Below are 144179 nucleotides of genomic sequence, written 5' to 3'. Positions count from 1 at the left end.
TCCACTCCTCCGGCTCTCCGGCGCTGCTCGGCGTCAAGGCCGAGCCCGCGGCGGAGACGCTGCTCGGCCGGCGCACTCGCAGCGCCGGCATCGTCATCAACAAGGGCGGCCGGTGCGCCTCCTCGTCGGCTCCTCCTCGCTTCGTCAAGCCAAAGACGGAGCCGGGGCTCGCGCCGGTGAAGACGGAGCCGGGCCTCCCCCCGTGAAGACGGAGCACGACGACGACGCGGTCCTAGAATGGGCGCGCAAGGACTCCCTGAAGATGGCGAGGGAGCGCCAGTGCGCCGCCCTGCGGCGGTTCGAGCAGCGCCGCCGGGGCCGCGACGAAGGAGGAGTCGTCGTCATCGAGGACAGCGACGACGACGACGCGCCGCCGCCACCAGTCCGCGTTGGCGACGCCGATCAGGGGTCCACCAGGGACGGCCGCGTCAAGGAGGAGAAGGCCGCCGCCGACGACGGCGACTACTCGGCGTTCAGCGATTTCTTTTTTTAGTTACATTTGCTATGTATCGCCGAACATGTCAATATATGCCAAAGTTTGCCGAAATTTAGCCGTGTTTGACCGAACTTCGCCGAACGTTTTATTTTTAAGTTACACGCATCTGGGGGCGGCCCTGGGGCCGGCGACTGGGGACCAACTCGCCCCCAGGCCTTTTTTTGCACCGGCTCGCCCCAGGCGGCGATTTTAGGCGCCCCCTGGGGGGGGCAACGGCTGGAGATGCTCTTAGCTTCTTTCTTTACATTTCTTATGAGTTTTGCGTATGCTGCTGCCTCTGCAATTGATGGTATGTGCTTTCTTTTGCTTGGTATAATTTTGGTGTGTGTGTTTTCTGGCGCTAGATCATGGGTTCGGCGACGGCGGCCGGAAGCCAGGAGGGCTGGCCAAGGAAGAGGGTGAGGACGTGGGGATTGAAGAGGGTATGTTCCTGGTTTCTTCACCGCACTAATTAGTCACTTATCTACTGATATTTTATCATGTCTGTGTTGAGGATATCTTTACATGCAAATCACAGTTTCCCACACTGAGCTATACTGTTTTATCATGTTTTCTTCAGGTTCCTATGCATATTGTTCATTGCAATGGTAAAGCATCGTCAGCACTGTATTGATGCCATCGTCAAGTCATGTAGACTAATTGCAGAACAAAGCTATAGTTTTGTTGGGACTAAAAGTGAAAACGATAATTGGGACCAAAACTATGCATTTCTAGGAAATAATAAATAAGCAAAAGGATTATCCACGGGATGGAGCAGAGGCCGGCGTGGGGCGCAAGGAGCAGCAGTGGCAGAATGGTGCTCGCTTGCCGGGCGTTGGCCCTCGGATGAATTCGACGCCTGAGTCGAGCTGACGAGCCCCATGGTTGGTATCTCCTCCTACCTCCAGATCCACTATTGCTCATTCTCCTCCTCTCTCCATATTTATTTCTTCTTGCTTGAAAGTCTCTTCCATGTAGATCATTGCAAAGTAGTTTATGGCTCAGTATATCACTGCAGGTTCCTTACACCGTCCAAATTCAGTGTTTCTGTATTTTTGTCGATGCAAGCCCATTCTTCGACTATAAAATAGCAGGGATTTCTTTTCTTATCAATTCTAATCTCTTTGTGATGCATTGCAGGTTTGCTATCAATCTCTCGAAAAGGAAAAACAACATTACTTTGTTCTTGGGAGAAACTTCCTGTAGAGTCGCTACCTTGACAGAGATAAATATGCGATCAAGGATATATTCAGTGGTTTTTCAGGAAAAAACTTGGAGGATATTTTTTGCAGGTTCATCGCTTGCTTTTTTGCTTTATCATGGCGTATTCGTCCCTTCTTATCCAAGAAAGGGCTTCTTCATGTTTGCAGATAGTTTGGTGCTCTCATGGTTATTTTGTCGAGATTGTCCTTCTGTTCATTATTTGGGAACCATCTCCTGCAGCTCAGCTACTGTCCAGCTGCTGCGCCCTTATCGTGATTGATTAATGGTGTATGTTTTCCTATTAGTTTCTCTGTATGCTAATGTCTGAATTATATCTTGACGTTTTACATTTCTCCAGGCCTTGGATTCCCTGAGATGCGCTATTCGTAGGCATGCACTTTCTAATAAAATTATGGCAATCAATTTGAACAAGTAATTTATCTAGCTACAACAACGTATTGTTTATGTTCCTTGCTTTCACAAATAGTAGTTTATAGTCTATATCTGCCAAATATTTACACATTAGTTTAGCCACAAAGTAAGATGCCATACTTTAGTGATGGGTTTGTTATTCTGCTATCGTTTCATGTTGGTTAGCCATGATAAATCTAATTTCTAGAGTGGTAGATGATTCATGTCAGGTTTCTTTTAGAGATCGAAATATGGTTTGACTCTGAAATAAGTAGTACGACGTCCAGTTCGGCATAGGTAGTAGAAAGCATACTAATCCCATTTACATACTATGCAAAACTGAATGACCTTCTAAAGCTCTGAAACTACTATTTGTTGTGTAATATGTATCCCCTTTTCATACTTTGTTTCTACTTAGTAGGCAAAAGTACATGAGAACGATGGCCTACAGGATGTGAATTGCACTAAAATATATGCAGGTTTTGTGCCAGACTAACTGTCACTACTGTGTTTCAGGTGCTTCTTCTGTAACTTCGTATATTTTGCTGGCTCTTCTCATTTCCCTGCAAACCACTTAGTCTGTACAGTTTGTTGTCTTCTACTCCCTCCGTAAAGAAATATAAGAGCGTTCAGATCACTACTTTAGTGATCTAAGCTCTCTTATATTTCTTTACAGAGGGAGTACTGTCTTTAGAGGTTTTGTCCAAACTACTAGCTGTCTGACTTGCCTTTTGAAACAAAGTGTTCCTAGGATTGCCTTTTTACATATGGTTAAGCTCAATATGGCTACCTATGTACACATATGAAGGTTCTGTTTGGACTACTCAAATCGTGTGGAGAAATTTCCAATTTGTTGCCTTGCTATGGTGTGCCGTCGCCATGTTTTTTTAGGAAAATGGAACGTGCAAGCTTCGTCCTTAATTAGTCAAATACTTGCTTTGCGTTAAAGACAGTCCCCATCTATGTCCCGGGTTTTCTTTTGTATGAATTTCATATTCACTGGAATATGAGAATACACTGTCATGATGGACAAGTCCACCAGCACATTTCCATGGGATTTTAGAAAAATATATATGAATTTGCATACATTTTCTAAATTTCTGTCTTTTCTCATCCATGCTCCCCCGTAGACAAATGGTAGGTTGAACAGAAGTGAATGTTCATTTATGTTCAAATCTCTATGAAGTGTGCTTCGTGCTTCTATTTTTGCAATATGTTTCAGAGTATGTGACTTAATTTTCCTGCTTTCCCTGTTACAATATTATGTACTTCATTCTTAGCTTTGCTTTTGGAAACAATATACAAGTTATAATTACCATAAAGATCCGAAATGATAACTTGACATTGAACAAGCAACAATCCAGTTACATTGCTTTATTTCCCTCATAAACACACTCGAGTTGGGAGAAGAAAAGGATGTGAAGAAAAAGATAGATCGTATTCTGCTCTGAAGCTAAAACTTTTTTGGGGAATTTGAATACACGAGGATCTAAATTCTTAACGTACGTACTTGCTGATCAAAAGATTACTGAAAAATACACATATTTTCAGCGCAACATGGTTTTCGAAGGACTTCGTGATGTCAAATTTGAATGTGTGCTCGGCTCATTGTAGACAACAAGCCACCATTCTTTTTTTTATTAAAAGGAGTTAAATTTGTTATAATATGTGCTCGCCCACAACTAAAACAACTACCATGGATTTTATTTTCATCGCGAACATGGCCTTAGCGGGTCTCTGCGCCATTTGGCGCAATGGGTCAACTAGTGTAAGAAAAGACCAAGGCATAAAGTAGGGCCTTTACCCACATCGGGGACTTGAACCTGGGTATATCGTGTAATAATGTGAACCGTGTCTAAAGATCCTCTGGTTTCCTGACGTGACGTCCCATCACTACAAATTCCACATCCTCCTTTATACCGTTGTTAGGATCGACAAAATGTCCCTCGATATATTCTATTCCAAGATCATATTTAGATATGTTACTTCGAAATGAAAGTTATTCATTATATACAGTCTTGGCGGTCAGAATTCAACATTGCGTTCACACTTAAAAATTTGCTGAAAATTCAACATTGTCCATTTGTAGAGAAAGTACTTTGACATTATTTGCATACCAAACCACACAAGTGTGCCCGGTGCGGGCTTTCACAATTTTTTGATATTTTAACGTTAGACATGATGTTTATATTACAAGATTTCTATGAAATCAATTAAAAAATATGGACACTATCCACATGTCGTAAAGCTTCTCCCACTTTGAGCTTAAGGATCATTCAAAACAAGTAAGTGGCACCCACATACTTTCATATATGATTTCAGAAAAAAAACCTTCAATATTAATTTTTAAACCTTGCGCTCACAGCTTAAAATTTAGTGAAATTATCATATACTCCCTCCGTAAAATAATATAAGAGCATTTAGAATACTAAAATAGTGATCTAAACGCTCTTATAATAGTTTACAGAGGGAGTATTTTTGAAGATAACTCCGTGCATAAAAAGCACAATTACGGGCATTTTGACGAGACCATGCATGCATGTGGGATCCACAAGTGAGTAATCCAGGAAGTCTATTTGATTCTTTGCTGAACGTTGCTACACATACGACAAGCCCTAGACGATTCCAGACGATTCATCACATCAAGCCGTTGATGCATGGAGCAAATCTGAATAACACCGTTCAATCCAATATCGTCCAGCGTTCGGCTGGGCTACTGTCATCCGCGTACTAGTTTCGTTCTTTGCTCGTACCAAAAAAATTGGTTTAGTCATCTCTAGTCCGTTCTGATTAGCTTTTAAGTTTATGATTCCAGTTTGAGAGTCTAACATTCATGGGGTGATCTCTGATGCCTGCAGAGGATCTTCTAAGCAATGCTACAGGTACATATGGTTTGTTATAGAATCAGGTTACGGGAAGACGTGGAGGAAACCACGGGGGAGGTTGGGGCGGTTTAGTTGGAATCAAGGGGAGGTATTCGTGCGTAGGGGAATCATGAGCTAAACGTCCGTCGGATAGGATTTTTGGGATCTTCTAGCGTGTATGTGTGTGTTGAAACACAAGAACAAATACCACAAGTCCGTCCATGTATTTTTTTTGAACCGAAAACCGTAGAACAATCGTTCTACGGTAAATATATTAAAAGCATAAAATATGTACAAAAGTCCCACACATTACAATCAGCTCAACCTAACCAACTCCAGTTTTAGTGAAACCTTGAGGCAACATGAGAATTAAGTTAAAAACTGATCAATCCAACTAGAAAGCCTGTCTGAAAACTTGTCCTTTATCCTATGCTTGATCAAAAGCATGTCTGCTCGAAAGGAAGCTCTCCGAGAGGGGACTGAGGTAGGAATAGCCCTGAAAATAACTCCATTTCGCTGCATCCAAATGTTCCAGCAGCCCATAATGATAACTTCCATAGCAATGGGGGTGGAGAGGGCTTGAATGGAGAGCCTGACCTCATCAAAAACTGAAATGCCCCTGTTTCTATGGCCAAGAATAGTGCTCCAGCAGTTGAGGGCAAAATCACAGTCCCAAAAGAGATGCAATGAGATTTCCATGGTGCGTGCTTGACAAAGCACACATTCATAGGAAGGTAGATAAAAGGATTTCCTTTGAAGCAAATTCCTCGAGTTCACTCTGTCATGAAGCAGAAGCCAAAAGAAAATCTTGTATCTGAGCATAGCAGCACATTTCCATATTTGTTTGAAGATGGGAGGAGCCAATTCCCCTGCAATCAATTCTTTGTACATCTTGATGGAAGAGTAAGACGTGCCCCAAGGGTAAATCCATTTATCAAGTGAAGAGGTGTGCATAGACTGCTGCACCACCATCTCAAGATCCTGAAGCTGTTAAAGGTGTATGGAAATTGCTCACCAAATCATCAGACTGAAAGAATTCCTGTGCAGACACCAATTCATTGTGGGTGAATGAATAGAGCTCACGATACTTGTCTTTAAGTGCTCCATGCCCCCAATTATCCTGCCAAAAGATGATGGTATCTCCCTGTCCAAGTTGACCTTTGGCCACCAATTTGAATTGAGGCATGAGCTTCAGAATACTTTTCCACCAAAAAGAGCCCACAGATCGACTAGTGAGTACACCTCCAGGATAGTAGGATTCCCAGATTAACTTCACCCATGACAGGTCCTCATGGTTGAGAAATTTATGAAGGTGTTTCATGAGGAGGCACTTGTTATGAATAGCAATGTTGAGCACTCCAAGACCCCCCTGATCCTTAGGGGTGAAGGTGTTTCATGAGGAGGCACTTGTTATGAATAGCAATGTTGAGCACTCCAAGACCCCCCTGATCCTTAGGGGCACATACCTTATCCCATGAGATCAGGGCTGTGCCTCTATCCTCCATGCCATATTTTCTCCAGAAACAATGCCTGAGGAACTTGTTGATCTGCTCTATGATGCCCAGAGGTAAATCCAGAGTGCTCATGAAGAAAGTAGGCAAGCTGGTGAAAACAGACTTGATAAGTGTGAGCTTATCCCCATAAGACAGAAGTGTTGAGCAGCCAGAGAGTCTCCGGTCAATTATCTTGAGGACTGGAGCAAAATCTTCCAATTTTGGTTTAGTAAGACCCAAGGGCAATCCAAGATATGTAAAAGGAAAACTTCCAGTCACACAACCTAGCCTGCTTGCTAAGGTTTGCAGTTTTGAAGGGCTGGTATTAATTGGAACCATGACAGATTTCTCATAGTTGACCCTCAGACCAGTAAAAATAGAGAAGTGAAGGAGAAGGTTTTTCAATTGCTCAATCTATGCTTCACTTGCAGGCATGATAATAACTGTATCATCAGCATACTGAATAACCGGGAAATCAGGGCAAGGGTGATGCTCCAGGGGTTTCTTTATCAAGTTGTTATGCATGGCTTCATTGAGAATTGATTGCAAAATGTCTGCTGCCAAAACAAAGAGCAAAGGAGAAACAGGATCACCCTGTCTGACTCCTCTTTTGCACAAAAACTGCTTCCCAGGAACACCATTAAGAAGGACAGAAGAATACCCAGAGGAAAAAATCATGTTCATCCACATTAGCCACCTTGTACCAAATCCTTTAGCAGTGAGAATATTCCTGATGGTTTGATGCTCAATGAGGTCAAAGCTTTCTCAAAATCCAGCTTGATTACAATGACTTCCTTCCCAGAGTGTTTGCACTAATTGATGTATTCATATGTCCAAGCTAAACAATCATGAATGGATCTTGATTTTAAGAAGCCATATTGGTTGGTATGAACAAGCTTCAAAATGACTGTTTGCAACCTATTAGCTAGTAGCTTGGTGATGATTTTGATTGAGCAGTTCAAAAGAGAAATAGGTCTGAAGTCATTGGAGGTTAAGGGAGCATCCTTTTTAGGAATGAGAGTGATGAATGAAGAGTTGATGCTCTACAAGCTGATTCTGCCATGATAAAAGTCCTCAATCAATGCATAGAAGTCTGAAGCAATAATATCCCAGCAATGCTTCACAAAGTTTGTGTTGAAGCCATCTGGCCCAGGAGCTTTGTCAGAAGGGAGCTCTTTGATTACATTGTCAATTTCTTCTTTGGAGTCCGTCCATGTATTGAGCTCTTCTTTGCACCCCAAGACCCAGATTCAACCATCACCGATTTGCCTACCATCTAGTCCTCCGCAATGTGACTTTTTAATGACAGTGAGATGAATATATATACTACCATAGATGATAAACCATATCCCTGCTGCATCAAAACATGAGATTATTCCAGCACCCCATGCACGTGGCCATCATATTAAACAAGTACTGGCACGACAGTGCCAAGGAAAATGATGGACTCTTGTTTTGTCCTAGAGACAACCAACAAGGGATTCTCTTGGGTCAAGCATGCATGATCTTCCAACGTTTAGCCGATCAAGTGATGGCATTGGGGAAAGAGTGAGACTGATATTGTACTACTATTCGTGAAAGGGAAACGTTTGGGGCCGGGGCACCGGCCGAAGCTTCGGCCGGTCCAGTCCACGCGCGCACGCCGCGACCTAGTCGCGAGCAACCACGTGGCGCTGCAGATCTCGCGAATCTCGCCTCATTCCTGTCTCGCAACTCCGCGGATCTCGCCCCCATCCTCATCTCCTGCAGCGCCGGCGCCCACATCTCGCCGTCGGCCATGGAAGGTCGAATCCCCCGCGCGTCCATGGATGTAGATCTCACCCCACCATGCTTTACAGCCCGTTTCGCCATTGGATGCAGCCCGTTGACCAATCCCCATCCCCGGCGGTTGCAACTCCCACACGTCTCGTGCTTCTGCCTCGCCGCCGATGAGCCGGGCGGCGATGGTCGACACCGGAGGCTTCTGCAGAATCGTCGCACCCCCATCATGTTGCAACCGTTTAAAAAAAAGCTTCATCCCCCTAGATGAAAAGCTTCAACCGGATGTAGAGAAAGCTACAAGCGGTCAGCGCCATCGCCGGAAAGCTACAACCGTTGACATGAAATGCTACATCCTTCAATTAAAAAAGCTTCAACCGAAATGACACAAAAAGCCTTGACCAAGTGCTGCTAAAAAGAAAATAGCTACAACTTTTGGTAGAAAAGCTTCAACGGTTGTTGGAAAAAGCTCCAACATTTGAGAGAGAAAGCTACAACTAGACACTATGAAAATAAGAAAGCTTCAACCAGCGACGGCTGGAGGTGGAAGAAGATGATAATGCTGCAGTTTTGCTACATGCTTCAACCGGCATAGATTTTTGCTACAACTGGCATAGCATTTTACTACAACTAGCATCACGTTTTGCTACAACACACAGCCGGCGTCGCGGTTTTGCTACAACTAGCATCGTTTTTTGCTACAACCGGCATAATGTTTTGCTACATCCATCACGGCCGAGCTACGACCCAGCACGGGTTTCTGTGAATTCCGGCGGCGAGATCCAGCACGGGGGGCAGGGGCGGATGCTGCAATCGGTCGTCGGCGAGCTGCTACGGGCTTGCGGCGAGCTGCAACCTCGACCGGCCGTAACGGAGCTCGAGCCCAAATCCATGGCGGCAAGGAGGTCATGACGTATGTAAGACATGATTGAAGCAATCCCAAGGCGGCTTGTTAGGTGGGGGAGCCCCTCGTCGACGTGATTCGGCCGCGGGGAACGAATAACAGGCGGATCTAGCCGCCGCCGCCGCGGATCGGGGACGGGCAGTCGCGGGGGGATCCAGCTCCCCTGTTTTCCTTGTTGTGGTTGTTCGTACACGGTCGCAACAAAACTGTTCTTTTTTGCTGCAACGGTTGCTTCAGTCCGTGTATGCGCGCAGATCTAACGGTCCATGCAAACCGCATCGGACGGCTGGGCCTCGACCGGCCCAACTGTTGGGCCGGTGCGCCGGCGCAGATCGCTGCCCTTCGTGAAAACAAGAGTGAGTTGCACGGACCATCAACTTTAGAGCAACTTATAACAGTTTATTACACCATCTTTTGGGCACTATCAGCACACAAACCAAATGTCCTTATTAGCGGTATTTCTTAGCTAATAGAGCAATCTATCACGGCCATGGTCAACACACAGGCGGGCATGTCGGAGCTGCTGGTCGCTGTCCGCAAAGCCTCACGAGCTGCCACTCACGCACGCCTGTTCAGGTGCAATCCCCCATGACAGAAGAGCATCTACACCCGTGCGCTTCAAATCCATCTCAAACGCTTCACGTCCTAGTCACTGACCGTAAAAAAAGACCCAAACCGGCGTCTTAAATAGGCTTCAAACACGCGGGTTGTCCGGCACACCTCATAGTCAGATCAAATATAGGGAAGATATGGCGCAGCCTGAGCGCCCAGGTGTGTCCATCACGTCAGCCCGGCCCACACGACCTCACTCCGTGCCCACAAATATCTTCAATCAAAACCCTACCTCAGTTCACTTCTCTCTCGCTCTGTGTCTTCTTTTTCTTCTTCTCCGATTTCTCCGTTTCCGATCTAGTCCGACAACTCCGGCGACCATGTCGAGCTCCAGCAACCGCTCTGACTCCGACTCCGACCTGGATGCCGACGAGGAGCTGGCCCTCCGCATTGCCCTCGAGAGGTCCAAGTTGGACATGGGGGGCCAGTTTGGGATCTGTCATCTCGCCTCTCCCTTGCCGGCACAACGCAGACACCAGCGCCGGCCCCTCCCAGCCTGCGTGCAGCTCCAGGAGGGCTGTGCAGTCCGCCCCCCTCACGCCGTCCCCTGCCCTCGCCGGCTACTGCTCCCCCACTTGGGCAGCGGTGGGTGCTTGTGCCTGCCCCACCGGCTCGGACCAGCATGCCGCCCGCTGCAAGAGGCAGTGGGCAAGGGACAAGGATGCGGCGAAGAAATCTGTGCGCCGCGCCGCCGCGGGTTTCCGGCGGAGCCCAAAGAGGACGAGCGGCTCCTCGCTTGGGTCTTCCGCCGGTCGCTTACGACGGCGGAGATGGACGCTCGGCAGCTCCACCGGAAGAACGACAAGGCGCTCCGGCTTGCCATTGAGCAGTCCGAGCGCGAGGCGGTGGAGGCAGCGGCAGAGGCGGCTCGCCTGGCGAACCTCGAGCGACAGTAGGACAGGGCCGTCTGACAGCTCAAAGGGCTCATCCTCTTCTCCTCCTTCGTTAACGACGGTGATGAGCACGGCGCCTCGTCTGATGACTCGGACGACCCTCCACCAGCCACAGATGCCTACAGCTGCGCCTTTCCTCGGACGGGGAAAGGGTCGGCAAGGATCCGCCTTCTCCACTTTAGTTTCATTTTTGTAGATGTAGTTTAAACTTGTTTGTCGTTTATGTTCATTATATGAACTTTGGCGATCTTTTGAAGATCTGTCGGTGATCTTTGGCAAACGGATTGTGCATTTATATGCCCGTTTCTTTGTCAAAGCTCCTTATCTAAGTAGTTTTATCGACATTGCATGGTTTAGTATGGATGTAGGGGATTGGATATGAAATATATGGATGTGGATAAGGCGATTTGATGAGTGACCGGACAGTGTCCGCGGATGCGCCCGGGCGCCTCCGCAGGCGTTTGAGGGGCCGAATTTGCCAAGTACGGTTGAAGATGCTCTAAGGACGTCAACCAACATTTCTTCCTGACCATGGTGACGCCTCGTCTCACCTAGGCGCCAATGGTGCGCACTACGGCGGCTTCCTCAACGCGTGCACCAAGTGATGATGTTCTGACTAGGGGTCCCTCACCACGTCAAGTCCTCTCCTGGCCTGGTGGGCCACACTATGACGACCCTTGACGTATCATTGGAGGTCTCCCGAAGACTTATTGTGTACACTAAGAAGCTAGATTTGTTGAAGACATTGTTTCCTTATACGTAACCGACTGGGATATTGTAATCCTAGACCCTCTGGTATTTATCTAAACCGAAGAGTAGGGCTCGTAGAAGGTGATACGTCTCCAACGTATCTATAATTTTTTATTTTTCCATGCTATTATATTATCTGTTTTGGATGTTTTATATGCATTAATATGCTATTTTATATTATTTTTGGGACTAACCTATTAACCTAGAGCCTAGTGTCAGTTTCTGTTTTTTCCTTGTTTTTGAGTTCTACAGAAAAGGAATATCAAATGGAGTCCAAACGGAATAAAACTTTACGATGATTTTTCTTGGACCAGAAGACATCCATGGAGCTTGGAGAGGGGGTCAGGAGATGGCCGAGGAGGCCACAAGCATGCCAGGCGCGTCCCGGGGGGAGCGCCCTAGTGGGCCCCTCAGAGGTCTCCTAACCCTAATTCTTGCTCTATAAATTCCCAAATATTCCCAAACCAATAGAAGCGCACACCAAATACTTTTCCGCCGCCGCAAGCCTCTGTTCCCGTGAGATCTCATCTTGGGGCCTTTTCCGGCACCCTGCCGGAGGGGGGTTCGATCACGGAGGGCATCTACATCAACCTTGTTTCCCTTTTGATGAAGCGTGAGTAGTTTACCACAGACCTACGGGTCCATAGCTAGTAGCTAGATGGCTTCTTCTCTCTCTTTGATCTTCAATACAATGTTCTCCTCGATGTTCTTGGAGTTCTATCCGATGTAATATTCTTTTGCGGTGTGTTTGTCGAGATCCGATGAATTATGGATTTATGATCAGATTATCTATGAATATTATTTGAGTCTTCTCTGAACTATTTTATGCATGATTAAATATCTTTGTATTTCGAATTATCGGTTTGGTTTGGCCAACTAGATTGGTTCTTCTTGCAATGGGAGAGGTGCTTAGTTTTGGGTTCCATCTTGCGGTGTCCTCACCCAGTGACAAAGTAGGGGTAGCGAGGCATGTATTGTATTGTTGCCATCAAGGGTAAAAAGATGGGGTTTTAATCATATTGCTTGAGTTTATCCCTCTACATCATGTCATCTTACTTAAGGCGTTACTCCGTTCTTATGAACTTAATACTCTAGATGCATGCTGGATAGCGGTCGATGTATGGAGTAAAAGTAGTAGATGCAGGCAGGAGTCGGTCTACTTGACACAGACGTGATGCCTATATTCATAATCATTGCCTTGGATATCGTCATGACTTTGCACTTTTCTATCAATTACTCGACAGTAATTTGTTTACCCACTGTATGTTTTCTTTCAAGAGAGGAGCCTCTAGTGAAACCTATGCCCCCCAGGTCAATTTACCATCACATATTTTCAGATCTATAAACCAAAAAACCCAAAAATACCTCGCTGCAATTTATTTAGATTTACTTTATTTTGCTCTTTTATTTATCTTTTATACCTTTCTCTTTTAGATCTCACTCTTGTTCGAGACCGTGAAGGGATTGAAAACCCCTTTTTTAGCATTGAGTGCAAGTGTTTGTTAGTTTGTGCACGTGCATAGATTGAAGACTTGCTTGTGCCTCCTACTGGATTGATACCTTGGTTCTTAATTCAGAGAAATACTTATCTCTACTTTGCTGCATCACCCTTTCCTCTTCAAGGGAGAAATCGACGCAAGCTCAAGAAGTAGCAGAAGGACACAACAATCTCAGGGTAGATCATCTGCAGATTGTACTCCAACACAAAGCAATAAACACAAGTGGGACATATGGTACTATCTCTTCAGAAAGCCCGAACCTGGGTAAAACTTCATGTCCTTATTACCATCGCATCTAGAAGCTTAGCTCGGGACCCCTATATGAGATATGTCGACCTTAGATCTTTCACCAAGCACAACATGTGGCACAACCAAAGGCTCGTCGGCAAGGTGGCGACAGTGCACGGGCGGAGCATAAGGTCGTTATGGACGTCGTTGATAAGGAGCAAGTCGTCAGGGTAACTCCAACGCGGATCACCAAATCACCCCTAAATGTTTGGACCGGATATGTTGGATGTTTTTTGTCACCCAATGGTGGTCATCAGCATTTGTCAAGACTGGTGTGGATGTCCAAAATTTCGCAAATCGCAATCTGGGGCAGTTTGCATGTGTCCGGATGTCCACCACATATGCATGTGACAACATGAACCCGCCCAAAATTAAGGCGGAGCCGCACATTTGGTCATTTTTGCTACTGTTTCTGAAGGAAAACTCGCCCCTTCCCATTGCCTCCCCCTAGTCTCTACCTCCTCTTCACCGTTCCACCATCCGCCGCCTCAATGGAGCCAATGTCGGAGGAGGAGACTGAGATGTTCGTCGTCCTCCAGAGCCGGAGGAACCGAGGGAGGTAGCCACATGTAAGGCTGGGTCCATGGAGCGCAACGCCCGATGTGTGATGGCGGAGATGAAGAAGATAGAAGAAGCGGTGGCTGGACCTCGTCTAGAAAAGCGGCCCAACAAGGTGGTGCCACTCGGGTAATTGTTGTTGTGCTCGTCCCAGTTGAAGCCGCCCTACTACTTCGCCTCCCAGCACCTCGGCTCGGCTAGTACACAATAATCGCCATATCAGACTGCATCCTCCTTCACCTCTGTCCATCATGTCCACTTCATTGTCGACCTCAACACCGACTACAACTTCACAGAGTCAAAGTCACCGATGCTTGTCCACTCGCGGATGCCGGTTGTGGAGCTCTTGTCCGGTGATGCCCGCTCACTATTTGTCGGAATACCTCATGCAAGCAAGACAATGGAAGTTGACAATGCGAAGATGAACATTATTGACAATGGAGGCAACCACGAAGATGGGCAAGTGAAGGAATCCCAAGTGAAGGAACAACCGCAGTCATACTCCCAGCAGACGTGCACCCAGAAGGAACAACATGATGATCCAAAGAAGAAGAGGGGAGAAAATTTCACCTCAAAGGAGAATGAATTGTTCTGTGAGGTGTGGTTGGCCAGTAGTATTGATCTGTTCCAAGGCACGGAGCAAAGAGGCGCGACGTTTTAGCAAATTCCGCACATTTCATTTCACGAGCAAAAGTGCTACGACCCCTACCACATGGAAGTGATCTGTGATCAGAATACGAAGTTACTAAGCCATCGACGGTACAACATTCAGTATTTCACCAACATTTATTGGGGATAATTGGTTTTATGCCACTAGTTGTGTCCCACTCGACAGGATTGCCCCTAATTTCCAAAAGCCAGTGGTTCTGTCCAACCCACTTTGGTCGTCTTGTGCTTTTGCCCTTTGACCGTTTGACCGTCACTTTCAAAACTTCATAACTGATTCATACTAAATCAGAAAAATGCAAATAAGATACCAAAATGTTCGGAAAAACATCACCTGTATGTCAATGTCACTAGCATTCATGATAAAAGTGTTGGTAAGTGCCCATACGAGTTTTAGCTCTTATCACACCACCATGAACAGTAAAATCTTAAAAACTTCAAAAAAATCCAAAAAACATTGGTGTCAAAGAATGACAAATGTTTTAAGTGCTTGCCAAGTTTCATCAGGGAATGACATTTGTGGAAGTCATGGCAAAAAACAATCTATTTTGGAGTGTTGATTTTTTTTGCCATGACTTCCACAAATGTCATTCCCTGATGAAACTTGGCAAGCACTGAAAACATTTGTCATTCTTTGACACCAAAATTTTTCTGGATTTTTTTGAACTTTTCAAGATTTTACTCTTCATGGTGGTGTGATAAGAGCTAAAACTCGGATGGGCACTTACCAACACTTTTGTCATGAATGCAAGTGACATTGACATACAAGTGATGTTTTTCTGAACATTTTGGTATCTTGTTTGCATTTTTCTGATTTAGTATGAATTAGTTATGAAGTTTTCAAAGTGGCGGTCAAACGGTCAAAGGGCAAAAGCACAAGACGACCAAAGTGGGTTGGACAGAACCGCTGGCTTTTGGAAATTAGGGCCAATCCTGTCGAGTGGGACACAATTAGGGGCATAAAACCAATTATCCCAGTTTATTGACTGGACACAAGGGAGTCAAATAATATTTATAAGCCTTAACAATTGATTTGTCAATTCAACCACACCCGAGAAGTTGTTTCTGTGCAGCAAAATGTTAGTAGCACGGTAATATGTTAGTTTTGATAGTAGCGGTAATAATAGCAATAGTAACATTATCAGTGACAGTACCAGTTTGTAGCAATTAGAACAACAGCATCAATAGTAGTAACTTAGCAAAGACAACATTATGAGAAAGCGTAGTCATGGAGTAGTGATGGATATTTAGATGGCATTCATCATGTAACAGTCACAACCTAGAGCGATACACAATAGCTCAAATTCATCAATCATATGTACGGAATAGTCATATATGCTTATAATAAGAACTTGCATGACATGTTTTGTCCTACCCTTGGCAACAGGGTCCTAATGGAAGCTAAGGGTAATTAAGGCGCTCCTTTTAATAGAGAACCGGAACAAAATATTAACACATAGTGAATACATGAACTCAAATCACAGTCATCCCTGGAGAGTATCCAAATTATTATCACCTTGGGGTCTACGGATCATAACAATAACAAGTGCATATAACTTGTAGATAGGATCTAGAACTCAAATATATTCATGAAAACATAATAAGTTCAGATCTAAAATCATGGAACTCGGGCCCTAGTGACAAGCATTAAGCATAGCAAAGTCATAGCAACATCAATCTCAGAATATAGTGGATATTAGGGATCAAGCTCTAATAAATTGACTCGATTACCTGATCAATCTCATCCATCTCCATCTACCTCCAGTATGCCTGCGATGGAATTATTCACTCCTCGTGGTGATCAGCATGAGGTTGTCGATGAAGAGGGGTTGTTGATGACGACGACGACGGATTGCCCCCACCGGAGCCCCGAACGGACTCCAGGTCAGGCCTCCCGATGAAGAACATGAGGTGCCAACGGCTCTGTATCATATAACGTGGTGAAACTTTCTCTTTTTTCTCTCGAGAAGACGGTACTTATGGACCTGGAGGTAGGGAAAATGGAGCCACGAGGGCCCCACAAGGTAGCAGGGCATGCCCTGGGGGGGCTAGGCGTGCCCCCTGCCTTGTGGGTAGGTGGTGGCCCCCTCCAGTATATCTTTGCACCAGTATTTTTTATGTATTCAATAAAATATGTCCGCCAAGTTTCGTCGAATTCCGAGAACTTATATTTCTGCACAAAAAACAACACCAAGGTCGTTCTGCTGAAAATAGCGTTAGATAGCGTTAGTCCGAGTTATTTCCATTCAAATCATGCAAATTAGAGTCCAAAACAAGAGCAAAAGTCTTTCGAAAAGTAGATACGTTGGAGGTATATCAACAAGCAAGTGCAAAATTGGTGGCCAAGTGGTGCGACAATCACCAACCTCGTAAGTGTGTGGCTTGTTGTTCTATGTGTTGGTCATTTCATCGATTTTCTCGATGTTGCAACTTGTTAACCATCCATTGTCTTCCTTTTCAAGCCTAACATGAGTTCCTATTATACCACAACATAGAGAACCAACACTCATCTTCATGCATTGTTGGGTGAAGTTGAATGGGCAAAGCATGTGACGCCCCGATTCAATCGTACACAAATCATACACGCAAATGCGTACGATCAAGATCAAGGACTCACGGGAAGATATCACAACACAACTCTAGACACAAATAAAATAATAAAAGCTTCATATTACAAGCCAAGGGCCTCGAGGGCTCGAATACATAAGCTCGAAAACACAAGAGTCGGCGGAAGCAACAATATCTGAGTACAAACATAAGTTTGACAAGACTGCCTTAAGAAAGCAAGCACAAACACGATACAGATCGAAAAGGCGCAGGCCTCCTGCCTGGGACCTCCTAACTACTCCTGGTCGTTGGCGGTCTCCACCTACTAGTAGGCACCCTCGGGGTAGTAGTAGTCATTGGCGGGGGCATCTGGCTCCTGGGATCCACCATCTGGTCACAGTAACCGGGTATAGGGGGAAATGAGGTAGCAAAGCAACCATGAGTACTCATACAAAGTACTCGCAAGCATCAGAACTATACTAAGTATGCATTGGTATCAAAGGAAGGGATGTATCTGTGGACTATACTGCAGAATACCAGAAGATAAGGGAAAGCCTAGCCTATCGAAGACTAGCATCTTCAAGCATCTTGCAGCATTCAGAAGAGTACAAAATAGCATTTTATAATTAGCAAACATGTTGTAGTATTAACGCCCAGAGATCCTTCCTCGACTTCCTGTGAGAAAGAAATCCCGGAGACAACATATCCATCTCATGTCTCAAGTATCCATTTCTAGTTGTAATAGATCGGGATACAACTCCGAGCATCCATTACCATGGACACGACCACTCGAATAAATAACTTCCCTGCATGGGTGCACCACATTACCCAACACGCTTGATTACTCTTGCCGGACACACTTTCCTGGGTCATGCCCGGCCTCGGAAGATCAACATGTCGTAGTCCTACCTAGGCTCCGCAGAGAGGTCCCCGCCGGTCTACATCCTCAGTGCTCCGGGGTCTTGGGCCCATCATCCATTCCACTCTGGGTCATTGTGTGCAGGGTGAATACCAGTGCCACCTCAGTCCTGAATGGCACGATCCGACCGTGCCACAATGCTGAACTAGACGTCTGACAGAGCTTTCAGAAGAAACGTACTACGCTGAGTGCGCATATCTGATCCCGCATGGCGGTTACTACGTATACGCCAGTGGCCAACTCGGAACAAATACCCAAACCTGTTAGTGCATTATTAATTGAAGTGATGGCTGTCAGGACAAGTCCGGAGCTACCACCACATCCTGGTTAGTACCACTAAACAGCCAGCCGCCACCGTAACTTTCGCGGGTGCTCTCCGGGCCCGCCCGACTTTCACAGGTATCTCTCACGGGTACCCCTCGGGGTCGACCCGACTTTAACAATGGTCTGAAATGAAGTTAAGGTAACTGTGTGTCCAAAACATCAAGGGGAAAACCCGAGGAATCACCCTCGATGGCTTCCACTCGATGTAATCGTCAAGGCGAACTTAGAGGAATCACCGTCGAAGGGTCCACACTTGAAGTGTTGCACGAGTGAGTCATTATTGGGAGTGGTGAAGGAGGAATCACCCTCTGTAGACCACTACCATTTATCTACACTACAGAGATATCATCGGGAGTGCGTTACGAGGTATCACCCTCGACACTCGATAGTAGCTCTACAGAGCCGAGCAACTAAGGGGGGTGATGTGCTGTGTAGGGCTCTGGATGTCGATCACGTTGATTGAGTCATCGGTCATCAAGCCAGGGCAACTGGGACAAGGGGAGGAGTCACTGATGGATCAATAACCAACCTATACTAAGCAATATAGGATAAGAAGGTAAGGTACAAGAGTAGGTTACAAAAGTAGGCTATACATTGGAATAGGAGCAATCAATTACAGTAGCAAAATCTAATGCAAGCATGAGAGAGAATTGAATGGGCGATATCAGAATGATCAAGGGGGGTTTGCCTGCCTAGAAGCTCTGCTGAAAGGGAAGAAGGGTCGTCGGTGATGTAGTCAATCACAAGTGCAGCGTCGGTCTCGGGGTCTACCGGAGAATAAGAGGGAACAGTAAATACAAAGCACATAGATGCATCACTAAGCATTACATGACGATATGCGGTGCTAGGGGTGTTCTGACACAGTGGTACATGATACCAGCGAAGGGGGAAAACATCCGGGAATGTTTCCCCGAAGTTTGACATTTTGGACAGATGAAATGGAGGGGCAGTTCTAGGTTCGCTATGCTAGGGGCATGTGAAAGATGAACGGAGAGTATATTCGGATTCGTCATGTTTTTCTGAGCAACTTTCATATATAAATTATTTCTATCCGAGTTACGGGTTATTTATATGATTTTTCAAAGTTTTAAAAACTTTGTGAATTATTATTAATTCAAAAATAAAAATGAAATTGCTATGTGCACCCAGTAGAGTGCACAAAGCAAGGCCACCAGAGGCTGACAGTGGGCCCCGTTGACCAGGTCAGCTATTGACTAGTTGACTGGTCGACTGTGCAGGGACCCACATGACATTTTTTGTTTGTGTTAACTAACTAACTAATTAGCTAATTAAACTAATTAAGTTTAAGTTAATTAATTAATTAATCATTTTAATTATTAATTATTTTTATTTTCTATTTTCATTTTCCTTTTTGTTCTTATTCAGGGGTCGGGCCCCGGTGGTCAGTGGCCCATAGGCCACGGGCTGTGGGCATGCATGCGCTGAGCGCGGCACAGGCCATGGTGTTGGGACCCCTATCCTAAGTCACACCGATCTAGCATGTAACACATCATATCACTTTGCGGCCTCACGGGCAGATATTCCAACGGCTGCTGCCTTACCTTGGTCGGGACCATTTGCGCCTTTTGGCTCACGTATATGATTGTGTCGCTAGCATCCAAGAGAACTCGGGCCGACATGACTATTCGTAAACCCAAGGTGGCACAAACTTACAGGGACAGGCATACATGACCCAGCAATGCACGTGTCGGTCAGCAGCGAGTGTAACCGGGCTGTAGCAAGCTATCAGGACTCCGGTAAACACCGCGTGACATTTCCCCATAGGGACAGACACAGGAGCAAAGAAGGACACATGCCGATCAATCCATGTGTTCCGGTGGAAGCACTAGGAGACATTTCCCCATAAGGGAGGCTACCAAGAATAAACAACTAGGTGTCGGATCTCACACATACCAAAGCATTTCAATAACATACACAGAATATGCTCGATATGTGCAGATACAACATGGCATCACAACATACTCAACGACTCAAAGTATTTATTAAAAGGCTCCGAGGAGCCATACATAGCATGATATTACAAACATGGGTCCCATGACCCAACATACAAAGTCATACAAGCAGTAAGCACATGCGGAAGCTAATCCTGTCTCAGTACATACAATTGAAAACAAAGAAGGCTAGGAAGCCTGTCTATCTACAATACCCTCCATAGGAACCAGACCTCTGTCTGGGATTTCCTGCTAATTTTCAAAGTCCACATAGAACTACTAGTGAGATTGAAGTCTCTCTGCAAAACATAAATTAAGCAAACGTGAGTATAAATTTACTCAGCAAGACTTACATCAGAACTAGCTACATATGCATCAGTATCAACAAAGGGGTGGTGGGTTTTAACTGCAGCAAGCCAGCTTTGACTCAATGGCTATTCTATACTACGACTGCCAGCATTTTTCTTTGAGGTGATAAAGCGCACACGAGTCCACATATTCACCATATCAATACACCACTATGGATCCGCTCCCGTCTCCCTACGAGAAGGCCATCCATAGCACTCACGCTTATCTTGAGCATTTTAGAGTATTCACTTCTAGTTATCTATGAACAATGTAAGCTTTCCAAGTAGTCCATATCCGAGGACGCGACTATCCGAATAGACCATTAACCCTGCAGGGGTGTACTTCTTCACACACGCTCCCGTCACTTACCACCATGTACACGTCATGTATCTCGACAACTTCAAGTGGGAGCCTGACGAGGGAGTCGGCCACGACCTGACTAACCACACAAGACTCTAGTCCAGGTTTATCGCTGAGGTTGTATCCGCAATGGAAGCCCGGCTGAGGTTCTATCACGGCCCCAAACGATAAGAGCAGGGTTCCCAAGAGCACCGTTCGGGTGTCATCCTGGTACACCGAGCCTCGGTGTTTCTACCGCATCATAGCCCACCCCTAGGGTCAGCTCTACGCACGACCTCTAACACATATCCTACAAACACCAGAAACTAGTTGCGACTCCTAGACAGAGATCAAGACGATTAATAAGTTGAGAGGGTCAATTAAGTATCCCAATGCGTGGTAGTAATTGTCTTGGATCACAAACACGGAACTCAGTTCCTGAGGACGGTTTCAATGAGACAACCCACCATGTTCTCCTACATGGCCTCTCATCGCTACCTTTACCAAATCGTGTTCACACACTTAGCTCTCAACAGTAGGACATGTTCACCACAATTCCAATCCATCCCAGATGAATCAGACCTGACACAACTCTAAGCATAGCAGGCATAACAAGCAAGCATGAATGAGTAGGCACATCATGGCTCAAGCAATTCCTACTCGTGCTAGTGGGTTTCATCTATTTACTGTGGCAAAGGCAAGTCATGCAAAGGAATGGGTTCAAACTACCACAACATGTAACAGTTGAAACATTGTTGTCCTAATGCAATAAAAGAGAGCAGGAGCGAGAGAGTGGGATTGTATCGAAATGCTCAAGGGGGTTTGCTTGCCTGGAATAACAATAGTGGAGCGCTGCTCCTCAGACAGGTACTCTGGAACGCTCTTCGGAGCAGGACCTATCGAGAAGGACGGTGTCGGCAATCAATACACAACATATGCAACAATATGATGCATGAAGATGACATGGCAAGAATGCTATGGAGTGTGCTAATGCATCTAGTAACAATTAAAATCAGGTCCATTTGAACTAACGGTTCAAATGCAACTTCCATATTAAGCACTTTAAATGCCAATTAGTGTTTTCACTTATACGGTAGGTATAAGTTAGTTAAACATGCATGAAAGTAGCATAAATGGATAGATTTTTCATGGAATTGTCATGGCAGATGTCCTAGTGAAAGGACTTAGTCGTGGAGCCATCGCAACTAGGAAGCTTAAAGGGGTTAAAACGGGACAAAGGACACGAGGGTTTATACTGGTTCGGCCCCTTGTGGTGAAGGCAAAGGCCTAATCCAGTTTGAGGTGGTATTGCTTATGTTTCGATTACTAGGGAGCGAATCCGCTTGACCTAGCTTTCGATCTGATCTTACTTGCCCTGAACCGCCGCCAGGTCGTCCCTTTATATACAGAGGTAGACACCCAGCGGCTCACAGAGTCCCGGCCGGCTCATAAACAGTGTCCGGCTCGGTCTCTAACTATCCCTGCCTTACAATACAAGTCATGTACATATGGCGGTTTATTTCTACGGGCCTCGAGTCGCCTTTGGGCCTTGGGCCCTTAACTGAACTGCCATCTTCCAAAGTTGTCTTGGGCTTGACGAATCCTCATAGGTATAACCCGGCTCCTCCTGGGCGGGTCATACCTAATAGTTATATCCCCAACTTTAGGCCCCAGATTGATTTGAACTGGTTCATGTCAATCTTCAACACTTATAGAAAATCTTCTGCTTCTTCATTGTGTGAGAATTTGTAACCCGCCATGACGCTGTCATCTGGATTGGTGATAACCCGCCATGACGTGATCTGCCATTATTTCACACTTTATCCAACATATCTCAACGGATCCTTATCTTAATGACCATGCCAAGAATCGAGGCGTCCTGGTAGTTGGATAATCATATTCTCGGTCTCCTCGTTTTTCGTGCCCACTTAATAGTCTTTCCTTCTAAATAGGCACGACCGGTCTTTCCTCATTCTCCCCCTTTCCAGCGTCTTCTTCCTCTCGCACTCTTCTGCCGCTCGAGCTCCGCCGCCGCCGCAGAGCACCTCTTCTTCCTCAACCTCGGCCGCTGCATCAACCTGAATTGGTCCAGAGAACGGCAGCGACCCTCCGTAGTAGATCTGCAGCTGTAAGTTTCTGCTTTCCCAAACCTCAGATCCGCATTAGGGTTTGCGAGTTTCTCCGTGTTCTTCGCAGTTCATCATAGTTCATCTTCCCAGCTGCTCTGCAAGCTTCTTTGATCTGAGAACGGTGTTAAACCAATGCGGTAGTTGTTTTATTTCTATTTTTGATATCAATAGATCCCCTTTCCTAGAGGCCAAATCTTGTGAAAGCTCATGAACTCATCTGAGCTGGTTTTTAGGTCTAGATTTATTTTTCTTTTCCTGGCCAGTCGTTGATCCAAAATAATATCTGTAGCGTGTGAAACCTGTTTATGTAACACTTAGGCAAAAACTGTATTTTGTTAGATCCATTTAGCCATGGCGGCTCAAACTGCCGACTTAATTTGAAATTCTCAACAGACATCATCTCACTTATCATGGCTTCTTAGATAATTTGCACTGCTCATGGCGGTTTACGTATTCTGACATAATTTAGTCATGTACCATTAGGCCCCTTTGTAAGCCGCCATCTTGAATATGCACTGTAATACTTTTCCTCTCCGGCTTAAGTTTGAACCGGCAATTTTACTCTTTGTTAGGCTTTTGTCTTCATAATGCCGCCCGAAACGCCCACTACATGCAATTGGGTCAAGTCCATCGTCACAGATAGCACATTTGATGTCGGTGAGGACGACACCTATGGGATTAGTGGGATCCCTTCTACGGTCGGCGGGCGCGGGGTCGTAAGAAGAGCAGGTTTAGGAGCTAGCACACGGATCGTTTACCCAGGTTCGGGCCGCGAGGATGCGTAAAACCCCAGTCCTGCTTTGGTGGATGTATTAAGGGTTCTTGGGCTTTCGACTAGCTACGGTGGCCGTGTAGTTCCAAAAAGCCGAATCCCTCTCCTGGTCGCCTCGAGCCTCCTTTTATAGGGAAAAGGGGTTGCCACAGTGGCACACAGGAGGTGGAAAGGCCTACAGTGCGCGAGTTTATCGCACGGCATTACGGGACAAAGTGCATTAAATGCGCTACTTAGGTGTCCATTAGCTTTATCGGGGACGGGAACGAGGCCCGTCCCATCCGTCGCTGCTCCTCCTCGCTTCGACACGCGTCCAGGCCAGCGACGCATGCAGTGCCATGTAGGCAGGCAGGCAGCTGAGGTGGCGTGGTGGTAGGGCCTTCACGAAGATCTGCATGCCACCATGCAGGTGCTTGCTGATTTGGCCTGGAAGCTGCATGTTGCCACGCAGGTGCCTGCCCAGCTGGTTGGGCTGGCAGCTGCATGCGAACGGCGACGGAGTCTTGGTTGGTGCGGGCCTAGCAGTGGCCCCGCTGACGCCCTCGGCAAGGGCCTTGCCGGGGGGCCGGCAAGGGTCTTGCCGTGGTGTCGCAGTCGTCCCCGGCAAGACGCTTGCCGCGGGTCTTGTGGGTTTGCTTGGCGAGGATCTCGCCGAGGGTCGTCGTCTTCTGATCCTCATCTGATCTTGTGTGTTTATGATCTTGACAAAGATCTGCATGCCACCACGGAGGCGCCTCCCGAGCCCTGGTCCCAATGTAGTTGGTCGGGTTGGAACCTGTGGGCTCAAGGGTGGCTCGCTCTGTTGGTGTTGGGCAAGCTGCCCCAGCAAGGCTCTTGCCGGGGCCGCGGAGGCCGCCCCGGCAAGGGTCTTGCCGGGGGAGTCCACCTCGCCCCTTTGCTGTCTTGTGTTTCTGGTCTTGGCGTTGTCTCTAGTCGCCTTGTGCCTTTGGCTTCTCCCCTGCTTCCCTCCCCTGCCCTGCTTAGTGTGGCCGTGGGCGCGGCTCCGACTGTCTGTGCACAAGTAAAGGGATAAAAAGGAGCGCCCCTACTTTTGTACACCGACAGGAGCCCCCGGGCCTGGGCCACACATAAGCGCGACACGTTGTTGGGCTAGGCCCAAAACGGTGCGCGGGCAGTCGGGGCGGGATTTTACCGCAGTAATTTTTCGTCCGCTGCGTTTCCCCACGACTTGCGCGCGACGTGGAGGGTCGTGCGTGACGTGGGGGTCATGCGTGGGGCGGTCTCTGCATGCATGCGTCACATCATGGTAAAGAGGCGGCTCGCCCCTTCCCCATAAAAAGAGGGAGGCGTGGAGGCGCGGCTCATTTACTGGGTGGACTCGGGTCACAGTCTTCAAGGCGCCCACGCCCCACGATCACGGGGCGGGGAACGGTCGCCTCACCTGTCTCCTCGATTCTTCTCGCTCGCCACGCGCCCTCCATGCAGGTGGCAGGCGGTGGGGGCGGGAAATCTGGCCGTTGCTGATTGGGGCAGTGGGTCGGTTCTGATTCCCCGCGCCTCCGATGGCTGGATTGGCTGAATGGGGCGGCCGAGCCCTGACCCCACCCCTTTATAAGGAGGGGAAGGGGGATGCCATCCCACATTTTCTCTGCATCCATCCTCTTCCTCCTTCGCTCCTTTCTTCCACCCGCCATGGCGAGAGGGGTGCTGGGCCTTCGACAGTGGCGGCGAGGGTCGCCGCTCGACAGCGCATTCCCCCTTCTCGGGAGCCCGCGGTGGCGGAGACGGCTTTGAGAGGAAGGGGGAGGGGGCGAGGCCGAGGTCGCCACGGCGGTCGGGGGAGAGGGGGCGAGGCGGAGCGGTGGCCGTGCCCCCGCCAGCGATGCCTCCCGTGATGGAGGGCCACGTCGGGGACCAGCCCCGCGAGTTCTTCATCAGGCTGCGCCGGCCACCACGTCGTCGTCTCCGCCTCCCCACCCCTTTCGCTCTAGAGATGGAGCTCGATCCGCCCCAGACCCTCAGGCTGCACATGAGGGGCTGCGGGAACGGCAGCACGCGGGTCGACGTCGACTTCCCCGCTCCTCACGTCATGTACCTCTGTTGTCGATGGAAGACGTTCGCTCGCATCCACAGCCTGACGGCGGGGCTCGTCCTCTACTTCAAGTTAATGGAGGGTGGCTTGCTCTCTGTCAAGGTCTTTGGAGATCTTGGAACTCGCCTGAAGTGCTGCGTGGAGAGCTCCTCCGACGATGAAGATTCCTCCTCGAGCGGGAGTGACGAGGAGGACAGCGATAGCGACGACGAGGGAGTCGAGCGGCAGGATGCCGACTCCGACTGGCTGCGCCGCTCCTCCCTCGGCCACGCGCCCTGCCGAGGGCCATCCTCGCCAAGCTCTCCATCGGGGCGCTCCCCATTGTCTCCTTGGGCGGCTGGCGTAGGAGGGCCGGAGAAGGCGAAGAAGGCGGGTGGCAGCCGTCAAGTCAGAGTACGCGGGCACCGACACCTTCGTCGCGTATTGCCGGCCCGCTGCCTCGTCTTCCAGCTCCTTTCCCGGCACCAAGATGTTCTCTTGGTGCCTTCTGCTCCTCGTACCTTGCCTAGGCGCTCTTTTTGCCCCCCTGCTACCTTATTCCACCTTCTGAGGAGAGGGACAAGAAAGGGATTATGGGCACCTTATCTCTTTTTAGTTTGTAAGACTGCGGGCACTTATTAATTTTAAGACTTGTAATCCCCTTGCTCATGTTTTTAGTTCCGTATGAATTGTACCTGTATGGAATGTTTTTAATGAAAAAGGGTGTTTGCCGGGTTCTCTGTGCGTGAGCGAGGCCCGTGCCAAGGACGAATCCTTGTTATTTTTAAGATAAACATTGCCGCCCGGCAACAGGACTTGCCATCTCTCCACTTCAGCCGACCATTCTCGCGCTCTTGGCGGAGGCCGGGGCGAAGTAGAGTTAGGCCCCTCATTCATTTCCTTGCCACCGCGACTATGACCAAATTCCGACCCAGGAGGTAGCTCTTGGGTACAAGAAAGGGGGAGCACGGTGGTTTTAAGAACGTAAACGAGGTTTCACATGTCCCAGTTCTACACGGAAACGCATAACAGGGGGATGAAAGACTTATCTGAATCCACAGCCCCCGGCAACCTTGGCTTGCCGTGGTTGGATCCTTGTATCTTCAACCCCCCAGCAGTCTTGGACTGCCGGGGGCGGAGCGCCGGTCCGTTTCTTTCTCCCAAGCAGCTCGGCATAAGTGTCGGACTGCCGGGGGCGGAGCGCCGGTCCGTTTTCTTTCTCCCAAGCGGCTCGGCAGAAGTGTCCATGTGCCCTGCGAACCAAAGAGAATAGAGAGACGCACACTCGACCTCTAGGCTAGGGGTTAGTCGCCGCTAAGCACTATGAACCCTAACCGAGGGAAAGACTTGACCTAGCATGCATGCTATAACTTAGGGCGCCAGCGCTTCGTTTATTTATGCTCAGGGTCTGCGCCTGGCTTTGTACAGAGGGTTACATGCCTTGCCGGCAAGGCTTGTACAAAAGGTGGTTTGCCGGGGGGGCTGGCAACCGCACCTTATGGGTAAAACTTGCGAAGATGTTCGATGTTCCAGGAATTGCTTACTGGGACAGCATCTTCGGTCTCCAGGCGGACTGCGCCGGGCCTGATGACTCGTATTACCCGATAAGGGCCTTCCCACTTTGGCGTCAACTTGTTGGAATTCTTGGCCGACTGAACGCGCCGAAGAACAAGGTCGCCTTCCTCAAAGCTTCGGGCATGAACCTTGCGGCTATGGTAGCGGCGCAAGGCTTGCTGGTAGCGTGCTGCTCTCACAGCCGCCCGAAGACGATCTTCCTCAAGGAGCGTTGCGTCATCTTGCCGCAATTGCTCTTGCTCAAGCTCGTCACAAGCGAGCACTCGAGGTGACCCGTATATGAGTTCCGTGGGGAGAACTGCTTCTGCCCCATATACTAGGGCAAAGGGTGTCTGGCCGGTGGCTCGATTTGGCATCGTCCTGATCGACCAAAGAACCACCGGCAACTCATCAATCTAGCGCCTTCCGCTCTTGTGCAGCCTGTCAAAAATCTTCGTTCTCAGGCCTCGCAATACTTCAGCATTTTCCCTCTCTTCTTGGTCGTTGCTCCATTGGTGTGCCACGGAAGCAAAACAGACCTTGCTGCCGAGGTCTTGGATGTATTGCATGAAGGTGTGGCTTGTGAACTGCGTGCCATTGTCGGTGATGACTCTGTTTGGTACACCAAAACGACAGACTATCCCCTTGAAGAACTTGACGGCTAACTGTGCTGTAACCTTCCTCACTGCCTCCACCTCCGTCCAATTTGTGAACTTGTCGATTGCGATGTACAAGTACTCAAAGCCCCCGACAGCGCGAGGGAAAGGGCCCAGTATGTCGAGCCCCCAGACGGAGAACGGCCAGGAGAGAGGGATTGTTTGAAGGGCTTGGGCTGGTTGATGAAGCTTCTTCGAATGGAACTGGCACGCTTCACACCTGGTTACTAGTGTCGTCGCATCCTGGAGGGCAGTGGGCCAGAAGAAGCCTTGCCGGAATGCCTTGCTGGCAAGGGCCCACGACCCTATGTGGGAACCACATATGCCTCCATGTATCTCTACCAACAGCTCCAGTCCTTCCTCCCGGGGGATGCACTTCAATTTCACACCGTTCGGTCTTTTTCTGTACAGGACGTCATCGACGAACTGGTACAAGGCAGACCGATAGGCTACTTTTTCCGCTTCTTCCTGCTCCTCAGGAAGTTACAATGTCTGGAGGAAACGGACGGTATGCTGTGCCCATGCCGGAGCCTGGGGCTCGACGGCAAGGACCAAAGGCATCTCTTCCGCCATGGGGGCAGCCGTCTCTACGGCCAGGGCCTGGCGCCCTGCCGGAGCCAGCCGCCCCTTGGCAGGCTCGGAATCCGCGGAACACCCTTGCCAGCGGCCCCTGGGGGCTCGGCGGGAAAGTACTTGCTGGGGCCTGATTTCCTCCGCTTGTTCTGCTCCGTTGATGGTTTGACGGACGGTTGAGTCAACCGAAGCAAAAAGGTACATGGTTCCACAGGTAGCTTGAATGCAGCGCGCTTTGACAGGTAGTCAGCGATGTCGTTCTCCGCTCGGGGAACGTGCTCCGCTTGTATACCGCCGACGCGCTCCTCCAGCTTCCTCACCTCATCTACGTAGGCCTCCATCAACGGACTCTGGTAATCTTTGTTGACTTGTCTGACGACAAGCTGCGAATCACCCCTGACGATGAGCTTCTTCACCCCGAGGTCTGCCGCGATCCTGAGACCGGCAAGCAGCCCCTCGTACTCAGCAGTGTTGTTCGTGGACATCTCCCTAGGAAAGTGCATCTGGATCACATACTTGAGGTGCTCTCCGGTGGGTGCGACAAGCAGCACACCGGCACCGGCGCCTTGCAGCGAGAAAGCCCCATCAAAGTACATGATCCAGTCGTGACTTGTTTCCTTGCCGGGGAGAGCGGTCTCCTGAATTTCTTCGTCGAGTGTTGAGGTCCATTCTGCAATGAACTCCGCCAAGACTCTGCTCTGGATTGCCGAAGTACTTTCAAACTTCAACCCAAAGCTTGACAACTCCAAGGCCCACTCCACAATCCTTCCGGTCGCATCTGGGTTGTGCAGTATCCGTTGCAACGGGAGGCGGGTGATCTCTACTACACAATCTTCTTCTTGTAGACGTTGTTGGGCCTCCAAGTGCAGAGGTTTGTAGGACAGTAGCAAATTTCCCTCAAGTGGATGACCTAAGGTTTATCAATCCGTGGGAGGCGTAGGATGAAGATGGCTCTCTCAAGCAACCCTGCAACCAAATAACAAAGAGTCTCTTGTGTCCCCAACACACCCAATACAATGGTAAATTGTATAGGTGCACTAGTTCGGCGAAGAGATGGTGATACAAGTGCAATATGGATGGTAGATATAGGTTTTTGTAATCTGAAAATATAAAAACAGCAAGGTAACTAATGATAAAAGTGAGCACAAACGGTATTGCAATGCTAGGAAACAAGGCCTAGGGTTCATACTTTCACTAGTGCAAGTTCTCTCAACAATAATAACATAATTGGATCATATAACTATCCCTCAACATGCAACAAAGAGTCACTCCAAAGTCACTAATAGCGGAGAACAAACAAAGAGATTATGGTAGTGTACGAAACCACCTCAAAGTTATTCTTCCGATCAATCCATTGGGCTATTCCTATAAGTGTCACAAACAGCCCTAGAGTTCGTAGTAAAATAACACCTTAAGACACACATCAACCAAAACCCTAATGTCACCTAGATACTCCAATGTCACCTCAAGTATCCGTGGGTATGATTATACGATATGCATCACACAATCTCAGATTCATCTATTCAACCAACACATAGAACATCAAAGAGTGCCCCAAAGTTTCTACCGGAGAATCAAGACGAAAACGTGTGCCAACCCCTATGCATAGGTTCATGGGCGGAACCCGCAAGTTGATCACCAAAACATACATCAAGTGAATCAATAGAATAACCCATTGTCACCACAGTTATCCCACGCAAGACATACATCAAATGTTCTCAAATCATTAAAGACTCAATCCGATAAGATAACTTCAAAGGGAAAACTCAATCCATTACAAGAGAGTAGAGGGGAGAAGAAACATAAGATCCAACTATAATAGCAAAGCTCGCGATACATCAAGATCGTGCCGAATCAAGAACACGAGAGAGAGAGAGAGAGAGATCAAACACATAGCTACTGGTACATACCCTCAGCCCCGAGGGTGAACTACTCCCTCCTCGTCATGGAGAGCGCCGGGATGATGAAGATGGCCACCGGCGAGGGATCCCCCATCCGGCAGGGTGCCGGAATGGGCTCCCGAGAGGTTTTTGGTGGCTACAGAGGCTTGTGGCGGCGGAACTCCCGATCTATTCTATTCCCCGATCGTTTTAGGGTATATGGATATATATATAGGCGGAAGAAATACGTCAGGGGAGCCACGAGGGGCCCACGAGGGTGGAGGGCGCGCCCAGGGGGTGGGCGCGTCCCCTGCCTCGTGCCTCCCTTGTTTCTTTCCTGGCATGCACTCCAAGTCTATCGGGTTGCTTTATTTCCAAAAATAACTTCTCCAGAAGGTTTCATTCCGTTTCGACTCCGTTTGATATTCCTTTTCTTCGAAACACTGAAACAAGGGAAAAAACAGAAACTGGCACTGGGCTCTGGGTTAATAGGTTAGTCCCAAAAATAATATAAAAGTGCATAGTAAAGCCCAATAAACATCCAAGATGGATAATATAATAGCATGAATACTTCATAAATTATAGATACATTGGAGACGTATCAGCATCCCGAAGCTTAATTCCTGCTCGTCCTCGAGTAGGTAAATGATAAAAGAAAGAATTTATGAAGTGTGAATGCTAGCAGGTGCACAAGTTTGATCAATGATAATTTCAATCACCTTTTCTAGCATCATCATATGTCATAATAGTAGCTCAACTCATAGAACTTTTCATGATCAAGTAACAAGCTATTCACATGTTAAAGTATAGAACATAAACTTTCTTGAAAACTAACAAACCGTGCTATTAGTCATCAAACAATTACAATTCATCTTATTTTCAGGAAGAGTCTATGTCAGAGCGTTGATTCAGCAAACTTCACATACTCAACTATCATTTAGTCTTCCATGATTGCTACCACTCAAAGCATATTTTTAGAACAAATAGTATTCATCGAACACAGAGAAAGATATGGGCTTAATGTTTCGCCTCCCAACCTTTTACCTCAAGGGTAATGTCAACAATAATAATTCATGATCAAATATATTTGAATGGCCATATATGCTTAGATCTTTCCATCACATGATGCTTTCCAACTAAAGAGTAGGTTGGAATGAGAAGGAACAATACTGACTCTTGCATAAAAGTAAAAGATAGGCCCTTCGCAGAGGGAAGCAGGGATTTGCAGAGGTGCCAGAGCTCGAAGCAAAAACAGAGATGAAAATAATTTTGAGAGGTATGCTTTCATTGTCAACATAACGACCAAGAGTTCCCAATATCTTCCATACTACATACATTATAGGCGGTTCCCAAACAGAAAGGTAAAGATTTTTACCCCCCTCCACCAACAATCATCAATCCATGGCTTGCCCGAAACAACGGGTGCCTCCAACTAACATCAAACCTGGGGGAGTTTTGTTTGCAATTATTTTTGATTTGATTTTGATCTTTTGATCATGGGACTGGGCATCCCAGTTACCAGCCATTTTCTCGTGAATGATGAGCGGAGTCCACTCATCGTGAGAATAACCCACCTAGCATGGAAGATACTGCTAGCCCCTAGTCGCTACATGAGCGATTCGGGCATACAAAACAGATTATTATTTGAAGGTTTAGAGTTTGGCACATGCAAATTTACTTGGAACGGCAGGTAAATACCGCATATAGGTAGATATGGTGGACACTCATGGAAGAAACTTGGTTCAAGGAGTTTGGATGCACAAGCAGTATTCCCGCTTAGTACAGATATTTTGGCTAGCAAAGGATTCTAAATAGCAAGCACCACATGTTAGAGGATCCATAACAATATAACTTCTATTCAAATATACCCAAGCATAACTCATTATGTTGTCTTCCTTGTCCAACTTCAACTAATTTGCTCAGGTTTGAAAATAATTAATGGGGATCACAATCATAGAAGATGTCCAAGATAGTATATTTATATGTGAAATCTCTCTTCCTTCAATATTCTTTCATGAATTGTTCAAGTGACCAATACAATGTTTGCTAACCTTCAATAAATTTACCACCTCTACTTCTTATATGTGAAGTCATTACTCCCCATAGGATAAACATAAGGAGCATATATAATTTCAGATTTATGACATTCAAAACATTCAACCACTTACTCATAAGATATAAGTGAAGCACACGAGTAAATGACAAACTACTCCAAAAAAATATAAGTGAAGATCAATGAGTGGTTAAATAATTATGTAGCTATGTGAAGACTCTCTCTCATTTAAGAATTTCAGATCTTGGTATTTTATTCAAACAGCAAGCAAAACAAAAGAAAATAAAATGACGCTCCAAGCAAAACACATATCATGTGGTGAATAAAAATATAGCTCCAAGTAAAGTTACCGATGAACGAAGACGAAAGAGGGGATGCCATCCGGGGCATCCCCAAGCTTATGCTCTTGGTTGTCCTTGAATATTACCTTGGGGTGCCTTGGGAATCCCCAAGCTTAGGCTCTTGCCACTCCTTATTCCATAGTCCATCGAATCTTCACCCAAAACTTGAAAACTTCACAACACAAAACTCAACAGAAAACTCATGAGCTCTGTTAGTATAAGAAAATAAATCACCACTTCACGGTACTGTAATGAACTTATTCTTTATTTATATTGGTGTTAAGCCTACTGTATTCCAACTTATCTATGGTCTATAAACTATTTTACTAGCCATAGATTCATCAAAATAAGCAAACAACACATAGAAAACAGAATCTGTCAAAAACAGAACAGTCTGTAGTAATCTGTATGTAGCGACCCGACCCAAATGGATCAAGTCTCTGTGCTTAAGTGTCATCCCTGGATCGGTATGCTGACACACACAGTACTCGAGGATTTATAACAGAGGTAAATCACATGTATAAAATAACGTAAATACTATTACCTCAATCCAAAATAGCGGAAGGAACAAGGTTGTGGATTCCCATCAACACCAACGGCAAAGTTGAGTGTAGAAATCGTAACCCTAACGTATCACTTACTCGTCGTAAGAATCCTGCAACATGAAACGTTGCAGCCCGAAAATGGGTCAGCACATGGAATATGCTGGCAAATTCACACCATAGAGAAATGATGAACAAAGGCTATCACTACATGCATATATGGCTGGTGGAAAAGCTCTATGGTTATAATGTTTTTGCGAAAAGCCAATTTTTCCCTACTTCAAAGGAATAAATTTTATTTAACTATCATGGTGGTTGTGAAACATTGAGATGGTTGACAGCATCTCAATCCCAATTAAGTATCATCATTAACCCAACAATATTAATTAAAGTAACATGATGAGATCAACGGGATAATCCAAGAACTAGATACTCAAGATGTCCATAACCGGGGACACGGCTAATCATGATTAGTTTGTACACTCTGCAGAGGTTTGCGCACTTTTCCCCACAAGACTCGATCGCCTCCGCTTGATTCTCGCACTACATGATGTTTGAGAAACGGATGACCGAGACACAGTCTTTCAGAAACAATCACTCTTAATCTGGATGGACCGGTACACCTACTTTCCCCTGCATCTGCTAGTCCACCTCTTCAAGAGATCCTGTAACCTACTCAGCTATGCTAGAGCCCATAATAGCTTGTGGCTGCACACGGAAGTTTCTAGCATGAATAATCTTATGATCCCTTTGAGCCTGGGTGGCGGACCTTATACATACAGGCAACACTGGGTTCTCCAGGTGCCTCAATCCACCCAGATGTGAGTTTTAGTTGCCACCTTAAGTTGAACCATTAATAAACATCTCACATCTGTCATGGATATCACTCAAACCCAAATCCACGTCTACGAGCATAGCATGGCAATAATAAAAGCAACGTAGAAGTAACTCCCAAGGGTTTGATAATAAAACAGGTAATAGGTACTACCTCAACTACTTCCCAGTACCCACAATTTAATTAGATCCTAATCATGCAATGTGATTGAGGAAAACAGATCTAATGCAATAAAAACTGGGTATGAACGGGGTATGATCAAAGTGTGAACTTGCCTGCAATGTTGATGAAGATGATTCGCACTCAATACTCTGGATAGATCTACTCGTCACACTCCGGACAATCTATCGTAAGCAAGCAACAGTAACCACACATAAGCAATCACTCAAAAGATCGAGAAGAACGAAGAAGACGATTCGGGAAGCATCAAAACCAAGCAAATAACTCTTGCAACATAAAACAATTTCTAACAGTACCAAAATTATATGAATTCGGCCTTATCAGAAAGTTTAGGTCAAGAGCTTCGATTTGCAAAAAGAATCAACTAAATCGGAGCTACGAAACTCAAGTTACGATCAAACGAAGTTTGAATTCAAATCTGGTCTAATTCAAATTTTAAAATTTCAGAAAACATGTTTGAGTTGGATTACTGGATAGAGGGGATCATAACGAAGAAGTGGGCGTTGGTTTCATCGAAAACGGAGGTACGGATAAAAAGATATGATCAAAAGAAATTTGACTATGAAACAAATTTCGAAATTTGAAATTTTAAAAAATTGATGTGACAGGTTCACCGGATAGGTGAAAACAAGACGAAACTTTAGACGCTGGTTTCATCTAATTTGGATGAACGAGTAAAAAGTTATGGCTATTTAAAAAATCAAGGCCAAGCTGTTTTACAGAAGAAGAAAAAAATAGCTACGGATAAAAGAATTCTAGATCTAACGTATAAATACAGAGAACGAATAAATATACCTTTATAAGGTATAGAAAAGACGACTTCGGAGTGTGGAGACAACTTCCAAAAGTCCGCCGGAGAGGAGAAATATATTTTTAGCTAGTCAAACCAAAATATTGATTTAACCCGCAATGGATAATTTTTGAAGGCTCTATGGGTCTATATTTATAGGTGGAAAAGAGGTTTAGGGGTTAAAGGCTAGGCAATGTGGGACTAAACGTAGACGAACAAATAAAATAAATTGGGAACGCATGGGCTAAAAGCACCACGCCCGGCTGCGCGCGCACGCGTACACTGCAGTTTTTTTTTCTTTAACAAAATTCGGCCTAAGTAAAAAAAATAAAAAGGATGGCTGGGCCTGGCCCATTTAGGAGAGGGAAAAACAAATGAGGCGCCCGCTGCCACTATGCTACGCGTGTGGGCGGTAAATAACTATGGGCCGCATGTACAGTTTTTTTAAATTGAAACAGAAGAAAAACCGGATAAAGAAAATAAATTAAAATTTTATGTAGGCATATTATATATCAAAATTTTCAGAAAAAGATTTTCTACAATATGAACATTTTTGTGAAGTCAAAAAATATCCACACAAATTTTAATAAATCAAACAGTGCTGCTGCCTTAATAAAATCCAATAAAAATCATTTTAAAAATACAAAAATGATTTCAAATTTATTTTTCTCCAATTTTCTGATGTAGGGAATCATGTTACCCTATTTTCTATATATTTTTATTTTGGAGAAAAATAATTTGAATAAGACTCAATTAACTCCAAATTAAAAATACTTTCCAAAAGGACTTTGAATTTGAATAATAGGAGAATATTGGGAAGTCTCTTCCCTTTCGTTAGTATTCTCTTCATCTTCTATTTGTTTTCTTTTCTTTATGTAATTGGCAATATAAGGATTTTCAATGCAATTCACCGCACAATACATATAAAGATTTTCCTTCCCATCATACTCACGAAAGATTTATATGTATTGTGCGGTGAATTGCATTGAAAATCCTTATATTGCCAATTACATAAAGAAAAGAAAAGAAATAGAAGATGAAGAGAATACTAACGAAAGGGAAGAGACTTCCCAATATTCTCCTACTATTTCTTAGGATGAATCAGGTAACGAGGAAGAGCCTTCTATTCAACTAATCTCATTAATAAGGAGCTCCAAAAAGAGGATTGAACCCACACATGATGTGAAGAAGAAGAAAAGAAAAAGGAGGAGAGGTAAAAAGGTATCCCTCCTAAATAATGTTGCTCCTATTATTGTTGTGCCTCATGAAAATGAATCAAAAATAATTCTGGAAGATGATGCACTTGATGATGATCTAGTTATGCCTATTGCTTGGTGTGATGATTATGATTGGGAGATAATGATACTTCTTATGATCTTGAAAATCTTTTTGGCACTTGCTTGGAAGAATATGATGATAATTGCTATACTATTGGTGCTATCCATACTATTAATGATGAGAATGATTATGCTTATGATATGAAAAGGCCCAAGCTTGGGGAAGCTATGTTTGATGACGATGACATATTTGAGAATATATTTGCTGAAATTAATGTTTGTCCCAAGCTTGGGGATGCTATGTTTAATAATGATGATATTTTTAGCCTCCCAAGTTTTGATATGCAAAGTTGTTATGATGATAGCATGCCTTCTACCTATGATGATTATATTGATGAAAGTGGGTTTGGAAGAGTGTCAACTTTAGGAAGTAATGATCCCACTATTTTGGAGGATGTTGAATCTTATAATATTTATGAAAGTGGATTTGGAGAGGTCATGACTTTATTTAGTGATGTATCCACTATTTCGGAAGAGGTTTCAATCGATTATGATGAGAACAAAGTTGCTACTTATGATGATTATTGTGATAAAACGTATGCTATAAAGAGTAGTGATGATTATATTTATAAAACTTGTCATGATTATGAGTACCCTTTCTCTAAACATTACTCTTTTATTGTGGAAACAATTTACAGTATTCAAGTCTCTTATGATACTCCCACTATTCCGAATGAGAAGAATTTTGCTTATGTGGAGAGTAATAAAATTTCTATGCTAGTAGATCATGAAAAGAATGTTTTAGGTTCTGGTTATATTGTTGAATTCATTCATGATGCTACTGAAAATTATTATGAGGGAGGAATATATGCTTGTAGGAATTGCAATAATATCAAGTTTCCTCTCTATGTGCTTAAAGTTTTGAAGGTATGCTTGTTTTGCCTTCCTATGCTAGTTGATTATTGTTCCCATAAGTTGTTTGCTCACAAAATCCCTATGCATAGGAAGTGGGTTAGACTTAAATGTGCTAGTCATATTCTTCATGATGCTCTCTTTATGTTTCAATTCTTATCTTTTATGTGAGCATCATTGAAATCATCATGCCTAGCTAGAGGCGTTAAACGTTAGCGCTTGTTGGGAGGCAACCCAACTTTATTTTAGTTTCTTGCTTTTTGCTTATGTTTAGGAATAAATAATCCATCTAGCTTCTGTTTAGATGTGGTTTTTTGTTTTAATTAGTGTTTGTGCCAAGTAGAACCTTTGGGAAGACTTGGGTGAAGTCTTTATGATCATGCTGTAAAAAACTGAAACTTTAGCACTCACGAGATTAGCTTCAACGTTTTACTGGAGAGTGCTATTTAGTTTATTCTTTTTGAATATGATTACTAGACAAATTCCTCAGGTCCACCAATTTATTTTAGAATTTTTGGAGTTCCAGAAGTATACGTTTGATACACATTACTATAGACTGTTCTGTTTTTGACAGATTCTGTTTTCTATGTGTTGTTTGCTTATTTTGATGAATCTATGGCTAGTAAAATAGTTTATAAACCATATATAAGTTGGAATACAGTAGGTTTAACACCAATATAAATAAAGAATAAGTTCATTACAGTACCATGAAGTGGTGATTTATTTTCTTATACTAACGGAGCTCATGAGTTTTCTGTTGAGTTTTGTGTTGTGAAGTTTTCAAGTTTTGGGTGAAGATTCGATGGACTATGGAATAAGGAGTGGCAAGATCCTAAGCTTGGGGATTCCCAAGGCACCCCAAGGTAATATTCAAGGACAACCAAGAGCCTAAGCTTGGGGATGCCCCGGATGGCATCCCCTCTTTCGTATTCGTTCATCAGTAACTTTACTTGGAGCTATATTTTTATTCACCACATGATATGTGTTTTGCTTGGAGCGTCATTTTATTTTCTTTTGTTTTGCTTGCTGTTTGAATAAAATACCAAGACTGAAATTCTTAAATGAGAGAGAGTCTTCACGTAGCTACATAATTATTTAACTACTCATTGATCTTCACTTATATCTTTTTGGAGTAGTTTGTCATTTACTCGTGTGCTTCACTTATATCTTATGAGTAAATGGTTGAATGTTTTGAATGTCATGAATCTGAAATTATATACGATTCTTATGTTTATCCTATGGGGAGTAATGACTTCACATATAAGAAGTAGAGGTGGTAAATTTATTGAAGGTTAGCAAACATTGTATTGGTCACTTGAACAATTCATGAAAGAATATTGAAGGAAGAGAGATTTCACATATAAATATACTATCTTGGACATCTTCTATCATTGTGATCCCCATTAATTATTTTCAAACCTGAGCAAATTAGTTGAAGTTGGACAAGGAAGACAACATAATGAGTTATGCTTGGGTATATTTGTATAGAAGTTATATTGTTATGGATCCTCTAACATGTGGTGCTTGCTATTTAGAATCCTTTGCTAGCCAAAATATCTGTACTAAGCGGGAATACTGCTTGGCATCCAAACTCCTTGAACCAAGTTTCTTCCATGAGTGTCCACCATATCTACCTATATGCGGTATTTACCTGCTGTTCCAAGTAAATTTGCATGTGCCAAACTCTAAACCTTCAAATAATAATCTGTTTTGTATGCCCGAATCGCTCATGTAGGGACAAGGGGCTAGCAGTATCTTCCATGCTAGGTGGGTTATTCTCACGATGAGTGGACTTCGCTCATCATTCACGAGAAAATGGCTGGTAACTGGGATGCCCAGTCCCATGATCAAAATATCAAAATCAAATAAAAAATAATTGCAAACAAAACTCCCCCAGGTTTGATGTTAGTTGGAGGCACCCGTTGTTTCGGGCAAGCCATGGATTGATGATTGTTGGTGGAGGGGGAGTAAAAATCTTTACCTTTCTGTTTGGGAACCGCCTATAATGTATGTAGTATGCAAGATATTGGGAACTCTTGGTCGTTATGTTGACAATGAAAGCATACCTCTCAAAATTATTTTCATCTCTATTTTTGCTTCGAGCTCTGGCACCTCTGCAAATCCCTGCTTCCCTCTACGAAGGGCCTATCTTTTACTTTTATGCAAGAGTCAGTAGTATTCCTTCTCATTCCAACCTACTCTTTAGTTGGCAAGCATCATGTGATGGAAAGATCTAAGCATATATGGCCATTCAAATATATTTGATCATGAATTATTATTGTTGACATTACCCTTGAGGTAAAAGGTTGGGAGGCGAAACATTAAGCCCCTATGTTTCTCTGTGTTCGATGAATACTATTTGTTCTGAAAATATGCTTTGAGTGGTAGCAATCATGGAAGACTAAATGATAGTTGAGTATGTGAAGTTTGCTGAATCAACACTCTGACATAGACTCTTCCTGAAAATAAGATGAATTGTAATTGTTTGATGACTAATAACATGGTTTGTTAGTTTTCAAGAAAGTTTATGTTCTATACTTTAACATGTGAATAGCTTGTTACTTGATCATGAAAAGTTCTATGAGTTGAGCTACTGTTATGACATATGATGATGCTAGAAAAGGTGATTGAAATTATCATTGATCAAACTTGTGCACCTGCTAGCATTCACACTTCATAAATTCTTTCTTTTATCATTTACCTACTCGAGGACGAGCAGGAATTAAGCTTCGGGATGCTGATACGTCTCCAACATATCTATAATTTATGAAGTATTCATTCTATTATATTATCCATCTTGGATGTTTATTGGGCTTTACTATGCACTTTTATATTATTTTTGGGACTAACCTATTAACCCATAGCCCAGTGCCAGTTTCTGTTTTTTCCCTTGTTTCAGTGTTTCGAAGAAAAGGAATATCAAACGGAGTCGAAATGGAATGAAACCTTCTGGAGAAGTTATTTTTGGAAAGAAAGCAACTCGATAGACTTGGAGTGCACGTCAGGAAAGAAATGAGGGAGGCACGAGGCAGGGGGCGCGCCCACCCCCCTGGGCGCGCCCTCCACCCTCGTGGGCCCCTCGTGGCTCCCCTGACGTATTTCTTCCGCCTATATATATATATCCATATACCCTAAAACGATCGGGGAACAGAATAGATCGGGAGTTCCGCCGCCGCAAGCCTCTATAGCCACCAAAAACCTCTCGGGAGCCCGTTCCGGCACCCTGCCGGAGGGGGGATCCCTCACCGGTGGCCATATTCATCATCCCGGCGCTCTCCATGACGAGGAGGGAGTAGTTCACCCTCGGGGCTGAGGGTATGTAGCAGTAGCTATGTGTTTGATCTCTCTCTCTCTCTCTCTCTCTCTCTCTCGTGTTCTTGATTCGGCACGATCTTGATGTATCGCGAGCTTTGCTATTATAGTTGGATCTTATGTTTCTTCTCCCCTCTACTCTCTTGTAATGGATTGAGTTTTCCCTTTGAAGTTATCTTATCGGATTGAGTCTTTAATGATTTGAGAACACTTGATGTATGTCTTGCGTGGGATAACCGTGGTGACAATGGGTTATTCTATTGATTCACTTGATGTATGTTTTGGTGATCAACTTGCGGGTTCCGCCCATGAACCTATGCATAGGGGTTGGCACACGTTTTCGTCTTGATTCTCCGGTAGAAACTTTGGGGCACTCTTTGAGGTTCTATGTGTTGGTTGAATAGATGAATCTGAGATTGTGTGATGCATATCGTATAATCATACCCACGGATACTAGAGGTGACATTGGAGTATCTAGGTGACATTAGGGTTTTGGTTGATGTGTGTCTTAAGGTGTTATTTTACTACGAACTCTAGGGCTGTTTGTGACACTTATAGGAATAGCCCAATGGATTGATCGGAAAGAATAACTTTGAGGTGGTTTCGTACCCTACCATAATCTCTTCGTTTGTTCTCCGCTAAAGTGACTTTGGAGTGACTCTTTGTTGCATGTTGAGGGATAGTTATATGATCCAATTATGTTATTATTGTTGAGAGAACTTGCACTAGTGAAAGTATGAACCCTATGCCTTGTTTCCTAGCATTGCAATACTATTTGTGCTCACTTTTATCATTAGTTACCTTGCTGTTTTTATATTTTCAGATTACAAAAACCTATATCTACCATCCATATTGCACTTGTATCACCATCTCTTCGCCGAACTAGTGCACCTATACAATTTACCATTGTATTGGGTGTGTTGGGGACACAAGAGACTCTTTGTTATTTGGTTGCAGGGTTGCTTGAGAGAGACCATCTTCATCCTACGCCTCCCACGGATTGATAAACCTTAGGTCATCCACTTGAGGGAAATTTGCTACTGTCCTACAAACCTCTGCACTTGGAGGCCCAACAACATCTACAAGAAGAAGGTTGTGTAGTAGACATCAGTCGTGGACCTTGGTGCGATGGATCTTGCAATACTGCTTGTCGGAGCCCCCCGGCTTGTCGGCAGCCGCCAAGGCCCGGCAAGCGGCGCACCCGGCAATTTCCTTATCGGGGTCGTCTGCCTTGGCCTTCTTGGCGGTGCCGGTGCTGTCGGATCCCTCGACGGAAAGCATGCTCTTGCCCTTGCATTTCCTGTTGCGACGCCGGCCCTTCTTCGTCGGGGCGGCGGTGTCTTCATCAGTAGAGTCGGTTTCCACGCCGGCGTCCTCGTCGGGGTACTTCCTTCCCTCTTCAGCCCGGGCGCACCTATCGGCCAGAACGTAAAGTTCGGCCACATCCTTAAGCTTGTTCATCGCCGGCTCTTCGCGCATCTTACGGTTGTGCATGTTCTGATGGAACGCGCTAATCACGGCGGCGGGATGAACATCAGGGATGTTGTACTACACCCGGCTGAACCTCTGGATGTACTTGCGCAGGGTTTCCCCTTCCTTCTGGGGAATGATATGCAAAGCACTGGCCTGGCCATGAGCTTGGTGGCCTCTGGTGAAGGCACCAACAAACTCATGGCACAGATCCGACCAAGAAGAAATGGAATCCGCTGGCAAGTGCATCAACCAAGACATGACGTTGGGCTTCAGTGCCAACGGGAAGTAATTTGGCGAGCACCTTATCGTCGCGAGCTCCGGCAGCTTGCATCACGATGGTGTAGATGCTGAGGAACTCTGACGGATGGGTCTTGCCGTTGTAGTTCTCGCCGACGTCGGGCTTGAACGTGCGGTGGGACGGCCACTGGAACTGCCGCAGCTCACGGGTGAAGGCTGGGCAGCCCACCTCGTAAGGTAGGCCGCCGGAGCCCCCCGGAGCTGGGTGGTCCATAGCGGGGCCCGCCCGCTTATCCGATGGGTGGCGTGTATCGCGCCGGCACTCGATGGTGGTTCGAGCGTCTTCATGGGCTCGCTCCCGAAGAACTTGGCGTTGATCGCGGTGGGTCCGTGGGTCGGATGATGCTATGGAAATGTTATCACAAGCGTCGTCACGAAGGACCGGCACCGGCGGCAACTGGCGCAGGGGAGGAGAGTGCACTGTGGCTGCGGCTCCCCCGGTCCTTCCACCGCTGGCATGTGGTGGCTCGACGGAGCGCTGGCCCGAGGGCCCTGCCGGTCGCGGATCATCTTTGTTGGCGACGGCGACGAGGCTCCAGATGGTGGCTCTCCACTTGTCGAGCTTCTCCGCAGCAGGAGGGAAGTCGAGGAGCAGCTACGCGTGCCAAAGCTTCTGCTGGCGTGGGTGGTGGCGAAAGCTGCGTGGACCGTGGCGCGCTTCGACTTCTAACCACGTTAGAAGGAGCTCTATCACGGCCCAGCGGCTGCGTGCCATTCTCGCCAGCATTTCGGCGGGCATGCTGGCCTCCTTCGTCCCGTAGATGATGCACAGGGCTCTTCCCACGGCGGTGTCCAGGGTCACCGGCGTGGTGACGCTGCTCGTCACGCACACCATGGGAAGACCGCGTTGTGGGCGCCGGGGTGGGCGTCTTGGAGGTCGCCGCGCCGCCTGTGGGTGGTACGGCGGCGACCCCGGAGGGCCCCGCGCCGCCTGCGGGGGGCCCAGCTCCGTCTCTGGATTTTGCGGCATGCGGCCCGTCGTCTTGCATACGAACAACGCCGCTCGCCAGGCTCTGACTGCCAGAGCGATGTTGGTGCTCGCGGGGCGCGCCTCGGGTCCTGTCCGTGACCGGCCCGCTGCTCGCCCGCACTGGTACGGGCCGTCTGGCTCCCGATGAACCGACCGCCGTGGCCTTCTTCTTGGGAGCCATGGCGATGAAGAACTGATAGGCTAACTGCTAGACCAGATTCTCACAACTGCGCCCCCTACCTGGCGCGCCAAAGATGTCGGTGAGGACGACACCTATGGGATCACTGGATCCCTTCTACGGTCCGCGGGCGCGGGGTCGTAAGAAGAGCAGGTTTAGGAGCTAGCACACGGATCGTTTACCCAGGTTCGGGCCGCGAGGATGCGTAAAACCCTAGTCCTGCTTTGGTGGATGTATTGAGTGTTCTTGGGCTTTCGAACTAGCTACGGTGGCCGTGTAGTTCCAAAAAGCCGAATCCCTCTCCTGGGCGCCTCGGGCCTCCTTTTATAGGAAAAAGGGGTTGCCACAGTGGCACACAGGAGGTGGAAAGGCCTACAGTGCGCGAGCTTATCGCACGGCATTACGGGACGAAGTGCATTAAATGCGCTACTTAGGTGTCCATTAGCTTTATCGGGGACGGCAACGAGGCCCGTGCCGTCCGTCGCCGCTCCTCCTCGCTTCGACATGCGTCCAGGCCAGCGAACATGCAGCGCCATGAAGGTAGGCCGGCAGCTGAGGTGGCGTGGTGGTAGGGCCTTCACGAAGATCTGCATGCCACCACACAGGTGCTTGCTGATTTGGCCTGGAAGCTGCATGTTGCCACGCAGGTGCCTGCCCAGCTGCTTGGGCTGGCAGCTGCATGCGAACGGCGGCGGAGTCTTGGTTGGTGCGGGCCTGGCAGTGGCCCCGCTGACGCCCTCGGCAAGGGTCTTGCCGTGGTGTCGCAGTCGTCCCCTGCAAGACGCTTGCCGGGGGTCTTGTGGGTTTCCTTGGCGAGGATCTCGCCGAGGGTCGTCTTCTTCTGATCCTCATCTGATCTTGTGTGTTTATGATCTTGACAAAGATCTACATGCCACCACGGAGGCACCTCCCGAGCCCTGGTCCCAATGTAGTTGGTCGGGTTGGAACCTGTTGGCTCAAGGGTGGCTCGCTCTATTGGTGTTGGGAAAGCTACCCCGGCAAGGCTCTTGCCGGGGCCGCGGAGGCCGCCCCGGCAAGGGTCTTGCCGGGGGAGTCCACCTCACCCCTTTGCTGTCTTGTGTTTCTGGTCTTGGTGTTGTCTCTCATCGCCTTGTGCCTTTGGCTTCTCCCCGGCTTCCCTCCCCTGCCCTGCTTAGTGTGGCCGTGGGCGCGGCTCCGACTGTCTGTGCACAAGTAAAGGGGTAAAAAGGAGCGCCCCTACTTTTGTACACCGACATTTGACAATTTTGTGAAGACTGGTTATCTTCCAAAGAAGGAAATCATGTCCTACCGTGCACCTGATCCAACCGAAGAAAAGCCTCAACCCAAAGAGGGGGAAGTCATCGTCTTCACTGACCACATGAACCGGGGCTTTTCCCCACCTGGCTCAAAGTTTTTTAGAGACGTCTTACACTTCTTTGACCTCCGTCCTCAAGACATCGGACCCAACTCCATGTCTAATATTTGCAAGTTTCAAGTGTTTTGTGAGGTGTATCTTGGAGAAGAACCCAGCTTGCTGCTCTTCAGAGAGTTATTTTATTTGAACCGCCAGAATGAACGTGCCAACGGGCCTAGTTTGGAACTTGGTGGGGTCTCAATCCAACGAAAGAGAGATGCCATTTTCGCTTATGCAAATCCACCGAGTCACCCCAAAGACTGGAACCAGACATGGTTCTATTGCCAAGACACTTCTCCGGCTGACTAGAACCCTCTGCCCGGCTTTCGCGCCCTGCGCCTCGAGTCTACTCATCCTCTACCAGACAAGTTATCCGCTGCTGAACACCAAAAGTTCGCCCCTACCATGGTTAAAGTGAAGGCTCTTTTGGGGAACGGCTTAAGTGGTATCGACTTGGTACGGGTTTGGCTTGCCTGGCGGATCATCCCATTGAGCCGCCGTCCTGGTTTAATGTGCACCTACACAGGCGAGAAGAATGATCCTTTGCGGCACAGCCCTGACGATTTACCTAACGACGTCATTGATTATATGACAAAGTCACTTTTGAACGTAAGCTTAGCAGACTGTGGCCAGGTGGGCATAAGCCCTTTCTGCAAAGCTAACCCGGCTCCAGCGGTAAGCCACTAAATTGAGCATTTTTACCTTTATCCGTGATGTTTTGTCTTTACTCAGTCTTTTGCCGATTCTCACAGGCTAATGACAAATTTTGGAAAGCAAAATATGATCACGAAGCTGCAAAGAAAGCCAGGAAGGCCAAGAGAGCCGCCAGGAGAGCCGCCGCCAGGAAGAAAGGGAATAAGACCAGCGCTTCAGACATGTTTCGACTAGAAGACACCTCTGAGTCGGAGGTAGCCCTTGACTCTCTAGGCTCCTTTTTTAACCACCTTATTGACACTGATTATCATCAGGAGGACACGGGAACGAGCCACATAGTGGATGAAGAGGTAACTATTATTTCCTCTGACTCCGAGCCTTTGCCAAGACAGAAAATCCAAAGAGTAACCCGGAAAGTAAGATTTTCACATCCTTTAGCTTATCAAGATCCTCAATTTCTTTTGAAGTGACAGATTCATGAGAGCCAGAGGCATACCCGGACCAGCAAAGACGCAGAACTCTCCTCCGGCTTACCAAATACACCAAGTAAGCGTCGGAACAAGGTCACCTCCAACTTAACTCCTTTTTATCCTTTGGCGGGTCTCACTCGTCAACCACTCAACTCTTCTGACTCAAATTATCAGGACACTTCGCCTTCCTCCAGTGACTCGCTCTAGTCCCGTCAGCGTTCTGGGAACGGGGGTCCCCAGACTTGCCTGCCTGCGGCCCATAGCGTGGCTAAGCTAGCAGGCCGTACGGCCCATCTTCATCAACAAGGCATCCAAGACCCTCGCGAGGGTCCAAGCCTCGCGAGGCGGACGACGCAAGACCTCCTCTGGAGTGGCCTAGCCAGGCAGGCTCACGAGGAGCGGAGATATCTAGGCGGGGCAAACCTCATGAGGCTCTCATGACGTGAGCCATGACGAACGACACCAGGCGGGCGCCAGCGCGCGCAGCGTCCTTATTTCCTCTTTGGTGCTAAGGAGGCCAGCGCAGGCGAAGAGTACCGAGGCATCAGGCAAAGGTTGCTATATTGGTGCAACGAGACCGAGACCAGGAGGACGGCAAGACGGAGGTCATCGTGGAGCCCAAGACGGCGTCACCACCAGAGCTTTTCGTAGGCGAAGACCACTTTTGTCAGGATAGCTTGTACTAGCTGCCCCCCTTCAAATTTGCCCGCCGTTGTTGGCTCCCTTCCCGCTCGATATTTGGGAAGAGGACCAGGGCCTATATAAGTAGAGCTAGCCACCATAGTAGGGGCAATCTCATCTTAGCTTGATCCAACCCGATCGAGAGCCTACCCTAGCCACAAGAACACCTCAACCTTAGGAGGCTGTTCTTCCCTTGTATTGTTCATCATCAGCCCTAGAGGCAATCCACCACCACCACACTGGAGTAGGGTATTACACCACAACGGTGGCCCGAACCAGTATAAACCTCGTGTCTTTCTGTGTTGCGAGTTTGTCGAGTTCGTCCGCGAGATCTTAGCGAGCTAGGGCGTAGATCGGTAGGAGGGAAAGACTTCGCGCGCACCCCAGTGTTCGAACCTTAAGGGTTTGCCAGAACCCCACATCCGACATTTGGCGCGCCAGGTAGGGGTGCGTCGGAGCTTCTTCTCCGCCAACCAGCTCGCCGATGCTCCCCAGCCATGATGTCCGGCGACTCAAGGGCCGGCTCTGACCGCTGGGTAGCCTGGCCAGCCCAGGCAGCGCCGCCTGCCCATGAAAATATCGACCCCGCACTCCAGGCAGCACGAGCGCCGCCAAACTCCGCCGGGCGCGGGCAGCACGGCCAGGCGTCGTCCACCCTCACCCCGCGGCAAGTACGAGCCGCCGCAAGAGCAGCGAGCCATGCCGCAGCAACGGCGCCGCACTCACGGCGGGAGCAAGCAAACATACGGGCAGCGCTCACCGTGGCGAGGGAGCTGCTGCGATGCAGGCTGATGGAAAGCGGCCGGGATACACTGCTGGAGCGTGTTGCTGAGCTGCTGGATGCAGCGGCGTCGGGAGCACCACCCTTCTGCTATCGACTTCCTCCTCAGGCCACTACAGGGCCACGCGGTGAACCTCACACATCCGCGTGCCATCAACTACGCCCGGGGGCTTCATCAACATCAGCACGGCCAGCGACGTAGGGGGCTCCGACGCCCCCATGCCGCCCGCGACAAGCACGAGCGCAAGCGTCGCCCTCCATGGTCCCAGCCGGATGCCATGCTACCATCCTTAGGACGCCACCCTGGGCCGAGCAACATGGAGCGTGGGGCACCACGGCGAGGTGTTCAGGGTGACGGCCCCGGAAGCCTACGTGCCCCGCATGATGGACCAAGAGTACGCACCAGAAGACGACCCCGGCTCATTCATTGGAGAAGATTGGGGAGAGGGGGCGCTAGGAGCCGAAGCTTTCCAAGAACCAACGGAGAACCACGACGATCACGCCGGCAACGGCAACTACGAGGTACCGCTAATCTCTCAGGAACAGGCTTATGCTAACCATGGGCTGCAGATGAATCAGGTTGCAGCGTCGATCGACGACCCCGGCACGGCAGCACCCGTTCCAACAAGGGAGACACGCTGGGGGCCGCCGGGAGGGAGCCAGGAGCAAGGCCCCTCCCCGCGGCGCGCGATGCCTGGCGACACCTGGAGGTAGGCCCTCTGCCGGGGAGGCCTCGACAACCCTTCCCCCGGCAGAGGACCTGTGGTCGCCGGGGGCACTGCTGGCGTCCTCTTTCCCTCCTTTGTGCCGTCCCGGTGACCGGTCGGCTCAAAGGAGGTCAAGGGTGGCGCAAGGCGGGGCCCTCGTCTGGCGATATGAAGCAACGCCGGTACCTGTGAAGAAGGCCCAGCGCATGTGAAGCTCGCCACCCGTGACACTCTCACGTAATAATGAGTTGGGGCTGTACACGCCCCGGAGTCTCAGGGGTGCCGGCCTTAGGCCCTGGGGCTCCCTCCCACGCCTAGTGGCAGCACTTAGCTCCGCGCTGGTGAGAAGACTTGAAGACCAGAAGACTAGACTAGGTGCCGGACGCAGCCTTTTGCTTTGGATCTCTCTTTCTGTAGCTTTGCTTTCTGGATCTGGATTTGAGTTGAAGCTGAGTTTTTATTGATGCGCGCGGGGTGAGCCTTTTTCGAGCAATTTTCTTGCCTTCTGGATCTCATTTTGTCTGGGACTCATGTCCGCCGCCTTCCCCTCACGAGCTCCTCACGAGCGGGACAGCGCGAAGCGCGCACGTCAAGTGCGCGCTAGCACTACAACTGGTGCTCACCTCTAGAGGGGCCCCATCTGACGGGGCGACGAGCTCCGCAGGGTTCTCAGAAACTTGACGCGTCGCAAAGCTGACGCTGACTAAGGTAAACCACGACAGAGGACTAGCATCCGGATTCACGAGTTCACGAGGACACAAACTCACATCGCATAGGAAAGTAAAAACTGCAATTTGCTTACATGAGGGGCTCCCCCTCCCAAAATGCTCTTACAAGTTTTCCAAGGGCCATGCCCGAGCTTCGTGTGCAGGATGAAACGACAGGAGAACATGGGATCAGCCAGAAATGTCGCTTGCTACATCACCCGCGGATGTGTCACTCGCGTCGTCATCGTCTTCATCGGCAACGTCGCCACCGCCGGCGACGCCCCCGACGCCGTCGTCAACCACGTCGCCTTCGTCTGCGGCGACCACCACCCCGTCATCTTCCGAAGTGAAGGCCCTGACCAACGCGTCCACGTTGTCTTCAACCCAACGCGCCAAGTCATCCCGGACGACCGTTGGAACGGGGGCGATGGCAGCGTTGAAATCAAAGTTGGGGTCGGCATTCAGAAGGTGGCTGAAGACACGGGAGAAAGCGCGCTCAAGCAGGCCACGCCCCCTTTCCTCCACAAGCTGGCGAGCTCTGGCAGATCGAGCCTCCAGACGCGTCACCACCTCAGTGAAGAAGATCAGATGGCTGGCATAGTCATTCGAGTGAGGGGCCGGCACCTCCACGTCGCAAATATGGCCCAGGGCGGTGCTGGCCCTGTTCTGAAGATCCTGAAGCATAGGAGCGTGCTCGCGCTCCAGCGTTCGTCGTTGGAGCACTTCCTCCGTGTTCTGCCATGCAACGGCCTCAGCGTCATCAACCCGCCTACGAAGGGAGCGCAGCTCGGCGCGGGCGGAGGCCAAGTCCGCCTGCACCATAACCAGGGCGGCGGCCGTGGCCTCCGCGCGCCTCTCAGCCTCCTCCAAACTGGGCCTGAGGGCAGCGGCCCTGCCCGCATCCTCCGTACCCGCGAGCTTCAGCTTCAGGTTGTACCTACCCTCCAGGTCCGCGCGAACCTCGGCCACCCGGCGATTCACCTCCTCCTCAACTCCGGCCTCGCGAGCCCCGACGGCATCTTCTGCTTGAGCAACTTGACGTTCCCTCGTCTCTAGTCGCTCGAGCTCGAGGTTGCGCTCCACGGCTTCCAGGGCCAGCGTCTCACCGCGCTTCCGGACCTCCTCATCCTCCGCGGGCGTCCCCCTCAGCGATGCAAGAGCGGCCCTGCGCGCCTCCACCTGCTGCTCAAGGGATGCGCTCCAGGCCTGGAGCTCCCACGCGCGTTCCTCCGCAGCCTCACGACGGTGGTCAGCCTCGCGAGCCTCTTCCAAGGCTCGCGAGTGGGCTTCATGGGCGATCTTGAGGGACGCCTCGGCCTTCGCATTCTCAAGGTCGCGCTGATAGCGACCGAGGTTGATGGCCACCCTCAGCTTGCGCCGCTCCTTCACCAGCCGGAGACCTTCGGCCTCAAGGCGCGAGTCAAAACCCGCGAGCTCTTCAGCAAGTCGGCTCATTGCGCCCATCGCCTCCTAAAAGAGCTCGTGACGAACCACGCTCCGCCCGCGCTCGAGCTCGAATGCTCGACCCTCCTCGTCCTCCACCTCGGGGGCTGCGGGCGGGGCGCCAAGCAGCACGCCACCCCCCGGCAGGGGGCTGGGGGCTGACGCCGCACCTGACGCCAGCCCGTCCTCGCGAGAAGCCCAAGCCGGCTGAGGCTCACTGCTTGAAGAGGAACCAAAGATCGAAGCTAGCCATCTGCTGCCCATGAGTGAAGGAGGAGCCTTGGGCACGCCCGCCAAGCTCCACGCCAGACCATGGGGGAGGGATGGCCAAGCTGCGGGCCTAGCGCGCCACGAAGGCAGAGATGCTCCCCCGACCGACCCAGCTCCAAGGGCGGTAGGAAGACCAGGAACGCTCAAGGCGGATGGGGGAGTTGATGAAGGAGGAGGCCGCTTCACGGGAGACGCAACAGCTTCAACGGAAGGAGCCCTGGAGAACTGACGTCAGGATAAGGAGGCTACACGCAGGAAGCCGTGACAACAAGGTACTTACGCGTCAATGGCGATGTACTTTTGCCGCTTCAACGGCCCGAAGATGTTGCTGCCGCTAGGGGATCCTTTCCTCTTGCGGAGCTCCTCGAAGTCCACACAAAGACGACTGAAACGCTGGACGTGACGGCCGGTGCGCAGCGGGGCCGAAGAAGAGCCTGGAAGGATATCTTCAGGGGTGCCCGGATGCGGCAAACAGCCGGGCACCGTCTCACCACAACCTCCCGAGGTTCCTGGAGCCTTGGCCTCGGGAGCCGCATGCTGCACCTCCTCAATAATCGGCGCCTCGGGAGGGGGGTCGCAGGCCCCCGAAGACGACGCCCCAGGATCACCATTCGGCATGTGTTCCTCAGGACCCGAGCCACCGGCCCCCGTCGGAGATCGCTCTCCCGCACCTTCACCTGGGGCGAGCTCGGCACCGGCGGCGAAGAAGGGAACCACGACGACGGGGTTCTCGCGGGGCCCCACCAGTCCAATCGGCCGCAGCCCCCATTCATCGAAGGAAGGCATGCTCGCTGCAAACTCATCCTTGTTCTTGCAGCGATACAGCAGGCAATTCTTCCCAGGCATTTCGGCCGGCAAAGGGACACCCGTCAAGACCTTGAGCACTGTTTGCCGCGTCCCAAGAGGGAGCCCAGACTCCTGGAACCTCATGTGGTCCTGACTGTTGAGCAAGGTCCACATTGGGCGAGAGTGGCGCTGAAGCAGAGCAACGCGGCGTTTGACGAACTCCTTCACCACCATCGGCGCGGTCACGCCGCGGTCCTTCAGCAGCCTCAGCCTGGCCCAGACGAGAGCAAGGCGGGGGCTCGAGAGCTTCTCGTGGCTCCAGCCGGAGTTTGGAACAGCAGGCCCCGTCAGAAGATGAAGCAGGGGGCTGAGCACGCCGGCATCGACAAACACCCATCGCGTACGAAACTCGCTCGTGGATGAAGGAAGCTCAAAGTCAATCCCCGCGCCCGCGGTCGCAGCCACGGCCTGGAAGCTCACGCACCCCAAGCATTGCTGAGGGTCGGCCAGGTGCAATGAGAAGAAGTGACGGAGGAGGGCCACCGAAGGAGCGATGCCCACCATTGCTTCGCACACGAAGGCGAAGATAGCAAGAAGAGTCACCGATTGGGGGTCAAGATGCAGCATGTGGATCTGGTAATGCAGAGGGCATCTATGAAGATTGGGACCTCGGTGGCTGCCCGAGCCATGCGAGTGCGAGACGCAGGCCAAGCCACCGTCTCTCCCCACTCGTTGAAGCTGGAAGCGAGCATCAGACGCACCTTGTCCATGGCCTCATCGTTGAGCACCCGGGATCGGCCTAGCGCCGGCTCGACAGCTGGAGGTGCGCCTGACGGAGACATTGACTTCTTCCCCTTGTCCGCTTGTTTTGGCGCCATGGCAACGAAGCAGGGGGAGGGCAGGTCAGATCGGAGAAGGGAAGCATAGTCTCAAGGAAGCAGAGGGATTGGGGAAGCGAGGCGCAGGCGACGGAGGAGTAACTGTGTAGGCCGCGGGGGCCGCATAGCAAGGCGGATTCAAAGGTAGCATGGGGAAGCGGAGACGCCCACGTCCAATCAACCGCCACGCGTCAACCGAGGCCGCAGGCTTTTTGGGGCCCGCGGTGCTCCAAACTTGACCCTTGGCTTCGCCGCGAAGCCAAGCCCGAGTGCACCTTGGGCCCGGGGGCTACTATCGGTGTTCTGGGAATGGGGGTCCCCGGACTTGCCTGCCTGCGGCCCACAGCGTGGCTAAGCCAGCAGGCCGTACGGCCCATCTTCATCAACAAGGCATCCAAGACCCTCGCGAGGGTCCAAGCCTCGCGAGGCAGACGACGCAAGACCTCCTCTAGAGTGGCCTAGCCAGGCAGGCTCACGAGGAGCGGAGATATCAAGGCGGGGCAAACCTCACGAGGCTCTCGTGACATGAGCCATGACGAACGACACCAGGTGGGCGCCAGCGCGCGCAGCGTCCTTATTTCCTCTTTGGTGCTAAGGAGGCCAGCGCATGCGAAGAGTACGGAGGCATCAGGCAAAGGTTGCTATATTGGTGCAACGAGACCGAGACTAGGAGGACGGCAAGATGGAGGTCATCGTGGAGCCCAAGATGGAGTCACCACTAGAGCTTTTCGAGGGCGAAGACCACTTTTGTCAGGATAGCTTGTACTAGTTGTCCCCCTTCAAATTTGCCCGCCGTTGTTGGCTCCCTTCCCGCTCGATATTTGGGAAGAGGACCAGGGCCTATATAAGTAGAGCTAGCCACCATAGTAGGGGCAATCTCATCTTAGCTTGATCCAACCCGATCGAGAGCCTACCCTATCCACAAGAACACCTCAACCTCAGGAGGCTGTTCTTCCCTTGTACTGTTCATCATCAGCCCTAGAGGCAATCCACCACCACCACACTAGAGTAGCGTATTACACCACAACGGTGGCCCGAACCAGTATAAACCTCGTGTCTTTCTGTGTTGCGAGTTCGTCGAGTTCGTCCGCGAGATCTTAGCGAGCTAGGGCATAGATCGGTAGGAGGGAAAGACTTCGCGCACACCCCAGTGTTCGAACCTTAAGGGTTTGCCGGAACCCCACATCCGACAAGTCCAACATGACGGCTTTTAAGACCGCTCCAGGGTAATGATAATTTACTTACCCTGTATTCCTTTCAATTTGTATATTTGTACTGACATTTTGATCTTTATGCAGCGGAAAAGCAAAACCCAGCAAGAAGGCGAAGAAGAGCAAGCCGGCCGAAGAGCCGGAACTCCAGGCAGCCGCTCCTGAGGCCTGTGTTCCTGAGCCGCCGATTGAACCGGCGCATGACGCGCCAACATCAACTACTGACCCGCCCGCCGATCAAACCGCCGATGGCTCTAAAAACCTTGAAGTATCTAGCACGGCCAAGACAGACGACCCACAAGATGCTGATGTTGTAATCACCAAGACTGGCTACACTGAGCCGGGGAGACCTACTGTGCTAGCCAAGTGTTCTGCCAAGGAAGAGCACCTGGAACGCCGTAAGGTCAAATTTGACATTGCTGATTATACTCACATGAGCATCGGGGAAGTTTTTTCTGGATGAACTCTTTCCCTTCACTGAATTATCCTTATCATGCCAGCCCCCAAGTCTATTGCTTATGATGAATATGCTGTAGACTTAGAACAGATGTACAAATATGAGTAATATCCTTTGGTCAAACCCGTAAAAATCCGGCTTACTCCGTAGTCCCCAAGGGCCGGTTTAATCAACATGAATGAGCCGGTCCTTCACATGCTTGTGCAGAATATAGTCCTTGTATAGATTTAACAGCAATATGCATTAGCCCCCAAGTGCCAAGTACTCTTGCTTGCAAAGTGCTTGGGACTTACTCTCATGAACCGCCACTTAGATAACACCTTCGTTAGACATTAGCCCCCAAGTGCCAAGTGTTGTTGCTTGCAAAAGGCTTGGGACTTAATATTGTATGCTAATATTTATGATTTTTGACCCGGTATTTGTACAGGCCAGCACTACACAACTTCAATCAGAACTGGCTGAATTGAAGAACCGTCTGGAGGCTCAGGAGACTGAAACTCAAAAGGCCAACTCCAAATTTGAATTCATTGTGGCTGAACAGGAGAAACTGAAATCCGAGTTTGAGGTTGAGAAAAAGGCCTGGGCTGAAGAAAAAATTGCCTTAACCCAACGAGCTGAAACAGCAAAAAAGGCTCTTGAAGAGGTGACCACTGAATTATCCGGCTTAAAACGTCATGTATCTCAAATGGTCTCAGCAATCTTTGGTAAGTCGCCATGTAAGTGTCAAATAATGAGTCTTTCCAGTGATCATATAAGTTGACATTTAACTCACCTGATATTGCTATACAGGCCCCAGGAGCTCCAACCTCAACCAGAACATGCTGGTGAAGCTGAAGGCGGTTTACACGCTCGTGGAACAACTTTACACTGGCTCCCAGCGTGCCTTGGCTACAGTTGCCCTGTCAAATGAAGTCCCCACACTCCTGGCGGATGTGCTAAAGCGGCTTTCCATGCTGCCCCAGCGATTCAATGAATTAAGGCGCTCATCTGCAAGAGCCGGATCCATAGATGCTTTAAGTCGGGCCAAGGCGTGGCTACCGGAGTTAGACTCGGCCGACATCGCCATTGGATATCCAAGCCTTAAGGAGGATGGCACATCATTTGAACAAGAGGACTTCACCGCTTGTGTGAAGGAAATACGCCCTGTGGCCACCCTGATTGCTGATGACACGGATCTCACCAAGTATCAACCGGGTTACGATGCGGAAAATCGAAGGATTCCGACGCCGCATTATAAAGTGACCAGCCTGGTTCCTCCAATCTGTAAGCATACCTTCGCCCCTGAAGTTAATCCGGCCGGACTAATTGATGATGAAGCTGAATTTAAAGCCTTGAACGGCATTGACTGGTCATCATCAACCTTCCAGGACAGGGAACAAGACGGAGGAGCGGAAAGGGTTGATCCGGAAGCTTCAGGCCAACAAGAGAATTGACCCGCTGGGCGGTTCATACTTATACCTTGCTGAAAAACAATTTAATCCTTTGGACTCGGCGAGTCATGTAATAGGGTAGAAATGACTTTGCTTTGTCGTGCCATCGTGCATGTTTTGGTGCTCAACAGTGTTAAGTCGCCGCCTTATACTCTCTCCTTTTTAAACTTATCATCTGTTTTCTTTACACATAAGAAAGTCTTTGAACTATCCTGCACACAGAAATAGATCACAAGAACCCTTGGCGGCTTACCACAGGGCGGGTCAGAATATCTTACATACGACCATTAATATTGAAAGAAGAGACACAGATAAATCTGTTATAATTTATAGCTTTAAAACACAACTATAATATTATACCTGTGATTTTGAATTTGTACTGCCGGTTCATGTGACCTGAACAGTAAGGGTGATAACCCAATCCTTTAGAAGCCAACATTTTCACACGTATGATGATTGTCATACGCTGGCGACTTATCTTCCAAAACCAAGCCGGGTTAAATTTAAACCGTACTTACACTTAGATCTGGACAAAGGTCTCAAGCCAAAAAACAAAGATTGTTTCCAAAAAACTTAAGCAAAATAGAAAGACATATTTGAGGCTTCTGATTCGAAAACAATCAGTAAACCGGACCAAAGGGGTTAAGCTAGGATTCGAATACGATCATGTAGCCCCAGTGGCTTTGGCGTTGCGCCGATCAAGAGGGTACCGACAGCTGTCTTCTCTTTGGTTCGAATACGACCTATGTTTGAACAGGAAGCCCCCAAATGACCTTGAGAGGTTTTTAACGACCCTGATTCAAATACAATCAAAGTCGGACCCAAAAGGGGTTAAGCTATGATTCGAATATGATCAAGAAGCCCCCTAGTGAGTTTGGCATTGAGCCGATCAAGAGGGTACCAACAGCTGTGTTCTCTTTGGTTCGAATACGACCTATGTTTGAACAGGAAGCCCCCTAGTGATCATGAGGTTTAACGGCTAGATTCGAAAACGATCATGAGCCGGACCAAAGGGTTAAGCTAGATTTGAATACAATCAGCCCCCGGTTGGTCATTTTAAGTTTTATGATGATGAAAACATATGATCACTGAGGATGAAAAGGACAGAGGTCCTGCTTTATAACTTATCATAATATATACATCGTCAAAATATGTACATCATGAGAGCCGGCGACTCAAGTATAGTAAGGCCGAAGATGAGCGATATTCCACGGCCGGCGGGTCTCCTCCTCTGATTTACGTGATTCTTTGTGCTCTCGAACATCGATAAGGTAGTATGAACCGTTGTTCAAGTTCTTGCTGACCACAAAAGGCCCTGCCCAAGGTGGGGATAACTTGTGTGCATCAGTTTGATCCTGGATGAGCTGGAGCACCAAGTCACCTTCTTGAAAGGTTCTGGTCTTAACTCGGCGGCTGTCATAACGGCGCAGGTCCTGTTGATAAATCGCCGAGCGGGCTGCTGCCAAGTTACGCTTTTCATCTAACAGGTCAAGTGCATCCTGGCGGGCTTGTTCATTATCAGCTTCAACATAAGCCGCCACGCGGGGCGAGTCATGACGGATGTCACTAGGTAGAACCGCCTCTGCTCCATAAACCATGAAGAAAGGTGTATAACCTGTAGACCTGTTAGGGGTAGTATTGATGCTCCATATCACAGATGGTAACTCCTCCACCCAACAACCTGGCGTCCGTTGTAAAGGGACCATAAGCCGGGACTTGATACCTTTCAAGATTTCCTGATTGGCCCTTTCAGCTTGACCATTGGATTGGGGGTGAGCTACTGATGAAACATCAAGCCGGATATGCTCACGTTGACAGAACTCCTCCATGGCGCCTTTGGATAGATTAGTACCATTGTCAGTTATGATGCTGTGTGGAAAGCCAAAACGAAAGATCACTTTTTTCATGAATTGAACCGCCGTGGCTGCATCACACTTACTAACCGGCTCTGCCTCCACCCACTTTGTGAATTTATCAACCGCCAGCAGAAAGTGTGTCTTTTTATATTTGGACCTTTTGAAAGGCCCAACCATGTCAAGCCCCCAGACTGCAAACGGCCAAGTAATTGGAATCATCCTCAATTCTTGAGCCGGCACGTGAGCCCGTCATGAGAACTTCTGGCAACCATCACATTTACTGACTAGATCCTCTGCATCAGCGTGAGCCGTCAGCCAATAAAAACCATGACGGAAAGCTTTGGCCACAAGGGACTTTGAACCGGCATGATGGCCGCAATCTCCTTCATGGATCTCACAAAGAATTTCTTGACCTTCCTCAGGAGAGACACAGCGTTGAAACGCCCCAGTGACACTGCGATGATGCAACTCACCATTGGCAATTGTCATTGACTTAGACCGCCGAGTTATTTGTCTAGCCAAGGTTTCATCCTCAGGCAACTCGCCCCGGGTCATATAAGCCAAATATGGCACTGTCCAATCTGGGATGACGTGAAGAGCCGCCACCAAGTGAGTTTCTGGGTCTGGAACAACCAAGTCTTCCTCTGTAGGTAACTTGACAGAAGGGTTATGCAGAATATCTAAGAAAGTGTTAGGTGGCACCGGCTTACGCTGAGACCCCAGCCGGCTTAAAGCATCAGCCGCCTCATTCTTTCTTCGATCAATGTGCTCCACTTGGTAGCCCTTGAAATGTCCAGCAATGGCATCAACTTTGCGGCGATAAGCCGCCATGAGAGGATCCTTGGAATCCCACTTGCCTGATACTTGTTGAGCCACCAAATCTAAGTCGCCAAAGCATCGTACCTGGCTTAAGCTCATCTTCTTAGCCATCCGAAGACCATGGAGCAAGGCCTCATACTCAGCTGCATTGTTAGTACAGGGAAGCATCAACCGTAGCACATAACAAAATTTGTCACCTCGAGGGGAAGCTAAAACAACTCCAGCCCCCGAGCCCTTCAATTGCCTGGACCCATCAAAATGAATAGTCCAATATGTGTTGTCCGGCTTCTCTTCGGGCATCTGCAGCTCTGTCCAATCGTTGATGAAGTCCACCAGTGCTTGATACCTGATAGCAGTGCGCGGCACATACTTTAAACCATGAGGCCCAACTTCAATGGCCCACTTGGCGACTCATCCGGTGGCTTCCCTATCTTGAATGATATCTCCTAAAGGAGCAGAACTTACCACAGTGATGGGATGACCCTGAAAATACTGTTTAAGTTTCCGGCTTTCCATGAACACCCCATAAACGAGCTTCTGCCAGTGCGGATATCTTTGCTTGGACTCAATAAGCACCTCACTAACGTAGTAAACCGGCCGTTGAACCGTATATTCCTTTCCCGCCTCCTTGCGCTCTACCACAATGGCCACACTGGCGGCACGTGTGTTAGCAGCCACATATAACAATAATGGCTCCTTATCAATAGGAGCAGCAAGGACCGGCGGCTCAGCGAGCTGTCTCTTCAAATCTTCAAAGGCAGCGTTAGCAGCATCACTCCAGACAAAGTCGTCTGTCTTTTTCATCATCTAATACAGCGGTATGGCCTTCTCACCTAACCGGCTTATAAACCGGCTTAAAGTAGCAATACGACCCGCCAAACGCTGAACATCATTGATACACGCCGGCTTAGCCAAAGAGGTGATTGCCTTGATCTTCTCTGGGTTAGCCTCGATGCCTCTGTTAGAAACCAGAAAACCCAAAAGTTTGCCTGCTGGTACTCCAAAAACACACTTGGCCGGGTTAAGCATCATCTTGTAGACCCGGAGGTTATCAAATGTTTCCTTCAGATCATCTATCAAGGTTTTCTTCTCTCTGGACTTCACCACAATGTCGTCCACATAAGCATGAACATTGCGCCCAATCTGACTGTGAAGACAGTTCTGCACACATCGCTGATAAGTCGCCTGGGCACTCTTAAGCCCAAAGGGCATAGACACATAGCAGAAGGCTCCAAACGGAGTAATAAAAGTTGTCTTCTCCTGGTCCTTCACTGCCATCTTGATCTGATGATAACCAGAATAAGCATCCAGAAAACTCAAACGCTCACAACCCGCCGTAGCATCAATGATTTGATCAATGCGAGGGAGAGCGAAAGGATCAGCCGGACAAGCCTTGTTTAAGTCTGTGTAATCCACACACATACGCCAGGTGCCGTTCTTTTTAAGCATGAGCACCGGGTTAGCCAACCACTCTGGATGAAAAACTTCAATAATAAACCCTGCCGCCAAGAGCCGGGCCACTTCCTCACAAATGGCCTTACGCCTCTCCTTATTGAACCGCCGAAGAAACTGCCTGATCGGCTTAAACTTTGGATCAATATTGAGAGTGTGCTCAGCGAGTTCTCTCGGTACACCCGGCATGTCAGAAGGTATCCATGCAAAGATGTCCCGGTTCTCACGGATGAACTTGATGAGCGCGCTTTCCTATTTGGGATCCAGATTAGCACTGATACTGAACTGCTTAGATGAATCACCTGGAACAAAATCTACAATCTTGGTATCATCAGCCAACTTAAATTTCAGCACCGGCTCATGTTTTGTGGTTGGCTTCTTCAAAGACGTCATGTCTACCGGGTCAACATTGTCCTTGTAGAATTTTAACTCCTCCGTGGCACAGACAGATTCAGCATAAGCAGCGTCGCCTTCCTCACATTCCAAGGCTATCTTTCGACTCCCATGTACTGTGATGGTGCCCTTATGACCCGGCATCTTGAGCTGCAGATAAACATAACACAGCCGTGCCATGAACTTAGCGTAAGCCGGCCGTCCAAACAGGGCGTGATACGGGCTCTTGATTTTGACCACCTCAAAGGTTAACTTCTCAGCCCTAGAGTCATGCTCATCTCCAAAGGCTACTTCTAGTTCAATCTTACCCACTGGGTACGCCGATTTACCAGGCACCACTCCATGGAAAATAGTATTGGACGTCTTAAGATTTTTATCAGTCAACCCCATGTGACGGAAGGTCTCATAATAGAGGATGTTGATGCTACTGCCTCCGTCCATGAGCACCTTAGTGAATTTATATCCACCAACCTGAGGTGCCACTACCAAGGCCAAGTGACCCAGATTGTCAACCCGGGGAGGGTGATCTCCACAGAATAGGCTGCTCAGACCATCTTAAATAACAAGGAACTGCCGGCTCAACGGCGTTCACATCCCTCTTATGAAGCTTCTGGTCTCGTTTGCACAAACTAGCCCTTGAAATCCTTGGGCAAACGCTCATTACGCAGAGCCGTCACCAAGCAAGGGACACCTCCAGTCCTCGTGGTCACGCCTACCTCAATAGAAGTCTTCGGATAAACCGGGAAAGACTGGTAAGCTGCCCGCTGAGCCGCCTGCTCAGCCACCTGCTGAGCCGCTCGCTCAGCCTCCTAGCGTATCCTGTCCTGATCAAACAAGTTAAGAGCTCCATCACGTGCCGGGTCATGCCCGCGCGGCTGGTCACGGCGCCGAGCATTGCTTGAAACGGCTGCTGAATCTATATGCCTGCTATAACTTGGGCTCCGACTTGGGCGAGGAGTTAAGTGAATCCTGTCTCGACTATAAGAGTATGCCTCCTGCTGTGCCAGAGCTGTGTGAAGAAGTTCTCTGACCCTTCGTGTTTCAATTGCTTCCGGAGAATCGCCCTCCACCGGGAGAGTCGCCAATCGCGCCTCCGCAGCGATCATGTTCTCCAAAGGGTTAGAATAATGACCCGGTGGTGTTGGTACATAATGAGGTGGAGCAGTATCCATACGAGGAGGTTCCATCACCCGTGGTTGAACCGGCGTCCCAGCCCCGGGCGTTGCAACCCGGTTTACCTCCGGTGGGTTACTGGGGCCTGCACCGGGTGTGCGGAAGATGTTTCTAGGATCATAAGTCAGAGGCAGACGGGATTGAGCTTTCTGATGCCTTCTCCTCATAACCTCATTTGATGCATTTAGATCCATCGTAAGCTGGAAAGCCTCTGATTGAATCTGTTGCGCTCGAGCATCCAAAGCCGCCCGCTCTGAGGCTAGCCTGACGTCCTCCGCTGCTAAGTTTTCTTTGGCTTGTGCTACCTCCTCACGTAACCGTGCCACTCCTGCATCATGTTGAGCCTGATCCGTCGGATTAACCACGGTGGTTAGCAGGGCTGTCAAGTTATCTATGAGCTCCATCAGCACCTGAGCCGGCAGGCGCGCAGGGCCTCCTGCCCCGGCCGCCGCTGACCCGGAGGTGATCACTGCCATAGCTGTAGAGTTTTGAATGGGTTGCGTGCCAGCCATGAAGATCCCTACTCTGCTCGGTGGTTCAAAGGGGTCCGGAATACTGCTGCCATCGGAACAGCCCCTAAGCCCACCGTCTTGTAATTGATACAACGAATCCGTCTCACCCGTGGACGACTCACCATCAGAGTAGATGGCCGTCTCACCGTTAGACGCGGATCCTTCAGAAAATTCCCCTCCATGGATGCATCCCACGAAGGCATGCTTCATGACGGGCTGAGCCCGGGCGGGTCACGCACGCTGAGCCGTCACGACGATGTCGGTGCAGATGTCCAGCTCAGGGCCCGGCTCGCCAATCTGGCCGATGAAGACGTGGATTCCGCCGAAGGGGACCCGGTACCCGTACTCAATTGAGCCGGCGTCGGGGCCCCAGCCTGCGTCGTCGATGTAGAGCTTGCCGCGACGACTCTTGGTCATCCGGCCCACTGTGTATCCCTTGAGCCCTTCGAAGTTGCCCTTCAAGAACTCAAATCCACCGTGCGTAGGCCCCACGGTGGGCGCCAACTGTCGTGGAATTGTCACGGCAGATGTCCTAGTGAAAGGACTTAGTCATGGAGCCATCGCAACTAGGAAGCTTAAAGGGGTTAAAACGGGACAAAGGACACGAGGGTTTATACTGGTTTGGCCCCTTGCGGTGAAGGTAAAGGCCTAATCCAGTTTGAGGTGGTATTGCTTATGTTTCGATTACTAGGGAGAGAATCCGCTTGACCTAGCTTTCGATCTGATCTTACTTGCCCTGAACCGCCGCCGGGTCGTCCCTTTATATACAGAGGTAGACGCCCAGCGGCTCACAGAGTCCCGGCCGGCTCATAAACAGTGTCCGGCTCGGTCTCTAACTATCACTGCCTTACAATACAAGTCATGTGCATATGGCGGTTTATTTCTACGGGCCTTGAGTCGCCTTTGGGCCTTGGGCCCTTAACTGAACCGCCATCTTCCAAAGCTGTCTTGGGCTTGACGAATCCTCATAAGAATAACCCGGCCCCTGGGCGGGTCATACCTAATAGTTATATCCCCAACAAGATTGGATTTTTTCTGATAATTTTTCATATATAAGTTATTTCATTCTGAGCTACGGTTAAATTTCTATGATTTTAGAAGTTTAGGACATTTTTTGAAATTCATAAATCATTTTCTGATTTATTTAAATTCCAGAAACATTTACTACATCAGCATAACGTCACAATGATGTCACCAGGTCAACGGACCGGGTCCAGGTCAAACATGATGTGTGGGGTCCACATGTCAGTGGCATAATTAACTAACTAGGTCAATTAGCATTAAGCTAACCCTAACTAAAGTGTCAGCAAGGCTGGGCCCACACGTCTGTGCCTCACGGGAGTCTAACTTGGTCAACCCTAGTCAAACTCGCCGGAGTTGACCCGCCGCTCGTCGCCGCCGAAGCCAGAGACGGCGAAGGCGTTCGGGTTTCGTCTCACGACGACCAAATGGAAGGCCGAGACCATCTACGAAATGAGGAGACTCGTCCGCGTCAAACGGTTCGAGCCGGAGGAGCTAGAGTGGAGCGAGCTCGCCGGACTCGAGGTCGTGGCGGCGGGCGGCTTTTGGGCGTCAGCGGGTTAGGCGCTACGGTGCGAAAACGAGCGAAGAGATGGGCTAGCAGGGCGCTACGCGTTGCAGGGAGCAAGTTTGGACTCGCCATGGTGACCGTTTGGTCAACGGAGCTGCGTCGGCGACGAGCTCAGGCGGCAGCGGGCTACGATCGGCAAGGGGGTGACATCTACAGTTCAAAATCAAAGGGGAGGAAGGAGGGGATCAACGCAGGAGCTCACAGCGGTTCGTTCAGAGGTCTCAGTGAGCTCGGGGAAGCGTCGGAGCGGACGCACGGTCGCCGGCGATCTCGGCAACCCGAGATTGAAGAAGACGGCAGTGAGGGCGTTCGAGGGCACCCGGTGGCGCGTGGGTCGTCGAGGAGGTGTAAACAATGGAGGCGAATCTCGTGGACGTGCTGGAGAAGCGAGGTGGTGGCTGTGGCTACGACAACGACGAGCGGCGGCGACGACATCGCTCGGCTGTGGGGAGAACAGCGAGACAGAGGAGGGGATGAGGCTGAGGGAGAGTGAGATAGAGTTGAGGGGGCTGTGTCGCATCGCGGGAGGCGTCCAGGGCGACGAGGGGGCAGCCAGGCAGGGTGGAGGTGGCGCGCGCGCGGCGAGCACACACCTTCGTGCGTACTGGCACGAGATGGAAGACGGAGGTGCTGTGGGCTGGGCCTGCTACAGTGCTTAGCCGCACAGGTGAGCACTGTCTCCCTCTCTACCTTTTCTCATTTTCCAATTTTGTTTATGTTTTCCATTTTCTACTTCTGTGTTGGCTTTAGTAAAAAAATACTAAAGCATTTTGTAAAATCCTGAAATAATTTGTGGGCACTGTTAGAATTATTTCCAACGGCCCTCAATTACTTTCAGAATTATTTGAGCATTTAAAATATTTATAGGATTTAAATGCCCAAATTCAAATACTTTATAAGTTAATTCAAAAATCCAGAGTGACCTAGAAATATGTGCACCATTTTTGGCAGAGGTTTTCACCCATTTCCAAAAATGATGAACTTTTCTGAAGGGCATTTTGGGTTCATTGAAAAATATTTTAGTTGGTCCTAGTATTTCAGAGGGGTGCTAGGGTTCGATCAATCCCCAATTCAAGTTTAACCAAAATTAAACATGATGCATGGATGCCTTAAAGCAACTAAATACAAGCAATTCCAGGGCTACACGTGGCGACGGGTGCTGGCGCAGTCGAGCGCGCGGACGCGTGCTGAGGCGCGGCCGGCGAGCGGGAGGGCACCGGCGGCTGCGGGGATGGCGACAGCAGCAGCAGGTCGCAGCCGAGGACCGCGGCGACCGGAGGTGGGGCAAGGCGAGGCTGGAACGTGGCGGGGAGCGCGGCACAGGGCAGGGGCGTCGCGGGGACGTGGCCACACGTGAGCGGCGCGCGCTTGGGCATGGCCGGCCAAGCAAGGGAGCGCGGTGAGCTCGGTCGGGCGGGAGCGCAAAGACGGAAGGGGAATGCGCAGGCGGCAGCTAGGGCTACAGAAGTGGGCAGAGGTGCGTGGCGCGGTGATGGCACGAGGCCAGTGCGGCGCGGGCGAGCAGGGGGGCCGCGACAGCGATGGAGAGCGCGGGGCGCGGCACAGGCGGTCGTGGAGGAGGGCGAGGGAGGCACGGCGCGGGCGCAGCGGGACGACGCAGGGCGGTGGTGACCGTGAGCGGGCGCCGGAGCGCGTGCGCGACAGAGAGAGGGGGAGGGTGAGGCCCTCACCGACGTTGGAGGGAAGGGGGCGGCGTGGCTCGGGGTCAGCCGGCGAGGAGGAGGTCGGGGACGGGCGTGGCGACGCGGCGGTGAGGCGTCGGCGGGGCAGCGCCGGTGCGGAGGTGACGGGGACGCGACGGGGCGGGCGTCGGGTGGCGGCGTTGGCGACGGGGACGCGAGCGCGTCAGAGGTGATGAGGTCATGGCACCATTGCCCCGATCTGGATTGGGGGGGCAGAGGGAGTGGGGAACATGGGGGGGGGTCGTGGGTTAGCTCACGGGGGAGTGGGGATAAGAAGGGGGCGGCTGGGCCGGCCAGCTGGGCTAGTTGGGCCGGGGCCGGCCTTTGCCTTTGTTTTCTTTTTGCCTTTTCTTTTACCTTTTCTTTTTATAGTTTCGTTTTCTTATTAGTTTCATTTATTTTAGTTTTTGTAAAATATACAACTAGCACCTAAATTAGTCTTATTAATTATGCCACCGCCACAAATAATTTGACACTTTAATAAAATAGGTCTATATTTGTTTATTATTTAAAAGCATTTAATAATTGTTTTAACCCTGTTTTTATTTATTTTAGTGCATTTAAATATTTTATAATAGTGTGGTTTCTCCTCCATAATTAGTTATGGAATATTTGCAACATTATGAGTATTTTAGTTTTGACATTTTGAAAACTTTAAATTTTGACTTTAATTTAAATTTGAATTTAAACCGATGGAATCAAAGAGGGATTTAGCAACAGTGAAAACGATGACATGGCACCATAAACATGGGATTACTGTAGCTTAATTATCCGGCCGTTACAAAGTAATTGGCTCACCGCTGCTGCCAATATCGTCAAGACCGCCAAGGCAAATGAAGATAAAGGTGTTGATCCAACCGTTCCAACACAAGAAGGGCTTGCTCGGGCCAGGAAGGTGATTAGGAACCTGGGGAGGATGTGGGGTGAGGAGAAGGAGAAGCGAGAAGGGGCGATGGCTAAGATGATAGAGAGTGAGGACATCATGATGAAGTAGGAGGAGGCATCTGTCAAGCACCATGAAATGAAGGAACAAAAAACATCTGATATGTTTAGCAAGTTCATAGAGAGAAGAGTATAGAGATGAAGGTTGCTTTGGAGGACTCCAAGATGTTGTTCATGAAGACGTTTGAATCAGATCCCGAGGCGGCGAAGATTGTCCTAGCCTATTGTGCGGGCTTGTTGAAGCACTTTGGACAAATGGAGAGTGTCAAAGAGTGAATTTTTGCCACATACAGTCGGGCTAGCAACTTTTGGGATTGATTGGATGTGAAAAATTATTGAACAACCGATGTTTTTTCGTTCTGATTCTGTATGTTTGCAACTATTAAATATATGCTTAAATTGGTACTGATCTAGATATACATGTCAAGTGGAGGAGGCTAGAGCAGGGACGGAGATTTGCAGACTCTGGTTGGATGGCCGCCCCTATCCATATTCTTGGACACGTCCGGGTGTGTCCGCAGACATTTGGTGTGTCCATTTTGATGATTCGCGTTGGATTCACCCTTAGTTTTGCTAATAAGGAGTTTTGAGTTGTTTGTTGATTATTAGCCTAAAAGGTGTGGTTCTTTGAAAATTTCCCCCAAAGTGGAGTAAACGGGTATAAATTTCCCTAAAGTGCATGTTCCATGCAACTCACTTTGAAAACAACCTATCAGAGTTAACTAGTCAAATTAGAATAATTATCCTTATAGATCCACTAATAGGTCAAGCCCTCTCTTCTTCATACACTCACTGGAAACATTTCGCATGTGCACGCGAGCGTGCATGTCTGTGTGCTGCCAAATGGTAGCTTGACCAAACCAGCACTAGTTCTTATCACCAATTGACTAGAAACAAAAAGGTTGAAACGAGATCTGGTCTTTAGGGGTGACAATAATTTGGTGGTTTTGCTGCAAGCCAACAGGGGGTTTGTGTTGCTTCTAGTTCATGCATGACATTAGGATAGGATGGATAAACTGTCATTGCACTAAGTCACCTTACAATGTAAGGTGGTTAGAGAACCACATGAAAAATAAAGTCAATTTTTGCCTAAGCTTTGATGCTTATTTATTGATGTTAGGCGCTTAATTATGCATCCTTACTATATAGATAAGCAGTTGATGTTTAAAATTAAAATAGCTTATTAAGCTACTTCCTAAGCACTTTCCTTTGTACATGGCCTGGTCAGATAAACATAGGCCCAACAAGCTTGGGCCAAACCAATGGACTGATGGGCCAGGCTTATTTTAAGAAATAAGCTAAATTTGCAGGGTTCCAGATTGATCGCATTGCAAAGAACCCTAGTAGCTGCTGCTAGGAACTTTTGGTCCCCTCACCTTCAGATGCCATCTTGGAACTAGGAGGCGAGGGATATGAGATTTAAGAACTTTTAGAGTCTTTGTCAACATCTTGCAGTCATCGCTTGTAATGTTTTTATGGGTCGATGACCTACACTCTAGGGGGTCATTCCAGTCCAAGCATGTTCATCGTTCACGACTTCTGAGATTCTTTTATGGATGACGCGAGGGACTTCTAGAAACCTTTGTTGGTAACTAAACTCAGTGCGGCTTCTCTAATTCAATTGCAGTCCCTTTACTAAAATCTTGACATTTTAGCTTGCAAAAATTGATATCATGAAGATGTCTTCAAAATATTTTACTGTAATTCTTAGTTCTGAGAGTTATACTGTATCCTTATTTACATAAGAGAGTCATCCCCACTAACCTATTTATCTAAACATTCAATCATGTCACCTCACCATACAATTATGAATTGGATAAAGCCCACCTAAATATGCAAGCATGCATGGTGAACGACCCATCAAATATTCAACCATACATGGGAAAATATTTGCCATTTTATTATTCTACTTATATTCAATAAACATTGTTACTTTTTTCTATACATAGTAATCAAGAAAATGTAGTTTTTTTAGTTCTTATGTTATCAACCCAAATTTTCATCAATAAATTATCGCAAAACGCAAGGGGTATCCCCTAGTTTCTTAGATCTTAGATCCAAAACAATGTACCTTTTTAGGCAACCAAAACAATGTACCTGTAATCACACTGCCCACCCGGGCCATGCCTGGCGTGCCGGCCAATTAGCACGCGTGCCCGACACGTCATAGGCCCAACACGATATGTGGCTAAATGGATCGTGTATGGGTCGCGAGGATAAACCCATGTGCCGATATGACATGACAACCTTTTCAGATTATTTTTGATATATAAGCCCAAAAGCCCTCAAAACAGTCTAATTGGCCCAAAAGCACGCAACCCACAAGGAATTAACATGCCATGGTCCATTGTGTTTAACTAATGTGTCATGTTTCATCTAGAAGTGACAAATTCCTACACGGCGCCTTAACCACCCGTTATAATGTATTTCACAACTTGGCGCACACCCACCTCCGCTCTGGGCTGGACCATATACTCTTTTCTTCTTCTTCTTCCGTTTTAACCCCACAAAAATTGCATGCGAGGTGTGATTCGAACCCATAACCTCCTTGTCCAATGTTAGCTACGGTAGCCAACCAGACAACTCACCCCCATATGATTAGTTACATCCTTTTTATTCTTTTCTTCTCTTTTCCTTTTTTTTCTTGTTCCTTTTTTCTATTTTTTTCTTCAAAAAACCATGATTTGTTTTTGAAAATTCCGTGAACTTTCTATGAATTCATGATTTTTTGCAAATTTGCTGAATTGTTTTTGAATTAATGAACTATTGTTTTGAAAATCCATGAACTTTCTTCAAATTGATGATTTTTTTTAAAAAAATTGATGAACTTTTCAAATTTGATTTTTTTTTCAAATTGATGAACTTTTCTCATTTTTTGACCTTTTTTCAAAATCAATGAATTTTTTAAAACTTGTGAACTTTTTTCAAAATCACCATGAACTTTTTCGAATTCATGATTTTTTTAAATTCATGATTTTTTCTGATATTCATGAACCTTTTTCCAGTTTTGTGAACTTTTGTATTCATGATTTTTTTGGATATTTCTTTTTTCAAGAAGTCAACCGCGACCGAGCGAATAGTGCGACCGTTGGAAGAGTGACAGGTAGCCTTTGATACTGGGCTGTCCCAGATTGCAGGGCGCGTGGGCGCCGGCTCTCCGGCCGATCCTATATGACGCTCGTGCGCGTCCTGTCGTCGCTACTTCGCTGAAGCGAAACGAGCGACCGAGGCGACACAACCGGCCCACTTCGAACAAGCACCTAGTTTTCGGAACCTTCTAGTAGTTTCCCTGAACCGTTTTTTTTAAATTTTATCGATTTTGCTTTTTGCTTTTTTCTGTTTTATTTTTTTTATTTTTTCTTTCTATTTTTTCTGTTTCCGTTTCTTTTCATTTTTTCCTTTTCTTTCATTTTGTCATTTTCGTTTTTATTTTTATACTTTGTTTTCAAGAAAATGTTTTCAAATCCCAAATTTTGTTCGTGATTTCAAAAATTGTTCATAATTTAAAATTGTTGAGCGTATATCACAAAATGTTCAATGTGTATTTAAATGTTTGTTCAATGTATATCACAAAATTGTTCGATGTGTAGTTAAAAATTGTTCAGCGGATATTACAAAATGTTCAATGTATATTTAAAATTTGTTCATTATATATCACCAAAATGTTCAATGTATCATAAATATTGTTCAATACATATCTTAAATATTCAGTGTATAACAAAAAATTGTTAAGTGTATATTACAAAATGTTCAATATATATTTAAAAATTATTCATCGTATATATAGAAGTTCAATAAATGTCTGGTTTTTCAAAAAAATGTTCATGTTTCTTTTTATAAAATAACCACGTTTAAAAATTTTGTTCGAGTTTCAAAATTTGTTCAAGAAAACATTATTCATTTTCTAAAGGAATGATTAAAAAATAAATCTGCCGTTGTACAATACTTTTAGTTTAACGCTGTAATTTAACTCGACACGGCTATCCAGCTTAGGTCACGGGTTCGAATCCATCCATCACTACAATTTTTTGTGACATTTTTTTATTACATTCGCTTGTCGCCTGGTAATGGGCCGGCCCGTTTGAGCGAAAGGTCTTCATTGTGACGCTCAAGAGCGCTGAGCAGGAGCTCTCCGGTTCTCCTAGCCGGCGGTTAAGGAGGGAAAACCCTATTCGGCGCATTCTGCAGCAAGTTGTCGACCTACTGCACATGTTCGATAGTAAATGGGCCTGGCCAGTTAGCTCTTTTTTTAGGTGGGATAATTTTCCAGTTTTGGGAACATTTTGGACGGTTCCTGGCCGGTTTTGGGAACCTTCCAGAAGGTTCTTGAGCTGGGTTTTTTAGTTTTCTTTTTTGTTTGTTCTTCTTCTTTTCGTTTTTAGTTATTTATGTTTCTTTTTCTTGTTTTTTTCCTGTTTGTTTGTTTTCTTTCCTTTTCTTTTCTTCTCTTAAAGTAAATCAAAATATTCAAATTTTGTTTGTGTTTCCAAAAAATGTTCTCAAAACTAAAAAATTGTTCTCGTTACACAAAAAAGTGCAAAGCTTTCTAAATTCAGAAATGTAACGGATTTTAATTTTTTGTTCACGTATTCAAAAAATGTTCGTGCTTTCAAATTTGTTCGGAATTTTTCAAAAATTGTCGTCTGTTTCCGAATTTGTTCTCAAGATTCAAAAAATGTTCATGCTTTAAAAAATTGTTCGCGCTTCCAAATTTGTTCTCCGTTCCAATTTTTTTTTCAAGATTTAAAAAATGTTCATGCTTTAAAAAATTGTTCAAAAATTCCAAAAAAGTTCATATTTTCAAAAAATGTTTGGAAAATTCAAATTTTGTTCGTTTTCATATTGTTTGTGTTTGTGAAATAAAATGTTACGTTCAAAAAATTACTCAAAATTTGGAAAAAAATTGGGATTTTGTCAAACAGTGTTAAGTCCGGAACTATACTTAGTTTCTTGGAGGTTTTCGCTGTATTTCGGTCCATTCTATCGCAGTGGCTGGCACCTAGCTCGCGCAAGCTTGCGGACCCGTTTTCAATTCCTAGCCACCGCGCGCTACGTGTATTTGTCACAGAATGCGGCAGCGTCCCCTATTTGCTGCAGAATGGGGCAAATAGGGAGACCCGTTAACGAGCTCCCGTATAAGGGCACCACGCGTGCCGCCATGAGGGCACCTACAATGCAGGCGATAAGGACCGATGCCAGGGTGGGAATCCTGACCGTCTTGGGCAATTCCCACCCGATCCTGGGAAAATTGCTTGCGTCGATGCCAGACGTATCATCGGGCGCTTCAGTTTTTTCGTCGTGTAAACTGGCATAGACCCGAGTGGATGCCTACGTACAAAGCGTTGGAGGTAGGGACGCTAAGCAGGCGCTTATCCATAAATTTATTTTTAATTTACTATCCAAGCGCCAGGCGCCTCGCGTTGGTGATGCCCTGACACGACCCCATTCATAAACGGGCTACTGTGGGCCGTTCCGTACCAGGCACGTTAATGGGTCAGCCCGAGCTATCCCGGCCCATTTGGCCAGGTCTGCCTGTAATGACTTTTTAGTGTGAATAAAGTTACATGTATTTAAGTTCTCAAAAAAAAGTTACATGTATTATTTATGAACATAAATAAATTTGCAGGGCAAAAGAACTCGTCTCTATTTGCTCCCAAACTCACCCGAGACCTGCATACCCTTTCCCCCCGTCATCAGCCATGGCGACCGCAACGAGGCTGCTCCCGACGCTCCTCAGAACCCTAACCGGCACCCGCCACGCTGGCGCGGCGCGGGGCCTCGCCACGGAGAAGGCAGTCGGTGCTGCGGCCGTCGTTGGAAGCCACACCGCCAAATGGATGCAGGTACCCATCCCCTCGTCTCCGCTCTCTAGATTCCGATCCGGTTGGATCAGATTCCTAGGCCTCTAGAAGTTACCTCATTTCTCGTACGATCCACCCAATCCGGTGCGAAAGGTCGCGCCTTTTCGTGTCCAGCGTGGATTTTTGCGATCGGTATAGCGTGTGGCCCTTGTTTAGGTGCGTAGTTGCATGCTTAATTTTGGATTCCCCATTTAGCTTAGGTCAATCTTGGTGTTCCTTTGAGACACTTTTGGGCTGCTTGATGCTAGGTGTGTGTCTAATGGATTCAGCTGTTTTGTTGGTAGATCTGGATGTCTTAGATAACTCTCATCTTTCGGCTTGCTATGATAAGTGTAAGCTCGTTGATAGCACATGTTATGAGTGGATATATCTATTTGGTCCATTTCATTTTCAGATACTAATCATGTGATCAGTTTGGAACTCCCCACCCTTGTCATAAATTTGCTGACAGTGTTAGGAACGGTGATGCATCTATGAATTCTTACAACTGACAGCTATGAATCTGCACGTTGAACTGTACCAATTCCTCTGGTTGACCCATCCTTCAGTTATGAGCTAGCAGAGTCATGTAAACAATCTGCAGCTACAGCTAAACACATGAGCAAGTTGATGAGATCAACATTCTGTGAGTTTTTCTTTTTTTGAAATGGAGGCAAAAGATTTGCCTCATCCATTAATTAAGAAGAAGAGAACTGCACGGTTAATTAATGGAAAACCGGGTGAAAACCGTTACAATCCGCTGAGCGGCACACATAAGATAACCCACACACGCCGCTGTGAAGGAAGCCTAGTCGAGGTAGCACGGAGGTGTCATCGTCATCACTTCTCCCCTGGCACACGATATCATCATACCCACTCTTTGAGAAGCGACTCCGACTTCACCGCAGACGACCACCGAGCCAAGCCACACCATAGAGGCAGTGTGAAGCCACATGAAGATCCTGCCAATCACCCAGCAACCTGCGATGAGGACAACGCAGCTCCGATTCCGACGGAGAGCTATGAAGGAGAAATGTGCTAGGCTGGCGCTAGAAGATCGCCGAACAGACCACTTGCCACCCACCATCGTTGCCACATGCACCCCACGCCGCAGCTCTGACTTCAGAGTGACAGACAATCCGAGGCAAACTCGTGAACATGCCGGAGAAGAGCCGACTACCGCAGTCATTGCCGCGACCCCGACATCTCTCACCCTCATCATCGTTGCCACAAAAGCCTTGTCACCAACACTGCCATCTTCCACCGGCCACCGCAGCGACCACTGCGACGACCCCACCATCCTCACGCAACCACTGGTCCCTCCAGCCGGTCACCACTCCAAGAACGATGCCCCCAAGGGGGAGCATGACGCATGATGCCACTATCGTCCGATCACGAGCAGATCTAGGGTTTCCCCTGGAGTGGTCTGGATGGAGAGCCTGCACCGCGCCTCAACAACGTCTTCAAGAAGAAAACGATGCCTGCCTTGGCCAACAACCAGAAGCTAAGCTTTTGCTCGGCGCTGCCAGACCCTCCGCCTGCACAGAACAGCCAGACCACCAAACTGCCACTTGCCATTCCCGCCATCCGCAGCGACCCATCAGATGAGCCCAACCCAGGCCCATCGGCCATACAGGACCGACAAAACCCAGATCTGGTGGGAGGACCTCCCAGATCCAGGCCCACTGGAGCCTTCCGCCTTGCTGCCACTGCTGGCATGGCGGACCAGAGGCACGCCGCCGTGGAGCGTCGCACCGCACAGCCACTGCCACGCCTTGGCAGGACCCACGCTGCATCACGGAGGAGCAGCTTCATGTCGAAGGAGCCGCTGCCGCAGGAAACCACCTCATCCAGCCACCGCAGCCGTGCCCAGCACAGCGCCGTGATGAAGCGCAGGTCCTGCCAAGGCGTGGCGGTGGCTGTGCGCTGTGACGCTCCAGGGCGGCATGCTTCTGATCTTGTGAAATCGACATTTTGTGAGAGTAGCTACCAATATATCTGATGATCTTGTGAAATCGACAAGAAGTTTAAATGAATGAAGGTTCAGTGGGTTTAACGTTTGTGGACTTAGATTATCCCTGGTTAAGCTTTTGTAGTCATTTGCTTGATGAGATCTTCTGATCCTTTTGCTATTTCGTAATATGCAAGCTCATCCTGTTGTACTTTACTATTTCTATACATTGTTATCTTGTGTATCTTTCTAGTTTGTGTCCTTAGCTTTGGCTGAAGCATGACAGACCATTGATAGGTTCTTCCCAAGAGATGTGTATTGCTTGATTTCGTTTCATGACTTACAGATGTTTGACTGTCACATCTCTAGTTCTCCCTTCTACTATTGTTGATCAAGTGAAACTGTTCTCCCTTGCATTAAAAGATGGATCTTAGATACTCCCTCCGTTCCAAAATAATTGAAGTTCTAGGTTTGTCCAAAATTATTAAGTCTGACCAAGTCTATACAAAACTATATCAACATCTACAACACCAAATTTGCTTCATTAGATTTATTATGAAAAATATTATCGTATTATATATATTTGACATTCTAGATTTTTCTATTGACTTGGTCAAACTTAAAAGTTTTACTAAGGGATATCCTAGAACTTCAATTATTTTGGAACGGAGGGAGTAATTAATAATGGTTGCAAGTGCTAAAGATGTATGATATAATGAACTGTTCTTCCTATTGAATTTTTGCTATAATAATGCCACTGGCATCAGTAGAACACTGTCTTACCATACTTTGATAGTATGACTTTTGGTTTCTCCCATTTTCCAAGTAAAGATCAAATGATCAGTATTATTTTGAGGCTTTTCTGGCTATTGGACTATAGGTAGATTAGAAGTCTGTAGTTGAACAGACTGAAAACTAATGTTGCTTGAACTGTGGGATAGTCATCATTGAAAGTAAATTATCGAACTCTTGAATCTTAATATCCTTGAAGATACTAAAATTTGTGTTTATACTGTTGTACCAGTTAGTCAGGAAAAGTTTCAGGCCATGATAGAGCAGTTTAAGGAGTTTGTCATGTGATATTCACACCTTAAGTAGCATAATGAGCTGACATATGAGGTCTATTGATTGCATTGGGTGTTTTTTTCTGACTTGTTGTGTCATCACTACTTATAAAAAAAACCTTTCATTTTATTTATTGCAGGACACAAGCAAGAAATCTCCAATGGAACTTATCAATGAGGTGCCACCAATCAAGGTTGAAGGGCGAATTGCCGCATGTGAAGGGGGTAAATCAATCAAACACTTCCCACCTTTACACATTGTCACTGTCATGCTTTGGCCACACTGTTGCTTGCGAATGCTGATATACTCATGATGATGCATTTTCTGCAAAGCTGACTGTTTCCATTTGGATTACAGATAAAAACCCTGCCCTTGGCCATCCAATTGAGTACATCTGCCTTGATCTGGATGCACCTGCTGTGTGCAAATACTGCGGCCTTCGCTATGTTCAAGACCACCATCACTAAGTAGAGAAGATACCATCCTTTACCACAGCAGAATTTGGAGTTGCTGCATGCTCATTGGGTTCACAATGTATGCCAATGTACTGTGTATTGCGCTTGATGGCAAAATGTTGTCTGTGACTGTCATCCTACTTTTTGTAACACAATAATGTTGCATTAACTTCGAATTGATTTTCTGTAGCTGACATTTGTCGGCATTTGCCTGAATTAATGCACTTTCCGTATCAAACTCCCTGCACTCTGGATAAAAGGGTTGAGTGGGAAGGAACATGAAATTGATTTTAGAAGCTGCTTAGTGAACATTTGGCCATTGAAATCAATTCCCCTTTTTCCGTATGATGTTCCTTTGTGCTGGCCATCGAGATCATTTCCCTTTCTCCGTATGATGTTCCTTTGTGTTGTCCTGACCATTGTTTATTGGAAAATCATATGTTGGTTGCGGATATAGGAAGAACAAAAAGCATTTTATAACCCCTTGCTGTCTGTGACGTGCATGCCATAAACTGCTTAGAAGGAAAAACCAACCACCCATCTGGAATCGGAATGGAGGATTTTCTATAATTTTGCATGAATTAGTATCTTCTGAAATTCATGCATTTGCCACATTGAAGCGTAAAAGAAGACAAATATGTGAAGCACGGCGGACCTAGGGGCAAGATCGGAAGGTATTGACCGGTGCCAAGGTGCCAACGGCCACCATTAACTGAAAATAACCTTTCATTGGTCATGCACAACTTAGAATAGATTCTGGCCCATCCCAAAGGCAGACCACGAAGGGATTTATTCATGCCTTAGGGATCTTCTCAATGTCTCCTAGCACCTATCCGCTCGAAGACGAGAATGTCAATCCTACCGCGGTATTCCCGACTTCCCGTGTTTCTTGGTCATGTTCAGGTTTTGACGAGACATTTCCATTGCAAACATTCGAGTTTTCATGTCCAGATCAACTTTGGTTCAGAAAATCCGTGCCTTTTCCAATGATATTGTATTTTGGCTCTCACAATTGATTTTTTAATATAAGCCTCTGAATTGTATGCGCAGTTCATCCTACATCATTCTCTCCCCAAATCAAGAACTCGCTCTAGATCAAAATGCCCTAGTTAGGAAGATTATTTTCTAAAAAGAGAGAGAGAGAGAGAGAGAGAGAGAGAGAGAGAGAGAGAGAGAGAGAGAGAGAGGAAGATTTATCCTGTGATCTATGATGACAAGTTCTGCTTATGGTCTGGCTTCAGGGTTTCTTTCAGTGAATAGGTTGAAATTTTAGTCGCAACATTCAACTCTTATATCTTGAATTTCCATTGGTCGTATCTGATTTGATAATTTCTGATGTGTACTAATTTATTTATTTTACCCGAAGTAGTGTACATTAGTTCAGTATGCGGCCTGAGTCTAAGCAGGGTGTTATTTCAGTATATCACTTTCTAAGAATTTATTCAAGTATCAAGATGATACCATTTGCTGCGTATTTCAGAATTGGAAATCATCAGCACCAGCTCCAGCAAAGAAATCATGGATCCCAGCGGGCTTTGGAGGCAGCGGCAAGCATGACGCCACCATCGACATACCATTATATGTACATATATACTATGAGTCGTTGTCCATATAACATGATAATACAGTTTTTTTGGTACAGTTGATGATAAGTCCAATTCATGCAGGATCCGAAGAAGCGGGAGCAAGAGCTCTTATCATGGGAGGAGGATTTGAAGAGGAGGGAGCGGGTTCGATCACCTTTTTCACTTATACAAATCCTATAGTGTTCATTTCTGTAGATGAATATTTTAAAAAGAAACTATCATGTGAAGCTAACCAATTTGCTCAAAAGTGACTTAGAAAATTTTCTCAGAAGTGTAACATTCTTTGCAGGATATCATACAGAGGGAGAATGCAATGAACAGAGGTAGTTCTACTAGATCACCATTACATCTCCATCATGGTTTAATGTTTTGACCGCATTTTGAAAAACGCATCTGTTTGTGCAGCTGGTGTCACCATCGAAGTGAAAAATTGGCCACCATTCTTCCCTGTCATACATCATGACATAGCCAATGAAATACCAACCCATGCTCATCAGTTGCAATATTCAGCATTTGCTAGTTGGCTAGGTACTTCACCTTCCAACAATTTTCTCCAATTACTTGAGATTTAGGCTGGGTTCGGCAGCCCTCCACTCCTCGGTCACGGAGCGGAGCGGGCGGAGCATCGTTTTAGCTGCTCCATAAATTACAACTAGCTGCCTCTCCGCTCCGGAACGGAGTTGCGGAGCCGGAGGGAGTCCGAACAGGCTCTTATTGCTGATAGTTTTCACGCTTGTTCATCCGGCTGCTCTTTTTGCAGGAATTGTTGTATGTCTCAGTTGGAATGCATTTGCTGTCTTAGTTGAATCAATTCACGGGGAAGGTGCTAAATATTTTGCCTCACGAACATTTTTTTTTCAGTGTGCATCTTTTTCTTATCCTTTTTATGGCAGATATTGTCCTTTTTCTTCTTGCCATCATCTATGCGGCATTTGGATGTCCTCTTTCATACATCCTATGGTACAGGCCTCTGTACCAGGCCATGAGGTTTCTATTTTAACTACCAGCTCGAAGTAAATAATTGTTCAGACAATGCTCTGTGCAAATGAAAATTTGCTAACTGGATTCTCTTGTTTTGTAAGCCAGAACTGATAGCGTGGTGACATTTGCCCAGTTTTTCGTCTTCTACTCGGTAGTTTTATGCACTTAGCTGTCCGTATGCTAATAATCTAAACATCTGATTCTATTGCATTTTTCTCGATATTCATCTTTCATCCGTAACGTAAGATGAGCATAATGACAGCTTGATATGTGCCAGGTGCATGTTGGATTTTGTGTTATTGCTGCAATTGCTCCGCCGATAATATTCATGGGGAAAACTCTTACGTAAGTCTAATAACCACAATGCTGTTTTCTTGTTAAGTTTCCAACTGCAATAGTTCAGTACTGTTTCCTTACCTGAAATCAGGGGAATTCTTGTGGCTATCGATGTTTTAAACACGGATATGTTTGTCGGGGTACGTTCGTCTGCATTACATTATTATGGTTAACTATGAACATATAACTTCAGTGATGTAACTTGCCGTGGGCCTTAATTCTTGTCTGTTTTGGAGCAATGCAGGTACTTTATCTAATTGGATTTGTATTGTTCACGGCGGAATCTCTTATAAGCATTTGGGTGCTTGAGGTTGATGCACATTTCATCTCCTCATTTCTTTCAACACTTCTGTTGCCATAAAATATTTTGGCCTGGTTGTTACCACTATCGCTCTTATGAACTTGCTTGGTTGTGACGAAGCTCCAAAATCGGAGTCTAGTCTGCATGACTTATTCTTTGTCCCCTTGCATTCATTCATGTTAGTGACATCGTGATAGAAGGAAGAACAATAAGATAAAATTATATTTGGATGCTTCCTTACTTCCTAATCTTGTGCAACTACTAGAATGATCAGCTTTTGCTGTGTTTTTTCTCAAACTATTACGCACACAATTATTGAAACCACACAACTTTCCTGCATGGCCTGTTGACATCCTTAAAATTTACTCGTACTATTTTGCAGAGAGTATACATGTATTTTCGAGGGCACAGGTGAAGCCTAGCAATGAGACGATGAAATCATTCAAGGCAACTGTCTCCTCAACAGCAAGCATTCTGATGTAAAACACAAAGTTGACGGTGATTGTTGGTGAACTGCTTCTGCCGAATTCTTGCATATTCAGACATAGAGTGGAAATTGATTTAATCTCATAGTAGAAATGTGAATCAAGATAACAAGTACTATTTGATTCAACATGTTCGAAACAGAATGGTGGTACCAGATCCCATGCCTGCAAAACTTGCGGCATGTCTCCTGCCGATGTGCCAACGGTGAAGCGTGTTAGACAGTTCAGGCTTATGCAGGTTCTCCGGTCAAAGATGAAAGCATTTAGGATCTCTTTTGTTTTTCATTTGTATCTGATAAATCTGTACTGTTTTCTATAAATATTAATATCAGATTTGTTTCCTGAAAGAACATCTCTGAAGAAACAGATTACTCAATCGGCAGGTTTGAAATTAAGTTCTTTATTCCTGCACCTGGTGCACCGACTTTAATCTTCAGATAAAAATATATATTAACATGGATTCAGAAAATAGGCTAGTTCTAGCTTTTCTAAATCTGAAGAAACTATAAAAATGAATGGTGTCTTCGCAATAGTATCCAGTACTACCTGAAAATTTTATCCTTCTATCTTGATAAATGAAAGAAAAAGGGGAAGATTACAACTGGTGGTTGTTAGCGATAGCACATAGGTTGATAAAACATATTCATAAGATGAAGAACATGTCGTGCAAATCCAAGTTTATCCAGGCAATTCATTTAGGATGTAAGGTCCAAAATGAGCAACAGCATATCGAACAAGATTAATCAATCACCTGAAATATTTTTGTTCTGAATAATGCACAATCCCCTATTCTAAATAGATGTCCGACAGGGCTATAACAGCATTCTAATCTCATTGTACTACACATTACAGGAATACAAAACATCTTCATGAATCTGAGTCCGATTCAGAAAGGTTCGACTCCGACTTGGCTTGCCTCTTGAGCCCCTCCTGAATTCAATCTTTGATCGCAGTTTCCTGTCAAATGAACAAACCGAACACAATTCATGATCACAAGGCACTAGTGTGCTGACAAACTGTGGATAAGTTACTCGAGGATTATTACCATCATGTGGCAGCCTTCCTCGAACTTCTCAAGAAACCCGACGATCCAACGGTCAGCATTCTCCATCCACTCCACAGGATTGCTTCCAGCTATCTTTGCGGCGCTGTGAAACTGCATATGTAATAAATTTATTTTGTAAAATCACGCGAAGACAATGGTGGCTCTCCAGCACCGCGGCTCGTCTTCCACTGGAGGTGGCGCCGGTACGCTTGGTACAATGGTGGAGGCCCGGGTCGCGGCTTCCAAGGTCCTCCTGGCAATTTCATCGAGGGGGTTGCAGGCCCTAATAACCGGTATAACCGGGCAGGCCACCAAGGATTCCGCGGTGGGAGGGGTGGGGGTCGACGCCCGCTGTGACGCCCCCGATTCAATCGTACACTAATCATACACGCAAACGTGTACGATCAAGATCAGAGACTCACAGGAAGATATCACAACACAACTCTAAAAATAAAATAAGTCATACAAGCATCATAATACAAGCCAGGGGCCTCGAGGGCTCGAATACAAGTGCTCGATCATAGACGAGTCAACGGAAGCAACAATATCTGAGTACAAACATAAGTTAAACAAGTTGCCATAAGATGGCTAGCACAAACTGGGATGCAGATCGAAAGAGGCGCAGGCCTCCTGCCTGAGATCCTCCTAAACTACTCCTGGTCATCGTCAGCGGCCTGCACGTAGTAGTAGGCACCTCCGGTGTATAGGAGTCGTCGTCGACGATGGCGTCTGGCTCCTGGGCTCCAGCATCTGGTTGCGACAACCGAGAAAAAAGGAAAGTGGAAAAGAGGGAGAAAAACAACCGTGAGTACTCATCCAAAGTACTCGCAAGCAAGGATCTACACTACATATGCATGGGTATCTGTGTAAAGGGGCAATATCGGTGGCCTGAACTGCAGAATGCCAGAATAAGAGGGGGATAGCTGAAGGAAATATGCCCTAGAGGCAATAATAAAGTTATTATTTATTTCCTTATATCATGATAAATGTTTATTATTCATGCTAGAATTGTATTAACCGGAAACATAATACTTGTGTGAATACATAGACAAACAGAGTGTCACTAGTATGCCTCTACTTGACTAGCTCGTTGACCAAAGATGGTTATGTTTCCTAGCCATAGACATGAGTTATCATTTGATTAATGGGATCACATCATTAGGAGAATGATGTGATTGACTTGACCCATTCCGTTAGCTTAGCACTCGATCGTTTAGTATGTTGCTATTGCTTTCTTCATGACTTATACATGTTCCTATGACTATGAGATTATGCAACTCCCGTTTACCGGAGGAACACTTTGTGTGCTACCAAACGTCACAACGTAACTGGGTGATTATAAAGGTGCTCTACAGGTGTCTCCAAAGGTATTTGTTGGGTTGGCGTATTTCGAGATTAGGATTTGTCACTCCGATTGTCGGAGAGGTATCTCTGGGCCCTCTCGGTAATGCACATCACTTAAGCCTTGCAAGCATTGCAACTAATGAGTTAGTTGTGGGATGATGTATTACGGAACGAGTAAAGAGACTTGCCGGTAACGAGATTGAACTAGGTATTGAGATACCGACGATCGAATCTCGGGCAAGTAACATACCGATGACAAAGGGAACAACGTATGTTGTTATGCGGTCTGACCGATAAAGATCTTCGTAGAATATGTGGGAGCCAATATGAGCATCCAGGTTCCGCTATTGGTTATTGACCGGAGACGTGTCTCGGTCATGTCTACATAGTTCTCGAACCCGTAGGGTCCGCACGCTTAACGTTTCGATGACAGTTATATTATGAGTTTATATGTTTTGATGTACCGAAGGTTGTTCGGAGTCCCGGATGTGATCACGGACATGACGAGGAGTCTCGAAATGGTCGAGACATGAAGATTGATATATTGGATGACTATATTCGGACACCGGAATGGTTCCGGGGGTTATCGGATATATACCGGAGTACCGGGGGGTTACCGGAACCCCCCGGAGGCTATTGGGCCTCATGGGCCCAATTGGTGGAAGAGGAGAGGCGGCCAAGGGGCAGCCGCGCGCCCCTCCCCCCAAGTCCGAATTGGACAAGGAGGGGGGGGCGGCGCCCCCCCCTTTCCTTTCCCCCTCTCTCCTTCCCTCTCCTCTCCTAGTCCAACAAGGAAGGGAGGGAGTCCTACTCCCGGTGGGAGTAGGACTCCTCCTGGCGCGCCTCCTCCTGGCCGGCCGCACCTCCCCCCTTGCTCCTTTATATACGGGGGCAGGGGGCACCCTAGACACAACAATTGATCGTTTGATCTTTTAGCCGTGTGCGGCGCCCCCCTCCACCATAGTCCACCTCGATAATACTGTAGCGGTGCTTAGGCGAAGCCCTGCGTCGGTAGAACATCATCATCGTCACCACGCCGTCGTGCTGACGAAACTCTCCCTCAACACTCGGCTGGATCGGAGTTCGAGGGACGTCATCGGGCTGAACGTGTGCTGAACTCGGAGGTGCCGTGCGTTCGGTACTTGATCGGTCGGATCGTGAAGACGTACGACTACATCAACCGCGTTGTGCTAACGCTTCCGCTTTCGGTCTACGAGGGTACGTGGACAACACTCTCCCCTCTCGTTGCTATGCATCACCATGATCTTGCGTGTGCGTAGGAATTTTTTTGAAATTACTACGTTCCCCAACAGTGGCATCCGAGCCTGGTTTTATGCGTTGATGTTATATGCACGAGTAGAACACAAGTGAGTTGTGGGCGATATAAGTCATACTGCTTACCAGCATGTCATACTTTGGTTCGGCGGTATTGTTGGATGAAGCGGCCCGGACCGACATTACGCGTACGCTTACGCGAGACTGGTTCTACCGACGTGCTTTGCACACAGGTGGCTGGCGGGTGTCAGTTTCTCCAACTTTAGTTGAACCGAGTGTGGCTACGCCCGGTCCTTGCGAAGGTTAAAACAGCACCAACTTGACAAACTATCGTTGTGGTTTTGATGCGTAGGTAAGAACGGTTCTTGCTAAGCCCGTAGCAGCCACGTAAAATTTGCAACAACAAAGTAGAGGACGTCTAACTTGTTTTTGCAGGGCATGTTGTGATGTGATATGGTCAAGACATGATGCTAAATTTTATTGTATGAGATGATCATGTTTTGTAACCGAGTTATCGGCAACTGGCAGGAGCCATATGGTTGTCGCTTTATTGTATGCAATGCAATCGCCCTGTAATGCTTTACTTTATCACTAAGCGGTAGCGATAGTCGTAGAAGCATAAGATTGGCGAGACGACAACGATGCTACGATGAAGATCAAGGTGTCGCGCCGGTGACGATGGTGATCATGACGGTGCTTCGGAGATGGAGATCACAAGCACAAGATGATGATGGCCATATCATATCACTTATATTGATTGCATGTGATGTTTATCTTTTATGCATCTTATCTTGCTTTGATTGACGGTAGCATTATAAGATGATCCCTCACTAAATTATCAAAGTATAAGTGTTCTCCCTGAGTATGCACCGTTGCGAAAGTTCTTCGTGCTGAGACACCACGTGATGATCGGGTGTGATAGGCTCTACGTTCAAATACAACGGGTGCAAAACAGTTGCACACGCGGAATACTCAGGTTAAGCTTGACGAGCCTAGCATATAACAGATATGGCCTCGGAACACGGAGACCGAAAGGTCGAGCGTGAATCATATAGTAGATATGATCAACATAGTGATGTTCACCGTTGAAACTACTCCATCTCACGTGATGATCGGACATGGTTTAGTTGATATGGATCACGTGATCACTTAGAGGATTAGAGGGATGTCTATCTAAGTGGGAGTTCTTAAGTAATATGATTAATTGAACTTAAATTTATCATGAACTTAGTACCTGATAGTATCTTGCTTGTCTATGTTGATTGTAGATAGATGGCCCGTGCTGTTGTTCCGTTGAATTTTAATGCGTTCCTTGAGAAAGCAAAGTTGAAAGATGATGGTAGCAATTACACGGACTGGGTCCGTAACTTGAGGATTATCCTCATTGCTGCACAGAAGAATTACGTCCTGGAAGCACCGCTGGGTGCCAGGCCTGCTGCCGATGCAACTGACGACGTTAAGAACGTCTGGCAGAGCAAAGCTGATGACTACTCGATAGTTCAATGTGCCATGCTTTACGGCTTAGAACCGGGACTTCAACGACGTTTTGAACGTCATGGAGCATATGAGATGTTCCAGGAGTTGAAGTTAATATTTCAAGCAAATGCCCGAATTGAGAGATATGAAGTCTCCAATAAGTTCTACAGCTGCAAGATGGAGGAGAATAGTTCTGTCAGTGAGCATATACTCAAAATGTCTGGGTATAATAATCACTTGATTCAACTGGGAGTTAATCTTCCGGATGATAGCGTCATTGACAGAATTCTCCAATCACTGCCACCAAGCTACAAGAGCTTCGTGATGAACTATAACATGCAAGGGATGGATAAGACGATTCCCGAGCTCTTCGCAATGCTAAAGGCTGCGGAGGTAGAAATCAAAAAGGAGCATCAAGTATTGATGGTCAATAAGACCACCAGTTTCAAGAAAAAGGGCAAAGGGAAGAAGAAGGGGAACTTCAAGAAGAACAGCAAGCAAGTTGCTGTTCAGGAGAAGAAACCCAAGTCTGGACCTAAGCCTGAGACTGAGTGCTTCTACTGCAAGCAGACTGGTCACTGGAAGCGGAACTGCCCCAAGTATTTGGCGGATAAGAAGGATGGCAAGGTGAACAAAGGTATATGTGATATACATGTTATTGATGTGTACCTTACTAATGCTCGCAGTAGCACCTGGGTATTTGATACTGGTTCTGTTGCTAATATTTGCAACTCGAAACAGGGGCTACGGATTAAGCGAAGATTGGCTAAGGACGAGGTGACGATGCGCGTGGGAAATGGTTCCAAAGTCGATGTAATCGCGGTCGGCACGCTACCTCTACATCTACCTTCGGGATTAGTTTTAGACCTAAATAATTGTTATTTGGTGCCAGCGTTAAGCATGAACATTATATCTGGATCTTGTTTGATGCGAGACGGTTATTCATTTAAATCAGAGAATAATGGTTGTTCTATTTATATGAATAATATCTTTTATGGTCATGCACCCTTGAAGAGTGGTCTATTTTTGTTGAATCTCGATAGTAGTGATACACATATTCATAGTATTGAAGCCAAAAGATGCAGAGTTGATAATGATAGTGCAACTTATTTGTGGCACTGCCGTTTAGGTCATATCGGTGTAAAGCGCATGAAGAAACTCCATACTGATGGACTTTTGGAACCACTTGATTATGAATCACTTGGTACTTGCGAACCGTGCCTCATGGGCAAGATGACTAAAACGCCGTTCTCCGGAACTATGGAGAGAGCAACAGATTTGTTGGAAATCATACATACAGATGTATGTGGTCCGATGAATGTTGAGGCTCGTGGCGGATATCGTTATTTTCTCACCTTCACAGATGATTTAAGCAGATATGGGTATATCTACTTAATGAAACATAAGTCTGAAACATTTGAAAAGTTCAAAGAATTTCAGAGTGAAGTTGAAAATCATCGTAACAAGAAAATAAAGTTTCTACGATCTGATCGTGGAGGAGAATATTTGAGTTATGAGTTTGGTCTTCATTTGAAACAATGCGGAATAGTTTCGCAACTCACGCCACCCGGAACACCACAGCGTAATGGTGTGTCCGAACGTCGTAATCGTACTCTACTAGATATGGTGCGATCTATGATGTCTCTTACTGATTTACCGCTATCGTTTTGGGGTTATGCTTTAGAGACGGCCGCATTCACGTTAAATAGGGCACCATCAAAATCCGTTGAGACGACGCCTTATGAACTGTGGTTTGGCAAGAAACCAAAGTTGTCGTTTCTTAAAGTTTGGGGCTGCGATGCTTATGTGAAAAAACTTCAACCTGATAAGCTCGAACCCAAATCGGAGAAATGTGTCTTCATAGGATACCCAAAGGAGACTGTTGGGTACACCTTCTATCACAGATCCGAAGGCAAGACTTTTGTTGCTAAATTCGGAATCTTTCTGGAGAAGGAGTTTCTCTCGAAAGAAGTGAGTGGGAGGAAAGTAGAACTTGATGAGGTAATTGTACCTGCTCCCTTATTGGAAAGTAGTTCATCGCAGAAACCGGTTTCTGCGATGCCTACACCAATTAGTGAGGAAGTTAATGATGATGATCATGGAACTTCAGATCAAGTTGTTACTGAACCTCGTAGGTCAACCAGAGTAAGATCCGCACCAGAGTGGTACGGTAATCCTGTTCTGGAGGTTATGTTACTAGACCATGACGAACCTACGAACTATGAAGAAGCGATGGTGAGCCCAGATTCCGCAAAATGGCTTGAGGCCATGAAATCTGAGATGGGATCCATGTATGAGAACAAAGTGTGGACTTTGGTTGACTTGCCCGATGATCGGCAAGCCATTGAGAATAAATGGATCTTCAAGAAGAAGACTGACGCTGACGGTAATGTTACTGTCTATAAAGCTCGACTTGTTGCAAAAGGTTTTCGACAAGTTCAAGGGATTGACTACGATGAGACCTTCTCACCCGTAGCGATGCTTAAGTCTGTCCGAATCATGTTAGCAATTGCCGCATTTTATGATTATGAAATTTGGCAAATGGATGTCAAAACTGCATTCCTGAATGGATTTCTGGAAGAAGAGTTGTATATGATGCAACCGGAAGGTTTTGTCGATCCAAAGGGAGCTAACAAAGTGTGCAAGCTCCAGCGATCCATTTATGGACTGGTGCAAGCCTCTCGGAGTTGGAATAAACGCTTTGATAGTGTGATCAAAGCATTTGGTTTTGTACAGACTTTTGGAGAAGCCTGTATTTACAAGAAAGTGAGTGGGAGCTCTGTAGCATTTCTAATATTATATGTGGATGACATATTGCTGATTGGAAATGATATAGAATTTCTGAATAGCATAAAGGGATACTTGAATAAGAGTTTTTCAATGAAAGACCTCGGTGAAGCTGCGTATATATTGGGCATCAAGATCTATAGAGATAGATCAAGACGCTTAATTGGACTTTCACAAAGCACATACCTTGACAAAGTTTTGAAGAAGTTCAAAATGGATCAAGCAAAGAAAGGGTTCTTGCCTGTGTTACAAGGTGTGAAGTTGAGTAAGACTCAATGCCCGACCACTGCAGAAGATAGAGAGAAGATGAAAGATGTTCCCTATGCTTCAGCCATAGGCTCTATCATGTATGCAATGCTGTGTACCAGACCTGATGTGTGCCTTGCTATAAGTTTAGCAGGGAGGTACCAAAGTAATCCAGGAGTGGATCACTGGACAGCGGTCAAGAACATCCTGAAATACCTGAAAAGGACTAAGGATATGTTTCTCGTTTATGGAGGTGACAAAGAGCTCATCGTAAATGGTTACGTTGATGCAAGCTTTGACACTGATCCGGACGATTCTAAATCGCAAACCGGATACGTGTTTACATTGAACGGTGGAGCTGTCAGTTGGTGCAGTTCTAAACAAAGCGTCGTGGCGGGATCTACATGTGAAGCGGAGTACATAGCTGCTTCGGAAGCAGCAAATGAAGGAGTCTGGATGAAGGAGTTCATATCCGATCTAGGTGTCATACCTAGTGCATCGGGTCCAATGAAAATCTTTTGTGACAATACTGGTGCAATTGCCTTGGCGAAGGAATCCAGATTTCACAAGAGAACCAAGCACATCAAGAGACGCTTCAATTCCATCCGGGATTTAGTCCAGGTGGGAGACATAGAAATTTGCAAGATACATACGGATCTGAATGTTGCAGACCCGTTGACTAAGCCTCTTCCACGAGCAAAACATGATCAGCACCAAGGCTCCATGGGTGTTAGAATCATTACTGTGTAATCTAGATTATTGACTCTAGTGCAAGTGGGAGACTGAAGGAAATATGCCCTAGAGGCAATAATAAAGTTATTATTTATTTCCTTATATCATGATAAATGTTTATTATTCATGCTAGAATTGTATTAACCGGAAACATAATACTTGTGTGAATACATAGACAAACAGAGTGTCACTAGTATGCCTCTACTTGACTAGCTCGTTGATCAAAGATGGTTATGTTTCCTAGCCATAGACATGAGTTGTCATTTGATTAACGGGATCACATCATTAGGAGAATGATGTGATTGACTTGACCCATTCCGTTAGCTTAGCACTCGATCGTTTAGTATGTTGCTATTGCTTTCTTCATGACTTATACATGTTCCTATGACTATGAGATTATGCAACTCCCGTTTACCGGAGGAACACTTTGTGTGCTACCAAACGTCACAACGTAACTGGGTGATTATAAAGGTGCTCTACAGGTGTCTCCAAAGGTACTTGTTGGGTTGGCGTATTTCGAGATTAGGATTTGTCACTCCGATTGTCGGAGAGGTATCTCTGGGCCCTCTCGGTAATGCACATCACTTAAGCCTTGCAAGCATTGCAACTAATGAGTTAGTTGTGGGATGATGTATTACGGAACGAGTAAAGAGACTTGCCGGTAACGAGATTGAACTAGGTATTGAGATACCGACGATCGAATCTCGGGCAAGTAACATACCGATGACAAAGGGAACAACGTATGTTGTTATGCGGTCTGACCGATAAAGATCTTCGTAGAATATGTGGGAGCCAATATGAGCATCCAGGTTCCGCTATTGGTTATTGACCGGAGACGTGTCTCGGTCATGTCTACATAGTTCTCGAACCCGTAGGGTCCGCACGCTTAACGTTTCGATGACAGTTATATTATGAGTTTATATGTTTTGATGTACCGAAGGTTGTTCGGAGTCCCGGATGTGATCACGGACATGACGAGGAGTCTCGAAATGGTCGAGACATGAAGATTGATATATTGGATGACTATATTCGGACACCGGAATGGTTCCGGGGGTTATCGGATATATACCGGAGTACCGGGGGGTTACCGGAACCCCCCGGAGGCTATTGGGCCTCATGGGCCCAATTGGTGGAAGAGGAGAGGCGGCCAAGGGGCAGCCGCGCGCCCCTCCCCCCAAGTCCGAATTGGACAAGGAGGGGGGGGCGGCGCCCCCCCTTTCCTTCCCCCTCTCTCCTTCCCTCTCCTCTCCTAGTCCAACAAGGAAGGGAGGGAGTCCTACTCCCGGTGGGAGTAGGACTCCTCCTGGCGCGCCTCCTCCTGGCCGGCCGCACCTCCCCCCCTTGCTCCTTTATATACGGGGGCAGGGGGCACCCTAGACACAACAATTGATCGTTTGATCTTTTAGCCGTGTGCGGTGCCCCCCTCCACCATAGTCCACCTCGATAATACTGTAGCGGTGCTTAGGCGAAGCCCTGCGTCGGTAGAACATCATCATTGTCACCACGCCGTCGTGTTGACGAAACTCTCCCTCAACACTCGGCTGGATCGGAGTTTGAGGGATGTCATCGGGCCGAACGTGTGCTGAACTCGGAGGTGCCGTGCGTTCGGTACTTGATCGGTCGGATCGTGAAGACGTACGACTACATCAACCGCGTTGTGCTAACGCTTCCGCTTTCGGTCTACGAGGGTACGTGAACAACACTCTCCCCTCTTGTTGCTATGCATCACCATGATCCTGCGTGTGCGTAGGAATTTTTTTGAAATTACTGCGTTCCCCAACAATAGCTAGTCATGTCGAAGACTACGCTTCTGGCAGCCTCCATCTTGCAGCATGTAGAAGAGAGTAGATGGTAAGTTCACCAAGTATCATCGGATAGCATAAACCTACCCGGCGATTCTCCCCTCGTCGCCCTGTGTGAGAGCGATCACCGGGTTATATCTGGCACTTGGAAGGGTGTGTTTTATTAAGTATCTGATTCTAGTTGTCATAAGGTCAAGGTACAACTCCGGGTCGTCCTGTTACCGAGGATCACGGCTATTCGAATAGATAAGCTTCCCTGCAGGGGTGCACCACATTACCCAACATGCTCGATCCCCTTTGGCCGGACACACTTTCCTGGGTCATTCCCGGCCTCGGAAGATCAACACGTCGCAGCCCTACCTAGGCACAACAGAGAGGTCAGCACTCCGGTCTAAATCCTATGTGCGCAGGGGTCTGGGCCCATCGCCCATTGCACACCTGCATGTTGCGTACGCGGCCGGTGAGCAGACCTAGCAACCTCCATTACAAAGGAAGTTGCGTTACGCGGTCCAACCCGGCGCGCGCCGCTCAGTCGCTGACGTCACGAAGGCTTCGGCTGATACCACGACGTCGAGTGCCCATAACTATTCCTGCGTAGTTGGTTAGTGTGTAAAGGCCAGTGGCCAGACTCAGATCAAATACCAAGATCTCGTTAAGAATGTTATTTTGAAGTAACCACGGATGCCGACCAGGGCCAGGCCCACCTCTCTCCTAGGTGGTCTCAACCTGCCCTGTCGCTCCGCCACAAAGTAATAGTCGGGGGCCGTCGGGAACCCAGGCCCACCTCTACCGGGATGGACCCACCTGTCCTTTCAGCCCCCACATCGGAATCACTTGCAGGTACTCTACGAGCCGACCCGACTTTAGTCACCACCTGTATCATATAATATGTATGTAAGTATATACCCGTGATCACCTCCCGAGTGATCACGGCCCGATAGTATAGCATGGCAGACGGACAAGAATGTAGGGCCACTGATGGAATACTAGCATCCTATACTAAGCATTTAGGATTGCAGGTAAGGTAACAACTGTAGCAACAATGACAGGCTATGCAACAGAATAGGATTAACCGAAAGCAGTAACATGCTACACTACTCTAATGCAAGCAGTAGAGAGAAGGAATAGGCGATATCTGGTGATCAAGGGGGGGGGGGGCTTGCCTGGTTGCTCTGGCAAGAAGGGTTTGTCGTCGATGTAGTAACAGGGGTACCGGCATCGGTCTCAGGGTCTACTAAAAAGAAGTAACGGAGGGGCAACACAATAAATAACAGAGCAATCAAGCATCACAAAGCATAACATGACAAACGCGGTGCTAGATGTGCCCTAACGCAGTAGTAGGTGATATCGGCAAAGGGGGAAAACATCCGGGAAAGTATTCCCGGTGTTTGACGTTTTCGGAGAGATGAAACAGAGGTGGATTGTTGCATGTTCTCTATGCTAGGGATGTGTGGCTGACGAACGGAGAGTGTATCCGCATTCGTCTCGTTGTTCTGAGCAACTTTCATGTACAAAGTATTTTCATCCGAGCTACAGATTATTTTATATTAATTTTTAAAGTTTTAATTCATTTTCTAAATTTAACAGATTTAATTAAATCCGAAAATAATAAGGTTAATTGCTAGATACACCCAAAAGTTTACCCAGCCAAGTGTTGGAGTGGCTGACAGTGGGACCCGGTTGACTGCTGAGTCAGCAGTCAACTGTGGACCAGTTGACTGGTCAAACTGACCCGAGGGCCCATCAGTCAGTGACTATTAGAGTTAACAGCGAATTAAATTGATTTTAACTAAGTTAATTAGTAGGCGGGGCCAACCTGTCAGTGGGTCATTAGTTCAGAGAGCTCATTTCAATTGCACAGGTTATTTAGCGACGTGGACCCCACATGTCAGTGGCACATAGGCCAATTAGCACGAGGCTAATGATGTCCATGTTGGCACTATATGGTGGCGATGGCAGAGCGCGCCGGCGATGACCGTGTGCTCGTCTCCGGCGACCGTTGGCCGCGCAGAGGGGTGCTACGGGCAGCTGGGAGAGCGCCGCAACCAGAGGCACGAGGGGCCGGTGCTGGGGTGGCCGGTGACGAGGTTTGGCGGCGGCGGGCGGGCAGCAGCGAGGGGGAGCGGGGACCGTCCATGGCCGGGCTTGGTCAGAGGGGGCACGGGTGGACGAGCGCCCGTGCGGGGCCAGCAACAAGTAACCGGAGGGGAGGGTTGCGATGCGTGCGCAGGGCAGAGGCGGGCTACAGTGACGGGTGCGGGTCTGGCTACGGCCGTAGGCGGGGCTGGGCAAGGCCTGGAGGCGATGCGTGTGGCCGGAGTGCGTACGGGGCGGTGGTGGCCGCGAGCGGGCGCCGGAGCGCGTGCGCGACAAAGAGGAGGGGAAGGCGGGGAGGTGTTCCTCACCCCCGTTGTAGAGGTGCGGGCGGCGTGGCTCGAGGAGGAGGACGAGGAGGCGATGGCGACGGTGGGCGGCTCCGGCGAAGCAATGGCGGTACGAGGCAGCGACGGTGTGCGGCGGCGGCGGCGGGGGCGCCCGGGGCGCGGCCCAGATCCAGTCGGGGAGGTCGAGGTGGAGGATGGGGCGTTAGGGCATCGAGCGACACCGACGACGGCAAGGGGCGACGGAGCGCCGCGGTGGTGCCGAAGGCAGCGAGCGGCGTCGAGGGCGAGCCCCTGGATCCAGAAGGGATCGAACAGAGGAGGGGAGAGGGGATCGCGCGTGAGCGAGTGGGAGGGGTAGCAGTTAGGGTTTGCTGGGAGGGGGTCATGTAGGTTGGTGTGGGTGTGGGCCGGTCTGGGGTAGTGGCCAGCTGGGCCGAAGCCCAGATGGGTGGGGGGGGGGGTTCTTTTGTTTATTTTGGGTTTTCTTTTCTCTTTTTTTATTTAGTTTTACAAAAACTCTTACCACGTCGTACCTAAATTTGTATAATTAAATATATTACTGCTATAATGATCATGTCACATTAATAAAAGTAGTTTGTATTTGTTTATTAATTTAAGAGCATGTAATTAATAGTTTTACCATTGCCTTATTTATTATAGTGCATTTAACTACTTTATCAAAGTGTGACTTCTCTACCATAACTACCTATGCAATATTTGTCACCTCTAGAACATTTTAGTTTTAAAGTTGGAAATTTTTTGTTGTTTGCCTATATTTTAAATTTGAATTTGAATCGTTTTTGAACCATCGCGAGGTTAACAAAAATGATCGTGGTGACGTGGCATAATTAGTAGGGAATTACTGTGGCCTGATTATCCGGGCGTCACAATTCTCCTCCACTACAAGAAATTTCTTCCCGAGATTTAAGAGGTAGAGTAAGGGGGAAAGTCTGGTTACGAAATTCTAACGGATCTTCTCGGTCTTGGTTGCTCTTCTCAAAGAGTTTGCTCCATGATGTTTATCCCTCCATTCCTCTACTTCTATGCGTCAGGACGAAGTTGTCATCCTTTCTTTGGGAACTCCATTGTACTTACGTAAAATGATGAGGGGTAACTCGAAAGAATGGAACTCTGCACGGTTGCTTATCCGGTAGATAACATTAGGGAAGGTGGCGAAAAGTAACTCTCGAATTGAAACTTAAGAAATTATCGATAGCAAAGTAAGAAGGTGCAAAGTAAAAGTTTCAAGTGCATAGGCAATCGTTCGTTGCCTGATACGAAATGTGAAAGGGGTTCAGAGCAATGGGAATAAGTATTGCGTTTGATACCAGAATAGATCACTAGGCAGGTGGCCCGTGAACTATATATGAAGTCAAGCTCTAGGAATAACTTTGGCAACAGGGTGTACAGGAGAGTCAGATTTCGATCCTCGGACCTGTGGGTTATGGGCCCACCATGTGGTTTAAAGTAGAAAGGGGGCCTGACATCTTGCACGGTCACGATAGGCATGTCAGAGGGTAGCCTGTCAGTTATGTCGGCAACAACATAGATACCAAGGCGAGGGACGAAGAGAACCATTTTCTGCTCGTTGAACGAGGCGGACCAATAGGCAAAGTTCTCATCCATCGGTGGTTACCGAAATGCTATCGACAAATGCAACAGGGTCTTACTGACACGGTTGTACACCAAGGTGTTTACATAAGCAGAAGAATATTGTTGCTTAGATCATATGGATCACAAGGAAGGTTAACAAATCAATGGAAAGGAAAATGTGATCAGCAGATCAAATAGAACAATGGAAAGGAAAATGTGTTTGACACATATACCAGGGGTATACCCTTCCCAAGGACAAGCAGAGCAAGATATCCACGACAGGATAGAAAGTAGAAACCATTTAGGTAAGGGGAGAGGAATTTGATGACTATACCCATACAAAGGTGTTTTGGATAATTGATAAAGAAAAGATAACATTTTGCTTCAACTGTTCTTATTGAAGATCGGAGTACCACACACATGCTTCGAGATAGCTTTGACATGGTCTTCAAGCAAGGTCGGACCTTGGATACTCAAAGGATTCATCAGGAACAACTTATAGATAAGTCTTACAATTTCCTCATGGAAGAATGGTTAACCTAGCTAAAAAGGAAACTATAACAATAGGTCCTCCGGCTAGGTGTGCTGCATGACATCATATTACCGGGTCATATAAAGACCAATGATATAACTCTTGGATATATGTTCCAACCATCATATCTGACCGAGATTCAGATCTGATTGGTATCAGGATACCTCAGACTCAGGATGCCCGAGGAGAAAAGGTGTGACACAAGTTGACGAGATGACATCAAAGATTCTCGGGAAATGAACTATGGAAGCGAGTTCCGAAACAAGAGTTCATCTTTAACCAAGGAGAGGAAAAGGATGTGGCTGATGGACTCAACGACAATTTATCGAGATTTTCAAAAGATGGGTTTCCACAATTATGTGAACAAGGAGATAACATTTGTCAGATCAAATGATATAATGATTTATGACCGAGGAAAACATACACAATTAAACATTGGTTGAAAGGTGCACCCAAAATATGGGCTTAGGTAGCACGGTCAAATTAGAATGGTGATTCTATAACCAGTAGTCTAAGAACGAACGGTCAACCACAACTTCAAAGCAATAGGGTCGCTAGAAGTATAGAATCCAAGCAGCACCGTTCACTTGTTGGTGTCCCAGTTAGAATCAACACGGGGACCAAGAAACAATGGTGATGGTGTGAAGTATCATAATACCAAGAATTATTTAAGAGGTGGAGCAATTCTCACAACATTCTTGATATAAAAGATGATAATAATCCAAGGTGGAACATAATACAAACTGGATAGCAAGTTGCATCCATAACATGAACAAGTTTGTGATGAAAGGAAGGTAAAGATGTTGTCGATGGTAACTCAAATTACCAAGGGACGAGGATGGCACTTAACATCATGAATTTGATTGATATCCTGGAAGGAGTCAAAATGTTGATGATGATCACGACAAATTTTGTCGAGAGGCTCCATGAAGATGTAATCGATCGGTGACGACATCAAGCCAAGGGAATGGTGAAGCAAAAGGCTATTATAAACATAGATAAGATGTCATCTCGGGATTCAGAGTTGTCTCTCAAGACAAACAATATGATGGTGAAAGTTTGATGTAAGCTTAGAGCACTGTCGGGATTGTGTCCCGGGGATGAAGGACATAGGTAGAATGGTCAAGCAGTCAGCCTGACGATGAAGATGTAGTCAATCAGCTGGGAATGACACGATCGAGTACAAACTCGTAAGCAATGAAGATTACTAATAGTTGTTGAATCACGGTGCGGACTCGATTCAGTTGTCGGTGTCCTTGAGGGGTTCTAACTACTCAGAATCCGTTGGAAAAATGGAATCGGCAAGAATATTAGTTGATGAAGAACTCTTAAGAAGTTATGTAGTTCCATGGTATTCTCGAGATACCAGGGTGTAAGGATGGCAATGGGTAGGGTATGGGGCGGGTAGAGCAATACCATACCCATACCCGTGTAGTCAATGGGTACAAAATTTTACCCATACCCGTATCCGTGGGTATGATACTTTACCCGTACCCATGACCGACAGGTACCCATACCCATTGGGTACCCAACGGGTAGATCAAACAGTACACAAGTTATTCACAATTTTACATTCATCTAAAACACATTTGACAAAAAAAAATTGATCTCAACTCAATAACAAATAGCCGAGTACACGAAAATTATCTCAATTTAAATTGACAATTGGTAAAAACTTTAACATAGGTTCATAAGCTCACAACAGAACTTTAACATAGGTACACTTGTGATTGTGAATCACGGGTAAGATTCACATGTAGGTATTAAATGGGTAGGGTATGGGTATATCCATGGATAAAAGGCTATACCCGTGCCCTACCCATGAATTAACAGGTAGGGTATGGTACTACCCGTGGGTATAAAATTGTGCCCATACCCTGCCCATGCGGGTACGGTACCCGCGGGTACCCGTACCCGTGGGTAAAATTGCCATCCTTACCAGGGTGTAATACTCGACGAAAGATCAAAGTAAAGGTTGGACTGGTGTATTGATCCACAGAAGACAAGTGCTTAAACTTGCCCGAGAGATGGGATCAAAGAAGAACATATGGTCGGAACCACAATTGCAAAGGATCAATTCACCGATACCAGATGATAGTTATCAAGGAAATAGTTATTATTACAGGAAGCTTCCATGATAGGATCTACATCGTGTCCATGGGCATGAACACAAAGTTCAAGGTCGACTCCCACTTCTTTAATGCATAACCTTTCATTCACTTCTTGCCTTCAACGAAGTTGTGGTGTTGAAATTTTATCTGACATAACACCAGTAGAGTATGACTCGTAGTAGTTTCCACACACAGATTAGGAAAGGCATAGGTTCAAACCATCGGGGCCTCTTAGGAACATATACCACAAACTTCAGGAGTAAATAACACAAGCTTGAAAGCGGAGCATGTTTGATAAAGCAGAGGATACAATTTACCAAAGGCATTATGTATCCGAGAAAGACTCACAAAGTTATTGATGAAGGAAATATGCCCTAGAGGCAATAATAAAGTTATTATTTATTTCCTTATATCATGATAAATGTTTATTATTCATGCTATAATTGTATTAGCCGGAAACATAATACTTGTGTGAATACATAGACAAACAAAGTGTCACTAGTATGCCTCTACTTGACTAGCTCGTTGATCAAAGATGGTTATGTTTCCTAGCCATTGACATGAGTTGTCATTTGATCAACGGGATCACATCATTAGGAGAATGATGTGATTGACTTGACACATTCCGTTATCTTAGCACACGATCATTTAGTATTCTGCTATTGCTTTCTTCATGACTTATACATGTTCCTATGACTATGAGATTATGCAACTCCCGTTTACCGGACGAACACTTTGTGTGCTACCAAATGTTACAACATAACTGGGTGATTATAAAGGTGCTCTACAGGTGTCTCCAAAGGTACTTGTTTGGTTGGCGTATTTCGAGATTAGGATTTGTCACTCGATTGTCGGAGAGGTATCTCTGGGCCCACTCGGTAATGCACATCACTATAAGCCTTGCAAGCATTGCAACTAATGAGTTAGTTGCAGAATGATGTATTACAGAACTAGTAAAGAGACTTGCCGGTAACGAGATTGAACTAGGTATTGAGATACCGACGATCGAATCTCGGGCAAGTAACATACCAATGACAAAGGGAACAACGTATGTTGTTATGTGGTTTGACCGATAAAGATCTTCATAGAATATGTGGGAGCCAATATGAGCATCCAGGTTCCGCTATTGGTTATTGACCGGAGACGTGTCTCGGTCATGTCTGCATAGTTCTCGAACCCGTAGGGTCCGCACGCTTAAAGTTCGATGACGGTTATATTATGAGTTTATGTGTTTTGATGTACCGAAGGTTGTTCGGATTCCCGGATGTGATCACGGGCATGACGAGGAGTCTCGAAATGGTCGAGACGTAAAGATCGATATATTGGACGACTATGTTTGGACACCGGAAAGGTTCCGGAAGGTTTCGGACATTTATCAGAGTACCGGGGGTTACCGGAACCCCCCCGGGAACTAATGGGCCTTGTTGGGCCCTAGTGGAGAGAGAGGGGCCGGCCAGGGCAAGAGGCGCGCCGCCTCCCCTTGGGTCCGAATAGGACAAGGAAGGGGGGGGGGGGGCGGCGCCCCCCTTGCCTTTCCCCTCTCCTACTCCTTCCTTCCTCCTCCTTCTTGGACTAGGAAAGGGAGGGGCAAACCTACTTGGAGTAGGTTTCCCCCTCCTAGAGCGCGCCACCCCCTTGTTCGGCCCTCTCCTCCTCCCCCTTTATATACGGAGGAGGGGGCACCCCATAGACACAACAATTGATCTCTTGATCTCTTAGCCGTGTGCGGTGCCCCCCTCCACCACAATCCACCTCGATAACAGCATAGCGGTGCTTAGACGAAGCCCTGTGCCGGTAGAACATCATCATCGTCACCACGCCGTCGTGCTGACGGAACTCTCCCTCAAAGCTCGGCTAGATCGGAGTTCGAGGGGCGTCATCGAGCTGAACGTGTGCTGAACTCGGAGGTGCCGTGCGTTCGGTACTTGATCGGTCGGATCGTGAAGACGTACGACTACATCAACCGCGTTGTGCTAACGCTTCCGCTTTCGGTCTACGAGGGTACGTGGACAACACTCTCCCCTCTCGTTGCTATGCATCACCATGATCCTGTGTGTGCGTAGGAATTTTTTTGAAATTACTACGTTCCCCAACAGTGGCATCCGAGCCTGGTTTTATGCGTAGATGTTATATGCACGAGTAGAACACAAGTGAGTTGTGGGCGATACAAGTCATACTGCTTACCAGCATGTCATACTTTGGTTCGGCGGTATTGTTGGATGAAGCGGCCCGGACCGACATTACGCGTCCGCTTACGCAAGATTGGTTTTACCACCGTGCTATGCACACAGGTGACTAGCGGGTGTCAGTTTCTCTAACTTTAGTTGAACCGAGTGTGGCTACGCCCGGTCCTTGCGAAGGTTAAAACAACATCAACTTGACAAACTATCATTGTGGTTTTGATGCGTAGGTAAGAACGGTTCTTGCTCAGCCTGTAGCAGCCACGTAAAACTTGCAACAACAAAGTAGAGGACGTCTAACTTGTTTTTGCAGGGCATGTTGTGATGTGTTATGGTCAAGGCATGATGCTATATTTTATTTTATGAGATGATCATGTTTTGTAACCGAGTTATCGGCAACTGACAGGAGCCATATGGTTGTCGCTTTATTGTATGCAATGCGAACGCCCTGTAATGCTTTACTTTATCACTAAGCGGTAGCGATAGTCGTAGAAGCATAAGTTGGCGATACGACAACGATGCTACGATGGAGATCAAGGTGTCGCGCCGGTGACGATGGTGATCATGACGGTGCTTCGGAGATGGAGATCACAAGCACAAGATGATGATGGCCATATCATATCACTTATATTGATTGCATGTGATGTTTATCTTTTATGCATCTTATCTTGCTTTGATTGACGGTAGCATTATAAGATGATCTCTCACTAAATTATCAAGATATAAGTGTTCTCCCTGAGTATGCACCGTTGCGAAAGTTCTTCGTGCTGAGACACCACGTGATGATCGGGTGTGATAGGCTCTACGTTCAAATACAACGGGTGCAAAACAGTTGCACACGCGGAATACTCAGGTTAAACTTGACGAGCCTAGCATATAACAGATATGGCCTCGGAACACTGAGACCGAAAGGTCGAGCGTGAATAATATAGTAGATATGATCAACATAGTGATGTTCACCATTGAAACTACTCCATCTCACGTGATGACCGGACATGGTTTAGTTGATATGGATCACGTGATCACTTAGAAGATTAGAGGGATGTCTATCTAAGTGGGAGTTCTTAAGTAATATGATCAATTGAACTGAAATTTATCATGAACTTAGTACCTGATAGTATCTTGCTTGTCTATGTTGTTGTAGATAGATGGCCCGTGCTGTTGTTCCGTTGAATTTTAATGCGTTCCTTGAGAAAGCAAAGTTGAAAGATGATGGTAGCAATTACACGGACTGGGTCCGTAACTTGAGGATTATCCTCATTGCTGCACAGAAGAATTACGTCCTGGCAGCACCGCTAGGTGCCGAACCTGCTGCAGGAGCAACACCAGATGTTATGAACGTCTGGCAGAGCAAAGCTGATGACTACTCGATAGTTCAGTGTGCCATGCTTTACGGCTTAGAACCGGGACTTCAACGATGTTTTGAACGTCATGGAGCATATGAGATGTTCCAAGAGTTGAAGTTAATATTTCAAGCAAATGCCCGGATTGAGAGATATGAAGTCTCCAATAAGTTCTACAGCTGCAAGATGGAGGAGAATAGTTCTGTCAGTGAGCATATACTCAGAATGTCTGGGTATAACAATCACTTGATTCAACTGGGAGTTAATCTTCCGGATGATAGCGTCATTGACAGAATTCTTCAGTCACTGCCACCAAGCTACAAGAGCTTCGTGATGAACTATAACATGCAAGGGATGGATAAGACGATTCCCGAGCTCTTCGCAATGCTAAAGGCTGCGGAGGTAGAAATCAAAAAGGAGCATCAAGTGTTGATGGTCAATAAGACCACCAGTTTCAAGAAAAAGGGCGAAGGGAAGAAGAAGGGGAACTTCAAAAAGAACAGCAAACAAGTTGCTGCTCAGGAGAAGAAACCCAAGTCAGGACCTAAGCCTGAGACTGAGTGCTTCTACTGCAAGCAGACTGGTCACTGAAAGCGGAACTGCCCCAAGTATTTGGCGGATAAGAAGGATGGCAAGGTGAACAAAGGTATATGTGATATACATGTTATTGATGTGTACGTTACTAATGCTCACAGTAGCACATGGGTATTTGATACTGGTTCTGTTGCTAATATTTGCAACTCGAAACAGGGACTACGGATTAAGCGAAGATTGGCTAAGGACGAGGTGACGATGCGCGTAGGAAATGGTTCCAAATTCGATGTGATCGCAGTCGGCACGCTACCTCTACATCTACCTTCGGGATTAGTTTTAGACCTGAATAATTTTTATTTGGTGCCAGCGTTAAGCATGAACATTATATCTGGATCTTGTTTGATGCGAGACGGTTATTCATTTAAATCAGAGAATAATGGTTGTTCTATTTATATGAGTAATATCTTTTATGGTCATGCACCCTTGAAGAGTGGTCTATTTTTGTTGAATCTCGATAGTAGTGATACACATCTTCATAATATTGAAACCAAAAGATGCAGAGTTGATAATGATAGTGCAACTTATTTGTGGCACTGCCGTTTAGGTCATATTGGTGTAAACCGCATGAAGAAACTCCATACTGATGGACTTTTGGAACCACTTGATTATGAATCACTTGGTACTTGCGAACCATGCCTCATGGGAAAGATGACTAAAACGCCGTTCTCCGGAACTATGGAGCAAGCAACAGATTTATTGGAAATCATACATACAGATGTATGTGGTCCGATGAATATTGAGGCTCGTGGCGGGTATCGTTGTTTTCTCACCTTCACAGATGATTTAAGCAGATATGGGTATATCTACTTAATGAAACATAAGTCTGAAACATTTGAAAAGTTCAAAGAATTTCAGAGTGAAGTTGAAAATCATCGTAACAAGAAAATAAAGTTTCTACGATCTGATCGTGGAGGAGAATATTTGAGTTACGAGTTTGGTCTTCATTTGAAACAATGCGGAATAGTTTCGCAACTCACGCCACCCGGAACACCACAGCGAAATGGTGTGTCCGAACGTCGTAATTGTACTTTACTAGATATGGTGCGATCTATGATGTCTCTTACTGATTTACCGCTATCGTTTTGGGGTTATGCTCTAGAGACAGCTGCATTCACGTTAAATAGGGCACCATCTAAATCCGTTGAGACGACGCCTTATGAACTATGGTTTGGCAAGAAACCAAAGTTGTCGTTTCTTAAAGTTTGGGGCTGCGATGCTTATGTGAAAAAGCTTCAACCTGATAAGCTCGAACCCAAATCAGAAAAATGTGTCTTCATAGGATACACAAAAGAGACTGTTGGGTACACCTTCTATCACAGATCCGAAGGCAAGACTTTTGTTGTTAAATTTGGAATCTTTCTAGAGAAGGAGTTTCTCTCGAAAGAAATGAGTGGGAGGAAAGTAGAACTTGATGAGGTAATTGTACCTGCTCCCTCATTGGAAAGTAGTTCATCACAAAAACAGGTCCCTGTGACACCTACACCAATTAATGAGGAAGTTAATGATGATGATCATGAAACTTCAGATCAAGTTGTTACTAAACCTCATAGGTCAACCAGAGTAAGATCCGCACCAGAGTGGTACGGTAATCCTGTTCTGGAGGTTATGTTATTAGACCATGACGAACCTACGAACTATGAAGAAGCGATGGTGAGCCCAGATTCCGCAAAATGGCTTGAGGCCATGAAATCTGAGATGGGATCCATGTATGAAAACAAAGTGTGGACTTTGGTTTACTTGCCCGATGATCGGAAAGCCATTGAGAATAAATGGATCTTCAAGAAAAAGACTGACGCTGACGGTAATGTTACTGTCTACAAAGCTCGACTTGTTGCGAAAGGTTTTTGACAAGTTCAAGGGATTGACTACGATGAGACTTTCTCACCCGTAGCGATGCTTAAGTCTGTCCGAATCATGTTAGCAATTGCCGCATTTTATGATTATGAAATTTGGCAGATGGATGTCAAAACTGCATTCCTGAATGGATTTCTGGAAGAAGAGTTGTATATGATGCAGCCGGAAGGTTTTGTCGATCCAAAGGGAGCTAACAAAGTGTGCAAGCTCCAGCGATCCATTTATGGACTGGTGCAAGCCTATCGGAGTTGGAATTAACGCCTTGATAGTGTGATCAAAGCATTTGGTTTTATACAGACTTTTGGAGAAGCCTGTATTTACAAGAAAGTGAGTGGGAGCTCTGTAGCATTTCTGATATTATATGTGGATGACATATTGCTGATTCGAAATAATATAGAATTTCTGGATAGCATAAAAGATACTTGAATAAGATTTTTTCAATGAAGGACCTCGGTGAAGCTGCTTATATATTGGGCATCAAGATCTATAGAGATAGATCAAGACGCTTAATTGGACTTTCACAAAGCACATACCTTGACAAAGTTTTGAAGAAGTTCAAAATGGATCAAGCAAAGAAAGGGTTCTTGCCTGTGTTACAAGGTGTGAAGTTGAGTAAGACTCAATGCCCGACCATTGCAGAAGATAGAGAGAAGATGAAAGATGTTCCCTATGCTTCAGCCATAGGCTCTATCATGTATGCAATGTTGTGTACCAGACCTGATGTGTGCCTTGCTATAAGTTTAGCAGGGAGGTACCAAAGTAATCCAGGAGTGGATCACTGGACAGCGGTCAAGAACATCCTGAAATACCTGAAAAGGACTAAGGATATGTTTCTCGTTTATGGAGGTGACAAAGAGCTAGTCGTAAATGGTTACGTCGATGCAAGCTTTGACACTGATCCGGACGATTCTAAATCGCAAACCGGATACGTGTTTACATTGAATGGTGGAGCTGTCAGTTGGTGCAGCTCTAAACAAAGCGTTGTGGCGGGATCTATGTGTGAAGCGGAGTACATAGCTGCTTCGGAAGCAGCAAATGAAGGAGTCTGGATGAAGGAGTTCATATCCGATCTAGGTGTCATACCTAGTGCATCGGGTCCAATGAAAATCTTTTGTGACAATACTGGTGCAATTGCCTTGGCAAAGGAATCCAGATTTCACAAGAGAACCAAGCACATCAAGAGACGCTTCAACTCCATCCGGGATCTAGTCCAGGTGGGAGACATAGAAATTTGCAAGATACATACGGATCTGAATGTTGCAGACCAGTTGACTAAGCCTCTTCCACGAGCAAAACATGATCAGCACCAAGGCTCCTTGGGTGATAGAATCATTACTGTTTAATCTAGATTATTGACTCTAGTGCAAGTGGGATATTGAAGGAAATATGCCCTAAAGGTAATAATAAAGTTATTATTTATTTCCTTATATCATGATAAATGTTTATTATTCATGCTAGAATTGTATTAGCCGGAAACATAATACTTGTGTGAATACATAGACAAACAAAGTGTCACTAGTCTGCCTCTACTTGACTAGCTCGTTGATCAAAGATGGTTATGTTTCCTAGCCATTGACATGAGTTGTCATTTGATTAATGGGATCACATCATTAGGAGAATGATGTGATTGACATGGCCCATTCCGTTAGCTTAGCACACGATCGTTTAGTATTCTGCTATTGCTTTCTTCATGACTTATACATGTTCCTATGACTATGAGATTATGCAACTCCCGTTTACCGGAGGAACACTTTGTGTGCTACCAAACGTCACAATGTAACTGGGTGATTATAAAGGTGCTCTACAGGTGTCTCCAAAGGTACTTGTTGGGTTGGCGTATTTCGAGATTAGGATTTGTCACTTCGATTGTCGGAGAGGTATCTCTGGGCCCACTCGGTAATGCACATCACTATAAGCCTTGCAAGCATTGCAACTAATGAGTTAGTTGCGGAATGATGTATTACAGAACGAGTAAAGAGACTTGCCGGTAATGAGATTGAACTAGGTATTGAGATACCGACGATCGAATCTCGGGCAAGTAACATACCGATGATAAATGGAACAACGTATGTTGTTATGCGGTTTGACCGATAAAGATCTTCGTAGAATATGTGGGAGCCAATATGAGCATCCAGGTTCCGCTATTGGTTATTTACCGGAGACGTGTCTCGGTCATGTCTACATAGTTCTCGAACCCGTAGGGTCCGCACGCTTAAAGTTCGATGACAGTTATATTATGAGTTTATGTCTTTTGATGTACCGAAGGTTGTTCAGAGTCCCGGATGTGATCACGGACATGACGAGGAGTCTCGAAATGGTCGAGACGTAAAGGTCGATATATTGGATGACTATGTTTGGACACCGGAAAGGTTCCGGAAGGTTTCAGACATTTATCGGAGTACCGGGGGTTACAGAAACCCCCCGGGAACTAATGGGCCTTGTTGGGCCCTAGTGGAGAGAGAGAGGGGCCGGCCAGGCAAGAGGCGCGCCCCCTCCCCTTGAGTCCGAATAGGACAAGGAAGGGGGGGCGCCCCCTTGCCTTTCCCCCCTCCCACTCCTTCCTTCCCCCTCCTTCTTGGACTAGGAAAGGGAGGGGCAAACCAACTTGGAGTAGGTTTCCCCCTCCTAGGGCGCGCCACCCCCTTGGCCGGCCCTCTCCTCTCCCCCCTTTATATACGGAGGAGGGGGCACCCCATAGACACAACAATTGATCTCTTGATCTCTTAGCCGTGTGCGGTGCCCCCCTCCACCACAATCCACCTCAATAATATCGTAGCGGTGCTTAGGCGAAGTCCTGCGTCGGTAGAACATCATCATCGTCACCATGCCGTTGTGCTGACGGAACTCTCCCTCAAAGCTCGGCTCGATCGGAGTTCGAGGGACGTCATCGAGCTGAACGTGTGCTGAACTCGGAGGTGCCGTGCGTTCGGTACTTGATCAGTCGGATCGTGAAGACGTACGACTACATCAACCACGTTGTGCTAACGCTTCCGCTTTCGGTCTACGAGGGTACGTGGACAACACTCTCCCCTCTCGTTGCTATGCATCACCATGATCCTGTGTGTGCGTAGGATTTTTTTTGAAATTACTACGTTCCCCAACAATTGAATATGAAGAAAGTCGTCGGATAAAATCCAATAAAGGATCTGGTGGTCCACAAGGGATCTGATGTGAGCATCGGTACTCAACCAGAAGAAGAAAGAAAGCAAGGAGATCGGATGATCGAAACAAATGACTAATTCAAAGCTCAAATGCAAAAGAATTATGATTTCCAAATCAAGGGATCAGAAGCAAACGCTCTGATCAAGGATGGATAAGTAGAGTAGGCTTAGGGGTACAATCGATGGCAATTTGATTGGTCGAGATCTAGCTCATGTTTAAAATGACGTCTGAGCCAAAAGGATGAATTCTAGGATCTGATTAAGGATTGCGAACATTCGCAACATATCGAATCAAGGGACCCGAAATGATAGTGACAAAGGATGTCAAAAAGATTACTAGACTTATGGGATTAACCATGATGTAAGCAAGCAAGAATTTTCAGGAGCAATAGGCTGCTGAGGATTTTTGAAAGATCGAATGGTATTTCGAAGATTGGTGACATACATGAATCAACTGGGGATGAGTGGATACTCGGTAAGTGCGAGAAATTATCCGTAGTGGTATTCATGTGGCAAAGAACTGCAAGGCAGTAGGCACAAAGTATTCTCGGAACATTAGAGAGAATTTCGGGGTATCTTGTAATAACAAGATCAACGGGGAATGATTGTATGAAGGGCAAGTGTACTTGGTTATCCATTGGGATTTATCGATGGAATGGAATTGCAAAAGCGATGGCACAAAGTATCGAGGGAACATCGGAGAGTAACTTCGGAATCTTCTAGTGCATCAAGTGATCATATGTATTGAGTGGCTCTCCGGGAGGAAGTAGTTACGAGAACCTAGAGTTAGAGTTAGTAAAACCATTTAACCCTAGTAGAAGAGAGATAAGAGTCCCAGAGTATAGACGAGGAATAAAAGATCCTAATACCACCCAATGGCGACATGGGCCCGTAAGCCACACAGCCATGTTAGTAAAAGTTTAGCAATGACTAGACTCAACTTCGGCCAAGGAGTTGGAAAGGGGGATTCCTACAGGCAGTCGGCTCTGATACCAACTTGTGACACCCCCGATTCAATCGTACACTAATCATACACGCAAACGTGTACTATTAAGATCAGGGACTCACGGGAAGATATCACAACACAACTCTAAAAATAAAATAAGTCATACAAGCATCATAATACAAGCCAGGGGCCTCGAGGGCTCAAATACAAGTGCTCGATCATACACGAGTCAGCGGAAGCAACAATATCTGAGTACAGACATAAGTTAAACAAGTTGCCATAAGATGGCTAGCACAAATTGGGATACAGATCGAAAGAGGCGCAGGCCTCCTGCCTGGGATCCTGCTAAACTACTCCTGGTCGTCGTCAGCGGCCTGCACGTAGTAGTAGGCACCTCCAGTGTAGTAGGAGTCGTCGTCGACGATGGCGTCTGGCTCCTAGGCTCCAGCATCTGGTTGCGACAACCGAGAGGAAAGGAAAGGGGAAAAGAGGGAGAAAAGCAACCGTGAGTACTCATCCAAAGTACTCGCAAGCAAGGATCTACACTACATATGCATGGGTGTCTGTGTAAAGGGGCAATATCGGTGCACTGAACTGCAGAATGCCAGAATAAGAGGGGGATAGCTAGTCCTGTCGAAGACTACGCTTCTGGCAGCCTCCATCTTGCAGCATGTAGAAGAGAGTAGATGGTAAGTTCACCAAGTATCATCGCATAGCATAAACCTACCCGGCAATCCTCCCCTCGTCGCCCTGTGTGAGAGTGATCACCAGGTTATATCTGGCACTTGGAAGGGTGTGTTATATTAAGTATCCGGTTCTAGTTGTCATAAGGTCAAGGTACAACTCCGGGTCGTCCTGTTACCGAGGATCACGGCTATTTGAATAGATAAACTTCCCTGTAGGGGTGCACCACATTACCCAACACGCTCGATCCCCTTTGGCCGGACACATTTTCCTGGGTCATGCCCGGCCTCGGAAGATCAACACATCGCAGCCCTACCTAGGCACAACAAAGAGGTTAGCACGCCGGTCTAAATCCTATGCGCGCAGGGGTCTGGGCCCATCGCCCATTGCACACATGCATGTTGCATACGCGGCCGGTGAGCAGACCTAGCAACCTCCATTACAAAGGAAGTTGCGTTACGCGGTCCAACCCGGCGCGCGCCGTTCAGTCGCTGACGTCACGAAGGCTTCGGCTGATACCACGACGTCGAGTGCCCATAACTGTTCCCGCGTAGTTGGTTAGTGCGTAAAGGCTAGTGTCCAGACTCAGATCAAATACCAAGATCTCGTTAAGCATGCTATTTTGAAGTAACCGCGGACGCCGACCACGGCCAGGCCCACCTCTCTCCTAGGTGGTTTAAACCTGACCTGTCGCTTCGCCACAAAGTAATAGTCGGGGGCCGTCGGGAACCCAGGCCCACCTCTACCGGGATGGAGCCACCTGTCCTTTCAGCCCCCACATCGGAATCACTTGCAGGTACTCTACGAGCCGACCCGATTTTAGTCACCACCAGTATCATATAATATGTATGTAAGTATATACCCGTGATCACCTCCCGAGTGATCACGGCCCAATAGTATAGCATGGCAGACAGACAAGAATGTAGGGCCACTGATGGAATACTAGCATCCTATATTAATCATTTAGGATTGCAGGTAAGGGTAACAACTGTAGCAACAATGACAGGCTATGCAGCAGAATAGGATTAACCGAAAGCAGTAACATGCTACACTACTCTAATGCAAGCAGTAGAGAGAAGGAATAGGCGATATCTGGTGATCAAGGGGGGGGGGGGCTTGCTTGGTTGCTCTGGCAAGAAGGGTTCATCATCGATGTAGTCGATCACAGGGGTACCGGCATCGGTCTCAGGGTCTACCGAAAAGAAGTAACGGAGGGGGAACACAATAAATAACAGAGCAATCAAAGCATCACAAAGCATAACATGACAAACGCGGTGCTAGATGTGCCCTAACGCGGTAGTAGGTGATATCGGCAAAGGGGGGAAACATCCGGGAAAGTATTCCCGGTGTTTGACGTTTTTGGAGAGATGAAACGGAGGTGGCTTGTTTCATGTTCGCTATGTTAGGGATGTGTGGCTGACAAACGGAGAGTGTATTCATATTCGTCGCGTCGTTCTTAGCAACTTTCATGTACAACGTATTTTCATCCGAGCTACGGATTATTTTATATTAATTTTTAAAGTTTTAATTCATTTTATAAATTTAACAGATTTAATTAAATCCGAAAATAATAAGGTTAATTTCTAGATACACCCAAAAGTTTACCCAGCCAAGTGTTGGAGTGGCTGACAGTGGGACGCGGTTGACTGCTGAGTCAGCAGTCAACTGTGGACTAGTTGGCTGGTCAAACTGACCCGAGGGCCCATCAGTCAGTGACTATTAGAGTTAACAGCGAATTAAATTGATTTTAACTAAGTTAATTAGTAGGTGGGGCCAACCTGTCAGTGGGTCATTAGTTCAGAGAGCTTATTTTAATTGCACATGTTATTTAGCGACGTGGCCCCCACATGTCAGTGGCACAGAGGCCAATTAGCACGAGGCTAATGATGTCCACGTCGGCACTATATGGTGGCGATGGCAGAGCGCGCCGGCGATGACTATGCGCTCGTCTCCGGCGACCATTGGCCGCGCAGAGGGGTGCTACGGGCAGCTGGGAGATCGCCGCATGCAGAGGCGCGAGTGGCCGGTGCTGGGGTGGCCAGAAACACGGCCGGTGATGAGGTTTGGCGGCGGCGGGCGGGCAGCAGCGAGGGGGAGCGGGGACCGTCCATGGCCAGGCTTGGTCAGAGGGGGCGCGGGTGGACGAGCGCCCGTGCGGGGCCAGCAACAAGTAACCGGAGGGGAGGGTTGCGATGCGTGCGCAGGGCAGAGGCGGGCTACAGTGACGAGCGCGGGTCAGGCTGCGGCCGTAGGCGGGGCTGGGCAAGGCCTGGACGCGGTGCGCATGGCCGGATTACGTGCGGCGTGGTGGTGGCCGCGAGCGGGCGCCGGAGCGCGTGCGCGACAAAGAGGAGGGGAAGGCGGGGAGGTGTTCCTCACCCCTGTTGTAGAGGTGCGGGCGGCGTGGCTCGAGGAGGAGGACGAGGAGGCGACGATGATGGTGGGCGGCTCTGGTGAAGCAGTGGCAGGACGAGGCAGCGACGGTGTGCGGCAGTGGCGGCGGGGGCACCCGGGGCGCGGCCCAGATCCAGTCGGGGAGTTTGAGGTGGAGGACGGGGCGTCAGGGCATCGAGAAACGCTGGCGACGGCAAGGGGCGACGGAGCGCCGCGGTGGTGCCGAAGGCAGCGAGCGGCGTCGAGGGCGAGCCCCTGGATCCAGAAGGGATCGAGCACAGGAGGGGCGAGGGGAGAGGGGATCGTGCGTGAGCGAGTGGGAGGGGTAACAATGATCGTGGTGACGTGGCATAATTAGTAGGGAATTATTGTGGCCTGATTATCCGGGCGTCACACCCGCCTCCACCGCGACAGCCTCCGCCGCCAGTCAGAGATGTCACATGTGGCCGAGCCGCTTGATGCCACGGCTACTGTGGCAGCGGCCTCGCAGACTCTACCCGAGGTGGCTGTAGACACAGTCCGGACTCTGGCGGCGATCAACATTCTGGTGGTTAGTACTGGGGCTGCTAAGACAGGTGACGGAGGTTCTGACAAGGGGTCGGACAAAACTGACGGTGAAAAGTTATCTAAGTGGGCTATTAAGTCGCAGAGTGTACTAAAGAGCTTTATGATTACTGCTTCAGATCGTAGCATGTGTCCGGTGAGTCCCGCTCCTTTCAGGCCCCAAGCCGGTGGTCAATATTTACGGAGTTTGCTGTCAGGAGTTACTGTTCTTTGAGTCACCTGATGTGGCACCTGTGGCGCATGTGATGGAGAGCTCCTTTCCCGCAGTTGTCAAGGTGACTAATGGGACCATGACAGAGGCACATATTGTGCGGCAGTTGCGGGAGTTGGTACCAAGTAACTACCAATGGAACCTTGTCAAGTTGGAGAACCAGACTTACAAGGTCGATTTTCCCACTAAGGAGGATCAGTTGCATATTCTTAAGTTTGGCATGTGCAGAGTACCGAGCACTAACATTATCTTGGCTTTTGATGAATGGAAGCAGAAAGAGCCCGAGGGTACACCTTTGGAGCAGATTTGGGTACGGCTATCTGATGCACCACCCAAACCACTGAGCAACTTTTTGATAACCCGGAGCTTGGGATCTCTCATTGGCAAGACAGAACAGGTAGATATGTCGTTCACTCGCGCACATGGAGTTGCGAGGTTGCTTGTCAGTGTGGTTAGTATTGATTGCGTGCCGGATGTGGTCAAGTGGACACATGTCGGGGTCACGTACGTGCTAGAGATTGAGATTGAGGATACCCCGATACCTCAGGAGGGGGATCAGCTTCAGGATATGGATACGACAGAGTGGGATGGATCCCCCGGGAATCAGAACAAGGGGTCGGAGAACACACCATGTGAGTCAGCTAATGGGCCGAATTCGCAGTCCGATAAGGTAGATAAGTCTGCCAAGGGGACGACATCTTCCACGACTCCGATGAATACACTTCGTTTTGGTTCTTTTGGATCGCGGTCTACTCCCAGTCAACTTTGGAGCAACAGAGTCGAGACGGATGATCCGGCGGAACTTGAGTTACCGCCGGTGATACTCCCTGACTGCATCTCACCGACGGTTCTCACTCCATTGAGGGAGGTCTCCGGGCCGAGGGGAGGCTCGCCGATTCTTGAGGCTGTGGTAGCCAGAGGACCGGCCAGCCAGGAGGTCCGCATTGGCGCTCCAGTCCTTGTATCTCCGGGCGTCGGCCCGGTTGGAGAGAGGAGGGACACCCCGGTGGTCTCCGCGGCTGCTGTTTCTACAGACGATAGGTCGCGGCGCGAGTGGGGGGGCATGGGCAGGAGGCCCACACCACCCTCCCACTCGTGGTGACCCCGAGCCACAGGCGGGAGGGACGCAGACAGGAGGCCCGCACCTCTCGCTCACCACGGATCAGCTCCAGGCGGAGTGAGGAGGGGCACGGGCAGGAGACCCGCATCACCCCTTCTCCCGTGACGAGTCCAAGCCGTGTTGACGGTTTGGTGGGGAGTGGGACTGTCGAGCAGGAGCCTCCGCGGTCTCGTTCTCCCGTTGTTGCTGCTAGCGGTGCCCGCTCGACCGCATCCTATCCCTCTCCACCGGCAACAAGGGATGGGCATGGGAGCGGGGAGCCGACACCTCGGGAGCGATCTAAGGAGGAGCTTATCGCTTTTGGTGGGATCATGGATCCGGTGACGGCTAGCAGGCATGTCAGCAACCGGATCCAGGAGCAACCAAATGCGGATGACCTGCAGTTAGGGCGTGCCATGAGGGCGGCCAAGCTTCGAGATGTCGAGGCATCTAAAGGTATGTCTATTGATAAGAGTTGTTCAATTTTGCATTTCACCGAACATTGAAATTATCGACAAGGCAAATGACTTAGGAATATCTTTGGGGGTCGAATGAGAAGGAAGTTGCGAAATCTGTGAATGATCTTTTAGACTTAGAAGCAGAGCGGGCTGCTGAAATTATTCGGAATCTCGCGGCCGTTAGACCCATGAATGACGATGATATGAAAAATTTAGGGATATCCGCCCTTGAAAACATTTGTAATAATCTAATGCCTAGTGCGGAGGCTGAAGGGGATGAGGGGTCGGAGACTGGGGACACTGTAGAGCCTTTAATGATGGAAGGTGCCGTCTCGAGTTTTTCCGATAATGCAGTCTCGAAGGGCGATGGGGAGAAGCCCAAGAGAACCTGGAAAAGGAAAGTATATCCTACTTCAGCGGTTCGTAGAAGTGCTAGGGTTAAGCTTGAGAAAAAAAATTCTATGATGATATATGAAAGGAATCTTTTGGAATAGCAGAGGTCTAGCTGACTTGGCTAAAAGAAGGTTCCTAGCAGAGACAACGATAGAGCAAAACCTAGATTTCATTGCACTTCTCGAAACAGGGGGAGATAATTTCACCGCACATTTCCTTGGAACTTTATCCGGCGGAACTGATTTTGATTGGCACTGTTTACCTCCTAGGGGAAGATCCGGTGGGATATTATTGGGGGTTAGGTGCAAATCGCTTGAGGTAATTAATGTGGTTCGGGGGGTCTTTGCAGTCAAGTTCCGGGTGAGATTGAAGTTGGATGGCTTCCGATGGTCTCTGGTAGCTGTATATGGAGCAGCACAACCCGAACTTAAACTAGATTTTCTAGCGGACTTGGTGCGGATTTGTGGGAATGAAACTCTTCCAATCCTAGTCGGAGGGGATTTTAATATAACTCAAAGAAGAGATGAAAAGAACAACGACAACTTTGATGGACGTTAGTCCATGATGTTTAACATGATTATTGAGAGTCTTAGTTTGAGAGAGATTGAACTCACAGGTAGGCAGTATACATGGGCTAATTCGTTGCCCACTCCAACGTATGAGAAGTTGGATAGGGTGCTCGCTAATGTGGAATGGGAACAAAAATACCCATTAGTGTCGGTGCATACGATGCAGAGGGCGATCTCAAACCACACACCATTACTAGCTGACTCGAGAGACGCAACACATATTGGGAATAAGAATGCTTTCTCTTTCGAACTAGGTTGGTTCGAGAAAGAGAACTTCATGGAGATCATTGCACAAGAATGGGCAAAGCCTATTAGTGGACGATTAAGTATTGAGAGATGGCAAAACAAAATTAGACATCTGAGACAATTCTTACGAGGTTGGGCCAGAAACGAGAGTGGGATATACAAACAAGAAAAAGAGCGACTCACCCAGTTAATAGATGCTCTGGATTTAAAAGCAGAAGTAAACATTCTTAATGTAGCTGAGCGGAGATCGAAATCTGAAGCCGAGCAACGCTTACGAGCTCTTCTTAGAGAAGAGGAGCTCAAATGGGCATTGCGTGCTAAGGTGCTTAAGGTTGTCCAAGGGGATGACAATACACAATTCTTTCACATGATTGCAAATGGGAAACATAGGAAGAAGAAAATAATACAGCTTGAGCAGGACGAAGGGACAATTGTGGGTCATGAGAATCTGAAAGCTTATATCTCTAATTATTATAAACAACTTTTCGGGCCTCCGGAAGCGAGCAAGGTGTCCCTTAATGAACTTGTTATTGGAGATATCCCTCAACTTCGGTCGGAGGAGAATGATATTCTATTTGCACCGTTTACTGAGAAAGAGGTTCTAGATGCAATTTCACATATGAAACCGAATAAAGCACCGGGACCAGATGGGTTTCCCGCGGAATTCTAAAGGAAATGTTGGCATATTATTAAGGATGATCTTATGCCTTATGTTTCAAGATCTTTTTAACGGTCATTTGGAACTGTTCCATCTTAACTTTGGCATGATTACATTGTTGCCAAAGAAAGGAGAGGCAGTTCGGATCGAGCAGTTCTGGCCAATATGTCTTCTTAACGTGAGTTTCAAAATATTCACGAAACAACTTCTTATTTATGTGGGAGCCATAAATGTCTTGATCATATTCGCTGTAATGTTCGTAAATGGCTCAGAATGGTCTAAAGATAAGAATTATTGGACTATTGGAGAAGTGGGCACCAATAGATTGACACAGATTGCCCATTCGGTAGTGCAACCGAGCCAGACAGCTTTCATGCCTGGGAGACACATTCTTGAAGGGGTCGTCGTCCTGCATGAAACGCTGCATGAAATTCATTCGAAGAAGCTAGATGGGGTTATCTTCAAAGTGGATTTCGAGAAGGCATATGATAAAGTTAAATGGCCTTTCCTTCAGCAGGCAATGCGCATGAAAGGCTTTAATGAGGCTTGGCAGAACCAAGTGGGTTCTCTAGTCCAAAAAGGTAGTGTCGGAATCAAGGTTAACGATGATATCGGTCACTACTTTCAGACACACAAGGGATTGAGACAAGGGGATTCAATGTCTCCTCTCCTATTTAATATAGTGGCTGATATGTTGACCATTCTTATAGGCAGGGCCAAGGAAAATGGTCAAGTGGATGGACTTGTCCCTCATCTGGTCAATGGGGGAGTCTCCATTTTACAGCACGCTAACGACACTATCATGTTCATGGAACATGACATTGCAAAAGCGCGGAATATGAAACTCATATTATGTCTCTTCGAACAATTAATTGTGTGGATTAAAAATAAACTTTCACAAGAGCGAGTTGTTCTGCTTTGGTAGGGCCAAAGAAGAGCAAGACACATATAGACAATTGTTTCGGTGTGAGTTAGGTTCTTTGCCCTTCAGTTATTTGGGCATACCGATTCATCACCGTAAGCTATCTAATAAAGAATGGAAGTGCATAGAAGATCGAATTGAAAAAAATCTTAGTTGCTGGAAGGGCAAGCTAATGTTATATGAAGGTCGGCTAGTGCTGATCAACTCAGTACTTACTAGTATGCCGATGTTCCTACTATCTTTCTTCGAGGTACCGAAAGGGGTGCGGAAGAAACTTGATTTCTTTCGATCTCGATTCTTCTGGTAGTCAGATGAGGCCAAGAAGAAATACCGTCTCACACGATGGGATATTTTATGCCGACCCAAAGACCAGGGGGTATCGGTATTGAAAACCTGGAAATTAAGAATAAATGTCTTATGAATAAATGGATCTACAGGTTAGAGACAAACCCGGAGGGTATGTGGGCACCGATACTACGCAATAAGTATCTACAATCGAAAACGCTAGCCCAGGTCACCGTGAGACCAACTAACTCGCCATTCTGGAAGGGACTCATGCGAACGAAAGATTTGTTCTTTCGTAGGGTCAAATTCTTGGTTGGTAATGGGATGTCAACAAGATTTTGGGAGGACACGTGGTTAGGGGAGATGCCACTAGCCATACAATACCCCACCCTATATAACATTGTGCAACGTAAGGAGGATTACGTAGGCACAATATTTCAATCGACTCCCTTGAATATTCAGTTCAGACGTGCGTTAGTTGGTGAGCGATGGAATGCCTGGATGCACTTGGTTTGGAGATTGATAGATGTTCAATTATCCAACCAACCCGATCTGATGCACTGGAAGTTAGCTAGAAATGGGGTGTTTACGGTGAAATCTTTTTACATGGATCTAATTAATTCTGGCCCAATCTCGAGATCGTTACATATTTGGAAGGTTAAGGTTCCCTTGCGTATTAAAATCTTTATGTGGTTCGTACACAAGCAAGTGATCCTCACCAAAGATAACTTAGTAAAGAGGCGGTGGGTAGGTAGTTCACGCTGTTGTTTTTGTGATCATGATGAAACAATACAACACTTGTTCATAGAGTGCCCACTCGCGAAATTGCTTTGGCAAACGATCCATATAGCCTTTAACATTACTCGTCCAGTTAACATTGAATCGTTATTTGGGACGTGGTTAGTTGGGGTTGATCATATTACTGCGGCTCATATTCGGATTGGAATATGTGCACTTATATGGGCTATATGGAATTGCAGGAATGATATGATTTTTAATAGACAACATATTTTAACTTTCTTGCATGTCATCTTTAGAGCTACCGCATGGATCCGTACGTGGTACTTACTCACTCCTACAGACTCCAGGGAACCTTTGGTTACTGGGTGCAACCAGTGGGAGATGGTAGCACAGGCTATATTCAACCGGTTCGGATGGCGGTCGCATAAGAGGGTAGGAGTCTAGGGAGCTTGTCCTTTACATTGTCATACCGATTGTGATATTGAGCATTCACTTTTCTTTTACTTTTTGCTCCGCTTGCGAGCTATAATACTTTTATGACTGTGTGCTACTTAGAGACTCTTTAATAAGATGGCTGGATGCATCGTTCCGATGCAGAGGCCAGGGGCAAGCCTCCTTTTCCAAAAAAAGTAAGTTGGATCAGATCGATCACCTTCTCTTGATCTCCTTGACCTTCTCTTTTAGCTTGGTAATGCCCATGTTCACTCTAAATTGCTTCTCCTGATCACATTATTACAGTAAAAAGGGAGTGCTTGATTTTCTTGCTTGTCTTTTTGAGAAGTTATTGAGGGAATGGAATGGACAGGCACCTTGACATAGCTCACACCGAGGTCTTTTCGGGTGTAACCCCGGGTGATATTCCACATGATGTACTGGTTGTAGTCCTTCAAGATCCTCTTGATGATGTCCGATGTCGAGATGCCATCGGTGCGCTTGGTCTCCTTGAACCTCCCAATGGACTTGACCTGCACAAACAACACACAAATCATACATTCCCAGTTTATATATAGGTCATGAGAATGAGGAGATTCGGATATTCTAACAAATTCGTAGTCGTCATTGGCAGCTCCTAGTGTCTGCATACTTGGAACAAAGCACATGAAGTTAGTTACACAAACTAATCAAATGGTTACAAACGCATACTGCATGGAATGGATGGAACTATAATTCTTCTTTCTCTTGCATGCGTCAAAGGGTGCTTCATACTACTACCTCCGTTCCTAAATATAAGTTTTTTTTAGAGATTTCAATAGGGACCACATATGGATGTATATAGTCATATTTTAGAGTGTATATTAAATCATTTTGCTCCGTATGTAGTCCGCATTGATATCTCTAGAAAGACTTGTATAGTATTTAGCAATGGAGGGAGTAGATGATTTGGAAGTATGCAAAGTGGATAGGTGGTATTTGTTACATATAAATAAGTATATACTGATGGAAGCGCGTCGTGCGCGACGTAGTCGATGCGGTTCTTGTTGAGGAACTCCTGGTTGACAATCCAGGGAGCATCAGGTATGACTTGGTCGACCCACCTTCAATAAGATTCAGAACAGAATGTAAGAGTAAGAAAAATTGCATTGCTAAAAAGGACGAGATTTTGAGCCCCCCCCCCAAAAAAAAGTGAGATACATGCTTGCAATGGCGAAGCGATTCGTAGCACTCCTCCTCGGTCATGACGGTCTTGCCCTTGTACCACTGAGTGACCTCGTCACTGCACCAGCCTGTAGAATTGTATTGAATAATTGTTGATGCAATATTGTGCCAGTACAAGAGGTATATATAAGAGGCAAGCCGCACCTGACCTAGCCCTATTACAAACCGAGTAGGAGTCCTAATCCTATTACAAGTTGTATTCTAACATCCCCCGCAGTGTCGACGGTAGGCTCGACGACGTTGAGACTGAAACGAATGTCTTGAAACGGAGTAGTCGCCAGGCCTTTAGTAAAGATATCAGCGAACTGAGCAGAAGTAGGCACGTGGAGAACGCGAACTTGACCGAGAGCCACCTTCTCTCGAACAAAATGAATGTCGATCTCAGTATGCTTGGTGCGACGGTGTTGAACCGGATTCCCTAACATGTAGACAGCTGCAATATTATCACAGTAAACAATGGTAGCTTGCTCAATAGGACGGTGCAGCTCCGACAGCAACTGGCGCAACCAAACCATTTCAGCAACCGCATGAGCCACAGCGCGGTACTCAGCTTCAGCAGACGAGCGGGAGACCATAACCTGCCTTTTTGAAGACCAAGAAACCAAATTGTTACCAAGAAAAACACAAAATCCTGATGTGGACCTATGAGTATCTGGACAACCAGCCCAGTCTGCATTAGAGTAAGCTGTCAAGGAGGTGGGAGAGGATTTGTTGATATGAAGACCTAAGTCTAGTGTGCCTTTGAGATATCGAAGAATATATTTGACATGATTGTAGTGTGGAATACGAGGATCATGCATGTATAAACAAGCTTTTTGGACAGCAAAAGAAATTTCAGGACGAGTGAGAGTAAGATACTGAAGTGCACCGGTAAGACTACGATAAAGAGAAGGATCAGAGAAAGGATCACCGTCGGCAGAGAGTTTGGAACCTGTATCAACAGGGGTATGAGAAGTTTGACAACCAAGCATACCAGCACGAGAAAGAAGATCCAGAGTGTACTAATGTTGAGACAAGAAAAGACCAGAGGAGTCACAGATAACAACAATACCTAAGAAGTGGTGAAGAAGACCTAAATCTATCATAGAGAATTCATGGCGAAGAAGAGAGATATTATGATCTAAAAATTATTGTGAGGAAGCTGTGAGGATAATATCATCAACATATAAAAGAAGGTAAGTAGTGTTGTTGTTGTAATGAAAGGTGAAGAGTGAAGTGTCAGAACGGGAAGGGGTAAAACCAATGGTTTGAGCATAAGTAGAAAAACGTTGGAACCAAGCACGTGGTGCTTGTTTAAGACCATAAAGAGATTTTTGAAGAAGACAAACATGATTAGGATAGGAGGAATGTTATTCTGTAGAAGGGCATCATATTCATCTTTCATAGCTGCGGCCCAATTAGGATCTAGGAGAGCTGATTTGTAAGATTTGGGTAGAGAGAAAGGAGATAAAGATGCATGAAGATTGAGACGATCTTTTGCAGGTAAACGAAACCCGGACTTGGCACGTGTGTGCATGGTATGATCGTTAGTAGGAGCTGGAACGGGAATAGCATGAGCAGGAGGGGTGGGGGAAGAGGTGGTGGACGCGTCCGGCGCAGCAGAGGAAGCAGACGCGGGGGATGGTGGTGAAGACTGCGGCTGCAGGAAGTCTGCCGCATCAGAGTGTAATGTGTTTTCTTCTGCCGAGACAGAGGTGATGACATAAGTGGTGGTGGCAGGATCTGCTATTGCGGCTGGTTTCGCTGGATTGGTCGGCGGGTGAAAGAAGGGAAGATGATTGCGACGAGAGGGACCAGTGGACGGCGCGGGTGAGTTGGAATCTAATTGTTGACGCTCGGAAAAGGGGAAAATGTTTTCAGCAAATGTTACATGACGAGACACATGAACACGACCACTAACAAGATCTAGACAACGATAACCCTTGTGCTCGTCAGAAAAACCTAGATGGACACACAGTATAGAGCGCGGGGAAAGTTTGTTAGGAGAATTGGAGTAGGAGTTTGGAAAACAAAGACAACCGAAGACGCGAATGTCGGAGTAATTTGGATGAGAGAGAAATAAAGAGAAGTAAGTAGTAGTTTGTGGGTTAACTTTGGATGGACGAATATTGAGTAAATATGTGGCCGTGTGGAGTGCCTCTGCCCAGAACATCGACGGCATAGAAGATTGAATAAGCAGAGTGCGAATGATGTCATTAAGAGTACGAAGAGAACACCAGCTTTGCCGTTTTGAGGGGAGGTATAAGGACAGGAGAAACGTAAGAGAATTCCATATTGTAGAAAGAAATTTCGATTTTTAAAGTTGTCAAATTCACGACCATTATCACATTGTATGAATCTTATAGGGAGGAAAAAGTGGACCGAGACATAGCGTTGAAAGTTAAGGAATATATTATGAACGTCGGATTTGTTTCGTAAAGGAAAAGTCCAAACATAATGAGTAAAATCATCAAGAATCACGAGATAATACTTAAAACCAGATACACTTTCTATTGGTGATGTCCAGAGATCACAATGAAGTAATTCAAAAGGAAAAGTACTAGAGGATTGAGAGGAACTAAAGAGAAGGCCAACATGTTTGCCCAATTGACATGACTGATGAAGGAAATATGCCCTAGAGGCAATAATAAAGTATTATATATTTCCTTATATCATGATAAATGTTTATTATTCATGCTAGAATTGTATTAACCGGAAACATAATACATGTGTGAATACATAGACAAACAGAGTGTCACTAGTATGCCTCTACTTGACTAGCTCGTTAATCAAAGATGGTTATGTTTCCTAGCCATAGACATGAGTTGTCATTTGATTAACGAGATCACCTCATTAGGAGAATGACGTGATTGACTTGACCCATTCCATTAGCTTAGCACTCGATCGTTTAGTATGTTGCTATTGCTTTCTTCATGACTTATACATGTTCCTATGACTATGAGATTATGCAACTCCCGTTTACCGGAGGAACACTTTGTGTGCTACCAAACGTCACAACGTAAATGGGTGATTATAAAGGTGCTCTACAGGTGTCTCCAAAGGTACTTGTTGGGTTGGCGTATTTCGAGATTAGGATTTGTCACTCCAATTGTCGGAGAGGTATCTCTGGGCCCACTCGGTAATGCACATCACTATAAGCCTTGCAAGCATTGTGACTAATGAGTTAGTTGCGGGATGATGTGTTACGGAACGAGTAAAGAGACTTGCCGGTAACGAGATTGAACTAGGTATCGAGATACCGACGATCAAATCTCGGGCAAGTAACATACCGGTGACAAAGGGAACAACGTATGTTGTTATGCGGTCTGACCGATAAAGATCTTCGTAGAATATGTGGGAGCCAATATGGGCATCCAGGTCCCGCTATTGGTTATTGACCGGAGACGTGTCTCGGTCATGTCTACATAGTTCTCGAACCCGTAGGGTCCGCACGCTTAACGTTACGATGACAGTTTTATTGAGTTTTGATGTACCGAAGGAGTTCGGAGTCCCGGATGAGATCGGGGATATGACGAGGAGTCTCGAAATGGTCGAGACGTAAAAATCGATATATTGGACGACTATATTCGGACTTCGGAAAGGTTCCGAGTGATTCGGGTATTTTTCGGAGTACCGGAGAGTTACGGGAATTCGTATTGGGCCTTAATGGGCCATACGGGAAAGGAGAGAAAGGCCTCAAAAGGTGGCCGCACCCCTCCCCATGGTCTGGTCCGAATTGGACTAGGGAAGGGGGGCGCACCCTTCCTTCTTTCTCCTTCCCCCTTCCCTTCTCCTACTCCCACAAGGAAAGGAGGAGTCCTACTCCCGGTGGGAGTAGGACTCCCCCCTATGGCGCGCCTCTCCCCTTGGCCGGCTGCCTCCCCCTTGCTCCTTTATATACGGGGGCAGGGGGGCACCCCAGAGACACAACAATTGATCCTTGAGATCTCTTAGCCGTGTGCGGTGCCCCCCTCCACCATATTACACCTCGATAATACCGTTGCGGAGCTTAGGCGAAGCCCTGCGTCGGTGGAACATCATCATCGTCACCACGCCGTCGTGCTGACGAAACTCTCCCTCAACACTCGGCTGGATCGGAGTTCGAGGGACGTCATCGAGCTGAACGTGTGTAGAACTCGGAGGTGCCGTACGTTCGGTACTTGATCGGTCGGATCGTGAAGACGTACGACTACATCAACCGCGTTGTGATAACGCTTCCGCTGTCGGTCTACGAGGGTACGTGGACAACACTCTCCCCTCTCGTTGCTATGCATCACCATGATCTTGCGTGTGCGTAGGAATTTTTTGAAATTACTACGTTCCCCAACAGTGGCATCCGAGCCTGGTTTTATGCGTTGATGCTATGCACGAGTAGAACACAAGTGAGTTGTGGGCGATATAAGTCATACTGCTTACCAGCATGTCATACTTTGGTTCAGCGGTATTGTGAGATGAAGCGGCCCGGACCGACATTACGCGTACGCTTACGCGAGACTGGTTTCACCGTTGCGAGCACTCGTTGCTTAAAGGTGACTGGCGGGTGTCTGTCTCTCTCACTTTAGTTGAACCGAGTGTGGCTACGCCCGGTCCTTGCGAAGGTTAAAACAGCACCAACTTGACAAACTATCGTTGTGGTTTTGATGCGTAGGTAAGAACGGTTCTTGCTAAGCCCGTAGCAGCCACGTAAAACTTGCAACAACAAAGTAGAGGACGTCTAACTTGTTTTTGCAGGGCATGTTGTGATGTGATATGGTCAAGACATGATGTGATATAATTTGTTGTATGAGATGATCATGTTTTGTAACCGAGTTATCGGCAACTGGCAGGAGCCATATGGTTGTCGTTTATTGTATGCAATGCAATCGCCATGTAATGCTTTACTTTATCACTAAGCGGTAGCGATAGTCGTAGAAGCATAAGATTGACGAGACGACAACGATGCTACGATGGAGATCAAGGTGTCGCGCCGGTGACGATGGTGATCATGACGGTGCTTCGGAGATGGAGATCACAAGCACGGTGCTTCGGAGATGGAGATCACAAGCACAAGATGATGATGGCCATATCATATCACTTATATTGATTGCATGTGATGTTAATCCTTTATGCATCTTATCTTGCTTTGTTTGACGGTAGCATTATAAGATGATCCTTCACTAAATTATCAAAGTATAAGTGTTCTCCCTGAGTATGCACCGTTGCGAAAGTTCTTCGTGCTGAGACACCACGTGATGATCGGGTGTGATAGGCTCTACGTTCAAATACAACGGGTGCAAAACAGTTGCACACGCGGAATACTCAGGTTAAACTTGACGAGCCTAGCATATAACAGATATGGCCTCGGAACACGGAGACCGAAAGGTCGAGCGTGAATCATATAGTAGATATGATCAACATAGTGATGTTCACCATTGAAACTACTCCATCTCACGTGATGATCGGACATGGTTTAGTTGATATGGATCACGTGATCACTTAGAGGATTAGAGGGATGTCTATCTAAGTGGGAGTTCTTAAGTAATATGATTAATTGAACTTAAATTTATCATGAACTTAGTCCTGATAGTATTTTGCAAATTATGTTGTAGATCAATAGCTCGCGTTGTTGCTTCCCTGTGTTTATTTTTGATATGTTCCTAGAGAAAAATTATGTTGAAAGATGTTAGTAGCAAAGATGCGGATTGGATCCGTGATCTGAGGATTATCCTCATTGCTGCACAGAAGAATTATGTCCTTGATGCACCGCTAGGTGACAGACCTATTGCAGGAGCAGATGCAGACGTTATGAACGTTTGGCTAGCTCAATATGATGACTACTTGATAGTTTAGTGCACCATGCTTAACGGCTTAGAATCGGGACTTCAAAGACGTTTTGAACGTCATGGACCATATGAGATGTTCCAGGAGTTGAAGTTAATATTTCAAGCAAATACCCGAGTTGAGAGATATGAAGTCTCCAACAAGTTCTATAGCTAAAAGATGGAGGAGAATCGCTCAACTAGTGAGCATGTGCTCAGATTGTCTGGGTACTACAATCGCTTGAATCAAGTGGGAGTTAATCTTCCAGATAAAATAGTGATTGACAGAATTCTCTAGTCACCATCACCAAGTTAGTAGAACTTCGTGATGAACTATAGTATGCAAGGGATGACGAAAGTAATTCCCGAGCTCTTCGTGATGCTGAAATCGACGAAGGTAGAAATCAAGAAAAACATCAAGTGTTGATGGTTGACGAGACCACTAGTTTCAAGAAAAGGGCAAAGGGAAGAAGGGGAACTTCAAAAGAACGGCAAGCAAGTTGCTACTCAAGTGAAGAAGCCCAAGTCTGTACCTAAGCCTGAGACTAAGTGCTTCTACTGCAAAGGGACTGGTCACTGGAAGCGGAACTGCCCCAAGTATTTGGTGGATAAGAAGGATGGCAAAGTGAACAAAGGTATATTGGATATACATGTTATTGATGTGTACTTACTAGTGTTTATAGCAACCCCTCAGTATTTGATACTGGTTCAGTTGCTAAAGAGTAGTAACTCGAAAACGGGAGTTGCAGAATAAACAGAGACTAGTAAAAGGCGAGGTGACGATGTGTGTTGGAAGTAGTTCCAAGATTGATATGATCATCATCGCACACTCCCTATACTTTCGGGATTAGTATTGAAACTAAATAAGTGTTATTTGGTGTTTGCGTTGAGCATGAATATGATTTGATCATGTTTATTGCAATACGGTTATTCATTTAAGTTAGAGAACAATTGTTGTTCTGTTTACATGAATAAAACCTTCTATGGTCATACACACCAACGAAAATGGTTTGTTGGATCTCGATCGTAGTGATACACATATTCATAATAATGAAGCCAAAAGATGCAGAGTTGATAATGATAGTGCAACTTATTTGTGGCACTGCCGTTTAGGTCATATCGGTGTAAAGCGCATGAAGAAACTCCATACTGATGGACTTTTGGAACCACTTGATTATGAATCACTTGGTACTTGCGAACCGTTCCTCATGGGCAAGATGACTAAAACACCGTTCTCCGGAACTATGGAAAGAGCAACAGATTTGTTGGAAATCATACATACAGATGTATGTGGTCCGATGAATATTGAGGCTCGTAGCGGGTATCATTATTTTCTGACCTTCACAGATGATTTGAGCAGATATGGGTATATCTACTTAATGAAACAGAAGTCTGAAACATTTGAAAAGTTCATATAATTTCAGAGTGAAGCGGAAAATCATCGTAACAAGAAAATAAAGTTTCTACGATTTGATCGTGGAGAAGAGTATTTGAGTTACGAGTTTGGCCTTCAGTTAAAACAATGTGAAATAGTTTCACTACTCACGCCACCTGGAACACCACGGTGTAATGGTGTGTCCGAACGTCGTAATCGTGCTTTATTAGATATGGTGCGATATATGATGTATCTTATCGATCTACCACTATCGTTTTGGGGTTATGCATTAGAGACAGCTGCATTCACGTTAAATAGGGCACCATCAAAATCCGTTGAGACGACGCCTTATGAACTGAGGTTTAGCAAGAAACCAAAGTTGTCGTTTCTTAAAATTTGGGGTTGCGATGCTTATGTGAAAAAGTTTCATCCTGATAAGCTCAAACCCAAATCGGAGAAATGTGTCTTCATAGGATACCCAAAGGAGACTGTTGGGTACACCTTCTATCACAGATCCGAAGGCAAGACATTTGTTGCTAAGAATGGATTCTTTCTAGAGAAGGAGTTTCTCTCGAAAGAAGTGAGTGGGAGGAAAGTAGAACTTGATGAGGTAACTGTACCTGCTCCCTTATTGGAAAGTAGTTCATCACAGAAATCTGTTCCTGTGAATCCTACACCAATTAGTGAGGAAGTTAATGATGATGATCATGTAACTTCAGATCAAGTTACTACCAAACCTCGTAGGTAAACCATAGTAAGATCCGCACCAGAGTGGTACGGTAATCCTGTTCTGGAGGTTATGTTACTAGACCATGACGAACCTACGAACTATGAAGAAGCGATGGTGAGCCCAGATTCCGCAAAATGGCTTGAGGCCATGAAATCTGAGATGAGATCCATGTATGAGAACAAAGTGTGGACTTTGGTTGACTTGCCCGATGATCGGCAAGCAATTGAGAATAAATGGATCTTCAAGAGGAAGACGGACGCTGATAGTAGTGTTACTATCTACAAAGCTAGAATTGTCGCAAAAAGGTTTTTCGACAAGTTCAAAGTGTTGACTACGATGAGAGTTTCTCACTCGTATCTATGCTTAAGTCTGTCCGAATCATGTTAGCAATTGCCGCATTTTATGAAATATGGCAAATGGATAAACAAAACTGCATTCCTTAATGGATTTATTAAAGAAGAGTTGTATATGATGCAACCAGGAGGTTTTGTCAATCCTAAAAGTGCTAACAAAATATGCAAGCTCCAGCGATCCATCTATGGACTGGTGCAAGCATCTCGGAGTTGGAATATACGCTTTGATAAGTTGATCAAAGGATATAGTTTTATACAGACTTGCGGTGAAGCCTGTATTTACAAGAAAGTGAGTGGGAGCACTACAGCATTTCTGATAAGTATATGTGAATGACATATTGTTGATCAGAAATAATGTAGAATTATTCTGCAAAGCATAAAGGAGTGTTTGAAAGGAGTTTTTCAAAGAAAGACCTCGGTGAAGCTGCTTATATATTGAGCATCAAGATCTATAGAGATAGATCAAGACGCTTGATAAGTTTTTTTTCAATGAGTACATACCTTAACAAGATTTTGAAGTAGTTCAAAATAGAACAGTCAAAGAAAGAGTTCTTGCCTGTGTTACAAGGTGTGAAATTGAGTAAGACTCAAAACCCGACCACGGCAGAAGATAGAAAGAGAATGAAAGTCATTCCCTATGCCTTGGCCATAGGTTCTATAAAGTATGCCATGCTGTGTACCAGATCTATTGTATACCCTACACTGATTTTGGCAAGGGAGTACAATAGTGATCTAGGAGTAGATCACTGGACAGCGGTCAAAATTATCCTTAGTGGAATAAGGATATGTTTCTCGATTATGGAAGTGACAAAAGGTTCGTCGTAAAGGGTTACGTCGATGCAAGTTTTGACACTAATCTAGATGACTCTAAGTCTCGGTCTAGATACATATTGAAAGTGGGAGCAATTAGCTAGAGTAGCTCCGTGCAGAGCATTGTAGACATAGAAATTTGCAAAATACTTACGGATCTGAATGTGACAGACCCGTTGACTAAAATTATCTCACAATCAAAACATGATCACACCTTAGTACTCTTTGGGTGTTAATCACATAGCGATGTGAACTAGATTATTGACTCTAGTAAACCCTTTGAGTGTTGGTCACATAGAGATGTGAACTATGGGTGTTAATCACATGGTGATGTGAATTATTGATGTTAAATCACATGGCGATGTGAACTAGATTATTGACTCTAGTGCAAGTGGGAGACTGAAGGAAATATGCCCTAGAGGCAATAATAAAGTATTATATATTTCCTTATATCATGATAAATGTTTATTATTCATGCTAGAATTGTATTAACCGGAAACATAATACATGTGTGAATACATAGACAAACAGAGTGTCACTAGTATGCCTCTACTTGACTAGCTCGTTAATCAAAGATGGTTATGTTTCCTAGCCATAGACATGAGTTGTCATTTGATTAACGAGATCACCTCATTAGGAGAATGACGTGATTGACTTGACCCATTCCGTTAGCTTAGCACTCGATCGTTTAGTATGTTGCTATTGCTTTCTTCATGACTTATACATGTTCCTATGACTATGAGATTATGCAACTCCCGTTTACCGGAGGAACACTTTGTGTGCTACCAAACGTCACAACGTAAATGGGTGATTATAAAGGTGCTCTACAGGTGTCTCCAAAGGTACTTGTTGGGTTGGCGTATTTCGAGATTAGGATTTGTCACTCCAATTGTCGGAGAGGTATCTCTGGGCCCACTCGGTAATGCACATCACTATAAGCCTTGCAAGCATTGTGACTAATGAGTTAGTTGCGGGATGATGTGTTACGGAACGAGTAAAGAGACTTGCCGGTAACGAGATTGAACTAGGTATCGAGATACCGACGATCAAATCTCGGGCAAGTAACATACCGGTGACAAAGGGAACAACGTATGTTGTTATGCGGTCTGACCGATAAAGATCTTCGTAGAATATGTGGGAGCCAATATGGGCATCCAGGTCCCGCTATTGGTTATTGACCGGAGACGTGTCTCGGTCATGTCTACATAGTTCTCGAACCCGTAGGGTCCGCACGCTTAACGTTACGATGACAGTTTTATTGAGTTTTGATGTACCGAAGGAGTTCGGAGTCCCGGATGAGATCGGGGATATGACGAGGAGTCTCGAAATGGTCGAGACGTAAAAATCGATATATTGGACGACTATATTCGGGTATTTTTCGGAGTACCGAAGAGTTACGGGAATTCGTATTGGGCCTTAATGGGCCATACGGGAAAGGAGAGAAAGGCCTCAAAAGGTGGCCGCACCCCTCCCCATGGTCTGGTCCGAATTGGACTAGGGAAGGGGGGCGCACCCTTCCTTCTTTCTCCTTCCCCCTTCCCTTCTCCTACTCCCACAAGGAAAGGAGGAGTCCTACTCCCAGTGGGAGTAGGACTCCCCCCTATGGCGCGCCTCTCCTCTTGGCCGGCTGCCTCCCCCTTGCTCCTTTATATACGGGGGCAGGGGGCACCCCAGAGACACAACAATTGATCCTTGAGATCTCTTAGCCGTGTGCGGTGCCCCCCTCCACCATATTACACCTCGATAATACCGTTGCGGAGCTTAGGCGAAGCCCTGCGTCGGTGGAACATCATCATCGTCACCACGCCGTCGTGCTGACGAAACTCTCCCTCAACACTCGGCTGGATCGGAGTTCGAGGGACGTCATCGAGCTGAACGTGTGTAGAACTCGGAGGTGCCGTACGTTCGGTACTTGATCGGTCGGATCGTGAAGACGTACGACTACATCAACCGCGTTGTGATAACGCTTCCGCTGTCGGTCTACGAGGGTACGTGGACAACACTCTCCCCTCTCGTTGCTATGCATCACCATGATCTTGCATGTGCGTAGGAATTTTTTTGAAATTATACGTTCCCCAACAGTGGCATCCGAGCCTGGTTTTATGCGTTGATGCTATGCACGAGTGGAACACAAGTGAGTTGTGGGCGATATAAGTCATACTGCTTACCAGCATGTCATACTTTGGTTCAGCGGTATTGTGAGATGAAGCGGCCCGGACCGACATTACGCGTACGCTTACGCGAGACTGGTTTCACCGTTGCGAGCACTCGTTGCTTAAAGGTGACTGGCGGGTGTCTGTCTCTCTCACTTTAGTTGAACCGAGTTCCCCAACAACTGACACATAGAAGAATTATGAGAATCTCTATTACAAGGTATTGAAAATTTAGTAAGAAGTGGGGATAACACATTTTTATTGGGATGGCCGAGACGTTGGTGCCACAGATCAACAGAGGCCACCATAGATGTTGGAGGAGCAGCGACCGAAGCACCATGGAGAGAATATAAATCACCGGAGCTATTGAATCGAGCGATCTCGGCCTTGGTCGGGTAGTCCTTCACAGACAAACCAAAGGGGTCAAACTCAACAGAAACATGATTATCAGTGGTGATTTGGCGAACAGAAATCAGATTTTTAATAAGAGCAGGAGCTACAAGAACATCACGAAGAAGCAAAGGCTTAGTTGGGGATTGGATTTGAGCCTGACCGACACAGTAAATAGGAATAGAGGATCCATCACCGAGAGTAATGGAGGGAAAAGGCGAAGGTGTGCAAGAAGAAAGCAAATTACTCGATGCAGACATATGACGAGAAGCACCAGAATCGAAAATCCAATCCGTACCTGAGTTCCCTTGTGCAGCAAAGTTGTTCATGGCTTGTAGAAAAGCAGCTTGGTCCCAGCTCGGAGTCGAAGTAGAGGCCGGTGTAGTCATGGGAGCTTGCGGGTGTGGTGGCGTCGGCAGTAGGCCGGCATCGGCGTAAAGAGAGAAGCACCATCATTGTACTGTTGCATGTAGGGGGGCGATGGAGCGCCATAGGATGCATAAGGACTGGTGTTGTAGATCGGCGGCGCGTAGGCGGGAGCACCGTGGTACGCGGCCGTCGGCTGTCGGGGCGCGAGGACGGGCGCGCCGGTGTGAGGGCGAGCACCGGGCTGCCAGCCACCGGTATAGGTAGGCGGGGCACCATATGGCGTAGGGGCGGACCAGGGCATAGGCCACGCCTGGACTAGCCCTGTCCATGGATCAGGAGACGGGCGCCACCGGGTGGCGGTGGTGGTGCAGTTGATGAAGCCCGGGGCGGAGCAGGAGTCGGCGTCGTGCGGAACTGCGGCGGCCTAGGGTTTTTGCCCCGGTAGTTAGGACTTGGACGCCAGCCGGATGGTTGAGGAGGTGCTGTTGGTGGAGGTGGCGGTGCCGGCGTCGACGCAGGCGGGCGAGGAGAAGCAGTGAAGACCTGAGGACGGGAGTCCTTCGTAGTTAGGGCACGATCGGCCTATTGGAGCATCGAGCGAACCTCGGCGAAGGAGGGACGCGGACGCATCATAGGGATGAAGGAGGCCTGCTTCTCGAACCGCTCGCTGAGGCCGACGAGGAGGACGTTGATGAGCTGGCGATCGTCGATCGGATCACCAAGTTCGCGGAGTTCATCCGCGATCGCCTTGAGGCGTTGGCAGTAGACGCCGACTGGTGAATCACCTTGCACCGTATTTCGAAGCTCGGTGTGGAGATTGTTGGCGCGAGCGTCGACGTTGTCCTGGAAGAGCTGACGAAGGGCCGCCCATAGATCGGCGGCGGAGGCACCGTCACAGTGGACGAGATTGAAGATCTCTGTGGAGACTCGCATGTAGATCCATTGAATGATGCCGAGATCATCCTTGACCCATTGCGGATCATGAAGTTGAGGTAGAGAGTCGTCGGCAACGTGAGAGCGGAGATTGCATCGTCCAAGGTGGACGTCGAAGAGGTGACGCTAATGGTAGTAGCTGTGAGCAGCAAGGTCTAGGGTTATGCGGATGTAGGGGCTAATATCGGAGATGGTGTCGGTGAAGGAGATGGAAGGGGGTATTGGTGGGAGTAAAGCTAGAGTAGAGGTAGAGACGGAGGAGGCCGTGGCTGCAGCGACCTTGGCGGCGACAATGGCGGCGTGCCGCTCGAAGTAGCCGGGCGGCGGCGGGGCTGGCGGGTTAGCCATACCCTAGGATCGAAAGTCTGATACCATGTAGAATTGTATTGAATAATTGTTGATGCAATATTGTGCCAGTACAAGAGGTATATATAAGAGCCAAGCCGCACCTGACCTAGCCCTATTACAAACCGAGTAGGAGTCCTAATCCTATTACAAGTTGTATTCTAACATAGCCCACGGGCAAATAGGTGTTGGGGAATCTGAGGACAGAGACAAGAGTTGCAAACAAGGACATCATAATTCAGAACCGAAGGAGGTTTGCAACTGTGAAAGCTGGAAGGGGAGGAGAGCTCTCACGATTTCTTGGCCTGTTCGAGCGCACGAGCATGGCCGAAGTGGAAGAGATCGTAGATGCCGTCACCGTACACCCTGACAGCGACAGGCCGCTGTGTCCCCGGTGACGACGGCATCGGGTTGTACCACACCGTCGCCGGCGGCTCCTGGCCCTGGCTTTCCGCTTTGGCGCTTTCCCTTTACTCCTCCGCTGGCTTCATCACCGCCGTTACCACGTGGAAACGGAGCCGCAAAATGCAACGGTTTCCTTTTCAGAGCGATGAGGCCACAATTCAAGCATGGCCATTGCTATTTACGGATACATACAGACTCCAATCCTGCCATGCCAATCATGGTAAATTTGGCATTGGTCATCAAACTACATAATAATTCACAAAACACATTAGAACTGGAAAAAATGCTTTCACTCTTTTACTTGCAACACATGATAATTCACAAAAGGAAGGAGAAGATTGGAATTTGTACAATTTTCAAGGACTATTGAAATATGTGACTCAATAATGAACAAATTAACATTACATCGTAATCTGTATGGAGTAGTCAACAATTACTATCGCTATTTCTTCAACAAAGGAGCAGATCAGGAACAAGTACCCGCAAACCAAAAGTAACTAGACATACAAGCCAACCAAAGAAGAACATCTGAATTAGTCTGCATTTCATGGACAACTATGGGAGAGCTGAATTTGCTTCCGGAACGTCATCATTACTGCTGAGGCTGCCCTCCCCCTCCAAGAACCTTCCTAATATTCTGCCGCTGCTCCGATGACAGCCTCTTCGGGAAATCAACATCGAACCTGATTCTCAGATTGCCTCTCCTCCCATTTTCTTTCACAATAGGCATCCCCTCCTTGGCGATTGCAAGCTCATATCCCGGTGTTACCACGTCTGTCAGCTTGATCACCAGGTCACGCCCATCGAGGGTCTTCAGATTCACTGTGGTTCCTGCCAATGCATCCACCAGGTCGATCTTCTGGTAGATCAGCAGGTCGTTGCCTTCCCTCGTGTACTCATCATGAGGCTTCTCGTCGATGACGAAGACGAGATCGGCGGCGAGCTGGTTCGGCTGCTCATTGCCCTTGTCCGGAAATGTGATCTTGGTCCCTTTCTTCCATCCGGGTTTTATATCGATTGTCAGAATCTCCGATTCAGTGCCCAGTTGCCTGTTAAAAAATGAGCAGGTAAGAGAAAGGTCATATGGGAGAAAATGAAATGGGTATGCATCAACCATCATGTTCTTGACACCTCCATCTGACTCCAGTATGGGGCCAGTTTGGAATGCAGGATAGAAATTCATGGAAATATCAGGGAATCAGTGCAATTACCCATTAGACTTGACAATGTTCCTGGATATCTTCATCTTGCGTGTCGAACCAGAGTATAGCTCTGGAAGCGTGCATGTAAGCTTCGTCTCCACGGGCGGTGGCTTCCGGGGCTGGCTAGAGCTGGCGCCGACAGGATCATTGTATGATCTGAATTTGCTCTCGGTGCCACCACCGAACCCACCAAAGGTGCCGGCGCCTTCTGTCTGGAACCTCATCGACTTGGCGCGCCCCATCCCCTCAAAAGGCTTGCTGCTGCCGAAGAACTCAGCAAAGACGTCCTCGGCATTCCGAGGATTGAAACGGTGGTTGGTGGAGCCATTCATAGATGACGACGAGCTACCGGCCTCCGCGGAGGCCTTCAGGCCCTCCTCCCCATATTGATCATATATTGTCCTCTTCTGCGGATCACTCAGAACCTGAAAGGCAGTAGATGTTGGTCATAAAAGAAATCCAGCAATCTGCGCAAGCATTACTTTGAAGCATCACCGTAAAACTTGCAAACATTTTAATCATACAATTCTTGCAATCAGATTAGCAGGCAGGCATAATATCTGTATATTTGTGTGTGCAAAAATCAAGATTGATATTGGTAAAAAAATCCAGCGATTTAAGCAGAATTATCTTGACAGTTGACACGCTAGCATTTTTATTATCGCAAGTACGATTGTTGCAATCAGATTAGCATTTGTTTTTGTGTGCAAAAGTCAAGATTGGCATAACAAACGACACATAATGCCCATAAAACTGACATGGATGCAACGCTTTGTAGATCGCAGTCGAAACAGATGGTAGTATGATGGTTGCGAGCGGCATTTGTAAGAAGGATTAAAATGGGAGAGCAAATGGGTTTGATTAGAATAGACGTACCTCGTAGGCCTCGGAGATCTTCTTGAACTTGGCCTCGGCCTCTGCCTTGTTGTCGCCGGGGTTCTTGTCGGGGTGCCACTTCATGGCCAGCCGGCGGTACGACTTCTTGAGATCGTCCTCCGTGGCGCTCCGGTTGACCTTGAGCACGCTGTAGTAATCCAGCCCCATCTTCCCCAACGCTCATGCCAAGAAGAACAAGGACGGACAGCAACGCACGCCGACGACCTCCCGTAACGGATCCGCACGGCGCCAACGAACCCCGACCCGCCCGGAACAAATGCGTGGAATTGGACACGATTCAGAGCAGGAGCGGCAATGGGAGGGAGGATAGCAGCGTCCCGCTTTCCGTTACGGTATTTGTTTTATCCAAATCCGATGGAAGCAGCCAAGATACCCGGCCAAACCAGCAGCGCGAAACGGGATCGAATTGGAAGGAGTCAAGGGGAGTTTGCGGGGAGGGAGAAGAAGAGACAAAGTGGTGTAGGAGATCTTGGAAGAAGGAGGAGAAGGAGGTGGTGGCGGGGATGGAAGGGACGACGACGACAGCCAGAGAGAGGGGGGATGAAAGAGACAGACAGGGGGAGACGCGTTGCGGCATTATTGGCCCTGATGCTCTCCGCCCAAATCTTCTTCCTTTCCGTGCTTTTTTGCCTTGAGGGAAGTAGCTACGCGCCATCCGCGGGCGGCGTTTCACGTGGGGCCGCCATGTGGGCCAGACCAATCCACCTGGCTCCGGTTTATTCGTTGGGTGTTTTTTTTTGCGGGGATATTCGTTGGGTGTTAGGAAGCCTTTGTTTGGTTGCTTCTAAGTGGATGCTATTTTTAAAACTTACTAGATAATTACCCGTGCGTTTGCTACGGGACAACAGACAATTTTAATATTTTCACATAAATCATGTCTAACACATAATTTTACGATCCTCATGTATATCAAACAACATAATTCGACTACAAATCATTCAGTCCAACACAGCTTTGCAAAAGATCATATTGTTTTTTTTCGTCACAACAATCTGTATAACATATATACGGACAAATGAGAAACAATAGTAGATCAACTAAAAATAATAGTAGTAGAAGTACACGCTCCCATAGCTAGCACACAACATAATTTTGTCTATCTATGCGTATGCATTAGCAGCAACGGTATTAGACACATGCCCCTCTCTGTTTATGCATTAGCAGAAGCAGCACATCAGCGGCATCACTCGGTCACGGAAAAATAATCGCTCCATCTCTCTCTCTCTCAACGCCCGAGGCCTGGTTCATCTTGCGAAATCATGCACAACTCCGGTTGCTGCTGCTCGTCGGCATGGCCCCTGCGCCTTTCTCACACACACACACACACACTCTCTCCCATACAGAGCAGCAGAAGCCAGCAAGCCCACGTCGGTGTCGGCCCCCTGCCCGTCCCTCTCTTCTCTCCCTACACCTCGAAACGAACTGATCCCCTCCAGCAGCGGCCGATACCACCTTCCTTTTAGCTCCTCCCGGTATCCAGCCTCGGCGGCCACGCAAACGCGCGGATCCAGAAAAGACACTCTGTTCTGCTCGATTTGAGAAAAAAAACGGAGGAAAGGGAACGAACCTGTAACGCGGATGAGAAGGATCGTAGTGGATTGGCGGAGGAGATCAAAGGCGTGGCGGCGCCAGGAGCCAGGTGGACGGCGGCGGGAAACCCTAGTATGCATCAGGAATACAAAGAGAGATGGGAGAGATCGTGTGCATGCCTGCATGGAGGAGTTTCGGCTTAGAATTAGGGAGACAAATTAGAGCGTAATTTGAGGCTGTTTTTTTTTAACTTGAGGCTGCTTTTCTTCTTGAAAACCTATGAAAGGAAAGTCAGAGATGAAAGGGGCGGAATTTTTTTTCAAAACGTAGCGATGCGGAGGAGGTCGGACGAAGCCCACAACGTAAGATGGGAAACGGAACGTTCCGTTCCTTTTAGGTAGTAGAGACTAGTAAGAGCATCTCCAACAAAAGATGTATACATATACCTTTTGCACCACCTTTCCAGCAGATGATGCTGATGTAGAAAAAATAACATCTCTGTCTCTCGAAGATGTAAACTACAACACCTCGCGGTGCAAATTTGCATCTCCACCACATGGAGATGTAAAAACGCAACTGCCCACCAACTGCCCAAGTGTCGTCCATTTGTCTTTCGCCCGACCAGCAGCCGTCCGACTCCCGGCCATCCCCCTCCCGCCCGCCGCCCCCAATGCCGATGACCCTGTCGCTTTCTCCGACTTTGCCACCGCCTCCGTGCCAACTTTCCCCAATGCGGCCGCCTCCGCCTCCATGTCGCCGCCGCGATGCCGACGCCCTGGATTTGCCTCACCCCGGCCGATCGCCATCGCGCCGGAGGCTGCAAAGAAGCAGCGGGCCGCCAAGCCACGTGGTGGAGGCGTGAAGCGGTCGGCGGCGCGGAGCCGCAACCCGGCGGGGTACCAACCTCGGCCGACAAAATCTCAAAGCCGGACGCGGCTACGGAGGGCGATTTGCAGCCGCCGCCGACCTTGGCCTCCTCCTCCGGCCACAGAGCTCCTAATCCACCTCCTCCTCCGTCGCCGCCGGCCATGGAGGAAGATGTGTCCACGCTGACGGCAACCGCATCCAACATGTTCAATGATATGTCGCAAAGGTAAAACAATTGTTTGTGCATTTCTTTGTTGTTTCAATTATGGATTCCAATAGAATGTGAAATTGATTGCATGTACGTCCATTTGTAGTCTTGATGATGAAGCTTTCATGTGCGCGACAAATGTGACAAATGACGATTATTCACATGAGTATGCATCACAAGAATACGAAACTCTACAATATGGTGATGACAATCTCGACATGGATGATGAGGGCTTCATTATGAAGGGAAGAGCCGCAAATTATCCCAACGTCGAAGATGTGTTGATTTGCATCGCATGGAAGAAAGTCTCTCAAGATGCAACCGTTGGGACCGACCAATCCACCAACACTTATTGGCAACGCATCAAGGAGTACTTCGATGCGCGCAACACTAGCGACCACTATCGCTCAAGTGACTCCCTTCGTCAATGTTGGGGCACCATCAACGCCGAATGTCAAAAGTGGGCGGGTTGCTTGGCAGGTGTTGAGCGCATGAACCTGGGTGGTTGAGGTAATAGTGACTTGGTAATAATCATTTGTTCTTGTGTGTTTTCTCTACATTCCGCAAATGTTGAAATGTTGACTAGTTTGATGATGACATGTTGGTTGTTTTTTTGTAGAAAATGATTGCGCAAGGATTATTTTGAGATAGGAACAACAAAGGAGAGAAGAGGGGGGAGAAAGGAAGAGCTTTCACTTTTCAACATTGCTACAAAGAGCTCAAGGATGAGGAGAAGTGGAAAACTAGAGAAGTTTTCAATGCTTCGAAGAAGAAAAGTGTGGTGGTGGAGGATGAAGAAGATGTCCCCGGTGATGAGAGAAGGAGCCCAACCCCTCACTCGGCGACTAAATCATATAGGCCCGTCAGAACTAAGAAGGTGAAGGGAACCCAGGCCGGAGACAATGATAAGGAAGGATTTGATGCCATCGTCATGGCAAGGAAAGAGTATGCAAAAGAAAAAAATGCTGAAGCTCAAAGAAATGGAGGAGACGAGCGAAGTCGAGCGACGGAGGGCGGCTGAGGAGGAGAAGAGGGCGACAACCGAAGAGAGGTTGGCGGCGGTCGAGGAGAGAAAGGTTGAGCTTGAGGAGAGAAGGCGGCGGTCGAGAGATGAAGATGGTCAAGGAGAAAGCACTCAAGTTTATGTTCATGGACACATCTACTCTTGATGCCAAGGCAAAGGCGTATGTCGAACTTTGTCGCGATGAAATGCCCATGAAGAAGCAAATGCTCATGAAAAGCATGATGGGAGGAATGGGAGGGTGGATGGGAGGTGCCATGGGAGGAGGAATGGGAGGTGGAATGGGCAGGTACATAAACATGATGGGTGGTGCCATGAGTGGTGCATTTGGTGGAAACATGGGAGGTGGCTTTGGTGGCAACATGGATGGTGGCTTCGATGGCATGGGAGGTGGCTTCGGCGGCAACATGAGCGCAATGGGAGGTGGCTTCGGCGGCAACATGATGAGTGGCATGGGAGGTGGCTTTTGTGGCAACATGATGAGTGGCATGGGAGGTGGCTTTGGCGGCAACATGATGAGTGGCATGGGAGGTGGCTTCGATGGCAACATGAGTGTTGGAAATATGCCCTAGAGGCAATAATATTGTATTATTATATTTCCATTATTCATAATTAAGAGTTTATATTTCATGTTATAACTGCTATGATCCTGGAATATGTGATTCAGTGGAAAACTCATATGCAGGTGTGGAATGATAAACGATAAACAAAAGGTTCCCGGTCCTGCCTCTAAGACTGGTTCAAGTGTTATTGGTGATCATGTTTTCCGGATCTTAGGATATTGTTAAGCATAACGATATTCCTAAAACAAACATTGAGGGTATGACATTTCATTAATATCCGAAATAGTTCCGAGAGGTTTCAGAAGCGTTTCGGGGTCAGCGGAAGGGTTTCGGTGAATATCGGGTAATATCGGCTGATGACCCACAAGTATAGGGGATCAATCATAGTCCTTTCGATAAGTAAGAGTGTCGAACCCAACGAGGAGCAGAAGGAAATGACAAGCGGTTTTCAGCATGGTATTTTCTGCAAGCCCTGAAATTATCAGTAACAGATAGTTTGGTAGTAGGATAATTCGTAAAGGGTAACAAGTAACAAGTGTAGCAAAAGTGCAGCAAGGTGGCCCAATACTTTTTGTAGCAAAGGATAAGACTGGACGAACTCTTATATAAAGCAAAGCGCTCCCGAGGACACATGGGAATTATATTCAAGCTAGTTTTCATCATGCTCATATGATTCACGTTCATTACTTTGATAATTTGATATGTGGGTGGACCGGTGCTTGGGTGCTGTCTTTACTTGGACAAGCCTCCCACTTATGATTAACCCCTCTTGCAAGCATCTGCAACTACGAAAGAAGAATTAAGATAAATCTAACCATAGCGTGAAACATGTGGATCCAAATCAGCCCCTTACGAAGCAACGCATAAACTAGGGTTTAAGCTTCTGTCACTCTAGCAACCCATCATCTACTTATTACTTCCCAATGCCTTCCCCTAGGCCCAAATCATGGTGAAGTGTCATGTAATCGACGTTCACATAACACTACTAGAGGAAAGACAACATACATCTCATCAAACTATCGAACGAATACCAAATTCACATGATTACTTCTGCCCAGGTTTGCCTCGAGATGGCGGCGCTTCGTCCCGAAAGCTTCCTTCTTGTTTTTATAGGTCAAAACCCTCCATATAGCAGAAGATGGGCACCAGACGATGGCCAGGGGCCCCACAAGCCCTGGAGACGCTCCTTGGGGGGTAGGGCGGGGCCCCCAGGCTTGTGGCCACCTGATGGGCCCCCTTCCGTTGTTTCTTCGCACAATATTTTTTATATATTCCAAAACAATTCTCCGTAAAGTTTAAGGACATTTGGAGTTGTGCAGAATAGGTATATCAGATTTGCTGCTTTTCGGTCCAGAATTCCAGCTGCCAGTATTCTCCCTCTCCATGTAAATCTTGTAAAATAAGAGAGAAAAGGCATAAGTACCGTACCATAATGTGAAATAACAACCCATAATGCAATAAATATCAACATAAAAGCATGATGCAAAATGGACGTATCACCGGGTATTACCCATTAATATATATAGGCGGAAATATTTCCGAGGATATTAAATTATATATAATGCTCTGAAAATGTTTAGAACATTTTATATTTAATTTAAATATCAACGGGCCTAAAAATGCCAAGAGGTGGAAGGCAACTTGGGCCACAAGGCCCAAGTAGCAAGTGGCGCCCCCTTGCCATATAGGGGGGGGGGGGCGAATTGGAGTAGGGGAGGAGTCCTACTCCTCCCCCTTGGCCGGCGCCCCAAGGAGGGACTTTCCCTCCTCGGTGGCTGCCCTCTCCTCCCCTCCTAACCTATATATACTAGAGGATTTCTCCCTATTTGAACATAAGTTTTGGAGCCTCCTCTAGTTGATCCGAGCAAGTTCTAGTTGGTCCTAGTTGACTAATTAGAGTGAGCCCTAGCCACCTCTAATCCTCATAATTAGAAGCCCAATGTGTTTCTAAACTCCTCCCTCTAATTCTCTGGTGACGATTAGCTCTGGATGGCGAAGTGCTGTTGGATCGTGAAGACCGTATGCTTGCAACCAAGTAGAGAGGTCGTGCTTTCGGTCTTCTGTTCAAGGGATCATTCGAGGGTGGTTCACGGGATCGTCATCGACGTTTGAGGGACTCCAAGTATGATCTACACCGACCCGTCTACTTCTTCTGCCCTCCTGGAGTCGGTAACGATCGTTGATCACAACCATTATGCATCTTCATATTGTTCCTGGGTGATCGTAGGGCGATTTTTTTGTTTTCTACTGCGTTTCTAAACAATGAGCAACATGGGAGGTGGCAGTGAAGTTGCTTCCGGTGGATTTTGCGGCAACAAGACTTCAACGCAAGAAAACGTCGACAAAGAAGCCATTGATGATGACCATACCACCATCCGCAGTGACACTAGAGACAACGAAGAGGATGCAAACTTAGTGATGTCTATGTGCATTTTCATTTGTTGGACCAACAACTTCGTTTGAGAAAATTGACTTTTGCTTGTAGGATTTAAAAGTATGGTTGATGATGCACTTCTGTTGCTAGGATTATGAAAATTCAATGTGCAAATGCGGTTGTGCAGTGACTGAACAGCAGCCGCGAGGCTGGCGGCTAGTTTTACATCTCTACTTTGCATCTTTTGTTGGAGTAGATATTTTACATATCCGTTTTGCATCGTCTATTGGAGTTGGCACTTTTTTGGAGATGTAAATTTTTACATCTCCAAATTTTCATATTCTATTGGAGATGCTCTAAGTGTTTTCTCCTCTCTATCTTGTTGTGATGAATTGAGTTTTCCCTTTGAGATTTCGTTTTATTGGATTGAATACTTTTGATGGATTTGAGAGCACTTGATATATGTCTTGCATATGAATACCCGTGGTGACAATGGGGTATTATTTTGATTCACTTGATATATGTTTTGGCACTCAACTCGCGGATTCCCGAGGTGGCATTGAGGTAATCTACGCATAGGGGTTGATGCACGTTCTTGTCTTTGTTTCTCCAGTAGAAATCTTGGGGCACTTTTTGATGTTCTTTGTGTTGGATTGAATATTATGAATATGAAATTTTTTGGTGTTATTTTAGTACGAACTCTTGGATAGATCGATCGGAAAGAATAGCTTCGAGGTGGTTTCGTACCCTACAAATGGTTTCTTCTTATGTTCTCCGCTAGATAGGAACTTTGGAGTGATTCTTCATCGCACGTTGAGGGATGGTTATATGATCCAATTATATTAGCATTGTTGGGAGATTGCACTAGTGAAATTACAGACCCTAGGCCTTATTTTCAAGCATTGCAATACTGTTTGTGCTCTCTTTTATCAATTGCTACCTTGCTGTTTTTTTATTTTTCTTATTACAAAAATCAATATCTACTATCCATATTACACTTGTATCACCATCTCTTCGCCGAACTAGTGCACCTATACAAATTACCATTGTATTTGGTATGTTGGGGACACAAGAGACTTTTTATTATTTGGTTGCAGGGTTGTTTGAGAGAGACTATCTTCATCCTACGCCTCCCACGGATTGGTAAACCTTAGGTCATCCACTTGAGGGAAAATTGCTACTGTCCTACAAAACTCTGCGCTTGGAGGCCCAACATGTGTCTACAAGAATAAAGTTGCGTAGTAGACATCAAGATCTTTTCTGGTGCCGTTGCCAGGGAGGTGAGTGCTTGAAGGTATATCTTTAGATCTTGCAATTGAATCTTTTAGTTTCTTGTTTATCACTAGTTTGGTTTGTAAAAGAAAACTATAAAAAATGGAATTGAGGTTGCATCATATTATTCATCTTTATAATGTATTACGTGAAAATGATGGAAAGGAAAATTGTGCTCAATTGACAGAAGAAGAATTCAATAGAATGTTTGGTATAAATGATGAGCTTGATTGCAATGTTGTTAGTATGAATTCTTTGAATAGTCATGATGCTAATGATATGCAAAACCATAAGCTTGGGGAAGCTATGTTTGATGAAGATGATACTTTTAGTCCCCCAAGATTTGATGCGCAAATTTGTTATAATGATTGCATGCCTCCTATTTATGATTATTATAATGATGAAAGTGGATTTGGAGAGGTCATGACTTTATTTAGTGATGAATCCATTATTTTGGATAAGGCTTCAATTGACTATGATAACAAAGTTGCTATCTATGATGATTATGGTGATGACATGTATGCTATAAAGAATAATTATAACCATGAAACTTGTCATCATGATTTAAATTTTCACTCTCATGATAGTTACTTTGTTGAGTTTGCTCCCACTACTATCGATGAGAAGAAATTTGCTTATGTGGAGAGTAATAAGTTTTCTATGCTTTTGTGTCATGAAAAGAATGCTTTATGTGATGGTTATATTGTTGAATTTCTTCATGATGCTACTGAAAATTATTATGAGGGAGGAACTTATGCTTGTAGGAATTGCAATAATATTAAGTTTCCTCTCTTTATATTGAAAGTTTTGAAGTTGCACTTGTTTTGCCTTCATATGCTAGTTGATTCTTGCTCCCATAAATTATTTGCTCACAAAATCCCTATGCATAGGAAGTTGGTTAGACTTAAATGTGCTAGTCATATGCTTCATGATGCTCCCGTTATGTTTCAATTCTTATCTTTTATGCGAGCATCATTGAAATCATCATGCCTAGCTAAAAGGCATTAAAGAAAAGCGCTTGTTGGGAGACAACCCAACACTTTTACCTACTGTTTTTGTGTGTTCAAATGATTATGCTACTGTAGTAATCATGTTTTATTGCTTTTGTTTCAATAAATTGCCAAGTAAAGCTTTTGGGATAGCTTGGATGATAGTTGACTTGATTCTGTGCAAAAACATAAACTTTTGCGTCTAGTGCAGAAATTCCTATATTTTACTGGAACGTGGAGAAAATTCCGAGACAAGTAGACCGACTCTTGCCTGCATCTACTACTATTACTCCACACATCGACCGCTATCCAGCATGCATCTAGAGTATTAAGTTCATAAGAACAGAGTAACGCCTTAAGCAAGATGACATGATGTAGAGGGATAAATTCATGCAATATGATAAAAAACCCATCTTGTTATCCTCGATGGCAACAATACAATACGTGCCTTGCTGCCCCTACTGTCACTGGGAAAGGACACCGCAAGATTCAACCCAAAGCTAAGAACTTCTCCCATTGCAAGAAAGATCAATCTAGTAGGCCAAACAAAACTGATAATTCGAAGAGACTTGCAAAGATAACCAATCATACATAAAAGAATTCAGAAGATTCAAATATTGTTCATAGATAAACTTGATCATAAACCCACAATTCATCGGTCTCAACAAACACACTACAAAAGAAGATTACATCGAATAGATCTCCACGAGAGAGGGGGAGAACATTGTATTGAGATCCAAAAAGAGAGAAGAAGCCATCTAGCTAATAACTATGGACTCGAAGGTCTGAGGTAAACTACTCACACATCATCGGAGGGGCTATGGTGTTGATGTAGAAGCCCTCCGTGATCGATGCCCCCTCCGGCGGAGCTCCGGAACAGGCCCCAAGATGGGATCTCGTTGGTACAGAAGGTTGCGGTGGTGGAATTAGGTTTTTTGCTCCGTATCTGATCGTTTGGGGGTACGTAGGTATATATAGGAGGAAGAAGTACGTCGGTGGAGCAACAGGGGGCCCACGAGGGTGGAGGGCGCGCCTGGGGCGGGGGTATGCGCCCCCTACCTCGTGGCCTCCTCGAAGCTTCCTTGACTTAGGGTCCAAGTCTCCTGGATCATGTTCGTTCCAAAAATCACGTTCCCGAAGGTTTCATTCCGTTTGGACTCCGTTTGATATTCTTTTTCTGCGAAACTCTAAAATAGGAAAAAAACAAAAATTCTGGGCTGGGCCTCCGGTTAATAGGTTAGTCCCAAAAATAATATAAAAGTGAATAATAAAGCCCAATAATGTCCAAAATAGAAGATAATATAGCATGTAGCAATCAAAAATTATAGATACGTTGGAGATGTATCAAGCATCCCCAAGCTTAATTCCTGCTCGTCCTCGAGTAGGTAAATGATAAAAACAGAATTTTTGATGCGGAGTGCTTCTAGGCATAATTTCAATGTAATTCTTCTCATTGTGGCATGAATGTTCAGATTTGATATGATTCAAGATAAAAGTTTAATATTGACATAAAAACTATAATATTTCAAGCATACTAACTAAGCAATTATGTCTTATCAAAATAACATAGCCAAAGCAAGTTATCCCTACAAAATCATATAGTCTGGCTATGCTCCATCTTCCCCACACAAAGTATTCATATCATGTACGACCCCGGTTTTAGCCAAGCAATTGGTTCATACTTTTAACGCGCTTCAGCCTTTTCAACTTTTACGCAATACATGAGCGCAAGCCATGGATATAACACTATGGTGGAATAAGGTATAATGGTAGGGGTTATGTGGGAAGACAAAAAAGGAGAAAGTCTCACATCAACGAGGCTAATCAACGGGCTATGGAGATGCCCATCAATTGATGTTAATGCGAGGAGTAGGGATTGCCATGCAACGGATGCACTAGAGCTATAAGTGTATGAAAGCTCAAAAAGAAACTAAGTGGGTGTGCATCCAACTTGCTTGCTCACGAAGACCTCGGGCATTTTGAGGAAGCCCATCATTGGAATATACAAGCCAAGTTCTATAATAAAATTTCCCACTAGTATATGAAAGTGACAAAATGAGAGATTCTCTATTATGAAGATCACGGTGCTACTTTGAAGCACAAGTGTGGTAAAAGGATAGTAACATTGTCCCTTCTCTCTTTTTCTCTCATTTTTTTATTTGGGCCTTTTCTCTTTTTTTATGGCCTCTTTCTCTTTTTTTATTTAGTCCGGAGTCTCATCCCGACTTGTGGGGGAATCATAGTCTCCATCATCCTTTCCTCACTTGGGACAATGCTCTAATAATGATGATCATCACACTTTTATTTTACCTACAACTCATGAATTACAACTCAATACTTAGAACAAAATATGACTCTATATGAATGCCTCCGGCGGTGTACCGGGATATGCAATGAATCAAGAGCGACATGTATGAAAGAATTATGAACGGTGGCTTTGCCACAAATACAATGTCAACT

At 46.7% G+C, this 144179-nt stretch overlaps 3 protein-coding genes, 1 long non-coding RNA gene and 1 pseudogene across 4 annotated transcripts; 3 read left to right on the top strand and 2 right to left on the bottom strand.

Moving 5' to 3' along the window:
* The first annotated feature begins 758 nt into the window (after positions 1-758).
* On the top strand, positions 759-3122 carry LOC123170164 (uncharacterized). Its single transcript, XR_006485063.1, has 3 exons — positions 759-918; positions 1056-1359; positions 1616-3122. It is a non-coding gene; the product is annotated as an uncharacterized lncRNA (long non-coding RNA).
* A 68350-nt stretch (positions 3123-71472) lies between these two features.
* On the top strand, positions 71473-75367 carry LOC123166105 (NADH dehydrogenase [ubiquinone] iron-sulfur protein 6, mitochondrial). Its single transcript, XM_044583868.1, has 3 exons — positions 71473-71714; positions 74867-74951; positions 75085-75367. Exons 1-3 carry the CDS (start codon positions 71571-71573, stop codon positions 75192-75194), a joined length of 339 nt encoding a protein of 112 aa, XP_044439803.1. The 5' UTR covers positions 71473-71570; the 3' UTR covers positions 75195-75367.
* A 292-nt stretch (positions 75368-75659) lies between these two features.
* LOC123166104 (secretory carrier-associated membrane protein 5) lies at positions 75660-79176 on the top strand. Its single transcript, XM_044583867.1, has 12 exons — positions 75660-76048; positions 76663-76764; positions 76850-76912; positions 77058-77091; positions 77174-77296; positions 77529-77591; positions 77662-77755; positions 77855-77900; positions 78027-78094; positions 78177-78225; positions 78330-78395; positions 78769-79176. The coding sequence occupies exons 1-12, from the start codon at positions 75998-76000 to the stop codon at positions 78799-78801; spliced, it is 792 nt and encodes a 263-aa protein (XP_044439802.1). The 5' UTR covers positions 75660-75997; the 3' UTR covers positions 78802-79176.
* A 562-nt stretch (positions 79177-79738) lies between these two features.
* On the bottom strand, positions 79739-131035 carry LOC123171106 (choline-phosphate cytidylyltransferase 2-like; annotated as a pseudogene).
* Positions 131036-131160: 125 nt separating this feature from the next.
* Positions 131161-133488, bottom strand: LOC123167066 (dnaJ homolog subfamily B member 4). The gene is made up of 3 exons (XM_044584902.1): positions 132875-133488; positions 132008-132423; positions 131161-131845 (listed from the first exon to the last, which is right to left on the bottom strand). Exons 1-3 carry the CDS (start codon positions 133040-133042, stop codon positions 131389-131391), a joined length of 1041 nt encoding a protein of 346 aa, XP_044440837.1. The 5' UTR covers positions 133043-133488; the 3' UTR covers positions 131161-131388.
* Between the last annotated feature and the right edge of the window lie 10691 nt (positions 133489-144179).

The sequence above is a fragment of the Triticum aestivum genome, chromosome 7D (genome assembly GCF_018294505.1).
Source record: "Triticum aestivum cultivar Chinese Spring chromosome 7D, IWGSC CS RefSeq v2.1, whole genome shotgun sequence".
In the NCBI taxonomy this organism is placed as follows: domain Eukaryota; kingdom Viridiplantae; phylum Streptophyta; class Magnoliopsida; order Poales; family Poaceae; genus Triticum; species Triticum aestivum.
This window is presented reverse-complemented; position numbering and strand designations above follow the sequence as displayed.

Excerpts from the sequence above, each read along its gene's own strand:
- LOC123166105 (XM_044583868.1), top strand. The coding sequence starts at position 71,571 with ATGGCGACCGCAACGAGGCTGCTCCCGACGCTCCTCAGAACCCTAACC. Across the intron at positions 71,715-74,866 it reads ACACCGCCAAATGGATGCAG|GACACAAGCAAGAAATCTCC; the intron begins GTACCCATCCCC and ends TATTTATTGCAG. Across the intron at positions 74,952-75,084 it reads AATTGCCGCATGTGAAGGGG|ATAAAAACCCTGCCCTTGGC; the intron begins GTAAATCAATCA and ends TTTGGATTACAG.
- LOC123166104 (XM_044583867.1), top strand. The coding sequence starts at position 75,998 with ATGTCTCCTAGCACCTATCCGCTCGAAGACGAGAATGTCAATCCTACC. Across the intron at positions 76,049-76,662 it reads AGAATGTCAATCCTACCGCG|AATTGGAAATCATCAGCACC; the intron begins GTATTCCCGACT and ends TGCGTATTTCAG. Across the intron at positions 77,092-77,173 it reads GGAGAATGCAATGAACAGAG|CTGGTGTCACCATCGAAGTG; the intron begins GTAGTTCTACTA and ends CTGTTTGTGCAG.
- LOC123167066 (XM_044584902.1), bottom strand. The coding sequence starts at position 133,042 with ATGGGGCTGGATTACTACAGCGTGCTCAAGGTCAACCGGAGCGCCACG. Across the intron at positions 132,424-132,874 it reads AGATCTCCGAGGCCTACGAG|GTTCTGAGTGATCCGCAGAA; the intron begins GTACGTCTATTC and ends ACTGCCTTTCAG. Across the intron at positions 131,846-132,007 it reads AACATTGTCAAGTCTAATGG|GCAACTGGGCACTGAATCGG; the intron begins GTAATTGCACTG and ends ATTTTTTAACAG.